Source organism: Carcharhinus amblyrhynchos, chromosome 3 (genome assembly GCF_965287045.1).
Source record: "Carcharhinus amblyrhynchos chromosome 3, sCarAmb.v2.hapA, whole genome shotgun sequence".
Lineage (NCBI taxonomy): Eukaryota > Metazoa > Chordata > Chondrichthyes > Carcharhiniformes > Carcharhinidae > Carcharhinus > Carcharhinus amblyrhynchos.
Window position 1 is genome coordinate 30,847,733 of NC_137326.1, and position 105,364 is coordinate 30,953,096.

At 43.0% G+C, this 105,364-nt stretch overlaps 1 protein-coding gene across 4 annotated transcripts; it reads left to right on the forward strand.

Annotated features, from left to right (window-relative positions):
- The first annotated feature begins 19,610 nt into the window (after window positions 1-19,610).
- abhd6a (abhydrolase domain containing 6, acylglycerol lipase a) lies at window positions 19,611-101,713 on the forward strand. 4 transcript variants are annotated; one of them, XM_080182915.1, is made up of 10 exons: window positions 19,611-20,317; window positions 58,975-59,029; window positions 63,255-63,389; window positions 69,101-69,257; window positions 74,992-75,105; window positions 82,558-82,690; window positions 85,160-85,317; window positions 91,903-91,957; window positions 96,755-96,855; window positions 98,878-101,713. In XM_080182915.1, the coding sequence occupies exons 3-10, from the start codon at window positions 63,271-63,273 to the stop codon at window positions 99,058-99,060; spliced, it is 1,020 nt and encodes a 339-aa protein (XP_080039041.1). In that variant the 5' UTR covers window positions 19,611-20,317; window positions 58,975-59,029; window positions 63,255-63,270; the 3' UTR covers window positions 99,061-101,713. The 4 variants fall into 4 exon arrangements, with proteins under 4 accessions (XP_080039041.1, XP_080039042.1, XP_080039044.1 ...); XM_080182916.1 differs by lacking the exon at window positions 58,975-59,029; XM_080182918.1 differs by lacking the exons at window positions 19,611-20,317; window positions 58,975-59,029 and adding an exon at window positions 35,399-35,449.
- The last annotated feature ends 3,651 nt before the right edge of the window (window positions 101,714-105,364 follow it).

Here is a 105,364-nt window from a genome sequence, read left to right on the forward strand (position 1 = left end):
TATGTTATGCTGGTATATTGCTGAGTTTGTTCTGTCATTTTTGCACCAAGGTCCTTGGAAATGAACCTGTACTCCACCCTCCCTTGTCACGCTATTGCGTCTCATCTGGATAAATTGAGGAGTTGCACCCAACTATGTACTTACCTTCTGGCAAATTCAGAAAACAAGTTTGTTTATTAGTCGCAAGTAGGCTTACATTAACACTGAAGTTACTGTGAAAATCTTCTAGTCGCCACACTCCGGCACCTGCTCGGGTACACTAAGGGAGAATTTAACACAGGGAGAATGTGCAAACTCCTCACAGACAGTGACCCAAGCCAGGAATCAAACCTGGGCCCCTGGTGCTGTGAGGCAGCAGTACTAACCACTGTGCCACCATGCCAAATTCAGTGACAGGCTGCCCATATTCTGCTTTACAAGAAGGGCATCAAACAGTCAGATAAATTAATGATAGTACAAAAACGTCAGATATAGGTTAACAAGGAATAGTAGTGGCAAATGGTATCACCCAATCCATACCTAATAATATTATTGTTTGTTTGAAGGAAAATATAAAGTCAATGTGAAAATGGGGATGGCATGGTGGCACAGTGGTTAGTGCTGCTGCTTCATAGCTCCAGAGACCTGGGTTTGATTCTGGCCTTAGGACACTGTCATACTAATTAGTGTAATGTACAGTTGTTGAATATCATAAATCATTTTCTACTATGTATGGTTCAGACAAAGAAAATCAGAACAGATCACTCAGAAAGCTAAAATATATCAAATTAACAAGAAATTGTGGACTTAAAATCAACTTTCTCTTCATTCTCATCCATCATGAAATATTATTTCTTCCAAGCTCTTAATTGAACTAATTTCATTGTTCACTATAAGAAACCCAACTCTGAATATTGTAAGCTCAAATCTTGTGTTTCTCTTTGCTGTAATTTCAATCCTCTGACAGGTACCCAGTACTTAACTCAGACCAGATAGTCTCATCAGTGAGTTGGAGTCTTTATGGAATATGTGTCAGTGTTTTGATTTAAAATGTTTCCTCGCTCTCACAATAGCCATATCACACTGGGCTGTTACCAAGTAACTGAGTATTTCTGAGGTTTATTCTTCAATGCTTCTTGAGCACACGCATTACCTGATACACACAACAAATCACATTTGTCCATATACATTTGCATCCAAATAATGTGCCGCACCAAACATCGAACACTAGCCTTCCTTGAGCTTTCAGGTGATCTTATGGAAGATTGGAGTGGGAATGTGGTGGGGGCATGCGGAGGACTTTGCTTATCTCCTCTATGTGAACCTGATTGTCTTGGGGTGTGGGCAGATTAACTTCCTTATTGTTTAGTCTAGACAAACATACAAAGATTTTAAAAAGAATACTAGCTATCAACTATTCTTAACTACATGTTCCTGACTTACATCAAAGTATGTTGTTGGTGTCATTTAGTGAATTTGTGCCCAAGTGATTTATTCTCATTCACCTAAGAAAATAATTTTCAAAAAATTACCATTTGTTGTTATAATTTTCTTATTTATGTGTGACATCCTCAATCGCTTCCTCTCATTTAGTTTTACAAAGTGACAACTATTTCACCTCATTCTGGGAAAACTTTACAATCCAATACGTTATCAGCATAAGATAAAGGAAAATCGTTGATCCTATATTCCCATTTGGTCCATTCTATTCACAGATTTGCCAGAATTCTACCACCCTGCCTGTCACGGAATCAGATGGGCGAGGGATGGATAATGGAAACGTCCGTTGACCTTGGTCAGCATTTTTCGGTCTTGTGTGGAACAATGTCATTAAATTCCACCCATTTTCTTTGTTTATTTTGCTTAATTGATTCACTCTGGGGCCTTTTATTTCCCAAATCAACCTGCTAACTGAGTCAATTTTATCATTTCAAAATTATCACAAATCCACAGAATATTAAGGACAGGCATTGTCAACGTTCATTAGTCTTTCCTCAAATTCTACTGTCTTTATAGGCTGCACTCCTCCATCTTCTTTCATTGAAAATGTAATTATTCCCCTAAACTTTCAGTTAATATTATTCTTCAACAGTATGGACAATTCATATCAAATTCTCTTATCAATTTCAATTTCAGAAACAGCCTCACAGCTTCCGTGAGTTGGTTAGAATTTAACTTTTGCTTGTTGATATATTCATTATTAGCATCTCCATCCCCATTCATTAGTCAGGTAATAGAATCCCTACAGGACAGAAGAAGGCTATTCAGCCCATCAAATCTACACCAACTCTCTAACAGAATATCTTAGCCAGGCCCTCCCCCCCGCCCTATTCTAGTAACCCCACACATTTAACATGGCTAATCCATCCAACCCACAGTTTTGGGACACTAATGGGCAATTTAGCATGGTCAATCCACCTAACCTGTGGATCCACCTAACTTATGTCAGATGGCAGAATCTGTAACATAATCAGCAGCTCCCTCCCCATGTGCCCTACGATTACTGAAGCTTGCCTGCTTGGCACAGGCTTCCTCTAATCAAACTTGCCACTCTTCAAGGACACCTCACCGTTGAAGTGCCCTCTCCCTGGTGACTCAGCCTCAGCAATGGTCACCTCTGTTTGGGTTGGCAGCCCTTAAGACTGGGCCTTCTCAACTGGACAGCAGCCTTGGTCATGGCCTCTTAAATGGCTGCTGTCAGTAAAATGCCATCCCAGGGTCCTGCCACTGGCCAGAGTGGGGATCAATGTCTGCCCAAAAATTAAACACAAGGAAAATCAATGCTTAATTGAGACATAGAGGCATACTGTGCAGAAAAGACCCTTCAGCCCATCGTGTCTGCACTGCCAAGGTATATAAAATGAATCAGTTTGACAATCCAGCAGATTCACTTCAGGGAAGGGTTAACAGTGATTCCTGGGGATGTTGTACATTTCCATTTCTGGGACATTGCAAACTTAAAGACAGTCTGTGCAGTAATTGCCACAAAAGGTTCAAAACAACTCATACGGACAAAATGAGAAAACGCAAACAATCCCTGATTACAGGCCATAAATAATTGTTGCTTTCATGATCATTTGCTTTATTTACTTAGTTAATTCCTGAATACATGCCAAACAATTGTTGTGGAGTTAGATGTGTACAAATGAGAAAAGGTTTACTTGAGAGAAGATTGAAAGGAGAAAGTTAATTTCTCGTCCAAAACAAGAAACGTGCAGACCATGTGGTCAGGGTGGCTGCTGGACAGACAGTGCAGCTTGCTAGAGAAACTGTCCTTTTGAAGAAGAAACTACAGTGAACTTGAAGTAGTTTTGAGAGGCAGGTTGTTGAGCAGAGAGAAACATGACAAAACAGAGGGTTCTGATTGGACAGGAAAGCCACAAAACCAGCAGCCCTAACCTTTAAGAAAGTTTATAGAATCCCTACAGTGTAGAAAGAGGCCGTTCGCCCTACCAGGTCTGTACCAACACTCTGACAATCTATCCAGGCCCTCTCCCCCACCCTATGCCCATAAACCCACACATTTAACATGGCTAATACAGCTAACCTACTTATCTTTGGACATCAAGGGGCAATTTAGCATGGCCAACCTACCTAACCTGCACATCTTTGGACTGTGGGAGGAAACCAGAGCACCCAGAGGAAACCCCTGTAGACATGGGGAGAATGTGTAAACTCTACACAGGCAGAAGGCCAAGATCAGAATTGAACCCGGTCCTTGACGCTGTGAGGAAGCAGTGATAACCAGTGTGTCACCACGCTGCCCTACGTTGCATACGACAGACCACGGAGCCAACCATCTATCATTAATGTTTAGCAATGGTAGGTAATTGGGCAAAATTAATTTCCCCTCACTATCATTTACCCTCAACTGGCAAAATGAACACTATGGGAGGCATTGTGGTTAGTCTGGAAATATGGTTGCTCAACATGCCAAGGTGCTCACCTCACCCTACCTGAAGAAGAGGAACCAATTCTTATCTTCAGATTTAGTTTAAAACTTAGTTTAAAGTTTTAAAGTTTTTTAGTTTATTTATTAGTGTCACAAGTAGGCTTACATTAACACTGCAATGAAGTTACTGTGAAAAGAATTGGATTGAAATAACTACTTCTCCCAAAGAGTTGTGAATCTGTGGAATTCGCTACCCCAAAGTGTGGTGGGTTTTGGGACAATGAGTAGATTTAAGGAGGAGTTAGCTAGATTTTTAAGTGGTAATGGGTCGAAGGGTTATGGGGAGTATGCAGGAAAATGGGGATGCGGAGCATGTCAGCCATGACCGAATGGCGAAGCAGACTCGATGGGCCAATTGGCCTAATTCTGGTCCTATGTCTTATGAACTTATGAACAATGAAAATGGGACAACTGAGGACTAAGGAGAAATGATTGATAAGATTATCCATGGAATAATCCAAGCAACCAGCTGCACATGAAAGCTGCAAGATGAGTTGTATATGATTATTAATCTGTGTCATTTCCAATTGTTTTTAAAAGAAACAACTTATCTCTGGGAGATCAAGATGGACTTGTTGTCCTGTGAGGATGGATTCACAAACCTTCCTCTGTGCAGCCTATGTGGGAGGTATCAGAGTGAAGAAATCAGTTATGTGGTGCTTTTGCAAAAAAAAGCCATTTGTGTCATTTTTACTGAGTTGCAGATTGGTGTACATAATTGACAGAGATTGCTTCAAATATTTCATCACAAATTTTGGATTAAGCCATCATAAAAAGCATGTCACTATTTGTCAAAATATAATTTGAAGCTGTAATTGCAAGTTGTTCAGAGGTGGCATGATACTGAAACATTGGCTGTTCTTATTGTCAGCAATGTCATTGCTATCCAATTGGCTCAGGAATGAATGATTACCTTCCAGGGCGAGTTCAGAAACTTTCATCGTAGAAACTGAAAAAATCCCTAACACTTTCCCTTTTCTGTCAGTTTCCTCAGGGACAGAGATGGAGGTAGACAAGGTGAAAACAGTGGAATCACCCCACGTCTATTTTACTTACATCAGGTGAAAATAATTGAACCTCAAAAGACTATATCAACTTTACAGTGGTTAGCACTACTGCTTCACAGCATCAGGGACCTGGGTTCAATTCCAGCCTTGGGTCACTGTCTGTGTGGACTTTGCACATTCTCCCCATGTCTGCGTGGGTTTCTTCCTAATGTTCTGTTTCTTCCCACTGTCCAAAGATGTGCAGGTTAGGTTGATTGACCGTGCTAAATTCCCCCTTGTGTCAGGGGATTAGCAGGGTAAATATGTGGGGTTATGGGAAAAGGACCTGGGTGGGATTGTGGTTAGTGCAGGCTTGATGGGCCAAATGGCCTCCTTCTGCACCATAGGGATTCTATGGATTCTATGGGTTTACAGCAGCATAATAATGAGCCAATTCAGGATCTTCATTAAGTAGAACAATTTTTGCACATTTTTTTAGATTTCTATTTTTAACACGGATGTTTCCATTGAAGCAAATGTCATCTGATCAGATCCAGCATCAAGTGGAATCTGATGTGTGCTGCTCTTGTGGAGCTTTTTCTGTTCATTCTTGGAATGAGAGTATTGTCTGTGAGGTCAGTGTTTAATGCCCCTCCCTAATTGCCCCGCAAGCTGATAGTGGTGAGCCGCCTTTTTGAATCACTGTGGTGTCGATATAAAACAGTGCTGTTAGGGAGGCAGTTCCAGGATTTCAACCCAGTGAGAGTGAAGGTATGATTATGCCATTCCAAGTCAGGATGGTGTGTGGGTTGGAGAGGAACTTGGAGGGTGTTCCCGGCACATCAGGACAAAAGACAAGGCTTTAGCACTTGTAACCATCTTCAGACGGAAGTGTCGAATGGAAGACCCTGTCTTGGTCTCCTCGTAAGGTCCCCAATGCCATTGATCCATTAGATCTTTCGATTCACCCCACAGGATATCAAGAAACAGCTGAAATCACTGGATAAACAAAGGCTATGGACCCTGAAAACATCCAGGACTTGTGGACTTGTGTTCCAGGACTATTCACACCTCCAGCCAAGCTGTTCCAATACAGTTACAACACTAGCATCTACCTGACAATGTCTAAAATAACCCAGGTCTGGCCTGCCCACAAAATCCAACCCAACCAATTATCACCTCACCAGTCTACTCTCAAACATCAGAAAAGTACCACCACACATTCTATTATGCAGCATTTACACAGCAATAACTTGCTTATTGATTACTATTATTTGGGTTCCACCAGGGCCACTCAGTTCCAGACCTTGGGTAGCAAGGAGGCACAAGTCAGCCCTGTGAGGGAATAGCTGGACAGTGATGATAGCATTCTGGGCTTTCCTCAAGGCAGCTATTGTCCTTTCCAGTGAATTCCCTGAGAAAGGCTGATGCCTAGCCCCAAGACTAATGTTGCCTCCACACAGATGAAGGAGGGGTAATCTTTGAAGAGGCCCTCAGGAGCTCCAGTAGCCAGAGGGCAACCTCCACAGGCAAGTAAAGTGTCAGTGGCTGGAAAAGAGCAGGCTGCCTTCAGCTCAGAGGAGTAGCTCGATGCAGGAGTTAGAGAAAGATGAAGCTGAAGGAGTCTTTGCAGCAAAAAGGAATTAAGAACATAATTGACAAGAATTGACATGAGTGCAGCTGTGAGTGTTATTGAGGGATGGTAAAGAGCCAGATCTTGTTGATCCCAGGGAAGTCGAATGATGTTCTTTATTTCCACATTGACAGTCAGGGTGAAATGAGACTGTACGTTCTAGATGTAGGGTAGGGAGTGAAATGCAATTTCACGCTCACCAAAAGTCCTGCCTCCAACTGCCTTGGAAAATTCCACCCGCTGTTTCCACACTGCTGCTGGACCATTTCAACAGCATCAATATATCAACCAAGCAGACAGCACTCTGTCTCTGATCTGCAGCTGTAAATAGACTCTGTCACATCACAATAGTGTGAAGCTGGAGATCTTTCAATAACACAATAAAGAGGAAGTTTGAGTTCAAACTCAGTGGCAAGCTGCTTCCCTTTATCCTATCAATGTACGAAAGGTGGCTACAGCTGTTGTCTATTTTGTTTGTAATGTTTTGGCGTTCATCACTGAAGTATGTTTACTTCAAAATAGGCAGCTTTCATGGACTAGATTGTGACCAGTTCCGGCATTCTGCTTGAAGACCCACAGACATGGGACTGAGAATGCTCCCTAACTTGTGGTCCCTGTTCATATTGTTAGTTCTCGAAACAAAATATCAGTTTTTTTAGATGATTCTCAGCCAGTTGAACAAAATCTAAGATGTGGAGCTAGAATTGTGATGGCCACGTCCTACATCAGCAGAGTGTTGGAGTGGAGGTGGTTTTATGTAGGAGCAACACTGTGATTTATAGAACAGCCATTAGGCTCAGTTGAAATATGGGGGTGATTTGGAACCTGCGCTTTCCACTTGTGGGAATGGTGGCATGTGCGATTGGTGCCAGCGGGTTCTTTGGGTTTTAATTTCCTCGGCCCCTCGCTGACGGAGTAGTGTGAAATACGCTGCGGGACCCCAGGAAGCTCATTTTAATACATTAGCCCGTCATTAGCAAGCAATCTCTTCGGGATTCCCCCAACCCCCCCGCACCTGATATTCAGTGGGCGCTGGTGTGACGTCACATCAGCGCCATTTACAACAGCTCTACGTAAGTGTGAACTGGCACCTTTGCCTCTGAGGGTGGAGTTCAGAGGTGAGCGCTCAGGCAGCCAACACCCTCCGCACGTTGCCCTGCTCTGGACACTGGAGAAGATGTGGGGACGTAGATAAGTGAAACTTGGAGTGGGGATGGTGGCACCATAATTGCCATGTCGGGGATGCAGGGGGCCCACAGGGGTCACTTGCAGGCTTTACCTTCCCTTCATTTTGGGGCGCGCCCTGCTTTAAGAGGGCTGTGAAGGCTGGTATGTAGGCAGCACTTCCTGTGAGCTCTTTCCTCTGCCCTCCTTCCATATGAGGTTTAAGTCCAACCGATTTATTTGATAGAAAACTCACAAGCTTTCGGGGATTGTCCCTTCGTCAGGTGAAAGCTTCATCAGCTTTCATCTGACGAAGGGACAAACCCCGAAAGCTTGTGAGTTTGCTATCAAATAAATCGGTTGGACTGAAACCTGGTGTTGTCAGACTTTTTACTGTGTTTACCCCAGTCCAACGCATATCCACATCACTCCTTCCATATCGCAGCTCAGGGAGTGCCCTTCCTGAGTATGGACCGGCCACAAGGTGGGAGGGCTTGAAAACAAGAGGCTCAGAACTGGGGGTGACTGTGAGTTACGTGGGTGGGGTCCCACAAGAGGTCAGAGCAGAGTGGAGGATTCAGGAATGGTTTGCGTCTCCCCTCATGCAGCCTGAAGGGTCTCGCTCTCGGGGGAGGGTGACTGCAGTGTGACTGGAACCCGCACTCAGGCAGCGGTGTGAGGACAGAGCGGAGAATCCACCCAGCAGTCGCACACTGATTGTCAGGAGTGCTTGTGTGTAAAGGTGGATCTGAATGGGTCAGGGAAGGCTGCTCAGCTGTGACCTCTTGTGACCCAGGAGGAACAGGATGTCCTCCGGGAATGTGCCGGATATGCTAATCTCCAGCCTCAGCTGACACAAGAGGCAGACACTTGGCTGAGCAGCTATCCCAGCCTCCCCTCGCCAAAAAATGGTGTGCAGCCAAAAAGCACTGCCATTTATTGGAGACCGAAAGTTAACCCTCCGCAAATCGATGTCCCAGATATTGAGCTGACATTCCCAGAAAGGCTGCAACATCACACAGGTTACACTGATGCAAGGCGTGAGGGCGATGTCTATCATCACACATCCCAATCAAGATCATGACAGGGTGATTTGCGAGGTCAGAATGCAAACACTGGTTACGTGCAGCCACTCAATTGCCCTCTAACATGATGCCAGGGTTGTTTGGTAACATTGGTGGGTCTCAGTGGCAACCAGCTGCATTCTGCTGGAGTTGACAGAGACCAATGTGGAGATGTGGTTATAGTGTCCAAAAAGGAAAACGTTGTGGGGAAGAACTAATATGATAAGTCTTTTAAAGAGGCAGTACAGGCAGTACAGGCAGGATGGCCTCCTTCTGTGTCATATTGCTGTGTGATCCTATTGAACTTTAAAGGTAGAATAGTTCAAGATAAAGTAAAACACAAAACCTAGGGAATTAAAACACTGAAAATCAGAGAAAGGGTGGACCAGGGCAAGAGGCCAGCAATAAAGAACTGCAGCATCCAAAAATCTTGCTCACCACACTCTCCCATCATTAGTCATTGATGACTATTGCACAGCAACTATTTCCAAAGATCTCCAATAGCCACAATACAATTTCCCTTTGGATAGTTCAGGCCAGCTTGAAGCAGTGCAGAAGCTTAAAGTAATGCTGGTCATTCATTGTATTGCTGACCCAGTGGGTGCACGTGGCTAATGACTGGCATGTGGAGTGCTGTCTGCATACAGAACTCATGGTAATGTGCAGACAGCAGAGAGTTGGCAGCTGCCTACATTTCAATCTATGGGTGTGGGCTAGTCACACATCATGATCCTGTGCCCATTTTTGGGCATTATCCAATTTTATTCCCAGAGGCTATAAGAACTTAGTATTTGTTGAAGTCTGTATTTACTCTGGCAATGTGTTGCACTAAGATGTCAGTGATACAACTGTTGCTGGCAGCCAGGTGGTATTATTTCTGGAATATCTGAGGATTTTTCAGTTTCAAATTACTACATAAAACCGGCTGGTCCCAACAACATCAAAATCCTGGCATGGCAGGCAGCAATCCAATAAACATTCAGTTATGTTTACCACAGTTCAGTTACATGATGTAAACGACTTAACATTTGCTTAATTACCCCACCCAAAGAGGCCGAAAATGTTGTCAGAACATGAATTGGCTGGAAACCAATTCTGCAACTTTGGACCAGAACTGAATTGGACCAGCCATTGAAAACTGTGGCTACAAGAGTAGGTCAGAGGCTGGGAATTCAGTAGTAATTAACTCACCTCCTGAACTCCCCAAAGTCTGTCCACCATCTACAAGGCACAAGTCAGGAGTGTGATTGAATACTCTCCATTTGCTTGGATGTGGTTCCAACAACACTGAAGAAGCTTAACACTAATCCAAGACAAAGCAGCCTGCTTGATTGGCCACCGTCCACCAACTTAGATACTCATCCCCTTCAGCACTGATGCATGCTGGCAATAGTGTGTATGGCCTATAAGATATGCTGCAACAATTCACCAAGGCTCCTTCAACAGCACCTTCCAAACCTGCAAATTCTACCATCTAGAACAATAAGGGCAAAAGATGCATTGTAACACCACCATGTGCAAATTCCCCTCCAAGCCACATACCATCCGGACTTGGAAATGTACCACCCATTCCTTCAATGTTGCTGGGTCAGTTTCCTGACAGCATTGTGGCTGTACCTGCACCACGTGGATTGCAATGGTTCAAGAAAGGTAACAAATGCTGTCCTAGCCAGTGACGCTGACATTGTGTGAAAAAATAAAGAGAGGTATCTCAATTGCATATGTCAGGTGAAGTGATGGTGCCTCTTCATCAGTTGTTGCTCTTGCTCTCTTCCTCCTGGCTGGACATGTAGCATTTAAGGTGTTTAAAAGCAGAAAATCGAACATGGAAGGTTAGGATGAGGGAAGTGGGGTGGAATGGAAAACCAGATATCTAGGGTCACACCATCAGCAGCTTATTCTTCACTCCAGAGAGGGGGATAAAGCTGAGCCGGGAATTGAGAAGGGCCTAAGGGTGGATCCCACCATCAATGGATGGCCCCGTGATGCAGAGAACCATTTCCCATCTCCTTCACAAGGCTCAGATGATGTAAGTGTCCATGCCTCACATTGGTTTCACTTTTCTCCAAGTGGTTACAGCAAGAAAGAGAGAGAGAGAAATGTCAGTGGTTATGTTCCACTGTGTGTGGGCAATGTACCTGCTACAGTTGAATAGCTGGAGATATCTCAAAGCAGTAGGAGCTGAGTGAGGTCGGCATCATTGGAATATGTGTGAGGTTGAAGTGAAGTATCTAGAATGCTATGGACTATTACTGGGTGAGTGATAGGGGTGGTAGGGCATTGACAGGTTGGTGCTGTGGTGAGTATGAAGTCCTTTAATATTCATTCGCTGATCTTAACCATCCACATGAGATCATTAAACATTTTGTGGAGCTGCTGCCAGCTCCTCTGGGACAGGTTGACCTGCGTGGTTGCCTGTTCCCATTCCCCTCACAGGGTGCTGCCTAGGAATCTAACTGAAAGAGGAGGTCTTCACCTCTCTCAACCTCCATGAATAAGGCCACCAGTGCTGCATTCAGGCACCTAGGATCACATTCTCTCCCCCGGTGCTCCATTTGTATAGCTCTGATGTGCAGCCAGTGTCAGCGCAGGTAACCATCACTGCCACCCTTCCAGTAAATGCAACCTCCCTTTAAGAGGAACAGGCTGGACTGCACTATGTGAGATTGAGCCCTTTGCTGAGTGCTCAGGCAGCCAGCAGCCCAGGCTCTGCTTAGACCAACACTGACATCAGGTAAATGAGGAGGAAGGCTGTGCAGAAGATATTTTTGCACTCGAAATGTTAACTGTTTTTCTCTCCACATATGCTGCCAGTCCTGCTGCGTTTTTTTCCACAGTTTCAGTTTTTATATTCAATAGAGAGGAAGGACCAATGGTAATAGGCACATACAGGACATAAATTGCAATCCACGTGCCCAAAAACAGCTCCTTATAAATTTTCCACCTCAGATATCAAATGCAGGAATGGAATATAATTTATGCATTGGTTGAAATTGAGAAAGGAAACTTGCTCAGGTTAATTCTGTACTTCATTGATTCTTTCAATCCCAAATCCTTGGGACCAAATAAAATGTCTCTGCAACAAAATAATTGAAAAACAGTTATGTCATTTTTTTGTGTAGAAGGTGAGATATAATTTTCAGTATCGTTATGGTATTGAGTTATTCATTACATTATTATTGACTTACCAGCTGAAGATAATAAGAATAGAGAGATTCTACATTGACCAGTACAAGCCAGATGGTACGTGGCCTACATGTGTACAATGAGGCTATAATTGAGAGCCGAGGATGAAAGCAAAATGTTCAGGTGACATGTTTGTCAACTGACTCCCGAGATGAATTTATCACCCATGCTCCTGTGATAGAACGTTCCTGATTTACTGTGGCGGAACTGCTTCTCAGTGTAAATACAGCCTCCCAGAAGTTGTGAGAGAGATATAAGCACTTTTCTTGCAAAATGGCAAAACCTTGAAAAGGAAATACAAGACTAGAGGAAGGCCCTGGAGATATGGGTCAGTTGTGACTCAGGTGGTGGCACACTTGCCTCTGAACCAGAAGGTTGCACGTCAGAATCTTGACAACTAAAATCTACTCTGGCATTCTACTACAATACTGAAAGAGTGCTGCTTATTATTAGTAATGTTGTCTTTCAAATGTTATTTTAAACACAGGCCCTGCCTGCTTTCACAACTGAATGTAAGACATTCAATAGCAGCATTTTGGAAAACTTATCCCTGGTGCCTTAATCAATATTTATCTCTCAAACAACATCACAAACAGATTATTTGATCATTACTGTTATAAGGTTGTATGCTTCAATACAAAGAGATCTAGAGGCGTATATGCATGAACAATAACTGTTTATTAATAACACATAACTATATACAGGATACCGATGCGATCTTTATACTGACTTCTACTAAACTTACTAAGATGCACTACACATGACTCTACATCATAATGTGATTGATATTGTTTCCTGACTCCCACATAAACCCTTACAGTCCTGAACATCCCAATACTACATCATTTCTCCCCAAAGTCTTTACCAAAATGTACATACAATAACATTTACACACTACTCTTTCTTTCTGCATCCCCTCACCCCACTACCCAAGTATCTCAATTTACAAGTTCAGATGGTCTGGAAACACTACAACCCTCCCAGATCTCATCCTTTCAAGTTTGGAGGAACAGTAGTGTCAACTGCTTTGGGTTGACTTTATTGGTCTGGACTTGAGGTTGTAGTACTTGGTGTTTTAGATGGAACAAACATTCCCGTTGGAAGGAGAATGTCAATAAAGAAAAATACAATGCTAAGGAGGACAAGAATTGAACCAGGTGTTGACTTCTGAGTATCACTCATCAAGTGGACTCAGGTTTTTGGTGGATTCAGCCATGTTCTTCCTGGAAGCTGAAAGTTTACCTCTCTTCCGTCTCTACATTCCCCTTCCTTCAGCTTAACCTGCAGTTTGGCTTCTAATGTTGCACTCTGATTCATCATGAGCATTTGTGCCTTCCTAAGGTTGTGTGTGAGAGCTTGAAGCTCCAGCTTTGCTACTGTAGTATTTTCCTGATTCTGTGACAAATGTTTTTCTCTGAATTCAGGCTTAACCCTCTGCTGCTGCTCCTTCTCCACAGTGTCTGTTAATAAAGCATGTTGGTGCCCATCTGGAAGTTTGGCTGGTCTAAAAGAAGAAGGTTATTTTCTGCCATCTGAAAGGAGCTGGAATCTGGGCCTGTCTCTGTGCTAAATGAGGACAATTCTGGACTCAAGTGCCAGTTGTAATCAGCATTAATGCATCTCTTGTGGGTTTTGATGCCTTCTGCTGGTTTGAGAAAGCTGAGGGCAACACAGCCATAGTCAGAGATTCATAGAGATTTACTGCATAGACAGAGACCCTTTGGCCCATTGTTTCTGCACTAGTCATCAAGCACTTACCTAATCTGATCCCATTTTCCGGCATTACAGCAAATGCCTTGTATTTCAAATGCTCATCTAAATGCTTCTTAAATGTTGTGAGGGTTCCTGTCTCGGCACTCTTTCAGGCAGAGAGTTCCAGATTGTCACCATCCCCTGGATGAAAATGTTTTTCCTCAAATCCCCTCTAAATCTCCTGCTTCTTACCTTAAATCTATACTTCCTGGTTATTAACTCTTCTAGTAAGGGGAAAAGTTTCTTCCTATCTAACCATCCCCACTCAGGAGAGAAAAGTGTTTAGTGTGGATGACATCCAGAATTTTCAATATTTGTTTGTTGCCATATTGGAGCAGTTTGTGAATCATGCCTATGACTAGGAGTCAGATTTCTCTGAGACCATAGAGCGGTGTGTCTGTCCATAGCTAGATGTCTTTTAGCCATGGTAGCTGATCTGACAGGACCATCACCCTGGCTTCTCTGTCAAGTCTACATCAATAATAAACACACTTCAAATGAATTAATTGGCAGTGAAGTGTTTTTGGATGCTTTAAGAGTTGGAAAGATATTGACTAACTACAAATGTTTTAATTTTTAATATGAGTGTGACAACAATCTCATTGCTCACATCTCTCTCGTCTTCTCATATCACCTCAAAACTTGAAGAGTTAAAGCCTAATAGTGTGAGAAGAAGAATTATTAGCTCTAATTTGAATATTTTAATCAGCAAGCCTCACACTGTGCTGTTAACGATTCTTGTCTTTGACAAAATTTATAACATTATTATATGCATTATTATTCCATCCTCCACATTACCTGATCCTGAGAGACTTCAAAGGGACATAGCTTGGTGGAATGGACAGACATGTGAAAATTAACATAGTGAGATGTGACATTTCTGTTTGCTGCACTCTGAACAACATTGTGCAGCAGCAAGATTTGAACTTGCATAAGCATGAAAATGCAGGGCATAGATAATCTGCAGATAATTTTATGGAGGAGAGAAGTGATGAAGGCAATGCAGAAGTAGAAGCTCATATTATTGCCCAGGATGCCGGAAATGTCCTTAATAATGTAACAGCACTCAGATTTCACCCGCAGTAATTGGCTGGGCCAATACCGATACCAGTACCACAGAGAGGTCCCATAAACAACTAATCGGGCACCTTGGTCTTGCATATCCTTCCAGTGGTCCACAATTATTCATAGCTTTCCATTCATCACTAAGGTAAATGGAAAGGCAATTTAGCAGCTGGCAACGAGCAATGGGAAAGACAGAAAGTGGTTTCAACTAACAAGTTTGTGATTCAACTAAAGAACAGAAACTTCACCACTGCACACTTTCACATCCACCCTTGTGCAACCACAGGGCTTTTCCTTTATCTGCCCCTCCTACAGGGTGCAGCTCTTGTGAAAGTAGAAATAAGGCCAGGCTGCTCAATTCTCCGCTGTGACTGTTGAGATGCCCTTATCCATTAACCTCTGTGTTTTGGAGACCCCACACCCACCAGCTGCAGTGCAGGGCAGAGCAATCCATCAGGACATGAGGAGCATGTAGGATTACTGATTGGAGAAGGGCATGCAGGAGGGCAATGGGTGAGAAGTGCAAATGCTTTGAGTGGAGTTTCCACTTCTGTGTCCCTTTTTGCTGTTATCACTCTCACAGTCCAACTGCACTTCACTGCTAGCACTCTGTTAGAGAACAATTTGTTGGAGATCAGCACAGCCAGATAAGAACAAAGCTAAGATATCTGGCATTCTGTTTAGGCCACCAAACGTATCAATATCAGAGTATACGTTGGTTGTGTGCATGGACTGCATCATTCTCTCTGTAATATTTATCAGTGTGCTTCCAAGGTCTGTCAGTAAATCACACATTCTCTGTTACTCCTCAATCACTTTCCAATTCATTCCATTGGTTTTTGGTATATAGTATCTGTGTCCAGCTGGGGAGAACATGGAAAGCGCTATGTCTTTGACTGGAAACATGCCACTTATTGTCCCTACAACCAGCATCTGCTTTTCCTCAATTGTGAGTGTGAATCACCAGGCTAAAACTCAAATATTTTGTTTTCATTCATTCACAGGATGTGGAGATCACTGGCAAGGCCAGTATTCAGTACCCATTTTTCATTGCCATTGTGGAAAACTTAGGGATAGTGATGTTCCCATGATGTTCCTCCTGTCCTTGTCTCCAACTTAGTAGAGGTTATGTTGTTGTCAAAGAGGTCTTGCCAAATTGCAATCTTGTGGTGGGTACAGCCTGCAGCCACAGTGTGCCAGTGATGGTGGTGGGAATGTTTGAGATGGTACATGTGGTGCCAATCAGACTAACTGCTTTGTACTGCAAGATGTCAAGCTTCATGAGTGATGTTGGGGCCACATTCAGCCAGGCAAGTGGAGAGTATTCCATCACACTCCTGACTTGTTCCTTGTAAATGTAGGATATACCTTAGGGCATCTGGAAATGAGTTACCCTCTGCAGAAATCCCATCCAGACCTGGCCTTGTCGCCACAGTATTTATGTGGCTGGTCCAGTTAAGTTTCTGCTCAATGGTGACCCCCAGGATGTTGACAGGGACATTTGATGAAAGTAAGACCATTAAATGTCAGGGAGAGGTGATTAGACTCTGCCTGGTCCTAATATTTTTTTAAATTCATCAGTGGGACATGGGCATCACTGGCTGGCCAGCAGTTATATCGAGCCCTAGTGGCTCTTGAAGGGCAGTTGAGAGTCAGCCACATTGCTGTGGCTCTGGAGTCACATGTAGGCCAGAACAGGTAAGGCTGGCAGATTTCCTTCCCTAAAGGATATTAGTGAACCAGCTGGTAATAAAATGTGAATATCTGAGCTCTTTCATGCTAAACATGAGCTTGCTGATTGTGGACCCTCAGAACAAATCAGCTTTTCTGGAGTATCATCAAGTGTAAGGTCTGTGGGCTCCTAGTGCACGTGTGAAGGCCCTACCTGAGATAAAAGAAATGAGATAAAAGGTGGGAATGTTGTAACTTTCAATGCCTGCTGAGACGAGGTCAACATGACTGGATGCTGTATGGCATCCATATGCATGAGTATGAAGGTGAGTGACAGTGATGGATAGATTGGGATGTGGGGAACTGTGGGTACATTTGCAGTGTAGGTAGGTGTAAGAAGCAATGTGATTGCAGGGACTTGCCAAGTGCAGGGAGGGATGATTCACACAGTAGGATGTAATTCAATGTGTAAGTGTATTTGCCTTTCCTGAACTGCTTCAGTCATTAAAGCACTTCCTGCACCGAATCCACGAGCGTGGTACAATGCTCCCATTGCTGGACTCCTGGGCCACCATTTTTCAAGCAATATAAATTGTTGCTTTCTTTGAAATTGGTAAAGTAACCTGCCATCTGATCTGATGAGTGTGAGATGAAAAGCTTTGACTGCATATCTCTATTTTCACTATTTTAATTGGTAATTTTAGGCATTTTGGCCATTATTTTTAACCTGAATTCTGTTTTTGGATTGACTGGTGGTAAAGTTCAATGTTGGCAGAGGGTAGATGGCAGCAGATCAGCTGCCAGTTGTCCATCACACCTGCATTTCCATTGACTTGCAATGAAAAGAAAATTGGATGGGTGAAGTTAATAGGCCCCTTACCCATCACTGCTTGTTCTGTGTCCCAAACAAAGTTGAATTCCACCACCATATATCACAAAGCGAATTTGTAGATGAGGCCCATCTCCCTATATAAAGGGAACACTTGCCCACATGCACTGTCAGAAAGTGCCTTCAGTGGATTTCTGAAGCTATTATGAATTGATTAAAGCTAGGTTTCCAACATGAACCAAGATCTAAGTAAATGGTTGAACAGGCTTGAGGAGCTGAATGGTCTACTCTTTTTCTTCTATGCAGTATTAGCTGGAATTTCCCCAAATAAGGACGCAGCATCCTAAATCCAATGGCCCAGAAAGATGGCAAAATTGTCAATGATTATTATCATTGCTGTCTAAAACTGACAACACTTTCAGTAAAGTTATTTATTAGTCACAAGTAAGGCTTACATTAACACTGCAATGAAAGTACTGTGAAATTCCCCTAGTCGCCACAGTCCCACACCTGTTCAGGTCAATGCACCTAATCAGCACGCCTTTCAGAATGTGGGAGGAAACTGGAGCTCCTGGAGGAAACCCAGGCAGACACAGGGAGAATGTGCAAACTCCATACTAGGCAGTGACACAAGCTGGGAATTGAACCTGGGTCCCTAGCGCTGTGAAGCAGCAGTGCTAACCACTGTACCACCATGCCGCTCTATTCATGTTCCTATGGGGTGGGGAGGGGAGGTGGGGTGGAAACTTGCTGAGCACTGCTGCTTGTCCAGGATAACCCACTCAGTATGGTTAAAGGTGCATGGCTAAAGACACATGCACACTTGGATGTATGTCAGATGAAAAGCAAAGGGAGGTCAGAGGGTTTTGCAATGTGTGTCATCCCCCTAAAAGCCAGGTTTGATTAATGGCTCTGGTTAGTGGATCAGTCCTGGAATGAGGATTCAGTGGGAACTGAATGGGGTACACAAATGGAGCAGAGAGAGCAGTGAGGCTGGGAGCAGGAAGGCTAGGAGCTGGGAGGCTAGGAGTTGGGATCAGTGAGGCTGGGAGCAGGGAGACTAGGAGCTGGGAGGCTAGGAGTTGGGATCAGTGAGGCTGGGAGCAGGGAGACTAGGAGCTGGGAGGCTAGGAGTTGAGATCAGTGAGGCTGGGAACAGCAAGGCTGGGAGCAGGGAGGCTAGGAGCTGGGAGGCTAGGAGTTGGGAGCAGGGAGGCTGGGAGCAGGGAGGCTGGGAGCAGGGAGGCTGGGAGCAGGGAGGCTGGGAGCAGGGAGGCTAGGAGCTGGGAGGCTAGGAGTTGGGAGCAGGGAGGCTGGGAGCAGGGAGGCTGGGAGCAGGGAGGCTAGGAGCTGGGAGGCTAGGAGTTGGGAGCAGAGAGGCTGGGAGCAGGGAAACTAGGAGCTGGGAGGCTAGGAGTTGGGATCAGTGAGGCTGGGAGCAGGGAGACTAGGAGCTGGGAGGCTAGGAGTTGAGATCAGTGAGGCTGGGAACAGCAAGGCTGGGAGCAGGGAGGCTAGGAGCTGGGAGGCTAGGAGTTGGGAGCAGGGAGGCTGGGAGCAGGGAGGCTGGGAGCAGGGAGGCTAGGAGCTGGGAGGCTAGGAGTTGGGAGCAGAGAGGCTGGGAGCAGGGAAACTAGGAGCTGGGAGGCTAGGAGTTGGGATCAGTGAGGCTGGGAGCAGGGAGGCTAGGAGCTGGGAGGCTAGGAGTTGGGATCAGTGAGGCTGGGAACAGCAAGGCTGGGAGCAGGGAGGCTAGGAGCTGGGAGGCTAGGAGTTGGGATCAGTGAAGCTGGGAACAGCAAGGCTGGGAGCAGGGAGGCTAGGAGCTGGGAGGCTAGGAGTTGGGAGCAGAGAGGCTGGGAGCAGGGAAACTAGGAGCTGGGAGGCTAGGAGTTGGGAGCAGGGAGGCTAGGAGCTGGGAGGCTAGGAGTTGGGATCAGTGAGGCTGGGAACAGCAAGGCTGGGAGCAGGGAGGCTAGGAGCTGGGAGGCTAGGAGTTGGGATCAGTGAAGCTGGGAACAGCAAGGCTGGGAGCAGGGAGGCTAGGAGCTGGGAGGCTAGGAGTTGGGAGCAGAGAGGCTGGGAGCAGGGAAACTAGCAGCTGGGATCAGTGAGGCTGGGAGCAGTGAGGCTGGGAGCAGGGATCAGTGAGGCTGGGATCAGTGAGGCTGGGAGCAGTGAGGCTGGGAGCAGTGAGGCTGGGAGCAGGGAGGCTAGGAGCTGGGATCAGTGAGGCTGGGAGCAGTGAGGCTGGGAGCAGGGAGGCTAGGAGCTGGGATCAGTGAGGCTGGGAGCAGGGAGGCTAGGAGCTGGGAGGCTAGGAGTTGGGAGCAGTGAGGCTGGAAGCTGGGAGACTAAGAGCTGGGATCAGTGAGGCTGGGAGCAGCGAAACTGAAAGCAGTGAGACTGGGATCAGTGAGGCAGGGAGAAGTGAGGCTGGGAGCAGTGAGGCTGGGAGGCAGGGAGAAGTGAGGCTGGGAGCTGGGATCTGTGAGGCTGAGAGCTGTGAGGCTGGGAGCAGTGAGGCTGTGAGGCTGAGAGCTGTGAGGCTGAGAGCTGTGAGGCTGGGAGCTGGGATCTGTGAGGCTAGGAGCTGGAAGCAGCGAGACTGGGATCAGTGAGGCTGGGAGCTGGGAGACTAAGAGCTGGGATCAGTGAGGCTGGGAGCAGCGAAATTGAAAGCAGTGAGACTGGGATCAGTGAGGCAGGGAGAAGTGAGGCTGGGAGCTGGGATCTGTGAGGCTGGGAGCTGGAAGCAGCGAGACTGGGATCAGTGAGGCTGGGAGCTGGGAGGCTGAGAGCTGGGGGCAGTGAGTTGGAACAGGAGTGGTACCCAGACCCTGTGTGTCCAGGGATACAGCAGGGTGCCTGATGAGAAACACTGCCCCGTGCTGCAGCGTTCAATCCAGACAAACATTAGCTGTGCCCCGGAAGTGTTTGGAAATTGTTGCAAGACATTATCATCGGGAGGATTTTTAATCGAGTCTCTCTCGGAGTCTGGAGCTGGTTTCGCCGCAGTGATCTGACAGCAGAGCGGTTAGTGTCTTTTTACCATTACTGCCGACACCGGAGTGTTACAGAGCACCGCACCAAGCTTACATAACTGGGGGCAAATACAGCACTTAGTGCACACCACAATCATCTTTGCATTTTGATTCTAATGGTTCCATCGCACGATTTGAACAGGAGGGTTAATTCCTCCCACTGGAATCTCTCAGGGCAGTGTGTGTGTGTGTGTGTGTGTGTGTGTCCTCTGGCTGTGTAACCTCCTGTTCCACTGATGCTCATTTCACTGTGTGCACTCACAATGTGTCAGCTTCCTCATCACCTTGTGTCTCCGGTCCGCGGTCGATGGTATTTACATTTTGTACAGATTATTCCAGCGGGGTAAGGCTGTCAATGCAGTGCAGCTAAGTGCAAAATCGATAAAGGAGTTTGCTCAGATCCACTTGATTTAGAAGAGCATGTTTGCATTGCGAATTGTAACCAAGTCCCTATTGCTGCTCCCTGTAATTAACTGCATCGGTGAGGTCTGCATCTTGGTAACACTGGCCTGCAACGCGAATGCAGAATGTGGGGCTTTATCTAGAATTTGTAACTAAAGTCTGCACTTATCCCCTAGCTCCTGTTGTCAGACTTCTGAGTTTTTATTATACCCTGGTTCACTGGGGCTCCAGTTCCCACTTTCCCTGCTACTTTTTTACTTTTTCTTTCCTCCTTGGAGACCCCTCTGAGGGCACTGTTGAGACCTCCTGCTCTGGCTGGGCACTGCAGTGGTCTGAGGTGTATTATTGACCCCTTTAATCACAGTATGGTTTGATGTTTTAAGTTTTCCTTTACGCTTTGTTTATTGTTCCAGGCGGTTTCCCCCTTCCTCCCTTTATGGGATGCCCCTTTTACTTTGTCCCTCAATTTGTTAGTTTAATTGCCAAAAAGAAGAAGCCGATCTGACCTGTCACCTTTTTGCTGATGTGATTGATAGGATAGATAAGGGGGAGCCCATTGATGAACTATACTTGCATTTCCTTAAGACAAATTCCTTAAAAAAGGGTGGCATGGACAGGTTGGGCCAAAGGGCCTGTTTCCATGCTGTCAGCCTCCAAGACTCTATGACATTTGATTAGGTCAATTTGCTATGATATATCATGAGGGCTAATGGAGCTGGAAATAATCTATTCGCATAAGGGTGGAGGACAATTGCTTTAGACAATGCTGCGAGGGAGGTGCTGATGCTTGGGCAGGGTTTCACGGTGGCAAGGGGTGCATTTAATTGAAACCCCCGTTGACAATGGAGAGACCCCAAGATCCCACTGTGGCCAATGGAGGGCTAACTCCTGCCACTGCAAAACATGCGTGTGTTGTAAATCTCACCCCATGGTCTTTGTTCCCCACCACAAGCTTCTTTACCAAGCTACTAACTTATCAAACTCCATGACAACCAGATTGTTTGCAGCCTTGGTTGACCTGGATCTGAACTTATGAGTACATATCTTCCACTTATATCCACTTCCACTACATTCACTGAAATCTTGGTGCCCTTCACACCGGTGGGTTCTTATGGTCCTGCCAACAGCGGTCCCCTGCCACAGCTTTCCCAGGGGTGTGTTTAGTGGGAAACCCCATTGATAATGGTGGGACCATAAGATTCTGTCACCAGCCAATAGTATAAGGCTCATGTGAGACCCCATTTGGAGTATTGCGAGCAGTTTTGGGCCCCAGATCTAAGAAAGGATGTGCTGGCCTTGGAAAGGATGCAGAGAATGATCCCTGGAATGTCGTATGAAAAACGGCTGAGGACTCTGGGTCTGTATTCATTGGAGTTCAGAAGGATGAGGGGGGATCTTATTGAAACTTCCAGGATACTGCAAGGCCTGGATAGAGTGGATATGGAGAGGATGTTTCCACTAGTAGGAAAAACTAAAATCAGAGGTCACAACCTCAGGATAAAGGGGCAATTCTTTAAAACGGAGAAGAGGAGGAATTTCTTCAGTCAGAAAGTGGTGAATCTGTGGAACACATTGTCACAGAAGGCTGTGGAGGCCAGGTCATTGAGACTGTTTAAGGTAGAGGTAGATACATTCCTGATTAATAAGGTGATCAGGAGTTATGGGGAAAAGGCAGGAGAATGGGAATGAGAAAAAAATCAACCGTGATTGATTGGCGGAGCAGACTCGATGGGCTGAGTGGCCTAATTCTGCTCCTATGTCTTATGGTCTTATAGTTTAATAGTGCACCATCTCCTGCAGCAGAGGAACACACCATGGAGAGGGAGAAAAATCCCACCCATTCTCTAGCTCTGTCCCCTACCTCTGTTCATCTGCTGCTGAAACTTTAACCCAAGCCTTTGTCACCACTGGATGTGACCAGTCCTCTTCTGGCTGGACTCCCATCTTCCACTTGGCATAAACTGGAGCTCATCCAAAACTTTGCTGCCTGTGCGCTCACTCACACCATTTCCCTTTCACTTCTGCTCGCTGACCTACATTATCTGTGGTTGAGTAATATCTCCGTTTTCAATTTCTCAACTTTGTTTTCAAATCTCTCTATGACCAGGCCCCTCCTTGCCCATTTCTATAGTTTCTCTGACCCTGTAACACTCTTGAGATATCTGTGTTCCTCCAATTCTTTCCTCTTGCCTATCTCCAAGTTTAAATCATTCCAAAGTTGGCAGCCATGCTGTTAAGGTCCTCCCTGGAAATCACTCCTTTGCCCTCAACTTCATACCCCTCTTTCTCTAAGATGCTTCTTAAAACTGTGCTCTTTACCCAAGTCTTAATACCCCCTTATGTGTTTCAGTGTCAGTTTTATTTGATAATGCTATACAGTGCTTTTGGATTTTTTAACAATGTTGTAGACATTATATAAATGCAAGAGTTTTGCTGTTCTGCTGGCTTCAATGAGTATGAGTGACCCCTTGTTATGCTGCACACTGAACTCAGTTTAATTGCACTAATTTATTTATTTATTAGTCACAAGTAGGCTTACATTAACACTGCAATGAAGTTACTATGAAAATGCCCTAGCCGCCACACTCCGGCACCTGTTCAAGTTGTAACAATCTGAGTGCTTTGGGCACACGTGCTTAGTTATTTGCTGTGCATTTTCAATCTTTAACCTTTAACAATTAGGTGATAATAGAACAAGGTGTGTAGTTAAAATAATTCAATTATAAGTTTTTGAAGATCCTGGGGGAGGGGGGTGGTTGTTAAGGGCAGCATTGTGGCACAGTGGTTAGCATTGCTGCGTCACAGCACCAGGGACCTGGGTTCAATTCTCGGCTTGGATGATGGTGTGGAATCTGCACCTTCTCCCTGTGTCTGCCTGGGTTTCCTCCGGGTGCTCCAGTTTCCTCCCACAGTCGAAATACGTGCTGATTAGGTGCATTGGCCATGCTAAATTGCCCCTTAATGTCCTGGGATATGTAGGTACAAGGGATTAGCACGGTAAATATGTGGGGTTATGGGGATTGGTTCTAGGTGAGATTGTTGTTGGTGCAGATTTGATGGACTGAATAGCCTCCTTCTGCACTGTAGGGTTTTCTATGTTGCAGCTTGTTCTGCAGCTGGAGTGAACTAACTCCAGTGTGAGAAAACCTCTTAGAAAGGATGTCACATCTGGCTTCACTAGGCTAAGGAATTATATTGTGATTATGCTATTGCTTATCATCTTGATGCACACCTAAAATCAACTTGTATTTATCCAAACCTGGCCTTGAAACTGAACCCTAAAGTATCTTTAGGAACATAGGAACCGGAGTAGGCCATTCAGCTCATCAAGCTTGTCCTGCCACTAATGAGATCATAGCTGATCTGTGGCCTAGCTCCACATACCTTCCATTGGCCCATATCCATCTGTACCCTTGCTTGACAAAACATTATCTATGTCAGATTTAAATATAGTAACTGATCTAGTATCGGCTACTGTTTGTGGAAGAGAATTCCAAACCTCTATCATCTTTTGTGTGTAGAACTGCTTCTTAACTTCTCTTCTGAATGGTCAGGTCCTAATTTGTAGACTTTGTCCCAAGTTCTAGAATCTCCAACCAGTGGAAATAACTTATCTTTATCTACCCTGCCTGTTCCTGTTAGTACCTTGAAGACTTTGATCAGATCACCCCTTAACCTTCTAAATTCTAGAGAAAATGGGTCTATTTTGTATAATCTTCCCAATTAATTAAGCCCCTTGAAGTCCAGGTATCATTCTTATAATCCTATGCCGCACTCCCTCCAAGGCCAATACGTCCTTCCTAAGGTGTGATGTCCAAACCTGCTCACAGAATCCCAACAGTGCAGATGGAGCCCCTTCAGTTCATTGAGCCTGCACTGACAACAATTCCACCCAGGCCCTATCCCTGTATTCCCATGTATTTATCCTGCTAATTCTCCTGACACTAACGGGCAATTTAGCACGGCCAATCAACCTAACCCACACATCTTTGGACTGTGGGAGGAAACTGGAGCATCTGGAGGAAACCCATATAGACACGGGGAGAATGTGTAAACTCCACACAGATAGTCACCCGATACTTGAATTGAACCCAGGGGTCCCTGGCACTGTGAGGCAGCAGTGCTAACCACTGTGCCACCATGCCACCCATAACCAGGCTTTTGTATAGCTGCAGTATAACTTCCGCATTTTTAAGGCCAGCTTCTCTGAGCCTTCTTGATTATTTTCTGCACGGTAAGTTAGTGGGGTTATGGGGATTGGTTCTAGGTGAGATTGTTGTTGGTGCAGATTCAATGGGCCAAATAGCCTCCTTCTGCACCGTAGAGTTTTCTATGTTGCAGCTTGTTCTGCAGCTGGAGTGAACTAACTCCAGTGTGAGAAAACCTCTTAGAAAGGATGTCACATCTGGCTTCACTAGGCTAAGGAATTATATTGTGATTATGCTATTGCTTATCATCTTGATGCACACCTAAAATCAACTTGTATTTATCCAAACCTGGCCTTGAAACTGAACCCTAAAGTATCTTTAGGAACATAGGAACCGGAGTAGGCCATTCAGCTCATCAAGCTTGTCCTGCCATTAATGAGATCATAGCTGATCTGTGGCCTAGCTCCACATACCTTCCATTGGCCCATATCCATCTGTACCCTTGCTTGACAAAACATTATCTATGTCAGATTTAAATATAGTAACTGATCTAGTATCGGCTGGTGTTTGTGGAAGAGAATTCCAAACCTCTATCATCTTTTGTGCATAGTAGTGCTTTTTTTCGTGACATTTCAAAGATCTATGCACCCGAACCTCCCCAAGTCTCTTTGGATATCTAGGAAGTACTCTGATCTCTCATTTTTGGATCCTTCTTTGGATCTTGACATTTTTCTACCTCTTAAATATCCTTGGAATAATTTTTGGGACTCTATGGGAACAAAAGGTGTCTGCATTAAATCAGAGGATATAGAGAGAGAGCCGGAATTTTACCATCCTGCCCACCACAGGAATCAGAGCAGGAGCAGCACCAGCCATGGACAGGTCCATTTGACCTTGGGCAGGATTTCACGGTCTTAGGACAAGCGAGGCCATAAAATCCTGCCCAGAATCACTTTACAAAGTAAAAATCACATGTCTGGATTTTATCCAGTATGCTATACTAAAAGAAATGCTTCAAAAAATTTCAAAAAAATGTGGTGAGCAACTTAGTAGATATGTAGAACAAGATTCATTTGTTTCCTACCATTCGTCTTGAAGTAAATTTATTTTCATTATGAGGACAAAGGTAACCAAAGATGGCCAGTTAAATTTTTCACTCATTCCATTGGATCAGGGATGTTGATACATTCAATTACACGGTGGTTGAAATGGGTCTTGGCTGGAATTTATTTTTTGCATGATTGTAGTTCTGATGCATTCAAATTCACTCATCATTTGATATTATTGAATTGACCAGTACAAAAGCATTGCATAGAGGCATTATCAAATACACTGTTGATGAATGGATTATGCAGAGATGCGTATACACTGAAAAGTATTGGTTGTAGGGGAAGTTTACTGTTGACAAAGTATCTGCTGGAGCAGTGCAGCAGGCTGGGAGATGTGGGCTCCCCGCTGGACAGTACGGCCTACGCGCATCTCTGGGCTCCGGATGTCCAGCATCATCAGCTCTGTGCCAGAAATCAGTGCGGAACTGATTGCTGATCTCCCTATTAAAATTCTGATTTGAATGTCATTAGCAGGACTGAAGTTTCTGGGCCCGCTAGCAACTCCACCCCCCTTCCACCAGGAGTGGTTCACTCCATCAGGGTTTGAGCAGTTCTCCACTAATGGGGAGTTGGCGGCCCAATCCCACTGGAGTGAAGAGGGTCCACGGGGGCTCCCTAAGAGGTCGGGGTAAGGGGAGTAAGACATGCCATTTGGCAGGGTGGGGACTGTGGGGGGGTGATTGGTGGAGGGTGGGGAGTCCTGCTGTCAGTCTGCATAGGCATTGGCAACAGAAAGGAGGAAAGGGGCTGATCAGGGCTAGCCATTGGGGTGGGTGGGGGGAATGCTGCCAGGGCAGGGTCAGAGCTGATGGAACAGTGGGATTGGGAGATCAGGATTGCCCAGGGGGTGGGTGTGTGTGTGTGTGTGTGTGTGTGTGTGTGTGTGTGGGGGGGGGGGGGAGGGGGGGAGGGGGAGGGATCGATGTGGGAGGGGGGTGTGGTCAGGGCTTGCCCGGAAACACCGGGGAGGCCAATGATTGGGGAGGGTTGCAGGGCTGGCCAGCGATTGAGCGAGCCAATGATTGGGAGGCTGGCAGTGCGGGATTACTGCACATGTGCCGATCTCAGCTATGACAGATCATCGCATGTGCAGTGGCCCGCTCAGTGCTATGCTGCCAGCCTCTCCAGCAGGAATAGGCCCTGCCCCCGATTTTCAATGTGTAACTCACTGGGACACTCTGCAATGCTCAGCGTGTGGGAGATCCATTTGGAAAACCCCTCTAAGAAAAGCAGTGGGAGTTACTCCAGTTTTTACATGAGCTTGGCACTTAAAACGTTTTTGGGAAGAGGACTGGTGGATTTTTAAACACTGCATAAATCTAATGTATACCTCGCTAATACGATTCATGAGTTTCCATCTGTTCGATTCAGTCTCAAGTGCAGCATAATCAGCCATTCTCTCCAGCAATAAAATACAGCACCCTCATGTAATTACGATAAATCAAAGTCCAACTATATCATTGGTGAATGCCCAAAAAAGGCAAAACAAAGATAGGGCTAAAGTTTTATTTTTATATCACCACAAATGTGTGTAGCTCCTCACATCAAACGTACCTCATCTGGATTATTGCAATGTTCAAAAGTAAGCATACCCTGGCTACGTTGTGTCTTGTAAATACCTTACTTGATTCATCTGCTTCTGTCCTTAGTGTTTGAGAAATCATTGCCTTTGGACAATTAATTTGCTGAAACTGTTATATGACTGAGTGTTGAGTGTTCCTTTAAGCAAGTCAAATGAAAGTGTCCCCAGTTCAACTTAAAGCTAGTAAGGAGTGGTCATTTTGATGCTTGTATTGTACTTCCAATCTTTAGATTAGAATTACTAATTGACTATTTCTTATATATTATGCAAGAATAATTCCTTTGTGTATGTGTTTTAGCAAACAGTTTAATATTGTCACTTTGACCGAGTCAGTGATTTATGTACATGCTGACCTGAAAGCAAGTAGAAGCCAGCTTGGGTGTGACACGGTGGCACAGTGGTTAGCAGTGCTGCCTCACAGTGCCAGAGATCTGGGTTTGATTCCTGGCATGGGTCATTGTCTGTGCAGAGACTGCATGTTCTCTCTGTGTCAGCGTGGGTTTCATCCAGTGCTCAGGTTTCCTCCCACAGTCCAAAAGACATGCATGTTAGGTCCATTGGCCATGCTAAATTGCTGCTTAGTGTCTTGGGATTTGCAGGTTAGAGGGATTAGCGAGTTAAATATGTGAGATTGCAGGGATACGGCCTAGGTAGGTTTGTTGTTGGTGCAGACTTGGTGAGCTGAATGGCCCACTTCTGCATTGTAGGGAATCTATGATTCTATGAGTAAACAACATAAATGAAAACCAATATTTAATATCGGTGCTTATTGTGCATGGGGTCGTCACAACATCAGCTCTGGCTATACCCAACAGTCCTTCAAGGAAGATTGTACTAAAAATAGTGGTGACTCACCCCCATTTGTTAGCTATTTTATGGGCTTTAAGTATTGACTTTCCTAGTAATGTGCTAAGATGAATAAAAATACATTTTAAAACATATCCATCCGTCAGCGTAGAACTGGGGGAGGACAATGAAAAGCACCAATGTGCTCACAGAGGTAAGGAAGATGTATGTATGTATGTATGTATGTATATGTATAATTCCTCCCTAGTTATTTGGCTGATTAAGTTGTTTATAAAGCTGTAAGGTGGAGGAACTCTTTCTTCTCCACGTCTCCCAGTATACAGAAGTACATTTCATCACTCTCATCCCCAGTTGGAACTCTTCTCCTCCTTACTGTGTGGTTCGTGCCAGTATCCTGCTTCTCTTTTTCAGGGCCTCACTTTCATTCTCTCCTCACCCCTCATTGCCCTTATTCAGGCTCTTAAATGGCCACTTAAGGGCCTTTCTCCACCGAGTCTAGATGTTTAGATTAATCAGCGCCAATTAGATCAGGGTGCCAAAAGAAAATGTTAAAAATCTCGGGCGGGAAGTCTGGGGGATAGGGGAGAGCCTCAGGCTGAAGACCCCTTCTGATTTTGGGTGCTGTCTCCTCACGGATCTGGTAGCTCTGTTCCCCCACCCCACCTCTTCCAGCAAGATCACCCTCTCCCAACACCACAGGGCGTCCCCTACTCTCCCGCCCCAAGACTCCTGATATGTACCTGAAGTACGGTCCCGTCCTTGGGCTCAGGCACATGGTGGAGCACCTCTTCTAGCCACTGCAACACCGTGCCTGTGGGGTGAAATCAAAGTAAAGGACGCGAAATGATTACCTGGCACACAAAATGGACTCTGGGAAGGGACATTAAGAGGCACTGAATGTGGGCACAGACATTACACAAAGAGTTAAAACCTGTAGTGTTTAAATTATTGCAGGAAACAGGTCAGACTTTGAAGCACCTTAAACTTGAGATAAAAACAGACCCAGAACAATGAATTTGATAATGAGATCAGCCACTGATGGGGACATAAATACATAAATGTATATAACAAGATCAGCCAGTGATAGGGGACATAACTGCCTAAATGTATCTACTCTATGTACAATGATGTGATAACTGTCAATGTCTGTACTTGTCTGTGTATAACGATGTATTAACTGTCGATGTCCGTAACTGTCTACTCAACTTGTAACGATGTGCTAACAGCTACTGTCCATACTATCTATTATATAAAAAGTATAAAAGATGCTCAACTACCATTGTGTAGTTGAGAAGGTGGTTGCCTGTATTGCAGAGTGCCAGCGCTTCTCCCAAAGCTTTATCCAAATAAAACTGTTTGGTGAGCCTCCAAGTCTGACTCCGAAGTGTTGAATTTCCCAAAACAAATTGACACAGTCAGGCAGGATCTCACTACTGGTGGCAAGTTCGATCGATTGGTCACGATCGGCAAACCATGGTACAGATCATTGAATCCGTGGAAGTCAGACGGAATCAACAATACAGTTTAAAAGGGGTAAAAATTAAGGGATATTACAGAGATAAGTACTGATTGTTGATCGTGTAGTATTAAGTATTGATTGACTGTTACTTGTGCTGACCGACTAGAGGACAAGGAAGTGCCTATCTCGAACACGCAGCCTTAGACCGGTTGTTAAGAGGGAAATTTCCCCATGCAAAGGTCAAGAACCTGAAGTGGAACTAGTCCAAACTGACGTGTCACAGTTTTGTGGCTGACAAGGTCACTTTGCAAGGGATTGCAGGGTCCCAAGGAAAGGAAACAAATTTGGAAGCAGTGGGGAAACATTATAATCACTATAATAAAAATGGACACACAGAAGCAGTGTGTTGGGTCAAACATGGGAGACCCCCGACCCAATCCATGACCACAGCAGAATCGGAGGAACCAAGGAACCTCCGAGGTCAGCAAGATTGACAGTCTGCAGTCTCCATTCATAGGGTAAGAAGGAGGGAAGGATTTATGTGTCTGCACTAGTGGGGGACAGGCAATGTGAGATGCTGGTGGACACAGGAACATCCATATCTGTCACCAACCTACCCTTACCCACTACAAGTAGGATGATTTACAGGGATAGGAGGGAACAAAACACCCGCCTACCTGAACGAAACCATGTTAGTAGAAATAAATAATTTGTATATACCAATGAGATTCTGTGCGTGTAAAAATAACAAGGGTACAATAATGGGAAATGATTTAATGAAAGAATACGAGATTTTGATAGACTGTGGAAAGGGAGAATTAATCTGGCCAAAATGGGGCGGTCTGAAAACTAGAATAGGGAAACTCACAAGTCACCTCGAAACTATTAAGATGGCCACAGCCACCACTAGAGATTGGGAATTAGAGACAGGAGGGTTCGGATCCATCTGTGCCTTCATCCCTGGAGTACAGGCTGAGACAAAATTAGACATTGGCTTAACTAAAATGGATCCGATAGAGGTACCTGGACTGGAGTATGAGCCCCACCGATAATACCCAATAAAACCAGAAGCAGAGGCATCTGTAGTGGAGATAGTTAAAGGGTTAGTGGAAAAAGGAATTGAGGGAAACCACGAGTACCATTAAGTCCCCAATGTGGCCGGTGAGCAAACCCGACAGAAGCTATAGGCTCATGACGGATTACACTGGACTCAATAAAGTTACATCCAAGTTGCACCCCATTGTAGCAAGCCCCTCAACAATCCTGAATGGACTGTCACCGGAGCATAAAATATTTACGGTATTGGATATAGCCAATGGATGCTGGTCACTATCCTTGCATCCTGAATCCCAAGACAAATTTGCCTTTGCAGTGGGAGACAAACAGTACACTTGGACTTGCCTACCACAAGGGTTCCACAACAGCCCCGCTATCTTCCATCAAGTAATGAGTGACATCCTGAGCAGGGTAGAACTGCCAGAGGGTAGCATGATTCTACAATATGTGGATGATATCTTAATAGCTTCAGAATCTAAGTCAGGACATCAGGAAGCACTATACCTAGTATTAAACAACCTAAAAACTGCAGGGTGAAGGTGACCCCCAAAAAGGCACAAATCAGGAAATCACAAGTCCTGTACCTAGGACACCTAATATCCAGAGGGCTTAAAGAAATGCTAACAGACCGAAAGAAGATGGTACAACAAATGCCATGGCTGCCACCATAAGAGGAGTCAGGAAGGTGCTGGGACTGTTTAACTATATCCGAAGTTTTATCCTGGGGTTCGCAAAATTGGCAGAACCTGTACAAAGACTAGTCAAAGGGGGGAAACCAGCTTTAAACCCAGAGAGAGAATGGGGACCCAAGCAGGAAGAGGCTTACCACAAATTAAAAACAGGACTGATATCAGCCCCTGGACTAGGATCACCGGATTCCAATAAAGACTTCCACATACATTATAGTAACAAAGGGGGGTTCTATTCCGCAGTGGTAACACAGGATCATGGCAATAAAAGGAGACCCATAGATCAACAGCAGAAGGGCCAGTAGTCACTGGGCTGCCAAGGTGCACAGCCACCTTAGATTGCACCACCTGGGCTATAAAAGTTAGCAAGCCAATAATAATGGCAAGGAATATAATCCTCCACACCAAACACACTTTGGTGAAAATACTGAACACGGGAAAGGTAAGGTCCATCTCAAACATGAGAAGGGCTAAATGGGAAGCTGTCCTCCTACCTCCAAGTAAATCAGTTATAATAATAAAGGACACAGGAGATAACCCAGTAGAAGGAATTTTAGACACAGGAGAGTCACACAATTGTAGGGCTATAGATATGGACATAGAAGAAGATAGGATAAAGGATGTACCTTTAACAACAGCTGAAGACACCCTTTTTGTAGATGGTTCACACAAATATGTGGAAGGATCAGCCCAGACAGAGTGGGCAGTAATGACAAATTAGAAACAGTAAGATCAGAAGGAATTGGCAGAGGTCTATCCGTGCAAGTGGCAGAAGTAGTGGCATTCGCAAAGGCACTAGAGTTATCTGAAGGCAAGATGGGGTGGCACGGTAGCACAGTGGTTAGCACTGCTGCTTCACAGCTCCAGGGACCTGGGTTCGATTCCCAGCTTGGGTCACTGTCTTTGTGGAGTTTGCACATTCTTCCTGTGTCTGCATGGGTTTCCTCCAGGTGCTCTGATTCTTCCCACATCCAAAAATGTGCGGGTTAGGTTGATGAGCCATGCTAAAATTGCCCTTAGTGTCCTGAGATGTGTAGGTTAGAGGGATTAGCGGGTAAATATGTAGGAATATGGGATAGGGCCTGGATGGAATTGTGTCGGTGCAGATTCAATGGGCCAAATGGCCTCTTTCTGCACTGTAGGGTTTCTATGATTCTATACATATATACAGACAGTAGGTACATATTCGGGGTAATACACGACTATATGACAGCAGGGGATAGAAGGGGGTTCATAACCATGGGAGGAACTATTAAACACCAACAAAGGATTAAGGCATTGCTAAAAGCTAGTGAGAAACCCTGAGAAGCTGCAGTAATAAAAATTAAAGTGCACCAGAAAGAACCAGGAAGAGATAATCCAGATAGGTTAATTTTCAAAGGGAACCAAGCCGCAGATAGAGCAGCACAGTTAACCTTAGAGCAGGAGGCAGTTGGCTGTTGACAGGAATCAAAATAGATATTCAGGACTTATATGAAGATACTCGAAAGAAGAAAAGGAGAAGTGGGAAGCACAGGCAGCGAGCAAAGGGACTGATAATGTTTGGAGATGAAATGATAAGATAATGGCACTGGAGTCCATACAAAACACCCTCTTGGAACCACACCATGGACTCTCACATGTGGGAAGAGAGCCCATGGCCACTAGTATAGGAAAGGAATGGTGGTGGAAAGGAATGGGAAGGGACGTAGCCCGGAATTGTCACCAATGCATGATGTGTGCACAACACAACCCTGGTCGACCCATAAAAATTAAGATGGGACACCAGCCCTGACCAAAGGGGCCCCTGGGAACATCTGCAAATAGATTTCCCATGGCAAAACCTATTGTCTGGTTATTATTGACCAGTTCACCAGGTGGGTAGAAGCATTCCCTACTACAAATTGTACTGCTACCACAGTAGCTAGAACATTGGCAGAAGAGGTAATCCCTAATTGGGGAGTACGGCTACAAATAGATTCAGATCAAGGGACACACTTCATCGGAAAGGTGGTAAACCAGTGTGTCAATTGATGGGAATAAAACAAAAATTCCACGTCTCTTACCACCCACAGACTTCTAGACTGATGGAACGTATGTACAGAACCCTTAAGAATGCCCTGGCTAAAGCCATACAAACGTCAGGAAAAATGCGGACAAAAGTATTACCCACTATATTAGTGAGGCTTAGAGTTACCACAAACCTGACAACCCTTATGAACTAATGACAGGACAGGCGATGCAATTATCAGAAAGCATCATAACAACTGGGACTGATGTAGATCCACTAAAAGATAAAATCAGGAGATATGTTTTGGAACTAAGAGTCCAACTAAAAGGGATGTGTAAATTAGTAAAAGATAATCAGGAAGAAAGAGACGCACAGAGAGAGCTTGAAATGCTCCCTGACATCCCAACAGCGGGAAGTCGCATCCTAGTAAAAACATTACCCGAAAAACCAGGGTTTGCACCAAAATGGAATGGGCCATATGAAGTTATAATTAGTGGAGACACCTGTACCTGTCTAGACCTAAGAGGGAAAGGTGTATGGAAACATTGGACCCAGCTGAAATTACACAAAGAAATGAATGAATTAAAGGGACCAGAGTGCTTTGCCCAAAACAGGTGATGATGACAAGCAAGAGTAACTGATGCGTTTGGGTTGGCAATATAACTTTTGGAAAATTGTTAACTTAAAGTAATAAGATTGATACTTGCTTGTTGTGAATATGCATAAGATCGTGTATGTAATTGTATTATTTTGTATTGTCGCGACTGTAAACTTGACCGGGCTAGTGAATAGCCTATTCTACAAGGCTCATATTCATTTACACGGGAATCGAACTATATGTTACCGGTTAGCCCAATCTGTAGAAGCCCTATTTTTGGCCACTCCTGGATGGACCCCCCCATGACTTACATACAGCAGATACCTCAGATGCACCCAGGACAAGTTGGCAAATATAAAAGGGGTATACAGGAGATGTGTGGAACTTGTACATCCCATGATCCTGTGTGCAGGGGGCTCCAGGGGGCGGGAGGAAGAGCTTGCTCAGATAATGCAAGCTACCTGCTTTGTTTTTTGGGGCAGGGATGGGAATGTGCATATGCCTTGGTACCCAAGAATGATTCCTGCATACAGACGCAATGTGTGCGTCAGCACTGTCGGGTAAATAGAGGTCAATTTACTTGTACCTAACCCCAACTACTGATGAATTTCCCCCCATTTGACTCTAATTTTACCAGGGCTACTTGGTGACACACTCGATGGAATGTTGCCAGGATATGGAGGGAAATCACAGGCAGATCACAGATATAATTTGGATCTCATAGAACATAGAGCAGTGCAGCACAGGAATAGGCCCTTCAGCCCATGATGTTGTGCTGAGCATGATGTCAAATTAAACGAACCTCTTCTACCTGCCCTTGGTCCATGTCCCTCTATTCCTTGCTTATTCATGTGCTTATCTAAAAGCTCCTTAAACACACCCATCGTATCTGTCTCCACCGCCGACCCTGGCAGTGCGTTACAGACACCTACCATTCTCTGTAACCAAAACTTACCCCTCCTATCTCCTTTGAACTTTCCCCCTCTCACTTTAAGTCCATGCCCCTTAGTAATAGACATTTCAACTCTGGGAAAAAGATTGCCTATGTTTGGAACAAAGCTCTAATGGGAATGGGTCTGAGACAAATGCATATGCAGAAAATACATTTTGATTTTGATCTGATTTGATTTATTATTGTCACATGTATTAGTATGCAGTGAAAAATATTGTTGCTTGCACGCTCTACAGACAAAGCATACCGTTCACAGAGAAGGAAACGAGAGAGTGCAGGATGTAGTGTTACAGTAGTAGCTAGGATGTAGAAAAAGATCAACTTAATGCAAGGTAAGTCCATTTAAAAACCTGATAGCAGCAGGGAAGAAGCTTTTCCTGATGGAAGAAGGTGGAAGAGGGAATGCTTGGGGTTGGGGTGCTTGGGGTTCTTAATTATTGCTGGCTGCTTTGCCGGGGCAGTGGGAAGTGTAGATTTTTGATTTCAAGTCCGGTTTTATAAAGAGTAAAAGGTGAACTGAATGATTACTTTGTAAACATCCTCTCAACTTAGAATAATGAGATTGCTATAAGCTGCTTTGATGCAAAATGCTTTGTTGTATAAACCACCATACATATTGATAAGTGCAAAGCAACAGACTGGTGACACATTACTCAACTATCTTTAGACACATGGATTGACTATTCTGAACAGTGTGTTTTTAAGTGCACTTGCCCATATATTTAAATCTTTTAAAAGATATATTGGCACTAGCTGAAACTGCTGTAACTGTTGGCTGACATATAACACAATTCGTGCCAGAGTAAGGCATACATTTTTGGTATAATCTGGAAGCATGACATTAGAACAAAAGCTTGGGTCTAACAGTCATCAGCAGTGTTTTCTAGATATTTGAATCATGACTATGCAAGGTGAATGACATTATCCGGGAAGTGAACATTAGTTTGACTTTGCCCTTCATAATGATGTACAGAAATATTTATGAGTGGAGTTAAGAAATTATGCAGCACTTTGAGCTCAGTTGACATTTAAAAACCATGTGAGTCCACCCAGTGATAGCATTTTGCATACTACTCCCACATAGTGAATAAAATTCCAGATGGAAGTGAGACTAACCATTTTATAACCAAAGGCTCAATCCTCTTAAATAATTTCCAACTGCTTTCAAAATCTTATGTCTCAAAACTGGCAATTAATTAAATATTTTTGGGTCACATTCTTATTTTTAATTTACCTGCACTGGTTGGGGTTGGTTAGTGCAATTTGCCCCTGTGACAGTCAATGGGAAATGTGACTTGTTCGGGGGAATCTTACCAGAAAACAGCAGAGTGTTGTTTCCAGCGAGAAAACCAGCGTGTTTCTCTCCAGATCTTAGGACGTTCTGCCAAAAAAAAATCAAGGGGCTGTGTTTCATTGCCATCTCACAGGGGTGGGAGTTGGGTGCTCAATACACTGGCAAAATCCTGATGCTCAAAGATTAGGGCGCCCTGATCAGAACCTAAATAAACTTCCTCCCCCCACTGCCCACCATGGAGGTCTCAAGGGCCACCCTCCCCACCCACTGGAGTCAATGCTTCCCTATCCGCGCCCCTGCCCCGTGATCATTGGCACCTCCCCACCCACTCCTCTGGTCTGAGATGATACCTAACCCCCTTCTCCCTTCCCCCTCCCCACTGCCTCCCAACCAAAGCCATGGCCAGCATCCCTTGCTCCTCCATCTGCTCCTGGCCATCCCCACACCACAGTCGCTGATCAGAACTACATTACCCTTACTGGAACTGTTCGAGGGGCAGCCAATTTCACAGTAGGATGTGGCATACAGGAGTGCGCCACCGGCTCACCGTGAGAGATAGGCACATTCTGCAGGTAAATCCCTCACGCCAGCACTGGGACGAGGCCAGGTCAGCCGGCTTTAAACCTGCACTCCCTGAGAAAGAACAATGTATTCTGCTTTTCGATGAACATCCTCACTGCCTTTGTGTTATCACAAGCAGGAGTGAATCAAGGTGATGGCCTCTATTATAGAATCTCAGCACCAGGACTGCAACCTCCTTAGGGCTTCCCAAATTCAAAGATTATTTTAGAAGGAACAAGACATGGAATATGTATAACCAAATTCTCTAAAATTGTGAGGTTTCTTCAGATCACAGAAGTTTTACCAATTGCTTCATTCATCCTATTTGAAACACAACCACAATCCCTAAATTTAGCGATGTATATTCTGAAGCAATGATAATTGGTCAGACATTAGGGTGTGTTTTCTTATTCAGCAGGTAGTATGGCAGGGAAAGATAATTGAGAGTGCAGGCAGAAATTTCCTTCCTTTCACAACATGTTGGGAAGTAATGGGTTTCATCAGTAGCAGTGCTCGTGAGATGATATCTGATTGCCATGTGGGAACAGTGGAATTTTACAGCACAGGTGAAAGCCACTCGGCCCATCATTGCCACTGCACAGCCCTTAGAAAGAACTGGCCACTTGGCTTTTTACCATACTTCTGTTTTTAAAATACTCGGATATGAAACGTGTGATGAAGTCTACTCCTGCTACTGTTTCTGGTGGAACATTCCATGTCCCAACAATCCCTCAATTCATATCAATTGATATGAAGGGGGAGAGATAGGGTGTATGCGATTGGTGGGGGGGAGGGAGAGACAGAGTGTATGTGAGGTGTGGGCTTCAGCATTCCCTGGTTAGGGGAGCCCTCAGATCCCTGGGTAGGGGGTCCAGAGATGAAGCTGAGTGCAGGGCTCCACAAACTGTAACTCTGCCTTTGCTGAGTCACTTTCTGTATTCAGACTTCCTTCAGTGCTGTCTTCTAGCTGATGGGAAGCCTTCAGTGTGCTCTGGAGTGACCTCTGCCCCTCTAATGAAACTTCTGGGCTTCGTTTTTGATCTTGTCCTGCGGAGAATCTGTAAGTGCCAATCTGACCTAAGCACCCCTTGGTTCTTATAGTAATTTTATAAAAGAGGCGTTTGCTAATCCCCAATATTCTTGCCCACAAAGACTAAAGCTCAGGTGAAATATAGACAGATTCACAGGGGAAGAGGAGATGAGAGGAGAGAGAAAGGCGGGGAGATATAGATAGGGAGAGAGGAAGGTATGGGGTGGAAGAAAGCTTACATAAGATTACATAAAGGGAACGGGGAGGAGGGATGGGGAGGGGGATAAGGAAGGGGACAATAGGAGGAAACTGAGAGAAATGGGTAAAGTGGTGGGGAGAGTGAAAGAAGCAGGGGAATAGGAAATTGGAGGACATGAAGGTGAGAGGCAGGAGGGAAAAGGATTTTTGAATGATTTTTGGTGGGGAGAACTAGTTCCTTTATTTTTGACTGTGTTTCCTGTAGAGGGGTTGATAGGCCAGAAATAATTCCAAAGCACATTAAGAGGAAAGGGGTTCTGAGTGATTTCCAAACTTAACAAGTGGGAAGGAGTTATTGTGCATTACAGTGGACCCACCTGCACGTCGGGGTGGGGAAGCCATTGACAGTGAGGGCAGTGGTCAAAATGCAAATCCTTTAATGGGTAAAAGGGCTTAGAGCCAATGGCTGAAAGACTTCTAAGTGGGGAGGTAACCAAAACATGACATGGAGATGCTGTTCATGGGGTGCGGAGCTTCATTGTCAATAGGTGGGAGGTGGGAGTTGGGAAAGAATGGACTGCTCAAAGTGGGGGAAGAGTAAGCTTCATCCATAAATGTGGCTTAGGACATGGGCTGGAGTGGCGGGGAGGAGGCTGGAATGTTACTCAATGAGCGAGACTTTAATTAACAACATTGCTCCATATAAACATGTTATAAGTCAAAGCATTGGTATTAAATTGGCGTATGATTAGAAAGCCTCGCCCATTGAAAGCACAGGTAGGGATTGCAATAATTGTGCCTATTTGCATCATAGTTTTATATACTTCAGAGCTGAGTTCAGACAGAGTGAGAAGTACAGATTGACAAGTTCCACACGCGGTTATCTGATCTTTCCCAGGTACAACTGGGGTCCTCTGTGCTTTAGATCTTCGGATTTGGGCAATACAAATATCAGTAGTTACCTTGATGGGATTAGGCATTAATTACATAATGTGGGACTGGAATGTGGTAGAGAGGCAGGATCCCTTCCGAGGGACTTAGGAAATCAGTTGGATTCTTACAGCAATACAGTTTTCACAATCATTTTCCAGTGCTACCTAAATTTGTTGAACTTTGATTTGAAGCCATTACTTCTGTATAATTTCATGAGGCTTCAGTTCACAGCAATCAGTGCTGTGGCATCTTTTATATCTCAAGTCTATTTGGCAATATACTTCCTCAGGACCTTCATTGATGGGTCAGTCTACAGTGTGTACATGAGTTCTTTGCTGGAGTTTGAACCTGTAACCTTCTGCCTCAGAGTCAGTCAGAGGCAGAGTGACTCTTGGGTCTGCAGACTGCACATGAGATGCACTCTTTGGTGTTTCAGTCTGTCTCTGGGTGCCCTGAGCATTCCTGAAAAGCATTTATGGTTTTAATGTGTTGGAATGGGTTCAGCAACATTGGCATAACTGCAAGAGTAGAACTTAATAGGTTGCCCATCAGGCCTCAGTGTGTGAGAAGCAATCCATTTGTTGCCGCAACCTTGCAAAACACTATGTGACCAATTTCAATGTCTAATTCGCTGTCATCTTCCAAGGAATTGATGAGTTTGCTCAATTTCCAGGTGACAAACCTAATTCTGCTAAATGAATCTCAGGCAAGGTGCTGCTATAGCTGTCATCCTGTATCTTGTATTATCAACTGTAATCCTGGCCAGACTGTCCTATTATTTGGACAGTTTTATAACGTATTTCTTTTGGGTATGTAAATGACAAGCCCACATGTCCAGTTTGATGTATATCGTTATTCTGCATGTAAGTTAACATAGAAGATAGGAGCGGGAGGAGGCCATTTGGCCCTTCAAGCCCACTCTGCCATTCATTATGATCATCCAACTCAATAGCCTAATCTTGCTTTTTCTTCATAACCTTTGATCCCATTCGCTCCAAGTGTTATATCCAGCCAGCTGTTGAATACATTCAATGTTTTGGCATCAACTACTTCCTGTGGTAATGAATTCCACAGGCTCACCACTATTTGGGTAAAGAAATGTCTCCTCAGCTCCATCCTAAATAGTTTATTCTGAATCTTCAGGTTGTGACCCCTGGACCTCCCCACCATTGGGAATATCCTCCCCGTATCTACCCTGTCTAGTCCACAAGTTAATTGCTCTTGTACAACATTGAACTGTATGATTATTATTATGTCCAGAAATCTGCAACTGCCTGAACTCCAGTGGGAGAGCCAAGTTTCTCAAACCTTAAACGAGCTTAGAGGGCAGCCAACTTGCATCTTACGACTTCCAATGCAGAATCTATAAAACAGTACAGAGTCTGAGATCTCCCAACCTGCCTTCAAGTCTCTCATATTCTTCATACATTCTGACTACCAGCTAAAGAATCATTCTGAGATTACGCCTCTAATTGAAAAGAGGCATGTGCACGGCTGTCACTAGTTCCCTAATCTGGCACAATAGAAACTTTTCAGATCCACTGGAAGAGAAATATTGGTCAATTTCTTTGTAAAGATATAGTTTGGAATTCTCCAGTCTTGTAATGTCCTGCCATGGCTTCCAGTGAGAATGGAAAATCATTCTGCAATGGGATAAGAGAATCCCAGTGAGTTTGGAGAATTCCGGTTGTAGCCTTATCCTTTCAGCAATTAATAAACAATTCATTCAGGTTCTTCCAAATCAAACACCTCTTCTAAGAACCAGAAAAACTTGCCAGCCTCAGTGGGGACTAGTTCCTCTCAGGAAATTTGTTCTCAGATCACTAAGCAAATCCACCTCTGCCCTGTATAATGCACTTGCTTCCTTATTGGCAAAATATGAAAGGAGAGGCAACAGGAGGTTCCTTGATGGCTGTAGTTAGAATCCTCCTCCTGTGCTCCGTCTTCCTTGGCTGCTTTAATATGTTCCCCGTAAATTTTCCCCCATCCCAGTATACTAGAAGTGTACTTGTCAAGTCAACTCTTAGAATTTGAATGCAATTTAGATGCCACTTTGGGTTTCAGGCTGGTCGCTAATCTCCCCAGCATTGGCTAACCATTTTTTCCTCTGTTTGTTTTGGATGGTGCCTTCAACACATGGGTCAAGCGCAGGATCAGAACATTCCGGGACTTGTATTTGGATGTTGTGTTTGCGTCATTCCAGCAGGTGGTGGACAGGTTTGCTTTACCTGCAAGGCACCTTTTCAGATATTTTTGTGTAAGGCCGACTTTCAATTTCCAACACTCCCACCTCGTGTCTCCATTGACATCTTCTTAGTGCCTTCTATTACTATGCATGGTATCATTCCTGTTCTTCTCAAATTCTGTCCCAACAAAACTCTTTATCAGGGATTAAATCTTTATGGGAACGAGATCTGGGGGAGGAGTTCTTGGAGGAGGATTGGGACATTGGGCTGCATTGAGTACACTCCTCCTCAATGTGTGCCAAGCTGGGTGTGATACAATGTAAATTCCTTCACAGAGCATATCCAACTAGGGTTAGACTCTCTAGAATGTACCCAGGCACAAGCCCTGTTTGTGAATAGTGTCGGCAAGCTCCCGCCACCCTCTTACATATGTTCTGGGCTTGCCCATCACTGTATAACTACTGGACATCGATATTTGAGATGATTGTGGCAACGCTAGATTGGGACATAAGTGCATCCCCCCGCCCCCTGGCTGCTGTGTTTGGGGTCGTGCCTTTAAATCCGTTGATGCCGAAATTCCAAGCAGATTTTGTGGCTTTCACTACATTCTCAACAAGACAACTAATCCTGTTTAGGCGGAAATCAGGTACACCCCCACACACTCACAGTGGGTGAAGGAGGTGGTAGATACCATTAAGAAGAAGGTGAGGTGCACATGGGTCCACTGCTAGATTTTATAAGCCCTGGAAACCATTTATAGCGCATGTTGGAACTACTCATCTGGTAGTTGGGCCAGATGAGTAGATACCCAATAGCCTCAAGATCCCGGGTGCCCCCTCACCCTGCCCGCGCACCCACCCCCCCCCCCCCCCCCCTCCGCCTCCCTGATTAGTGGACATGCCCTGGCCCTTTATCTGAGTGCACCTCCCACCCTGCCAAGGTGTGGGGACCAACACGAGAACTCTTTTCCCTCTCATCTCTTTCTTCTCCCTCCTTCGCTGTCTCTCTTTCATTTCTTTGCTTGCTAGTTTGTAGCGTGTCCTGCTTGGGCACTCAGTTGGTTCTCCAGTGGCGCTCCTCTGCCTTTTTGTTTTTATATTATTACCGCCATTCCCAGTGCATTTAGACGGGACTTGGGCAGGGTGGGTGCCTGGGGTACCAGGGGCTTGTCCCCTGGCTACGGGGAACCCTGTGCCCAGTCGCATTGGAATGTACACGCCCACACTGTGTGGATCTGTATCTGAGTTTGTTTCCTTTGTAAAATATAAGAAAATTTTCAATAAACATATCAGAAAAAAGACGTAAATGACCAAATAGAAGAAAATCTGCCAATAAAGAATCAGAGTAATTACTTGCAGCAAACTACGGGGTTCAACTCATGAGTCAAACACACCATGTCAGATGGGTACAATAGAGGATACAAGTTCACTCATACACATCTTTTGGGTTCTGATGCTGATGCAAACCATTTTGGGAAATAGCCTGAATATAGATGGTGCCATAATGCTGATGACCAGCTTTCAGTTCCTCAGGTCCATGATGCTGTCAACTTCATCTGCCCCCACCCCCGCCCCCCACCCCTCCCCACCCCATCAGGACTGCAACGTTAATCAGTGACACATTGATTACTGTGACTCTCACTGATGGAGGCACTTTAAATGCCTGTGGAAAAGTATTTGAAATTTGGCTTTTGACCCCAAACCTAAAAATGTGAATGATCCATGTTGAATTTGAAGCTTCCACAATGTGACTGTGGTCTGTAGGATTACCATTATCCTAGAAATTAATGTAAGGTGCTTTGCTGTATGAGACCTGTACTAGGTTAATTTACCAAATGTGTTGTGGGTTATTGTAACTGTACAAAGAGGGTATCAAGAAAATCCCAACACGGTGAATTCAGAAAATATAAATGTGAGTTATTTCCCAGAACCTGGCAAACATTAAGGTACAAAATAAAAATAATCATATTTGGTCAAATATTATTGTCCCTGTGTAACCTTTGCAATAACCAGAGCTACACAGTGATTAGGATTTTTTAAATTCATTTGTGGGACCTTGGCATCGCTGGCTGGCAAGCATTTATTGGCCATCCCTCGTTGCCCATGGAAGATTGAGAGTTAACCACATTGCTGTGGCTCTGGAGTCACATATAGGCCAGACCAGTTAAGGATGGCAGATTCCCTTCCCTAAAGGACATTAGTGAACCAGATGGGTTTTTGCGACAATCGGCAATGAATCATCATTAGACTTTTAATTCCAAATATTTTTTATTGAATTCAAATTCCACCATCTGTCGTGGCGGGATTCAAACCCAGGTCTCCAGAATATTAGCTGAGTTTCCTGGAACAATAGTCTAACAATAACACCACTAGGTGTTTGCCTCCCCTGATCTGTTTAGCTAATCAGATGTTAAAGTAACCCATGTAGTACAAATGCACTTTGGGAACAAATTAAGCGTGAGATGAGATGGATGGGCAAAGAAATTAAAATTTGTCTTAGCAGAGGTGAGATGTGAGACAATTCTTTTGCCTTCTAAGGGTGTGCGAATTTCAGAACCATAACTGCTTGATTTAATTCCAAGTAATTTTTCAAGCTGTACTTGAAGCGAACACCCACTCTCCTTCAACATTCACACAGTCGCTATTGTTATCAGTGTCCATAGTTGCATTGGATTCAAATGTCTTGGGGACCCTTTATAACACTGCATACATGCGCACAACCAATGATGTGCTGCCTTCTAGCTTCCTCTTTTGCAACACATCACTTTCATTTTGGGTCTGCCACATTTCCAGAATCAAATTCTTGGGATTTCCCCAATAATACTCTGCCAAGTCCATACAGCCCCTCAAATCTTTCTTTACTCAGTCCCACAGAAAGCCAATGTGTTTGAAACCTGCTCCCTTTCCCTAATGGTAGAATTATAGACTAGAATCTTTGAGACTTACAATGCCATTAGATTGCAGTTGATGAAGGGAAGCAAGTACTGGCCACAATCACGTATTAAATGGTGCTGGCAAAGTTATCAAGTACTAGTTTTGCACAGTTGCTTATAGCTGAGTTTCAGGCCAGCCAAATTGTGGTGGACAGTTAAAGAAAGGCAACTTGCTCCCATATATTACATGAATTAGCTGTTTATAGATGACTGGCAATTTATTCTCCTTTCTATTTTCTCTTCCTTTCAGTGCAACTCTTTCTGGCCTCTGCCCAATAGAGGACACAAAGAGTTCTCAAAGGAACAATGACATGTTAAGTGAGTGGGCAAAGACCTGGCAAATAGACTATAATGTAGGCAAATGTGAAATTGTCCATTTCAGCAGGAAGAATAAAGAAAGCGTATTATCGAAATGGCGAGAGATTGCAGAGCTCTGAGATTCAGGGGGATCTGGATGTCCTAGTGCATGAACCACAAAAGGCAGGTATACTAATTAGGAAAGCTAATGGAATGTTATTATTTATTGCAAGGGGAATTAAATATAAAAGTAAGGAGGTTATACATTGCATTGGTGAGACCACCTATCTCGACTACCATGTACAGTATTGGTCTCCTTATATTAAGAAGGATGTAAATACATAGGAAGCAGTTGCGAGAAAGTTAACTAAACTAATACCAGCAATGCTTGGGTTGTCTTATGAGGGAAGGTGATACAGGGTAGGCTTGGATCCACTGAAGTTCAGGGAGTAAGAGGCAACTTGATTGAAATCTTTAAGATCTTAAGGGATATTGACAGGGCGTTTCCTCTTGTTGGAGGACTTAGAATTGTTCACTGTCGCTGTCTAAAAATAGGGTGTTGCCCATTTAAGACGGAGATGAAGAGAAATGTTTTCTCTCAGGAGGCAGTGTGGCTTTGGAATCCATTCCTCAAAATGCAGTGAAATCAGAATCTTTAAGGTAGATATATTCTTGATAAACAAGAGGTGAAAGATTATTATGGGCCGATTGGTAATCAGATCAGCCATGATTGTATTGAATCAAGGGATCAAGAGGCCTACTTCTGCTCCTAATTTGTATGTTCATAATGTTTTGCAGTAACTTACAGATTGACAACTGAGTTCCCAGGAATTCCTGAGCACCGTCACCCCAGTACCCTGTGGCAATATAGATTGGTTGTCCATGTTGCTGAACTACTATTCTATCTATGGCTATCTGAGGTCATCTTGTCTATTAGGGCCTAATTGACCCTTCTCCTATCTCTCAATCCTATACCATCAGATATTGAATGCCAACTTCCTTTCATGACCTCTGAGTTAGATTATTTTATTAACAGTTCCCTTTCCTTGCCTTCAAATTTAATCCGCTTTTTGAATATCACCCTGATGCTAACAACAGCAATATGTTGATAGAATGGATTTCAGACACTGTGTTAGGAAAGTTTTCTGTTTAATCTGATAAAAAAAAATCTGATGGAATTCCACAAAAGACCTGAGATTGAGATACAGTTTCCACTTTTATGCAATTCGTTGCATTTAGCCAAATCATTCTGGATCATTGATGAAAATCAAATCTATAAAGATTACTTTGAAATAAAACAAGTGTTCTAAATCCAGTATCTCAAATCTGTCATCTTTTATTGTTAAATGCACCCTGCTTTACGAAAATTATAATTTCACAGCGCCTGATCTCTGGAGTTATTGTGTAACACCAATAGAGTAACTGAATTGGTTTTAAACACTGACAATTCTGATCAAAAACAAAAGGGTAAGTATTATTTATGAGTGCTCTTGATGTGGAGGAACAGTCACTTAGAAGTACCAGAAATTCAGGCAGAGAAAAGCCCTCTGTAAAGGCTGTCCTTAAATTTCTGAAGCTCCACTTTGGGAATATTAAAATTCACTTTTCAATCTCAGCCTGAACTTCAACCGCCAATTGAAATTGTAAATCCAGTAAAGAAAGTTGTCAGCATGTGCGATTTTATTTCTGTTTGTTTTTGCCTTCTCTAGCACAGCCAGGTTCAGTTCTTTTCGGCAAAGAGACGTTTTGAGGAGAGGAAGGCATATTATTATGTTTTGAAATAACTGAAACAGCAGATTGAGTACTATCATTTTAACAACTGCAATAAAACACAGTACAGCAAAGGAACAGGGGACATAGGTTTAAGGTGCATGGGAAAAAGTTTAGAGAAGATGTGCAAGGCAAGTTTTTTTCCACAGAGGGTGGTGTCTGGAATGTCTGGAACTTTGGCCCTCCAAGCCTGAGCCAATCATGATACCTGCCTAAATTAAAACACTTACATATGCCGTACCCTTCCATTCCCATCCTATTCATGTATTCGTCCAGTTGCCCCTTAAATGCTGCTATCATAGCTGCTCCCACAACCTCTCCAGGCAGTGAGTTCCAGACATTCACCACCTTTTGTGTAAAAAACTTGCCTCGCACGTAAACTTTTCCCCACGCACCTTAAATCTTTGTCCCCAGTACTGCGCGTTGGGACAGTGAATGGCATTTTCATTTGTGCGATATTTCCATTGCTGTGAAACGTTAGTGCTAGGGACTTTAGAAAATGCACTAAATGTACAGAATGTATTTGCTGTCTTCTTCTGTTCGGTTACTTGCTCTACATGGTCACTTTTCTGACGGCCCCAATTCTATGATAATAGTACTTAAGAAGGAATTTCTGATTTTCTTTGCTTCTTTCTTGAAGGCATTGATTGCTGCTGAGGAAATGGTTTGTCGGTTGCTTATTGCCCTCCAATATCTTGCCTATGAGTGGAGAAATAGTCCCAGCAACCTACAGGGGAAGAAGGAAAGCTGGTGCCTTTTTCCCTATCTCATCTAATGTATGGTGACACCTAATCATTGCCTAATTTTGACCTCATTGAGATCTACAAAACTTGAATTTGAACTTGAGCTTTCTGCTGTGTATGGCTCATTTCCACATTAGTCAGTTCCATTGCTGTGAGGATATTATAACCTTTTCCTGCTAATATCATCCTTGTGCTTTTATACACCTTTGCATCACTTATTGTCCCATTTCATTAGAAGCATTTACTGCCCATTTTAAATGGTGACTCAGGGTTAGAAGTGAAAATTTCAGCAATTATCACTGCTGAGACCATCTTAATGCTGGCTCTTATCAAACGGTATGTTGCCAAGCAAGCTATGTCCTGTGAAGGAAAGGGCGGAGGTGATAGTGGATGCCTTGGTGATTATTTTCCAAACGTCGCTGGATTCCGGGGAAGTGCCGGAAGATTGGAAAACAGCTAATGTTACGCCGTTGTTTAAGAAGGGTGGCAGGCAAAAGGCGGGGAATTATAGGCCGGTTAGTTTAACGTCTGTTGTAGGAAAAATGTTAGAATCCGTGATCAAGGAGAAAATAGCGAGGCATCTTGAGGAGAACTGTTTGGTAGAGCAGACGCAGCATGGTTTCGTTAAGGGGAAGTCGTGTCTGATGAATTTATTGGAGTTCTATGAGGATGTGTCTAGGGCGGTGGATAGAGCAGAGTTGGTGGATGTGGTCTTTCTTGATTTTCAGAAGGCGTTTGATAAGGTGCCTCACAAGAGGTTACTGCAGAAGGTCAGGGGGCATGGAGCTGGGGGTAGGGTGTTAGCGTGGATAGAGGATTGGCTGTCAAATAGGAGGCAGAGAGTGGGGGTCAATGGGTGCTATTCGGATTGGCGGTTGGTGACTAGTGGAGTGCCCCAGGGGTCAGTGCTGGGGCCTCAGCTATTTACCATTTATATAGATGATCTGGAGGAGGGAACCGAGTGTATGGTGTTGAAATTTGCTGATGACACGAAGATTGGTGGAACGGCAAATTGTGCGGAGGGTGTGGAGAGTCTGCAGAAGGATCTAGATAGGCTAGGCGAATGGGCCAGGAACTGGCAAATGAAATGTAATGTTGGCAAGTGCGAGGTGGTCCATTTTGGTAGGAATAATGGTAGGAAGGACTATTACTTACGTGGCGAAAAACTGCAGCAGGCAATGGTGCAGAGGGACCTCGGGGTCCTTGTGCATGAGTCGCAAAAACCCAGGCTGCAGGTGCAGCAGGTGGTCAGGAAGGCTAATGGGATGCTGGCCTTCATAGTGAGGGGGATTGAATATAAAAGTAGGGAGGTCTTGCTGCGGCTGTATAGGGCATTGGTGAGGCCGCAGCTGGAGTACTGTGTGCAGTTTTGGTCGCCGCACTTACGCAAGGATATTTTGGCCTTGGAGGGAGTGCAGAGGAGGTTTACTAGGCTGATTCCGGAGTTGAGGGGGTTGAACTATGAGGAGAGGCTGAATAAACTAGGCTTGTACTCGTTAGAGTTTAGAAGAATGAGGGGAGATCTCATTGAGACGTATAAGATGATGAATGGGATGGATAGGATAGAGGTGGAGAGACTCTTCCCGCTCAAAAAAGACAGTAGGACTAGAGGGCACAGCCTCAGGATAAAGGGGGGGGCGGTTTAGAACAGAGTTGAGGAGGAACTTCTTCACTCAAAGGGTGGTGAATCTCTGGAATTCTCTGCCCGTTGAAGTGGTGGAGGCTGCCTCGCTCAATATTTTTAAGATGCGGGTTGATAGGTTTTTGATAGGCAAGGGGATTAAGGGTTATGGGGAGAGGGCGGGAATGTGGAACTGAGCCACGACAGATCAGCCATGATCTTATTGAATGGCGGGGCAGGCTCGAGGGGCTAGATGGCCTACTCCTGCTCCTATTTCTTATGTTCTTATGAGAGTGAAATCTTGAAATTGTCACAATTTGGGCAGCCAAACTGAAAGGGAAAGTAATAAAAGAAAGAATTACATTTCCAGGCAAAATACAGACTTGTAAGTATGTACTGTGGGGTTGGGGGAGAACTACCATGATGCTCAGACTGATGCTTACATCTGACTTTGTGAATGGCTGTAGAGATCACATTAAGATTACAGTTATATAAAAGCAAATTGCTGCAGGTGTTGGAATCTGAAATGAAAACTGAAAATTCTGGAAAATCTCAGCAGGTATGATAGCATCTGTGGAGAAAGAACAAAGCTAACGTTTTGAGCCTGAATGACTCATTTGGAAGAAAAATTAACAGCGGTACTTAATGTTACAAGCCTGGGTGGGATTGTTGGTGCAGACTCAATGGGCCAGATGGCCTCCTTCTCCCTGTAGGGATTCTATGACTCTTTGTCAGAGTTGAAGACAATAGAATATAAGATGATCTTTATACTGTTACAATTCTGTTTGCTTCATATACACATTCTTTCAAAGTGTGCTTTTTTTTATTGGTTGTGTCCAGTTTACTTTTTTCCATATGGTCAGAAAGATTCTGACTAGGTCTAAGGAACCTGTCTGCTGATAGGTATTACAGTGCGCCTGTTCCTATTTTGTTTCTGTGTTGCTAGGATCAAGGTTGCTAAGGAGCTTGGCAATGCGGGACTTGAGAACAGTGCCGCAGTGTGAAGAGCTGCCCCTTATAGAATTGCTGACCTGTCTAAAGCAGTATCTCCTAAACTAGGATACCTGTGACCAGTGGAACCTTGCTAACATTTTAGACATTAGCTTCATTAAGACAGATGTCATTCCCTCTTTATGCATTTAAGAACTGATTGTCTAAGGTTTACAGAAGTTAGTGTGATCGATCTGTGTCAGATGAGTGCAAGGCGATAGATATCTTACTAGAGATCAGTAATAAAATACAAACTGTCTCTCGCGTTTAATTTTTGATTGTGTGACAATAGCATGGCAGCAAATTACTATAACTAAGTAGGTCCCCAGTCCAATTTAAACAAGGCTAGCCTTAAAGGAGACGTAAATGCATATCCTTGTTTGTGGTTTAACTGTTGCTAAAGCTGTGTCTTAGATTTTCACAGTAACTTCATTGCAGTGTTAATGTAAACCTAAATGTGACACTGATCAATAAACTTATAAAAAAACCTTTTAAGAAACTTAAAACTTTAAAATATTCAGCTGCACAGTGTCCTTGTTTCTCAAATGGTTTGGCTGCAGGCAGGGCTGCCCTTGGTGCTGGAGGACCCAGAGGAGCAGGAAGGAAAAGGTGGCCCATATTCAGAGCAGCTTCAGGAAGCGCTCCCCCCACATTAAATTTATTTAGTGGCAATGTCTGAGGACTCTTTAATGCCTCAAGAAGTTCGTCGTTGGGTTATGTCCCCTGCTGCAGCCACAGATTGAGCCTTGCTGTGGGGATGGATGGCGCTGCCTGTAGCTGTCAAGGTCAATTTTTATACCACAGGTTCCTTTCCTGGTGCAGCGTCTTCTGGCTCACAGGACACCAAGAAATTAGAGACATCACTGAAGCCTCAGACCCAAGGAAAAATTTCTACATCTCCCCTCCTACAGACAGAGAGCAGCAAGACAAGAGAGAACTAGGCCTTCGCTTACATGGGCAGGCTTCCCAAAGGTGTCATTGATGAAAACCTCTATTAACCTCCGTGCTCCCCATCATCAAACTGTCACCTTTATCAATCCTAAGATAGCCAGCGACTGCTGGCATCCTTTCATGCCAGAGCTCCTCAAGGGACAAGTATTCAATGAATGGCAGGAAATTCTGAGGAACAAGGGGACCTTGCTGTGTTTGTCCACAGCTCTCTGAAGGCGGAAGGGCATGTTAGGGTGAGCAACACTTGCCTTAACAATTGAAGAATAGATTACAAAAGCAGAGAGGTCATGTTGGAGTTACATAGAACTGGTGAGGCCACAGTTGTACTGTATACAGGCCTGGTCACCGCATTATAGGAAGGATGTGATTACACTGAAGGGGGTGCTGGCAAGACTCCCTACAAACAGATGAACATGTCACATATTTAAAACATTCTTTGGCAAGACAAAAGGATACTGTTAAAAGCAACTTTCAATCTGATTATTATGGACCTCCAATGACTTAATGCAGTAAGACACCATAAATTACAGCAGGTGACATTGGTTCATAACGATTGCTAATTGCATATTAATTGTGTTTAACTGTATGCAGATGGTGGATATTAACTGGGGATTCATTTCCCCGTTCTTATAAATAGGAACAGACTGAAGGCGTGCCAGTTGGTTAGGAGATGCATGTTTATAATGTGTGTCTGTATAAGTTTCATTTGTGGCGGTTTTAGATGCTGTGATACTGGGGTTCTTTAAGTCTGAGCTTGTTGAATTCAGATAGCCTGTAGCATCGTTGGCTTTTCTGGGTGTAACCGGATATTGATGGGTGACATGGTGTGAATGCTGATTCAGGTCCACTTAGCCGCTGTGAAAGCCATTTCCTGACTTGCTGACTACTGTACATGTTGAACAAACAATAAAGCTTACAAAAGTGTTTAAAGAGTGGTTCCAGTTCTACTCCTTCACCAGCTGGCTTTCTGGAAGAGAATCTAGTGCCAGAAAAGGGTTGCCTGCCTAAAGGCAAAGCTGGAAACTGGTGCAAAAAAATTTCAGAATAATTTCAGAACTCACTCCTCATACTTGCACTGCCCTTTTTTATTTTCTACACTTTCATCCCACTTTACCAGTCCATGGCCTTCCCCCTTCTCCATCATCCTGAACACTCAACCAATATTTCAACTTTCCAGCAGTCCTTCCTGCACACCCCACAGTCATCTAATCCCTCCATTTGCTGAACCTTTTTTTGAATATGTTAGACAATGAAATAAAGACTGCAGAACAGACAAGTTGCTAGAAGTAGAAATTCTCATGATTGTGAGGTTTGGCTTCCAACAAACTTGAGAGTAATTAAGAGAGCTATAATAAAGACAGTTAGATAGTTGGAGCTTATTCTAAGATGCCAGGAAAGGATCAAACAGATTTGTCATGTAGCTCACTTTTTACTGAAAAGGTCCTTGTCAATGGAACTTCTAAGACTAAATTGAGGCTGGTTGCTAGGATTTTGAAAGAGCGACTGGGTAATAGAGACACGCAGTACAAAAAGAGGCCCTTCAGCTCATTGTGTCCGTGCTGGTCATCAAACACTTACCTATTCTCATCCCATTTTTCCACACTTCGTAGCTTTTTATGCTATGGTGTTTCAAGTGCTCTTCTAAATATTTCTTTCATGTCGTGGAAGTCCCTGCCTCTACCACCCTATCGTGCATTAAGTTCCAGATTTCACCACCCTCCGAGTGAAAACATTTTTCCTTAAATTCCCTCCAAATCTCCTGCTTCTTACCTGAAATCTGTGCTCCCTGCTTATTGGCCCCTCTATTAAGGGGAATAGTTTTTTCCTATCCCCCCTTTCTATATCCCTTATAATTTTGTACACTTCGATGAGATCCCCCTTCAGCCTTCTGAGCTTTAAGGAAAACAAGCCCAGCCAGTCCAGCTTCTCTTCAGAGCTGAAATGCTCCAGCCCAGATAATATCCTGGTAAATCTCCTCTGTACCTTTTCTACTGCAATCACATTACTTCTATAGTGTGGAATCAGAACTGCACACACAGTACTCTAGCTGTGTCACAACAAGCATTTTACACAACTCCACCTTTACCTCCCTGTTCTTGTATTCTGTGCCTCGGCTAATAAAGGAAAGTATCCCAAATGCCTTCTTAACCGCCTCATCTACCTGTCCTGCTGCCTTCAGGGATTCTTGGACATGCATTCCAAGGTTCTTCTGGTCCTCTGTACTTCCTAGCATCCTACCGTTCATTGTATTCTTGTTAGTCCTCCCAAAATAGATCATCTCACACTTTTCAGGATAAAATTCCATTTGCCAGTGTTCAGCCCATCCATGTCAACCTGTAAACTTGTTGTTGTTTATCCCACCACCAATGTTCATGTCATCTGCAAATTTACTGATCATACTCCCCATGTTTACATCTAGATCATTAATGTACACTACAAACAGCAAGGGACCCAGCACCTATCCCTCTGGTACACCACCGGACACAGACTTTCATTCACAAAAACAACCTTCGACTATTACCCTCCACTTCCACCACTAAGTGAATTTTGGATCCAATTTACCAAATTGCCCTGGATCCCATGGGCTCTTGCCTTCCGATTCAGCCTCCCATGTGGAACTTGTCAAGAGCCTTACTGAAGTCCATGTAGATTACATCATTGCATTGCCCTCATCTACACACCTAGCCACCCCCTTGGAAAACAAAATCAAATTTGTTAGACATGATCTGCCCCTGACAAAGCCTCGCTGACTATCTTTGATTAATCCTTGCCTCTCCAAGTTCAGATTAATTCTGTCCCTCTGAATTTTTTCCAGTAATTTCCCTGTCACTGATGTTAGACTGACTGGTTTGTAATAGGGTTTTGCCCTATTTCCCTTCTAGAATAATGGTACCACATTAGCTATCTTCCAGTCCTCTGGCACCTGTCCTGTGCAGTAAGATGTTTCATAACACCAGGTTAAAGTCCAACAGGTTTATTTGGTAGCACAAGCTAAGAAGGAGCGACACTCTGAAAGCTTGGGCTCCCAAATAAACCTGTTGGACTTTAACCTGGTGTTGTGAGACTTCTTACTGTGCCCACCCCAGTCCAATGCCAGCATCTCCACATCATCTCCCCTGTGGCCAGAGAAAATTTGAAAATTAGCATCAGAGCCCCTGCAATCTCCTCCCTTGCCTTACAGAGCAATCTAGGGCACACCTCATCTGGGCCTGGGGATTTATCCATTTTAAGACTGCTAAAACCACTAACACCTCCTCCCTCTCAATGCTAATCCATTCAATTATATCACAGTTCCACCTCCTGCTTTCTGTACATACATTGTCCTTCTCCATAGTGAACACATGCAAAATACTCATTAAATACTTCACCAATGTCTTTCAGCTCCACACAGAGGTTGTCACTTTGGTCCCCAATGAGCCCTACTCTTTCCCTCGTTAGCCAATTGTCCTTAATATTCTATAAAACACCGTGGGATTTTGCTTTATTTTGCCCACCAGTGGTTTTTCATGCCCTCTCTACACTGTCCTAATTTCTTTTTAATTAGCCCCCTGCACATCCATCTATACACCTCTAGGATATCCACTGTTCTGAGCATCCTGAATCTGCTATAAGCCTCCCTTTGTTTCCTTATCCAATACTGCATATCCCTTGACGTCTAGGACTCTCTGGACTTGTTGGTCCCACCATGGAAAACTAGAACGCAGACACAGAAGAGAGTGGATAGGAATCAAACGTCATTAATTGGAGGGGATGCATGCAGACTCTAGATTAGGGGTCAGGGCGTGTTGTGTTATCGTGGCACAAGAGGGATGGGTTGCAAAGAGGCTCATGAAGGTGGGGGAGGGGAAAGACTTGCACACTAATGTCATTGTGGATTCTCCCGCAGCTGAAAAACATAGTCCTCGACATAAAAGTTGTATTTTAGCTGCCTGATACTTACCAGAGAGAAATGTTTCTGAAACCACCCAAAGAGGCAATGTAGGAAACCAAAAGACAGTTATGGAAACTAAACAAATAAATCTATAGCCTGAACCTTGCTTCCTGGTGTAACTCATTTGCTCAATTGTTTTTGACTAAAAACAGGTTGTACTGAAATCCCTGGATGTTTCATCAGTAGCATAAAGGAACCCTTACAGGGATCTTCATGATGCATGTTGATGCTTTCTTGCAGGGTGTTTTTGTGGAATTTGTGAAATATGTTACTAATAAGATTAAAGCACAATCTAAAATTGAAAGTCGGGTTTGTGTGGGGCTTTTAAATACATTTCGTCAGATATTAAGCAAAGAAGGTTTGGAGTAAATTATCAATTTGGTTGCTCCTGTCCCATTGCTTAAAAAAGGTGATTTGGAATGTGGGGGGACGGGGGTGTTGTGGCACAGTGGGGGGAGGTATGGGTGAGTGGTGGGGGGGAGATGCGGGTGGGTGGTGGGAGGGTGGTGTTCCCAATGGCTCTGAGGTGAAATTTCCCAGGCTGATCTGGGTGGAATTGGGAGCAAAGCAATTAACCCCAGCAACCTTGGTCTGGAAGTTTAAGGAAAAAGTTAGGAAAGGAAATTACCAGTCTGTGTTTGTGTGCCTGGTCACCATCATAACCCAGTAGCAGGAATAAATATATACGCCTCAGGAGAGGAAAGGATGGTAGTTGACTGTGATGGCTCTCCACTTAAATAGATGTTAACACTCACTTTCAGAACTTACTCCTACAAATTGAATAAGATGTAACTGTCAACAATTTCCTTGCCTTTTCAGGAGGAGGAAAAAAACAATAAAGTTGGTGACATTATTTAGCACAAAGTCTGGAATGTCAAAAAGGCTGTCGTGTATACAATTTGGTGTCATGGACTCTGCCCAATATATTCTGTCTCCTAGGGGAAAGATCTCCAAAGCCTTCTCAGTCCTGCAGAGGTTAACTGTGCAAATTTCCAGAATGTTTATTCCGCCTTCCAACATCCATTGTTTAAATTTTATTGCTCACTTTCCGTTATTCAAGGTCCCAAGGACTATATATTTCTCAGTTGAAGGAAAATGGAAATACTGTACATTTTTCATCAAAATTTATGATCCACAGTTAGAATCATGCAGTGAACAGACCGAGGATATGATCCCAATTACAGTGAAGCTGTGATAATAATCCTTTTAACATTTACCTAGCAGCTCATAAGCCATTTAACAAGTACAAACAGAGGCTCAGGGAGCCTTATTTTTTAAACGATAAATGTATTGCCATCCATTTGCAAAATTACAGTTTATTATCCAGGGACTGGTGTCATTCATAATGGACCAAATTTTTTTGTCAGGAGAATAACTTGCATTTACATTGTGCCTCTAACATCCCCCAGGGTTCCTTCCAGAGGAAAATTAAACACTGGATAACGATAAGTGGGAGAATTGAGAGAGGTGACTGAAAACTTGGTCTTAAAGATAAATTTTAAGAGGGTTCTTAAAGGCAGAGCAGAAGAGGAGCTTAACAAGGATTGCTTGAAAATCGGTCCATAGTTCAGCATTTATCAGATAGCAGAGTTTCCTACCCCTGCCACCAGAAATGTTGGCTGCTTCCACACTCTCCAAGGAACATTAATTGTCTGGAGGTGGGATTTGACTTGATTTGATTTAATATTGTCACATGTATTAGCATATAGTGAAAAGTACTGTTTCTTGCTATATAGACAAGGCATACCATACATAGAGAAGGGAAGGAGAGAGTGCAGAATGTATTATTACAATCATAGCTAGGGTGTAGAGAAAGATCAACTTAATGCAAGGTAGGTCCATTCAAATGTCTGATGGCAGCAGGGAAGAAGCTGCTCTTAAGTCGGTTGGTACATGTTGTCAGACTTTTGTAACTTTCTCCCAACGGAAGAAGGTGGAAGAAAGTATGTCCAGGATGTGTGGGGTCCTTAATCATGTTGGCTGCTCTTCCAAGACAGCAGGAAGTGTAGACAGTGTCAATGGATGGGAGGCTGGTTTTAGTGATGGACTGGGCTTCATTCACAACCGTTTGTGGTTTCTTGTGGTCTTGGGCAGAGCAGGAGCCACACCAATCTGTGATACAACCAAAAAGAATGCTTTCTATAGTGCATCTGTAAGAGTTGGTGGAAGTTGTAGCAGACATGCCAAATTTCCTTAATCTTCTGAGAAAGTAGAGGCATTGGTGAGCTTTCTTAACTATAGTGTCAGCATGGAGGGACTAGGACAGGTTGTTGGTGATCTGGACACCTAAAAACTTGAAGCTCTCGGCCATTTCTAGTTCGTCCCCATTGATTTAGACAGGGATATGTCCTCCACCATGCTTTCTGAAGTCAATGGCAGTCTCCTTCATTTTGTTGACATTTGGGAGAGATTATTGTCATGTTACCAGTTTACCAATTCCTCTATCTCTTTCCTGTATTCCATCTCATTATTGTTTGAGATCCCCACTCACTTGGGAGGAAGAACCACCTCAGAGATCTGCCAGCCGATCAGATTATTTACAGCTATTGTATTGATGTTGGGACCTGTGCACAAGGTTAGAACTTCTCCCTCGCTCTTGGTTTCCTGTTACTCAATCAAGTGATGCTACATCATCATTACACTGGCATCACGCGCTTCTGATGTTAACTCTTTACAGATCTCCTGGGATTTGACTCATCAGAATTTTACTATCAATGTGTTTGATCTCTAGTGTTGCTAATCTGGATAAATTAGAAGTGGAATTATTTACTTTTGACTGGTTGTTGCAAATTACAGCAGAGTTTAGTTAGTTTTGTGACTAATATTTCATAGATGTGCAAAGAAAATATAGAACAGAATTTTATGAGAATGATTCTAAGTGTCCAGCTAGTGTGAAAGTGGGAGAGTTGTAGATGTATTGTTTGGGCGAGTTTTAATGCCTAATCTTGTGCACATCATGCATTAAAAAATTGGCTAAACTGTTTCTAGCAGCTACAGACAGTAGGTGGGGCTTAAGTTGCCAGCCATCCTGCAGAGGGTGCTATTGCACATGTGCAAACCTCAGTGCCTGCACATATGCAATAGCAACATCAGAAGAGCAATCGCACATGTACAGATCTCTGATTCTACCCATGTACAATAGCAACAGCAGAGATATGACACACAGAGAGAGATCTTTCAGACCTTTGCTGATTTAGCCAGCCTGAACATAACCCCCATCCTGCAATCACAGGGGCCCAAAGTTGATCGCGAGCCCCAGACTACTTCGAAATATAGTCCTGTCTGCCCCCCCAGCTCCCCCCCCACCGGCCAGGCTGATCATACCCCCTCCCCCACCATTCTAATGCAGAGCAGCATTATCCCACACATCGGTGCTGCAGACTGGCAGTGAGCCCCCCCCCCCCGCCCCTTTCCCCCCACGATCCCCTGCAGAATGGAGGCAGGCCATCCCCCCTCAATCCCCAACCCGGCTTCTTCTTCATGCCTCACACACATAGGCCTTGCACCCTGACACTGCCCAATGGGGGAACTCCCCTTGCCCTCAACCTCTCCAATGGGCAGTGCTAAGATGCCTGGTTGGTGTTACCAAGGTGCCAGGCTGGCAGTGCCAAGGTGCCAGGCTGGCAGTGCCAAGGTGCCAGGCTGGCACTGCCCAAGGGGAACCCCCCCCCCCTTGCCCTCAGTCTCTCCCGGGGGGTCCTTAATGGCCTCCGGTTCTACCAACGAGGCCAACATGACGGTTCCCTGTTGATAGGGAGCAGGTGTTTTCTTCACTGGAGAGAACCTCTCTCGCAAGACCATAACGGCAAGCAAATCCAGACGATTCAGCACCGGGCTCGCTAATGCCATTTAAATTAGTATTGAAATACATTTGAATAATTTATTCAGTCTCTCACCCATTTCCGACGAGATCGTCAAATCGCGAGAGCCAAGAAACCGGGCCTGAGCCTGATTTCTCGGCTCTCGCATGATTTTACCGGCTCACTCCGCCCATTGTAGGACCAGGCAAAGCAGTAAAATTCTGTCTCATGGTTTACATCTGTGATGTGGTGGTTAACAATTGGTATTGATGAGGGCTCTTTGCAAAAATGAACTGAAGTTGCAGTTTTGCTGTAAATACCAGTTTTATCACTGTGGTTTGCCAGCAGATTTGATTGCTGGCAGCAATTTGCACGAAGGCTAATGACCCTGGATGGACCTTTGCCTCTTTTGTGTTTCAACGTGTACAGCTCTCTGGGAGATTGATTTTTAATGTTAAAAGAGTAGGTTTTGTAATGTTGGAATGTCTCACATATAGATTTAAGAGTTCTGAAGGGTTCCATGGATCATGTAAACATTTTTAAAAGCCTGACTTTGCGTCCAGCTGAAGTGTCTCCCGTTGGAAGGCTGACTCATGTGAAACCACTCCTTTTGCTTTCAGGGTGACAGGGGAGGTGCTTAGAGGCTCCGAGACAAATCATTATCTTAACTCCAAGGTACGTGAGCATTTTACTATTGCCTATCACACAAAACTGTTTTGCAGTAATCCAGAAATGTGACCATCACCTTTGAATCAGAAGGTTATGGGTTAAAAAGTCCCACTCAGGAGACTTATGTACATAATCCAGGCTAATACTTCAGTGCAGTATTGAGAGAGTTCCACACTTCCAGATAGTGTGGATGAGATAGGAATGTAAGACTGAGGAGCAGAAGTAGGCCATTCAGCTGTTTGAGTATGTTCCGCCGTGCGATAAGATTATGTTGATGAGGTTGTGGTTTCAACTCCACTTTCCTTGACTGTCCTTTTGGGTGGGCATAAAACATTCCGAGACATTATGTCAAAGTTATCCCTCAGCTAACACACTATTTGGTCACCATTACATTGTGTTTATAGAAGATTGTTGTGTTCCATTGCCATATTTCCTATATTTTCAATTACAACAATGACTACACTTTCATTGGCCATGAATAGCTTTGGGACATTCTGAGGTTCCGGAAGGCACTATAAAAATGCAATTCTTCTTCTTTTTTGAAGAAGTGCAAAAGGTCTGGAGGCTCACAATTGCAGAATAAAAACACTTCACCAGTCTGACAGTCACTTCATGAAATGCATGTGACAGAAAATCACAGTTCCTGGTTTTATAACCCAATTTATAACAGGTCACTGAACGTCAGAAAGTAGGTGAATTCCCATGCTGATTTGTCTGCACCTGATATTAGATTGCACTTGAGTTCTAGTCATCTTCTTTGTTGCTTTTATATCTGGTAACAGAAATGATTTTGAGGGATATTTTGCTCGGTATATAAAGGTAATTTTTTTAAAAAATCAACTTATTCTTGGTAATCAGAATTCAGCACAACAGTTTTGCAAACAGAGAAAAATATACTTTGTGCAAAGAATACCACATCAAGCACTGGGAAAGGACTTTCTGTAGAATTGAAAAGCCAGTCAGTTTCATAAACTATGAATGTATCTCGTTACGATACTGTGCCCTTAAGAAATGTATTTGTGTCATGTTTCTTCCGAAGGGGCTGTTTTATACTTCAGCTCTGATTACGGTGCCAATTGACTACAACCAGCAGCCCACATGCAGAGCACGCAGAAGGATGATTGCTCTGAATTATTGGAGTGTTTGTTATAATCTGTGCTAATGCATTTTTATTATTCTTAGAGTTGTTCTCTGGCATCTCTGAATAGTGTTTGATTAGGTTGATTGACAAGAAAAAAATCATGATTAGGTGGAGCTAGGCTCACCAGGAGGGAAAAAAGCAGGCAGTTGTAGTTTGAATTTGGAAAAGAGCAGTAGCTCTTTTTAATCTCTCTCTTTTTCTGGAAGTTGAAGTCTGAGGACCCGCTAGAACGCAGGTATCTCTCTCCAGAGATCTGCAAAAGGCAAGAGGTGTTTTCTCTCCGTCTCTTCCACTGGAGTTCTGCTATGTGAAGATAGGTTTTCCCCTGGAGGCTGCTATCTGAGAGTCAGAAGATGGGTGTCTCTCTGTATCTCTATCCAGGGGGAGTTAAAAAGGTGGAAGACTAGGAAGACTAGTGTGTCTTGCTAACTGATTCTGAAGACAAATTTGTGTCTATGGGGATATTGCTTAAATTGGAACCAGAGGAAATAGCTGGCAGTTAAAAATTACATCTGGTAATTTTTAAGTAGTTCAGTTGGTAAAAGTTATGCTAATTATTTTTGTTATACTTTAATTGTGTTGTTAAATAAAGTTTGTTTTAATAAAAGCTTCCTAATGGGTCAATATAGTCACACCTAGAGCAGAGCACTTTATGCTCATACTCATGCCAAAGTCAGAAATAGTTGGGGTCTAGGCTAAGGGTGGCACAATAGCACAGTGGTTAGCACTAGTGCTTCACAGCTCCAGGGACCTGGGTTCGATTCCCGGCTTGGGTCACTGTTTGCACATCTTCCTTGTGTCTGCTTGGGTTTCCACCAGGTGCTCCGGTTTCCTCCCACAGTCCAAAGATGTGTGGGTTAGGTTGAGTGACCATGCTAAAAAAAAAGCCCCTTTAGAGTCCTGAGATGTGTAGGTTAAAGGATTAGAGGGTGCAGGATGGGGGTAGGGCCTGGGTGGGATTGTGGTCGGTGCAGACTCGATGGGCCAAGTGGCCTCCTTCTGCACTGAAGGGTTTCTATGATTTCTATTTCTATGACTCTAACTTCGTAATATACCTTGGAGTTTCTGAACTGGTCCCTAACAATCTCAAAACGTCTGGTGGTTCTATCCAACCCGGCAAATATTCACAGTGACTTATCACTCCTCTCACAAGCTGTACTTGTAAAGTTCTAGACAGTTGTTAAAGCTTCCTTAATTGTGATGTAATAATTATTATTATGTTTTAAATTCAGAAGGTTCTAGAACAAAACACAATACTGTTAAAGATGCAGCACTACAGCAGTTTGTTTTCTCTTTAAGCATCTATATTTAAAAACAATCCATGATAAAGCGCTGGAGTAGAACTGGTGATGAGTGAACCTGGGGTTCGCAGGGTATTTCCTTGGGTTAAATGGCCCCAGGATTGCTGCACAAGTGTACTAATGGTGAAAGGCTGACCACAGGACTCCACCGAGGAATCCTGTAACAGACTGCATTTTTCATGACGTTTAATGTATGTGTTTGATTTTACTAAACTGGCTGGGACTGCTCTCAAGTAAGTACCTCATCTTTTATTAACTTCTCCTTTCAAAGTATCTTCAACTGAGCCCTTGTAAGGCCAAATGTATCAATAAAATAATGACAAGCTTCTATGTACCTTTCTGTTTGGTTTCCTAAAAGGTAAGAACGCTTAAGTTGTGAAAAATCCTTAAATAGGTTTGGTATTCTTAAAAAGTGCTCAGGTTGTTGGATAGTGTTATCACTCTGAGCCCGCCTTTTGTACGGATGGAATTATCAGCACAATGAATAGTATGTGACATTAAACCTAAGCTGGATATTATCGTCCTGATGTTAATACCTGTCACAAACTGTTGTACAAGAAGTGTTAATTTGTTCCACATTTCATAGAATCCTGCAACCACAGTCCCACCCAGACCCTATCCCCATAACTCTATGCATTTACCATAGCTAGTCCCCCTGACACAAAGGGGCAATTTAGCACAGCCAATCCACCTAATCCGCATGTCTTTGGAGTGTGGGAGGAAACCAGAACACCCGTAGGAAACCCACACACAGACACAAGGAGAATATACAAACTCCGCACAATAGTGACCCAAACTGGGAATCGAACCCTGGTACTGTGAGGCTGCTCACACTAATTACTGTGCCACCATGTGTCCCCATTGGTGATCCCCACTGGTGATTTTTAAGAAGAGTAGATACAATCAGTTCCAAAAGTTGTGTTTTGGTACCCATATTACACTTGGTTCTGAGACAAGTTTCTTTATTCCGAATCAAAAAAGACAATTAAGTCCAATCAGAGTCCTCACACAAAGGACAAACCAGCTCCAAGCTCACAAGACCAGATATATATCCCATCTTGGGCTTGCTCAAAACTAAATCCAGGTTGACAGGATGAGGCATTTACGTCCCCTCTTGGGCTTGATCTGAGCTTCATCTTAGCCAAAAAGCCGAGATGACTTTGAAAAATTGCATCAGGCAAAGCCTCAGTTTAACTTCATTGGCTACCCTGATGGCTACTCTACCCTAGCACAGGCAAACCATGATTGCAAGCATCAGCCCATCCCAAGTGTAATGGCTAGGCAGGTCCCCTGCCTGATCATGGTTTCAGCCAACATTTTTTTTTAATTTGTTCAATGGGATGTGGGCATCACTGGCTGGGCCAGCATTTATTGCCCATCCCAGAGGGCATTTACTAGTCAACCACATTGATGTGGATCTAGTGTCACATGTAGGCCAGACCAGACCAGGTAAGGATGACAGATTTCCTTCCATAAAGAACAATAGTGATGGGTTTTTACAACAATTGTTTCATGGTCATCAGTAGATTTTTAATTCCAGATTTTTTCATTAAATTCAAATTCCACTATCTGCTTTGGTAGGATTTGAACCAAGGTCCCCAGGACCATTACCCTGGGTCTTTGGATTATTAGTCCAGTAACAATACCACTACACCACTGCCTCCCCAGGTGGCTGCTTATAATCTAGATGAAGTAGACATCAAAGTAGGCGCAGAGCAAACATCCTAAGCAGAATTCCTTTCTGTATATTTCACTCTTGCTTTTTTTCCTTTTTTCTTCACTCTTTCAGGTGTGACAGTGGGAAAATGGATTTGGATTTGATGAACATGTGTGTCCTAGCAGGAGGCACACTTGCCATACCCATTCTAGCTTTTGTAGCTTCATTTCTACTGTGCCCTGCAGCACTCATCCGATTCTATTACTGGTAAGCATACATTTGTTCAGCTTTAGTGATGATTATGTTGTGAATGTACCTATGTTTATTTGTTCACACAGAATAGGCAGACAACTATTTGATTATCATTCCATAAAATATCCAATGGATTGGATGTCCAGACGGTTGGTAGAATCTCTACACTTCAAAGCCTAGAAATGGTTAATTGAAGTCAAATTTTCTTCCGTAGATGAGGAATTTGGTTATGCCAGGACCTCCTAATTAATGGAGCCTCTTTAAGATGTAAAACAAAGCTCTGCTCCCCCATCTCATCACAATTTTCAAGGGTCCAAGCTCTGACTCTGGCCTCAATCCTTAATTGGTTTAATATCCGCTGTTACTAACCAGCAATGCCTGATGAGACCAAGCTGACCTATGCTGGTGATCTAGGCCCCAATTAAAGTGCAGTCCTCCAGATTTAGGGAGTCTTTGTTCTGCTTGTATGTCCAACCCTGTAAGGCTGTGCAGGAGACCCACATTTAAGACTAGGACAGGATGTATAACTTGCCAGTTTGTCACCAGTCCATTGGAGTTTTGTTACACTTGAAGGGGAGAGAAGGGAGGTTGGGAATTCATTGGAGAGGCTAATTTGTGAACCTTTGTGGGGTGACTTATCCCAATTTGACCCAGGATCCAGTTGATGTTTTGGATCCTGTAAGCCTCATGTTAGGGCATCCCAAGTTGCAGGATATGAATTTTTACAGCAGTAATTCTACTCACAGTAATTCCTACCTGAACTAGGCTATATCAACAGGGGGAAATAGTGAGGAGAGGCTAGATACTTGCACACCTGGAGATTCAAAAACTGTAAATGTATTAAGACGTGTTGGTCAGAGCTGGTGGTATACTCTCCTTCTAAGGAGTCACGTACAGTCCATTTTGGCAAAGACATACCTTTCTTCTGTTATGTAATAGTGAATGGTGGATTGGGATTTGGGGATGAAGAGGGGATGCTTCACTTGAAGGGTCCTGGCTTCAGTCTCTGGCCTGTGCTGAGTTTGGTGATCTCAGGGCAATAAGCAAGGATGTTACAGTGGTTAACATTGCTGTCTCCCAGTATCCGGGACCTGGGTTTGATTCTGGTCTTGAGTGACTGTCTTTGTGCAGTTTGCACATTCTCCCCTTGTTTGCATGGGTTTCCCCTGGGTGTTCTGGTTTCCTTCCACAGTCCAGAGGTGTGCGGGTTAGGTGGATTGACCATGCTAAATTGCACTTAGTGTCCCGGGGGATGAATGGGGTAAATATGTGCGATTACGGAGATAGGGCTTGAGTAAGGTGCTCTGTCGGAGAGTCAATGCAGACTAATTGGATCGAATGGCCTCTTTCTGCACTGTACAGATTCTATGATTCTAACACTGAGAGAGGACAGGATAAATCTCAGCTGTTTTTCTCCCCCACCCAGTTCATGTGAGATTGAATTCTTATTGGAGCTCACTCTCTCAAACCTCGCACATTATAACTATTTGAGCGAAGCATCAGAAAGTATCCAACACCTGTGTCTTCCTATATAATATGGGAGGGGAGAAAGAGAACAGCCACATGCATCACACAGTTAACAGGCATTAACGGTTGATGTGGTCACACCAATAGGCATATCAATTTTCAATTGACAGTTACTTACAAGCGATTTTCAGCCAAGCAAAGACTAGTTTTTTTCAATACGGGCCCCAATCTCAAAAGGCAGGATAAAACTGTGGAGAGAAAGGAGAACAGATAAAATGTTTTAAACTTTAAAAAAAATTAAAAGCTGTGGAAAAGACTGAATAATTAGAAATAAAATGGAAGAGGAGATATTGGGGATAGGGAAGACTAAGTGAATAGAAATAGCATTTAAAACTCTATCTTGATTTAATAAGGAGATCAGGGGTTATGGGGAAAAGGCAGGAGAAAGGGGATGTGAAAAATATCAACTGTGATTGAATGGTGGAGCAGACTCTGACTGGCCAAATTCTGCTCCTGTGTCTTATGGTCTTATCTGTTATTTGGAACAATTTATTGAGGAATTATTTTAGTTATACTGCAAGTATTAAGTGGCAACACAGGTGGATAAAGTAGTCAAGAAGGCATACAGCACGCTTGCCTTCATCAGCTGGGACAGCGAGCATAAAAGTTGACAAGTTATATTACAGCTGTATAGGACTTTGGTTAGGCCACATTTGGAATATTGCATGCAGTTCTAGTCGCCACGCTACCAGAAGGATGTGGAAACTTTGGAGAGAGTGCAAAGAAGGTTTACCAGGATGCTGCCTGGTCTGGAGGGGTTTAGGTATGAGGAGAGGTTGGAGAAACTCGGATTGTTTTCACTGGAAAGATGGAGACTGAGGGCCAACCTGATAAAGATCGACAAAAGTATGAGAGGCATAGATAGGGTGGATAGTCAGAGGCTTTTTCCCAAGGTGGAAAAGTCAACTACGAGAGGGTACAGTTTCAAGATGAGAGGGGAAAGGTTTAGGGGTGACGTGCGGGAGAAGTTTTTCATACAGAGGGCGGTGGGTGCCTGTAACGCACTTCCAGTGGAGGTGGTAGAAATAGGCATATTAGCAACCTTTGAGATGGAAAGATAGATGAATGAACCGCAAACAGGGGAACAGTAACTGTGTATGTGCAATAATAAGTAGTGGATCTAAATAGGATTAGAAATTGGCGCAGGCTTTGTGGGCCGTAGGGCCCATTCCTGTGCTGTTTGTTCTTTCTTATCATGGTTAGTAAACTGCTGACATTTCAATCATGTTTTTTAAACTGTAATGTTGAACTACCGATCCAGAAAATTGGAAGTGCTGCATTTTGGACATGTTGACTTCTCTGATTTGCACTCCCGCTGGATAACTTCTTTGTTTCGGTCTTCACGGAGGAGGACGTGAATAATTTGCCAGGTGTTAGCGATGGAAAGATGGCAGGAGTGGAGGGCCAGAATGACATTATTGTTACTAGAGAGGCAGTGCTTGACAGACTGGAGGGACTAATTGTGGACAAGTCCCCAGGACCGGATGGAATGCATCCAAGGGTTCTGAAAGAAATGGCGGAGGTGATAGTGGATGCCTTGGTGATTATTTTCCAAACATCGCTGGATTCCGGGGAAGTGCCAGAAGATTGGAAAACGGCTAATGTTACGCCGTTGTTTAAGAAGGGTGGCAGGCAAAAGGCAGGGAATTATAGGCCGGTTAGTTTAATGTCTGTTGTAGATAAAATGTTAGAATCCGTGATCAACGAGAAAATAGCGAGGCATCTTGAGGGGAATTGTTTGATAGAGCAGACGCAGCACAGTTTCGTTAAGGGGAAGTCGTGTCTGATGAATTTATTGGAGTTCTATGAGGATGTGTCTAGGGCGGTGGATAGAGGAGAGCCGGTGGATGTGGTCTTTCTTGATCTTCAGAAGGCGTTTGATAAGGTGCCGCACAAGAGGTTATTACAGAAGGTTAGAGGGCATGGAGTTGGAGGTGGGGTGTTAGCGTGGATAGAGGATTGGCTGTCAAATAGGAGGCAGAGAGTGGGGTTCAATGGGTGCTATTCGGATTGGCGGTCGGTGACTAGTGGAGTGCCCCAGGGGTCGGTGCTGGGGCTTCAGCTATTTACCATTTATATAGATGATCTGGAGGAGGGAACCGAGTGTATGGTGTCGAAATTTGCTGATGACACCAAGATTGGTGGAACGGCAAATTGTGCAGAGGGCGTGGAAAGTCTGAAGAAGGATCTAGATAGGCTGGGCGAAGGGCCAGGAACTGGCAAATGGAATTTAATGTTGGCAAGTGTGAAGTTGTCCACTTTGGTAGGAATAATGGTAGGAAGGACTATTACTTACATGGAGAAAAACTGCAGCATGCGACGGTGCAGAGGGACCTCGGGGTCCTTGTGCATGAGTCGCAAAAACCCAGCCTGCAGGTGCAGCAGGTGGTCAGGAAGGTGAATGGGATGCTGGCCTTCATAGCGAGGGGGATTGAATATAAAAGTAGGGAGGTCTTGCTGCAACTGTGCAGGGCACTGGTGAGGCCGCAGCTGGAGTACTGTGTGCAGTTTTGGTCGCCGCACTTACGCAAGGATATTTTGGCCTTGGAGGGAGTGCAGAGGAGGTTTACTAGGCTGATGCCGGATTTGAGGGGGTTGAACTATGAGGAGAGGCTGAATAAACTAGGCTTGTACTCGTTAGAGTTCAGAAGAATGAGGGGAGATCTCATTGAGACATATAGGATGATGAATGGGATGGATAGGATGGAGGTGGAGAGGCTCTTCCCGCTCAGAAAGGACAGTAGGACTAGGGGGCACAGCCTCAAGATAAGGGGGGGGCAGTTTAGAACGGAGTTGAGGAGGAACTTCTTCACTCAAAGGGTGGTGAATCTCTGGAAATCTCTGCCCGTTGAAGTGGTGGAGGCTACCTCGCTAAATATATTTAAGACACGGGTAGATAGGTTTTTGATAGGCAAGGGGATTACGGGTTATGGGGAGAGGGTGGGAATGTGGAACTGAGCCACTTCAGATCAGCCATGATCTTATTGAATGGCGGGGCAGACTCGAGGGCTAGATGGCCTACTCCTGCTCCTATTTCTTATGTTCTTATGGATGAGACTGAGCACCAGGAATAAAATCATTGTCAAATTTAATAAGTGTACACAGGCAGTGAGGTTACTTTGCTCAGTCTCCTGCAATCCGAGTGGACTCAAAGGGAGCGCAGGTTCGAACCCCATCTCCAACTGTCTGGCTCAGTAAAGCATGGGCCTGTGCTGAGAGTGCAGAATCATTGAATTGGTCCTACAGTATGTCCAGTAAGTAGGATGGCAAACCAGAATACAATAAAGAACTTTACAGCAACTAATATTTAAACAAATGAAGCAAAGGCTGGTCACCAGCCTGCTAAAAGAGATTTTGATTTCAAACTTTTTAATTCACTGTTGTCAATGCATCTTGTGTTCTGGATACTGGCAGTCAGCTTTCCTCAGCAATCTACTTTCATCTTTGAAATTAAAAACGGTTGATGTTATACGGAAAATGGATGTGGTTTTATTTCCATCCATTGACGATAAATCAAAATACAAAAAACAAAACATCCTGGATGCTGGAAATGTGAAATAAAAAGCAAAAATTAACTGGAAATACTCAACAGGTCAGGCAGCATCTGTGGGAAGAAACAGAGTGAATGGGTGGGATTTCCTGCTCCCCTCCCTGCGTCTTGTTTGGCAATAGCAGAAGCAACCTGCCACTGGCCAGTGAAAGAATCTTCCTGTCCCGCCGCTGTCCACACGTTCTCCCATTGTTTGCAACCTCTGCCACCAGGGAATGGCCGGAAAATTTTGGCCAATACCTCAGGTTGAGATGATCTTTCATTCCGATGAAAGGTCATCTCAAGCTAAAATGTTGCTTGTGAAGGGGAACTTCTTCATTAGACCCTGCTCGATATTCTGGTTCAATATGACTGTCATTGCAGTGTGATAATGTTGCACATGAGAATATTTTTTCCTCCATGACAATTCCTATAAATCAAACATCTTTAGACCACAGAGCAATTGTCACAATTTCCAGCCAGCTGGAGGAAGCAGTTTCTTACGTGAAGCCTTGTGGTCAATGAAACCAATCCCAAGAGGACTTACCCTCTTTTGTCATTTGTGGCAAGATCATATCGAGAAACTTGCAAAAAGTAACAGAAAAGCTGTCAGATTAGTTGTGTGTACTAGACTTGTGGGTGTACTGTTCTGTTGTGTTTTTTTGCACAGGTACTGGCGAACAACATTAGGCATGCAAATTAAAAATGCTGACTATGGCAACTATCGATTCTGCTATTCATGCCGTGGGAAACCTGGTAGTAAACCTTCCATTTTGATGTTACATGGATTTTCAGCTCACAAGGACATGTGGCTATCTGTGGTGAAGGTCAGTTCCTGTTCCAAACGTAGATTCCTTTCTTTCAATTTTACAAGATATCTAAAAGATCATGAAAAGATTTTTTATTTAATACCAGAGACCGCTGTGTTTATGTATGCAGTGCCTTTTCTCATTTCATTTTATCCTCATTTTCACAAAGAAAACCCCTCCAATCCATCAACACCTTGCGCATCACAATAAATATAGTCTCCACCCTACCCAAAAGCCATGTGGTTTGTGAGAGGCAATACATTATTAAAAATCCAAGCCAATCTGGGGACAAAAGTTCTAGGGAATTCCTCTCCAACACTTCTAGGTTGATTGAAATTATTCCAGAGATCACAGAATTCCCTGTACTACCTACCTCTAACTAACTAACATAGATCTAAGTTTCTGCAACTGAAAATGGTGACTGCTGGTCCTCCCTAAGCTAGTTAGTTTGAACAAACTATTCACTGGAGCTCAACGTATTCCGATTTAACCCTCAATCAGATCATCCTTAAAGTTACCTTTTTCTGAAGTATGGAATCCCACACTTGATAACTACAATGCTTTAAGCTGGGATTTTGGCACTTGGCCCTCCTTTACATGTCTCCCAAAGCCTCAATATCACAACTGAGGCCTGACCAAGGTTTTGTAGAAGCTCAAAATAGTATGCCTTGTCTTAGAGTCAATTGTTCTATGAATGCATTCAACACCTTAGCTATTGCCTCATGAATTTTGAGAAATAAATGCATGAGAATGCCTAAATCTCTTTCTCTCATAGAATCCCTACAGCGCAGAAGGAGGTCATTCAGCCCTCAAGTCTGCAGTAACTCTCCTACAGAGCATCCCACCCAAGCCCAATCCTCGTAACTCCATGTATTTACTCCACTAAGCAACCTAATACACATTTTGGGACAGTAAGGGGCAATTTAGCATGGCCGATCCACCTAACCTGCACATCTTTGGACTGTGGGAGGAAACTGGAACATCCTTGGGGAACCTACACAGATACAGGGGGAATATGCAAACTCTACACAGACCATCACCCAAGGCTGGAATCAAACCTGGGTCCCTGATGCTGTAAGGCAGTAGTGTTAACCACTGTGCCATTGTGCCACCCCTTCTCCACCTTTCTCCACCTTCCTTAATGCTATACCCAGAAGGATGTATGTATGTTGAACATTTGCCCTGTAAATTTGCATAACGCTACACTTTCCCAAATTGAATGGGTGAATGAATACATTTAGTAAAAGGTGGATAGATCTAATACCCCTGCGTTAGTAGAGCACATGCTAGTCAAATGCGCTACCTCTAAGTACTAAGATCAGCAGAACTCACCAGCAATGTTGTTTACTTGCTAGAAGAACAGACAGTCTCTAGCTAGCAGATAACAGCCAGGCTTTTGGGTGTAAGGTTTAACATAAGATTGAAAATTCAACAATATTCTGTATACTGACCAACTGCATAAGCAATCTGTATCTGTGACTTAGAGGAGAGAGCGGTATTATAATACAGCTCTGTCCCTGTGAGAGCTGTATTAGAGCTGAAAGCTATCTTAGAGAAGTCTGCGGCTCCAGAGGTTTCTCTGGGGTAGTTCCCTCCAGGCTTGAAACATGAATAAACAACTGTAACCTGTCCCTGTGTCTCCTGTGATTAGCTGGAAAAAGTCCATCAGAACAAACATCATTTGCCAGATTTGCTCAATCCTCAACACATTGAGATCCACCTGAGGTTTTAAGAGCATCGTCTACAATCCTGACGCCTGCAGAGAGCCACAAATACAAATGAAGCTGTTTTTTATTGATATCAAAGGGATGCTTGCAATGCAGATTCCTGAAAAGTTAAAGTGTCCTACGATAGCAAGCCTGCAATACATTTGTGGATTTGGCAGGTTTACATAGACTGATGGGTTAAGAAGGTGGGTATTACTGTTAGCTACACAAGACCGGTGCTACAGGAACCAGCAGTGCAAGTACTCCACTAGCATAAATGCAAAAGCAGCTTAAGGGAGCTTTTAGGTTGATCTTCTTAACTAAGTGCTTACTATAGCAAGTCTGAATATTTCTCCATGCTTCGCAACCATAAGAATTAGCGTCACATTATGTTTTGATGGTGCATTGTTAAGTTCAGCCCATTTGATAGATGAATGTACAAAGATGATAAGTATTTCAGGCTTATACATGGTTTACACATCAAGAATTACTTGGGGTGACCACCACATCTAAAGGGTGTAAGTATTAAGCTATCATACCACATTGTTCAAATTAAAACTAATCATCAAATTAATTTGCACATAAATAACGGCTTTACTCTGTGGAAATTATAATGTGCTGCACTGCTACATGCTCCATGTTGGAGTTTATGTACTATGTCGCAGTCTTGTGTCAATGTCAGGGTCAGGCATCATACTTTAAGAAAGAGTGTGAAGGCAAGATTCACAAAAGGATTCACAAGAACAGGGTTCACAAATGAGGAACTTTGATTATGTGGGTATGTAGAAGTACCTTTGCTCTCCTTAGAAGAGATAAGATTGAGAGGGGATTTGATAGAGATATTCAAAATCATGAAGGATTAGGACAATCATTGCCACCCCTCTGCCATCCTTCCGGGAATCCTGATGCTCAGTATCAGGAACACTATTGTAAGAAATTTGAATCTCATTGTTAGGTCTCTGTGCCTGATCACCCCCAACACCCCATTATTCACCCCAGTATGAATTACGACTAGTCCCCCACAGCCTATACCTGGTGGGCAGACTTCCCAGAAGAGCAGTGTTGGGGGAAGTGCCAAGGAGTGGTACTGGGGACAGTGCCTATGCAGTGCCTAGGGGAGAGGGAAGGGGGTTGCTGGGTTTCCATTTTAAATGCTGTGCACTGGGGCAGCCTTTAAAACTGGTGCCTTGATCTTTAACCTGCATGACATCATGGGGCCTGTGCTTGGAAGTTGTTTGCACCATGTTCCTACCAATATGGCAGAGAAAACTGCCACACTCTGCAACAAAAAGATAAAGTTCCATCTTCTCAGATGCAGATTTATCATTCCCCATGTGCAACCTTTTGTGTGTGATTACCATAGAATAAAGGAAAATAAAGCAGTTCTCAAATTTGTCAGCTGCTTTCACTAATTATTTTAACAGGACATGGCTGGGCCAGCATTTTTATTACCAATCCCTTGTTGTGCTTCATAAGATGATTGTGAGCTGCCTTCTTGACATTGCAGTCCATGTGCTGTAGGTACACCCACAATGCTAGTAAGTGGGAGTCCCCGGATTTTGACCCAATGAAAGTGAAGGAATGGAAAGTCAAGATAATGTGTGGCTCGGACTAGAATTGCAGATGGTGATGTTCTGATGCATCTGTTGCCCTTTCCCTTCTAGATGGTTGAGGTTGTGGGCTTGGAAGGTAGCGTCAAAGGAGCCTTGATGAATTTCTGTAGTGCAACCTGATGCACAGTAGCAATGCAACCTGTAGATGATACACAATGCTGCCACTGAGCATCGGTGGTGGAGGGAGTGGATGCTTTGAAAATAGTGGATGGGGTGCCAGTCAAGTGGATTGCTTTGTCCTAGATGGTATTGAGCTTCTTAAGTCTTGTTGGAGCTGCAGTCATCCAAGCAAGTAGAATATATTGCATCACATTCCTGATGTGTGTCTTATGATGTGGACAGGCTTTAGGAAACTCAGGAGGTGAGTTACAAGATTCCTAGCCTCTGACTTGCTGTTGCAGCCCCAATATTGATATGCTTGTGCAGTTCCTGGTCAATGATAACACCCAGGATGTTGGTGGTGCTAGATTCAGTGATGGTGATGCCGTTGAATGTCAAGGTGAAGATCTGTCCTACTTGGGGTTGTCATTGTCTGGCACTTGTGTGGTGAGAATGTTACTTGCCACTTGCTCAAGCCTGAATGTTGTCCAGGTCTTGCTGCATTGTAAGAACATAAGAACAAGGAGCAGGAGTAGGCCATCTGGCCTCTCGAGCCTGCTTCACCATTCAACAAGATCATGGCTGATCTTTTCATGGATTCAGCTCCATTTACCCACCTGCTCACCATAACCCTTAATTCTTCTACTGTTCAAACATTTATCTATATACAATGGCACAGACTACTTCCATATTTGAGGAGTTGCGAATGGTATTGAATATTGTACAATCATCAGCGAACATGCCCACTTCTGACCTTATGATGGAAGGAAGGTCATTGATGAAGCAGCTGAAGATGGTTGGGCCTAGGACACTACCCTAGGAACTCTTGCAGTGATGTTCTGGAGCTGAGATTATTGACCTCCAACAAACACAACATCTTCCTTTGTGCTGGATATAACTCTAACCAGCAGATAGTTTCCCTCTGATTCCTATTGATTCCAGTTTTGCCAGGGCTCATTGATGCCATACTTAATCAAATGCTGCTATGATATCAGAGGCAGTTGCTCTCACGCCACCTCTGGAGTTCAGTTCTTTTGTCTATGTTTGGACTAAGGCTGGAATGAAGTCAGGAGCTGAGGGCCGTGGTGGAATTCAAAGTGGGTGCCAGTGAATGGGTTATTGCTGAGCAAGTGCCCTTTGATAGTGCTAGTAAGACCCCTCCTATCACTTTTCTCTTTGTTCTTCAATACAATGTCATTGTTCCTTTTTCTCCTGCCTGTGCAAGATCATGCAGCGGAAAGTATTCTTGAAATTGGTACGAAAATTCACAAGCCACCATACTCGCCCAGCATCCTACCCACCTGCCACCCCACCCATCTGTCAGTCTACACATCTGCCACCCTACTTGCCCACCACCCTACCAATATGCCATCCTACCCAACCGCCATCCTGCCCACCTGCCACTATACCTGCTTCCACACTCACCCAACCACACATGCATTCATTCTCTAACTCACTGCAAAGCTTTGAGACTTTTAAACACTTACCAGAATACAGCAGCTGGTCCTGGCAAAAAAAGAGGGTTGGAGGGTGGGGCGGTGGCCTGGAAAATCATGTCCAGGTAAGTGAGTGGTTTCCTGCTCAACTGTTGGAGGAATTGAACAAGACCACATAGAGCTTCAACCAAAACAGCTTTATTCAGCATGCACGGAGAGCAGCACTCAGAGCTGTAATTCCAGCTTGCTTCCGAGCTACACATTCTTATACTTTAGGTCACCATCTTGTTACTTTAAACTTGTTAAAGTTCTGATTTTATGGCTACTCCATTGTTTTGTGTGCTTATATGTTTAATTGTCCTATGCACATATCCTGTCTACCTTCTGTTACAGAAGTTACCTTCTAATATGCAAATTTCAACTGTGTACATCAATTGTCACATTTCCTCAATACTTCCCCCATTAAATTTCCGATTGCACAACGGACCTTATGCATCTTGTCTAGACATTGTGGGGTTGTGATATGCGGTAATGATTCTTTATTGTTATGTAATCTCTGAAGGGTATCACTTGGGGTATGACTGTCAAGTGCTGTCTGAGAGGTAGTGATTAGCAATAATTTGTCATGTGTCTACCTGCAGTGAGTTTGGAGCCTACAGCTAGGCTGCCTGTTTAACATTTTCTGTTCTTTTGTATCTTGCTACAGCCAAAGTTCCTTGGGAGCCTGACTACATCAATGTTGGACAAAGGGTTCCCAAAGCTGATTGGAAAATTTGAGCCATAGTTATTGTACTAACCAATAAACAACATATTTAGTACTACCAGAAGTGATTGAATAATATATAGCATTCCAATTCATGAACAAAAGTAGCTTAGATTGTACATTGTTCTTTCACAGTTTTTGCCGAAGAACCTGCACCTGATCTGTGTTGATATGCCAGGCCATGAGGGCACAACCCGCACTTGTATAGATGATTACTCCATAGAGGGACAAGTAAACAGGATTCACCAGGTGAGTTGTTCATTCACTGCAGCTTTGAACGTGTAATTACTTATGAGACTGAAATCAGTGTGGCTTCACTGGAATGCCAGCTTTGCCATGAAGCCCTTATTCCTGAATCTTGGATGAATCATTGACTTTCTGCGGTAGACATAATATTATCATTTACCTCTTGTTGCAAGCCTTTGTTGCATAGGTCTGATTGAATTTCTCCAATATGGGAAGTATTTGTATATGAACATTGCTTATCTGTGATATCTGTTAGCTCAGTTATCAATTTTTTTTACATAGAGATTTGTTTCCAAAACCTGGTATTATATAAGACAGGTGGCAAATTGATATATTCATATATTTGGATTGAGATTTCTTTAAGTTCAATGAGAAATATTCAATTATATAATTAATTCAAGGACAGAATTCACACACCATTTCTATGAATAGAGGGCAGGAAGGACTTGCATTTAGATATGCCTTTCATGGCTTTAAGATTCCTCAATGTGCTTAACAGCTAATTAAAAACTTTTGAAGTGTACTCACAGGGCAGCCAATTTGCCTTGGACAGGCTTGCCACGTAAGAAGTCTCACAACACCAGGTTGAAGTCCAACAGGTTTATTTGGTAGTAAACGCCACTAGCTTTTGGAACGCAGCCACTCACTCGACAAAGGAACAGCGTTCTGAAAGCTAGTGGCATTTACTACCAAATAAACCTGTTGGACTTTAACCTAGTGTTGTGAGACTTCTGACTGTGCTTACCCCAGTCCAATGCCGGCATTTCCACATCAAGCTTGTTATGAACAGGTTCAGGCAGCGGGTGACAAAGAGCGATGTCCGACCTGACTGTCTGCCACTCTACCACAGCTATATTCATGGTCATTGTCCCTGGAGAGGGAGTATGTGGAGCCCAGGAATGCTATTGAGGCTTTCCATGTCCGTTGGATCCCGCAGGGACTGCGGTATACTACTGACCCCTTTAATCACATTTAATGTTTTAAGTTTCCTTTACGCATTGTCGTTTGTTTTGGGCGATTACCTTCTTTTTGGGAGCTGTCCTTCTTGTTTTGTCCCTGAGTTTGTTTGATTAAGTTTATTTGATTAGCATCAAAATAAAGGGCAGTTAATTTGCTCACAGCAAAGTCCCATGAACAAAAATGAGATAAATAGCTAGATAATCGCTACTGGTGATGGGTTAATTTGATTAGAGGCCAGGACCCCAGGAGACCTTCCCCATTCTTTCTTGAATAGTGCCATAGGATCTTTCACATTCACAAGAAGGGCTGATAACACTTTACAGGATGCTGGAGGCCGAATGTTGAGGTTTAAAAGAAACATTCGGAATATTACTGGAACTTCGAGAATTAAATTACAAGAACAGCTTCCATGAATTTGGCCTTTATTCCCTTGAGAGGTAATCTGTGTTGAGGTGTTTAAAATGTTAAAAGACTTGAATAGAGTAGATATAGACAAACAGTTTCCTTTGGTAGGGAAATTGAAAATAAGGGGCTATAATTTTCAAAAAAAAGCCAGGATATTTTGAAAGGAAATCAGGAGCACATTCTCACATGAAGCAACATGCAAACAGGCAGCGGATGCTGACAGCAATGGATTTCTGTTCTAAAGGGTGTCAAAGGATATAGAGCTAAGGTGGATCAATGGAGTACAGATCAGTCATGATCTAAACGAGTGGCAGAACAGGTTTGAGGGGCCATTTCCTGCAATCCTAAATTGATGTTCTTTCTGTAGTGGTAGAGTATTTCCCCTCATTCCCTTAGTACAAAATTTGCCCCTTTTATATTGTGCCTCCAAATGGTAACTGGAACAAGGTTTGCACTTACACTGTTGATCAAAGTTAAATGCAGATCCGAAAAGCTGGATGATTAGCCAGGTCAACAGTTACTTGCTGTACCAAGAGCCCAAGGCTATCATTCCAAGAGGAAAGCTTTAAGAACATAAGAAGATAAGAACATAAGAAATAGGAGCAGGAGTAGGCCATCTAGCCCTTCGAGCCTGCCCCGCCATTCAATAAGATCATGGCTGATCTGTCGTGGCTCAGTTCCACATTCCCGCCCTCTCCCCATAACCCTTAATCCCCTCGCTTATCAAAAACCCATCAATCCGCGTCTTAAAAATATTTAGCGAGGCAGCCTCCACCACTTCAATGGGCAGAGAATTCCAGAGATTCACCACCCTTTGAGTGAAGAAGTTCCTCCTCAACTCCGTTCTAAACCGCCCCCCCTTTATCTTGAGGCTGTGCCCCCTAGTCCTACTGTCCTTTCTGACCGGGAAGAGTCTCTCCACCTCTATCCTATCCATCCCATTCATCATCTTATGTCTCAATGAGATCTCCCCTCATTCTTCTAAAATCTAACGAGTACAAGCCTAGTTTATTCAGCCTCTCCTCATAGCTCAACCCCCTCAACTCTGGTATCAGCCTAGTAAACCTCCTCTGCACTCCCTCCAAGGCCAAAATATCCTTGCATAAGTGCGGCGACCAAAACTGCACACAGTACTCCAGCTGCGGCCTCACCAATGCCCTATACAGCTGCAGCAAGGCCTCCCTACTTTTATATTCAATCCCCCTCGCTATGAAGGCCAGCATCCCATTAGCCTTCCTGACCACCTGCTGCACCTGCAGCCTGGGTTTTTGCGACTCATGCACAAGGACCCCGAGGTCCCTCTGCACCATTGCCTGCTGCAGTTTTTCGCCACGTAAGTAATAGTCCTTCCTACCATTATTCCTACCAAAGTGGACCACCTCGCACTTGCCAACATTAAATTCCATTTGCCAGTTCCTGGCCCATTCGCCCAGCCTATCTAGATCCTTCTGCAGACTCTCCACACCCTCCGCGCAATTTGACGTTCCACCAATCTTGGTGTCATCAGCAAATTTCGACACCATACACTCAGTTCCCTCCTCCAGATCATCTATATAAATGGTAAATAGCTGAGGCCCCGGCACCGACCCCTGGGGCACTCCACTAGTCACCAAACGCCAATCCGAATAGCACCCATTAACCCCCACTCTCTGCCTCCTATTTGACAACCAATCCTCTATCCACGCTAACACCCTACCCCCAACTCCATGCCCCCTTACCTTCTGCAATAACCTCTTGTGAGGTACCTTGTCAAACGCTTTCTGAAAATCAAGAAAGACCACATCCACCGGCTCTCCTCTATCCACCGTTCTAGACACATCCTCATAGAACTCCAATAAATTTGTCAGACATGACTTCCCCTTAACGAAACCGTGCTGCGTCTGCTCTATCAAGCAATTCCCCTCAAGATGCCTCGCTATTTCCTCCTTGACGACGGATTCTAACATTTTACCTACAACAGACGTTAAACTAACCAGCCTATAATTCCCTGCCTTTTGCCTGCCACCCTTCTTAAACAACGGCGTAACATTAGCCGTTTTCCAATCTTCCGGCACTTCCCCAGAATCCAGCGATGTTTGGAAAATAATCACCAAGGCATCCACTATCACCTTCGCCATTTCTTTCAGAACCCTTGGATGCATTCCATCGGGTCCTGGGGACTTGTCCACAATCAGCCCCTCCAGTCTGTCGAGCACCGCCTCTCTAGTAACAGTAATGTCATTAAGACCCTCCACTCCTACCACCTTTCCATCGCTAACACCCGGCAAATTATTCACGTCCTCCTCCGTGAAGACCGAAACAAAAAAGTTATTCAAGACCTCAGCCATTTCCCCATCCCCTACCACTAAGTCCCCCTTCTCATCCTCTAAGGGTCCAACGTTCACCCTAGCCAGCCTCTTCCTTTTTATATATTTATAAAAACTCTTGCTATCCTTTTTTATATTAAGCGCTAGCCCAGCTTCATAGTTTCTCCTACCCTTCTTTATCAACTTCTTTGTCAATCTTTGTTGACATTTAAACCTCTCCCGATCCTCTTCGCGCCCACTACTCTTAGCTACTCTAACCGCCTCCGCTTTTAATTTAACACTTTCCTTCACCTCCTTCATTATCCACGGCTGATTATCTCTCCTCCTACGATCCTTTTTGACCATTGGAATAAATTTCTGCTGAGCACCAAGAAAGATCTCCTTAAAGATCCTCCACTGCTCCTCAGCAGACCTACCTTCCAACGCGCTCCCCCAGTCAACATTTGCCAATTCTTCTCTCATCCTACCGTACTCCCCTCTGTTCAAACAAAGGACGCGCGTCCGGGAACCCACTTTCTCCTCCTCCATCTGCACCAAAAACTCCACCATACAATGATCACTCTCCCCAAGAGGATCCTTCACCGCAAGGTCCCTAATTCTACCCGCCTCATTACATAGCACCAGATCCAAGATAGCTCGCTCCCCCGTCAACTCCAACACACACTGTTCAAGGAAACTATCCCGGCAGCATTCCAAGAACTCCTCCTTGAGCCCACCGCGTCCAACATGGGTCGACCAATCTATATGTAGATTGAAATCCCCCATAATTAACGCCGTCCCATTCCTGCACGCCGCACTTATTTGCGCGTTAACAGCCCACCCCACCTCCAGATCATTATTCAGGGGCCTATAGATGACACCCACCAGCGTCTTCCTCCCTTTGCTGTTCCTAATCTCCACCCACAACGATTCCACTTTCTGCTCCTTGGCTCCAATATCATCCCTTGCTACCACCGTGATGCTATCCTTAATCAGCAGAGCTGCGCTCCCCCCTTTTTCCTCCCGCCTATCCTTCCTAAACACTTGATACCCCTGGACATTCAGCTCCCAGTCCCTGTCACCTTGCAGCCACGTCTCTGTAATGGCCACCAGATCATATCCATTTGTGCTGATCTGCGCCACCAGCTCATCCACTTTATTCCGAATGCTTCGTGCATTCAGATAAAGTGCCTTCATCCCAGCCTTCACCTGGACCCTATTTGCCAGAACACCACCAACCATACTCAACGCCCCCTACTCCCTTTATTATTGGGACATCCTCGGCCTCTTCCCTTACCTGTACCCTCTCCTTAACTTTAGACCCCGTAACTTAAATGGTAACTTAAATGCCACTTATCTTGAATCTTTTCAAAAATGTATCTCCCTAATTTTCTCTCCTCCCTGTCTATGTTAATTCCGTAGTGGCTGTGGAACTATATCTCACTGAGTTGCCTCAAAAGTCAAGTATTCATTACTCATTAATATGCTTCAACAGCTAACGTTGGCAGATTATTGGTTGTTGGAAGAATGACAACTTAGCTCAATACTATCCTCACATGCACACTTAAAGGAGGGATCCCTGAATAGTGATCAGAAGCAAGATTCATTGTTCATTCCCCTTCCTTTCTCTAACACACAAATGTTGAGACTGAGTGTTCATCGGCCTTTTGATTAAGTTCAAGTGTTCAGTCAAGACCGAGAACAGATGCAACGCCTTTCCTTGTCAGCTTGGATCTTGTGTATCACTCTTGTGGGGACCATGAATTGGATTCAATTTGAATTTGCATTGTTTTTGGAGCAAGGAAATGGATTAAGGGCTTGTCCTGCCTACTGCGCACATTGGCTTTGTAACTTTAAGAGCAAAGTTTTTTTTAAGTTTTAGTGCTCATGGCTTAAGGAAAGATAACCCAGCTAAGGTTACTGTTCCTAAATATTATGCTGGATCTCTTACTCATGGTGTGCCTGTGTGGATATCGAATGAGGACAGTATCTAGGTCAGGTGTGACATTGCCATGATCAAACAGCTCACTAACATTTGCTGTTTAACAGGTTTTGTTGCGAGATCAGGTAACTTGGTGCAGGCTGATGATCAAACCCTCCTGGCTTGTACCGCACAATTATTCGCTGCATGGTGGCACAGTGGTTAGCACTGCTGCCTCTCAACGTCAGGGACCTGGGTTTGATTCCCGGCTTGGATCACTGTCTGTGCAGAGTCCACATGTCTGCATGGGTTTCCTCCAGATGCTCCGGTTTCCTCTCACAGTCCGAAAGACATGCTTTGGCCATGCTAAATTCTCCCTCAGCGTGTCCGAACAGGTGCTGGAGTGTAGCAACATGGGGATTTTCATAGTAACTTCATTGCAGTGTTAATGTAAGTCTACTTGTGGCACTAATAAATAAACTTTAAATCTACAACCCCATTGGAAGTCATAATGGTACTGCTGCTATTAGAATCACAGTCGCGGGAGAATTAGGTATTCTTTGTCAAACATTAATGAAGTCCTAGGTGCAAATGAAGTAGGTTACTAACTGAAAATAGATGTGGAAGTCAAGTAGTTGGATTGAACCTGACAGAATTTTTAATAGTAATTGCTGTTTTAGTTTTACTGAGGGCACCTTCTTGAAATGGGTTAATACAAGACCCACTTTTGGATTTGTTCAGTGTGCAGTGCTGAGGCAACTCCATCTCAGTTGGTAAAAGAGCTGCAGCCGCTGCCTAATATCCTTAATGTTTCTCAACAGAAGCTTATTCCTTGATTGAAGCACTTCATGCCTGATGACATGGGAATTTAATTAACATTCTGAATAAATGAACATGATCTCTCTTAGTAAATGAGCTTATCTCCATGGTAACTTGTATCTTCCCACTGACAGAATCGAGCATATTTTGGTTTCATCAATACAATTAATTACTACGACAAACATCTGTTCAGATGTTGGAGTTCTTCCAGTGAACTTTTTAATTAAACAACCACGCAAACCGAAAAGCATACACAGTATCGTGATAGTGACGTCTCCACAATGCTTTAATGTTTTGTAATTGGACATCATCCTCAACAACAGATTTCTCCTGAAGCTGATTAAATAGAGACGCTGATCTCTCCTTTCAGTAGGATTTCAAAGGGATAATCCCTTATTCGTAGTCATGTGATTCATTTTCCAAAACAGATAATGTCTCGGAAGCTCAGGATAAATCACAAAGGAAATGGATTGAATTTCCACCTTGGTGTGTTCTGCAATCTTTCAGATTCTTTTGCTAGAATATTTTGACTTAGAAATTGTGTGAATTTACTTTGCAGAGGGGTTTGTTCATCTACCCTCTTTGCAAAAGCCAAATCGTACTGCATGGTGGCACAGCAGTTAGCACTGCTGCCTCACAGTGCCAGGGACCCAAGTTTGGCTTGGGTCACTGCCTGTGTGGAGTCTGCATGTTCTCCCCATGTCTGCATGGGTTTCCTCCAGGTGCTCCGATTCTGTCCCACAATCCAAAAGACATGCTGGTTAGATGCATGGGCCATGCTAAATTCTCCTGCCGTGTACCCGAAAGGGTGCTGGAGTGTGGCATATAGGGGATTTTCACAGTAACTTCATTGCAGTGTTAATGTAAGCCTACTTGTGACACTAATAAATAAACTTAAACTTTAAACTATTTATTGCATTGATGTAGAAATAAAGGCATGTTTGTCTATTTAGAAACAATCATTAAAGTAGCATTCTTGTTTCTGAAGACAGAGCACAAGTATCTAGATCAACTTAATTGAGTTGATTCGTAAATCTTGAATATTTGTTTTTTTTCTCTTTCCAGTTTGTTGAATGCATTGGGTTGAATAGGAAACCATTTCATCTAATTGGTACATCAATGGGCGGTAATGTTGCTGGTGTTTATGCTGCTCGGTACCCAACAGACATCTGTGGCCTAACTCTTATCTGCCCTGCAGGTAAACTTTTACTGATTCTGAATTTAAGTTCAAAACAAGGGAACACTAACCTGTACAAAAGCAAAATGCTCTGGATGCCTGTAAATCTGAGATAGTAACAAAAATATGGGTGGCATGTTGGCACTGTGGTTAGCACTGCTGCCTCTCAGCTCCAGAGACCTGGGTTCGATTCCCGGCTTGGGTCGCTGTCTGTGTGGAGTTTGCATGTTCTCCCCATGTCTGCGTGGGTTTCCCTCGGGTGCTCCGGTTTCCTCCCACAGTCTAAAGATGTGTGGGTTAGGTGCATTGGCCATTCTAAATTGAACCTTAGTGTCCTGGGATGTGTAATTTAGAGGGCTTGGTGGGATAAACGTGTGGGATTGTGGGGATATGGCCTGGGTGAGATTGTTGTCGGTGCAGAGTCAATGGGCCGAATGGCCTCCTTCTGCACTGTAGGGATTCTATGATAACTCAGCAGGTTAGGCAGCATCTGTGCAGACAGAAACTAAATTAACATTTCAGATCAGAGACCTTCGATCAGAGCATTGAGCTTTGAAGTTTGTCATTTTCATGATCAAGTTCTCACAGTATTATTTTAAGGCAGAGGTTATACATGAAGTGCTTAATTCCAGGAGAAAGCTGCTGGTGAGAACATCTTCTCTTATACTTTTGTTGTAGTTTCACAACACCAGGCAGTGAGAGTCTACAGATGGTCAATGTGCAGTATTATGCAGTATTTTGCTTCCATTTTAGTGAAAAGAAAACAATGGCCTGAATTTTTTGGATGGTGGGATCTTGATTCCTGCCATCCCAGGAGTCAACCTGATTGTCCAATTTACACTGCAGTGAGTGTTGATTGGCTGCGGGTGGGACTTCACTCCTCACTTAGCAAGAAGGCTCACCATGATTGGCCTGAAGCTCTCCAGTCCCTGTAGCTACAGTACCGCAGTAGACAGAAGAGGTCATTCAAGAAGATACCAGAGACTGAGGGCCCTATTTTATCATTTTGATTCTAAGTGCTGGTTGGACTTGAAACTGGGAGTGTTTCAGATCTGACGTTTAGACTGTTCTCAGGCACCCCCATACGCACTCTGCCTGAAAAAATATCAGCAATGCCAAATCACGCTGCAGAGGCCTATGGATAGGGCTTAACATGCCCAAAATCCTGCACTTCTGATCGGCGCCTCAAGCTACACACGCGCAGGAACAAAAAGATAGAATGCAGCTCCCCTGTCTCATCGCTCTTATGCTGGATACTGCCTTCCCCTGACCCCTACAGACATTGCCCCACGCCCACAACATTACCGACCCCCTTATCCCCCCATCCCCCAGAACGATTGCAGGCCCTTCCCCCCTTTTCTGCCCCACCAATCACAGGGAGAGTGACAGCAGGCCCCCCTTATCCTGTCATTGATCACAGGGAGAGTGGCAGCGTACCCCCCCCCATCCCTCTCAAGCAGAGAGTCGTCAGATGCTCGGCACTTACCTCCTCACCGACTGGATTGCCTGAATCAGACATATTTGTGGAGCATATCTGTTTCGCGCCAATTCTGGATGGGTGAATGCGGTGATAAAGGGGGAAGTGCCAGTAAGGTTGGGCAAGCAGCCCATTAAGTCTGATTTTACTAAGTTTTTGCACCCAAAAACGGGTGCAACCTGATGATAAAATCGGGCCCCAAGTCTGGGAACGGAAGGTTCAGGAGATTCAAGGGAGTGTCCAGGCGGAGAGGATAGGGAAAGCCTACAGGAGTGAGGGGAATGAGAGATATTGGAGAAGAAGCTGGAAGAAAGGAGGTTGGGGGCAAAAGACCTTACTGAGGAGTGGTGAGTCAGGGGGAGGCCACCAAACCTTAAGGGGAAGGGTGATGTTTTGATGGTATTCCTGCCCAAGATGTAATATTGTTGTATTTCTGGCTTCCCTCATGGAGATTCAATCTTCCCATTAGCCTAAAAATTGAGGCTGGGTGGGAAACAGCCCTTAAATGGCAAATCATTGGTCACTTAAGGTCTCAATCTGGGGGAAGGACTCTCTCTTGCTCTTTCTCGCTTTGTCTCTTAGAATCATAGAGTTTCTACAATACAGATGGAGGCCATGTGGGGGAGTGTGAAATTCTGGCCAGAGTTGTAAGAGAGCAGGCAGATAAAGTGCATACCGATTTAAAATTTAATGTGACACCTGAGATTTAATGAAGGTTATTGTAGTTCACATGAATCCAGTTCATTTCATCTGACTTTGCCTCAGGCCAATACTGCGACAGATTGGGAGCAATCAAGCTGAATGAAACAGCCATTAAAATATTGATGTCCTCTGTTGACTGGGATTGTATTCTTCATCACAGAGGGCCCAAAGCTTTGGTGAATTCACGTTTACATAACATGATTCACTAGGGACAGAACATACGAAGTCCGACTAGACCACAACCTCAGAATGTTTATTTAGAATGTCTCTGTTTAGTTTTAATCTGGTGAAATTTTTCATTCTTGGTGTAGGTCTGCGGTATCCCAATGAAAGCAAATTTGTGAAAGAACTGAAGTCATTGGAGCAAACAGGAGATGTTAGTAAAGTTCCCCTCATTCCATCCACCCCTGAGGAGATGGAAGAGATGCTGAAGCTTTGTTCCTATGTCCGCTTCAAAGTACCTCAGCAGGTATGTGACCTTGTTCCAAAGCTGGCAGCTTGCGATGGGGGTGGACAGAGGAGACAAGGGAGTCCTTGTGGAAGTGTGTTTGGTACAAAATGCTCCCTGCTTCAATATCTCAGTTGTATAACAATGAAAATCTCTGTGTTAGGAAACACTTCTTTTTATCAGCATTACACTGCACTCAGGACGAGAATAGACATTTCATGTTAGTGAAGCTTCCAACATACAGTCAGCTGACGGCAACCATATGGTCTCTTCACAAACAAATGTTTCCAATGACAACACAGTTTGATATCCTTTTTATTCCAGCAGAGTACGAATCTTTTCCAGCTTTCAGCCTCACATATTTACCATCCTGAAGTTGTTCTCAAAGGGTATAATTAACCATCTCCAGTTAAAGTTTTAATATTGTTTGTACCCTTGGAGATTTGACGCACTGTTCATACCTCACAACTACATGCTTGGCAATTGCATGCATACTTGTCCTTTCTGCGGTTTATTTCTATTTAATGTAATCAGCAGGAAAGCAATTGCTTGAGAGAAAGCAGGAGGAACACAGCTAACCTGATTTCCTTTTCTGAAGAGGCTGAACATGCTGGCATCATTCATTGTGACTGGACATGTTGCAGATATATCTCTGTGCCCATGAATCATTCTGACCCATCTGCTACACTGCAAACAGGAGAAAAAGAGAGACTTGCATTTATAGCATACTTTCCATGACCCCAGATGTCTTAAATTGCCTCAGGGCCAGTGAAGTACTTTTTGAATTGTAGTTGCTGTTGTGAAGAAGGAAACACAGTAGTCAATTTTACGCACAGCAATCTCCCATAAACAGCAATGTGACCAGATAATCAATCAAGGGATAAATATCGGCCTGGACACTCGCAATAACACCCCTGTGCTTCTCTGAAGTAGTACCATGGCATCTTTTAAATCCAGCAGTGCAGGCAGGCAAGGCCTCAGTTTAATTTCTCAGCCAAAAGACATCAGGTGGAATTTTCCCATCCCGCTCGCCACGGGAATTGTAGCGGGCGGGACACGGACAATGCAAAGGTCCGTTGACCTCGGGCAGGAATTTCTGGCCTTGGGGCAAACGCTGCCAGCAAAATCCCGCCCATCATCTCTAACACTACAGCACACCCTCAGTACTGTACAGGAACAGTAGCCATGATTCTTGAGCTCAAGTCCTGGAGCAGGACTTGAACCTGTAACTTTATAACTCAGCTGAGCACGCTACAACTGACACCCAAGAGCTCTATTTGGAACTCCACAAAGTAACCCTGCAACTAAGCATTTTCAGAGAGAAAATAAGGCTTAGAATTGACATTGCACTGCTGTGGTTATTGTCTGCTTTTCATTTAGGCTGTGACTGCCATAGTTTTCAGTGGTGTTGATGGTCACTTTGGATCTGGAGCATTGTGGTGATGTTTAGCAGTTGAGAGGTTGTTGTATTTGATTAGGCCTGTCCTTTTTTTAAAGCTAATCCTCGAGTGCTCGGTAAATAGCATATCCTGTGATTAACCCGAGGCTGATTGGGAGGGAAGTATCTGTACTTATGAACTGGTTATAAATTTCTTGCTGGCACCTATATCTGGGGAGAGGCAAGGTCAGAAAGACAGCAGGAAGCGTATTTTAAACAAAGTTAAAGATAAGACTATTAAGTCTGCCGTTTGCAGTGTCACTGATGCATGGTAGATATAAGACTTTTATTCATTTTTACCTACTTGTTAAAGAGAAAAATTTTGTTGGCGCACACATTCTGTCCAGGGTTTCATTAAAAATAGTAAGACATAAGATGAATGAAAACATAGTAACTGTCAAAGCCACTATATAACTTCATCCATAATCATGCTCTGTAAATACCATGAGTACACTTCCAATCTAGTGTATGAATTATTAAAATGATTTGATCAATTGCCCCAATAGTTCATTCAATAAAAATTGATTTTGTTTCAAAGCTGAAAGAGAAAATAACCATTTTATGCAGAAAATAAAGAGTGTGCTGATGAGATTGCTTCATATTACTCTTAAAATGAGAAAATATCACATTCAGCAAGTAGTTAAATGAAGCAAAAATCATTCAAAAGGTGTTCACTGTTCCAAATTGCTTTTAGTAGTCCCCATCCTATAGACTAAACAACACCACCTTTAGTTTATAAAGTATCTATCACATAGTGAAATGTCACAGCAGCCAACCTTCATGAATCTGGTCATTTGAAATGGGGATAAAAACAGAAAATTCATTCCCAGTAAACATTTAGCAGCTAAGGCAGCATCTGTGGAGAGCAATTTGCATTAATGTTTACTTTCAGGTTGTTAGATCTCGCTTTCACAAGCTGCTAGCTTTAGGATGGGTCTGGTGCAGTATAAAAGCAGCTTCCAAGTACTTGTAGACCTCAATGGCCTGGTTTCTGTAAGGACTCCATTCCTTGCTCCCAGTCTCTCAGCCTCCATTCGCTCGCTCGCCCGCCTGCTCACAAGACCTTTATAAACTTAGCTGAATATGGCAGCTGATGTTGATTAACAAAAAGGGGAATTTTTTCCAGGCTGCTCTTCTTTGCCCGTTACGTCCTGGATCGCTGGCCAGAGGTTTCTGTTGCAGCGAGGAGTGGAAGTTGTTGTTTGGAAGATTATAGAATTCTACAATGCAGAATGAGGCTATTCGGCCCATTGAGTTTGTACTGACCACTATCCCAACCAGGCCCTATTCCCATTGCCCCATGTATTAACCCTAGCCAATCACCTGACACTAAGGGGCAATTTAGCATGGCTAATCCACCTAATCCGCACATCTTTGGAATGTGGGAAGAAACCAGAAAAAATCCATGCAGTCACACAGAAAACATGCAGACTCCACACAGACAGTGACCCAAGCCAGGAATCGAACCTGGGTCCCTGGCACTGTGAGGCAGCAGTGCTAACCACTGTGCCATCCATATTATCCAATCTCTTCTCATTCAGTAGTGGAGTCTTGTACTAGTGGGAGGTAGGTGGATATGTCAGAGAGCTGACATTCAACTTCTGACAAGTAGAGGTCTGTTTGCCAGACAACAACAGTATTGGTCTTGTCAGCAGGTTTGATGACAATGTTAGGGTTGGATCTTAGAAAACTGAGTGCAGCATGTTCAGGGGAGATTTATTAGAATTAGTGACATAGGCAGAGAAATTGAAGCAGCTGATGGTCTGCTGACAGTTCACGATCCAGAAATCTGGAGTGGGTACAAGGCCAGAGGGAGGGGTCCAGGTAGGGTTGGCAACAGGTGGACATGTTCCGAGAGATGTTGGCAGAAGTAATGTCATGGAAAGCTGGTGCCATGGCGCAAACAAGTCCTAATGAAAGAGGAAAAAAACACCCAAGTTTAATTAGAGAAATGGGTCAAACTGGCAATGAGGGTGAATAATGTTGGAAGTTTAGAGATAAAAATGCTTTACTCTTAACAGGCTCAATTTAAGGCTTGAATTTGATTGGGTTATGTTGCATCGGATGTAATGTCCCCACATTGCAGAGCTTCATGATGAGAAGTACAGTTTCTTCCCCTACAATAGTGACCGTTAAGGGGCTTCTTGACAAATAGAAGAAAAGGATGGGAATGGAGGGATATGGTCCCCAGAAGGGTAGAGGGTTTCAGTTGAGTCGGGCAACTTGGTCGGTGCAGGCTTGGAGGGCTGAAGGGCCTGTTTCTGTGCTGTAATTTTCTTTGTTCTTTGTTCATGGTGGTTGTTCATAAGTTGGTCCAGAAATCCAAATTTTGTTTAAAAATATAGTTTTAAAATCTCCCAGATTGCTGCTTTTGACCACAAGGAGATTGATGTGCATTCTTAACCATTCCCAGGGTGTTGGCACCACGCATTCCAGGTGGAAATGAATATCGGAAATGAATATGAAGTCCGCTGTGTAGGGTGTTAGAGGCACTCTGCCAAAGAAGTGAGTGTGGAGGGAAGATGATGGAATAAAAACTCAATATTTTGCTGAGTCCATTTCAGATGGGGGCTAAGGGGATAAATCCAAGGTCTTTACTGAGGACAAATCAGAGAAGGGAAGGTCAGAAGGTTTTGTGAATGTACCACGAAGGGTGATTATAGGAAGAAAGGACAGGATCAAAGGGAAGTGAAAAGGAAGCAGGGGTGTTGGTCAGCTCAGTTGGCTGGACAGCTGGTTTGTGATTCTGAGTGACAGCAACAGCACAGGTTCAATCCCACACTGGCGCTGTTATTCTTGAAGGCCCTGCCTTCTCATCCTTGGTGGCACAGTGGTTAGCACTGCTGCCTCACAGCTCCAGGGACCTGGGTTTGATTCCCAGCTTGGATCACACTCTGTGTGGAGTTTGCACATTCTCCCCATATCGGTGTGAGTTTCCTCCAAGTGCTCCAGTTTACTCCCACAATCCAAAGATGTGCAGGTTGGGTTGATTGATCATGCTAAATTGCCCCTTAATGTCCTGGAATGCTTGGTTAGAGGGATTAGCAGGGTAAATAGGTGGAGCTACGGGAATAGGCCATGTATGTGTGGTCGGTGCAAATTTGATGGGCCAAATGGGCTCCTTCTGCAGAGATTCTATGATTCTAAGGAGCCAGAGAAGTGTTGGTACCACTGAGATATTGAAGCTCATAATCCTTAACACCTGAAAGGAAGAAGATTGTTTTTTCCAGTTGTCAGTTTGGTTAAGTGGTTCTTGTTGCAGACTTGCAAAATAATGGGCTTTAGCCTTGCTAAAGGACTGACCAATGACATAATCTGAGTGAAGACTTCAGTGCAGGACTGAGGGACTGCTGCATTGTCAGAATATATCATAGATGTGAAGTATCCCGTAACATCATTCAACAAAAAACTGGAATATATCCTGACCAACGTTTCTTCCTCCGACAAACCAATTAATCAATAATTTAGTCATTGCTGATTTTTTGGGACTTATTGTTTTTTTGCCAACATAACAACAATGACTAAGAACATAAGAAGTAGGAGCAGGAGTGGACAGCCTGTCTAATCTGCTCCACCATTCAGTATAATCATGGCTTCAACTCCAGTTTCCACCTGCTCTCCATATCATTTGATTCCGAGAGACCAAAACTCTGTTTATCTCAGCTTTAAATATGTTCAATGATGGAGCATCCACAACCCTTTGGGGTGGAGAATTTCAAAGATTCTCAGTGCTTTGAGTGAAGAAATTTCGCCTCATCTCAGTGTCAAATGATTGGCCCCCTTATCCTGAAAATGTCCCCATGTTCTGGATTCCCCAGGCAGGGGAATTAATGTCTCACTATCTATTGTGTTGAGCCCTTTCAGAATCTGGAATGTTTCGGTAAGATTACCTCTCAGTCTCCTAAACCTCAGAGAGAACGGGGCAAAATTTTAAGGTCCCCTGCCAGCGGATTTGTATGTTGGTTGACCTGTAAAATTCCCTCAGTGGCCTTCCCGCCACCCTCCCATCCACTCTGACCTGTCCGTATTTTAACATGAGGTGGGCAAGGCCCAGAGTGACCCTAACATCCTTACCCCAATTGAGCTCCTTTCTTAAAAGGCTACTTCTCACCTGGCCTCAGTTTTTAGGCTGATGGTAGGAGTTCAGGGGCAGGGGGAAGCTGGGCTTTGAGTTGGAAGTCGGGAGCCTCAAGGGGCCCCCTTTCCACCTTCCCCCAGTTGTCACCCCCCCAAAGTGCTTCCTCCTTCCCTGGCCTCACAATCAACATCCCCCTCACCCCAGGCTTCTTGCCCCCTCAGTGCTGCAAGATTTCCACACCTACCAATCCTGGAACCAGGACTTAGAATCTGTGAATTGTTTATTGTTCTACACATGGCCACTGGGTACTATTGGGACTACAGAGGCTTCTGGCCAATCAGATTGGCCAGTGGCTCTCTGAGGCTGGACTTCTGTCTAAGTGGGTGCACGAAAGTCCTGTCTCCAGCCTATTAATGCTCCTTGGAGCATCAAATGGCCATGGGGTTGTGGTGATTGGCAGGGATGCATTCCTCACTGCCTCTGCAGTTACCATCCAAAAAATCTTGCCCATAGAACATCGAGTACATCGTAAAAATGATAAGTCAAAGATTACTGGGGTAGGCAAAAAAGTGGCATTACACAGTCCAATCAACCATGATCTTACTGAATGGTGGAGCAAGCTCAGTGGGCTAAATGATCTACTCCTGTTCTTGTTTCTTATGATCTTTGGCTATGAAGGATTGGAAATTTCTTTCGTGTGTTGAAAGCACTACAGTAATGCACTTTTTTCTTTCTCTCCTCTGAAATTGGCGACTCTGCTTTATGGGGGATTGGTAGTGAAACCTACAGGCCATCATTGTGAGATTCTACATGCCAGCACACTTATATCCTTTGCTTCTATCCATTCCAGATTTATTAATCCAACCTGTATTTCCATTGGTTCACATGATGCCAAAAACCCACTCATTGATAATTATGAAACTAGGTGAATAATAGCCACTTCCTGAAATCTTTAGAGTTGCGATGAACATGTGTTTAATAACTTAAATATAAACTATAAGTCAATTGGATCTCCACCAGGATGCAAACATAACTGTTGAATGTACATTTTGCCAAATGTAATTAACTCTACTAACCTTGTGACTTTTAGATTCTTCAGGGTCTTGTGGATGTTAGACTGCCTCACAATGACTTTTACCGTGAATGTAAGACATTTTTCTTTAATAGATGTTTCACTCTTTGCTGTAAATTAGTTGACATAAACCTATAACTGCTTACGATTAGTGGAGACGATGTGGCAGAATTTTCTGGGGGTACTAGGACACTGATTCTGATTCTTGGTGATCCATGTCTTCATTATAACATCTTAGGAACTCAAATTATTATCTGCTACGATAACTTAGAAGTGACCCACTTCAATAAAGCTAATGGAACAACTGCCACATCATTCAAGATGATTTATGCCTAGATACAAAAAATAAAATCAGAGTCCTTACAAAGAATTACATTGAATGTGCAGCATGGAAATAGGCATTTGGCCCAAATGCTCCATGCTAGTGTTTCTGCTTTGCACCCTTCTTTAGCCCTATCCACCCTTATCTCTCTCCTAATTCTTGGTTTCATTATACATATAAATAGCTTTATGAAGTAATCTCTGTGTGACAATTTATAATTGGAAGCTGAATAGAGTTACATAAAAATTCCATTAATTCTAATGGAGTTAACTATCCCCTCCCCCAGACCAAATCAAATCAGTTAAACCTTAAGTTTAAAAGTGTAAATATTTATTACATTAGGGATAGTTGGGTTGCCTGGAAAATACACCATTGGGCGAAGACAGGCCCATAACTCTTCTTAAATGCTATTGTGTAGATCAGGTTATTAATCCATGCATTAGGATCTCAAAGTAGAACTTAGGAACATTAGTATAAGAGTGGGCCATTCAGTACATCTTTAGTTAACAAAAGCCTCAATCTCAGTTTTAAATTTAACATTTGATCTGCAATGATCTCACCTACTTACTTTAAAACCCTGAGGTTTGTCACTTTTTAGTGCCATTAATTTCTTTGTGATTGTAATTTTGCTCATCTGGGCAAGTCCCTGACCCTGATTCAATATTACTTTCCTTGAGATGTCTGACACACTGTCTTCCTCCACAGTAAATACTGCTGCAAAGTAATTAATCAACATGCCTGTTAGTTCTTCATTTTCATTAATAATATCACCACCAGAGTACCCGGAGGAAACTGATGCAGATATGGGGAGAATGTGCAAACTCTACACAGACGAATTGAGCCCAAGTCCCTGGCACTATGAGGCAGCAGTGCTAACCACTGTGCTCTCCACACACTACCCATTATTATACATGAAAACTGTAAAGAGTAGGACAGAGAGAGGATGGCAATAGCACTTAATTCAACTATAAATAATCATGTGTTTTTAGTGGAAGATAATCCATTTTAATGACAGAAATAACTCCTCAGAAGCTGGTGTCCCTTCAGCAGATTCCCTTTATTGACAAACGCTATTTCACTCCTAAGAGTGTTTCAAGTACAAAGTCTATATATATATATATAGTGAAATTCCCTGTTTATCTCAGTCAGGGAGCTCATACTCTAAGAAGCCAACCTCATGGGCCTCGTTGAGGTCATTACACTTGGTTTCCTCCCACAGTCCAAACATGTGGAGGATAGGTGGATTGGCCATGCTAAACTGTCCCTTAGTGTCCAAAGACATGTAAGTTAGGTGGATTAGCCATGGTAAACATGCAGGTCTAAGGGGATAGGGCAGAGGGGATGCAGATTGGGATGCTCATTCAGAGAACTGGTGTAGACTCAATGGGCCAAGTGACTATTTCTGCACTGTAGGGATTCTATGGTTGTAAGGCTGTATTGTATGTGAAAAGTACCTCACTCATGCCCAACCTTTATGTGTAAACATGGTGTGCTATTTGACTATGTGGGATACCACAGCTGAGTCTGATCCTGTCCTCGCCAGACTTCCAGATTGGCTACACAACATTGGACAGCAATCAGGAGAAAGTACCTAGTGGGATTGTTGAAATCAATATAATGTCCCCATTTCCATCCCAACTGAGATTATTAATTTAGTGAAAGTAGAACAAAAAAGGGAAAGAAATATTATATAGAGGGTGTGATAAGCGAGGTAAACAGAAGTTTTTTTGAACAATTACATTTTTAAAGAAAAATCTCCAGTGAAAAGATTAAAAACTAGACTAATACCATGAATGAACAGTCGTTATATGAGGAAAGTTTGGGAGATTAGGTTTATATCCACTAGATTTTAGAGAAGTAAGGGACAACTTTTAAGGTCCTGCGGGGTATTGTCAGGGTAAATTTGGAAGATGGTTCCTTTTGTTGGAGACTCTATAATGAGGAGTCACTGTTTAAATATAAAGGGTTACTCATTTGAGACGGAGATAAGGAAAAAATGGTCTCTCGAGGATTGAGTTCAAACTCTCTTCCTCAAAGGGAAATGGAAACAGTGCCTCTGAATATTTTTAATACAGTGCTAGATTGATCCTTGATTGACAAGGGAGTGAAAGGTTATTAGGGGTAGGCAGGAATATGGGGTTGAAGTTACAATCGCGTCAGCCATGATCTTGTTGAATGGCAGAGTAGGCTTGAGGGGCTGACTGGTCTATTCCTGCTCCTCATTCATATGCTATTTCAAGTCAAACCTGGGGAGAATATCTTGCTTTTATATGTAGTTGATACACTTACTCCATCTGGTGGCTGTTGCGTGGAGAACACTAATGATGGTCTCTCTTCTGTTCTCATGTCATTCAGTTTCTCATCGTTTAGTTGTTGAGTGTAACTTTCAATTTTGGCAGGGAATTAAAAAGGGATGATATTGGATTAGCCACACATTGTACACCCTGGCTCATTTTCCTTATTACTGAAGAATTTTCTTTAACCTCCCAAATCCAAAACCTCGGACAGCTGGTCGGACAAGGGCAGCAGGGACATAGGAACACCATCACCTCCAAGTACCCCTTTAGGTCACACATTCTCATTTGGACATGTATGCACTTTCACCACCTGCACTGCAAAAGTTCAAGAATGAACACCACATTTTCAAAGTGCAGCAAGGGGATAGGGAGATTAGTGGGGTAAGTACACGGGGTTACGGAGATAGGGCCAGGGTAAGGTGTTCTGTTGGAGAAGTAGTGCAGACTCAATGAACCGAAAGACTTCCTTCTGCACTGTAGGGATTCTATGAAAATAAATGAAAAGAAGCTCACATCCCAAATAATATACAAGTTTTAAACTATGATTACAACATTCAAAGTTATAATTGCCTGAATGCTCTTTTGGCCCTTTTTATGGCTTTATCCATCTGCATTTATCTTTTTAGAAAATTACTTACTTAAACCCACTAAGTGTTTTTATTCCTCTATGCTGTGCAGCATCTTTTCATTAAATATATACTTTAATTCCTCACTTCTCCTCCTAAAGTGCAGTACCTCATATTTCTCCATGTTAATTATACCTGTGGTCTACCAGACCATTCTACTAACACGTCTAGTTCTTCCTGAAACTTTTCCACCACCTCATCATTTGCCAAACACTGCATTTCTATTTTGAGTAAATTTGGAAATTGTGTATTTTGTATTCAGGCCCATCCAAAGTAAACTTTGAGGTAGATTACTTCTGACCCTTCTCCAATCTAGGCAACATCGATTAACCCCAATTTTTGTTACACTGTACATCACCAAATAATGGTGTCTGCCATTATTTAGACTTGCTGTGGTTAAGGTTTTTTCCATTCTTTTCATGGCAAGTTGCCAACAGTGTGAGCTAGCAACACCAGACATATTTTCTTCCACCTTCTTCCGTCAGGAAAAAGATACAAAACTCTTGAGATCGTGTACTAACCGACTCAAGAACGGCTTCTTTCCTGCTGCCATCAGAATTTCAAATGGATCTACTTCATATTAAGTTGATCTTTCCCTACACCCTAGCTATGATCGTAACACTATATTCTGTACCCTCTCCTTTCCTGCTGCCATTTGTACTCTACAAATAGTATGTTTTGTCTGTATAGCATGCAAGAGACAATACTTTTCACTGTATCCTAATACATATGACAATAATAAGTCAAATCAAACCACAATGTAGGCAATTAGACATCTGGAAACTGAGTGAACAGGAAAAGCAACTGTAATAAAAAATAAGATTTAAGGGATTGAGAAATTAATGGCGCAAAAACTGAGAAGCCAGTGTAAATTAAAGTGAGTGAATTCAACATCAAATCCAGTGAAGAAAGAGAAGTAAAGAGAGAACATGAAATGAGAATAAGTGCAAGAGAAGAGACAAAGTGAAAGTAAAATAAAAATAACATTTTAAAATTGTTTCAGCATCAATTAAAACCTGAAAGAATAAGGAGCGACACTATTGATAGTTACTTTTCAGTGCCAGTGAGGATCCTAGGCAGTATTTAACACTGAACACATTGTTAAAAGAATCTTTGATTATCCAAGCTTAATTATATAATCAAGGATCTTAAATGGCTCCAAAGATGGCACCTTTGCATTACTTTATACAGCCTGCTCAAATTTTCTGTCATGAGTTTAGTTGTATCTGTTGCATTAATACAGCAATTTCATACTATTTGATCATCTCAGTAGTGAGCCAAACAGCAAGATGGTGTTTTCGCAAAGCTAACACTCCAGTAGTGCATCTCGATGAGCAACTTTTGTTTTTTTGCTTTTAGTCAAGCATTTGCTGAAGTTGCTGTATCATTTGTGAACTCTGTTAGTCTTGCTGTTATTTTGATGCATTGTGGTCTATTGCTTATTATATCAGACACCAGAATTTCTGCGAGTCAAATGAAGTTCAAACACTTTTGAATGCTGCCACCAAAAAGTAGTTTTATCTATGATTTTAAAAGAAGCTCTTATTCTTTCTTGGGTTAAATATCTTTCAGTTAAGTTTTTAATTTTATGACTTGTTCAATTCTTTCCCCTGTGACTTGGATAGTGTTTCTGGAAATAGTTGGAGAAAACTCAAGGCACACATTGCAGGAAAACATGAAACTAATCAGAGCTCCGACTCAGGTCATTTGGGGAAAGCAGGACCAGGTAAAAATCTGTAACTATTATTTTTATATTCTTTTGCAGTTATATCACTGGCCTAATGATGTACCGGCACAGAAAAAAAATCTCTTGTTGAACCTCACACTTCAGCTACTTACTTACAATTTGAATTCTAATGCAGAAATTATTGGCACTATTTTTCTTAGAAGGAAAACACTAGCTTTCATACAGTAGATTTCATAATCCTAATATGTTTGAAACAAAAGCCTGGCAGCCAATTTGTGAAAGAAATCTCACAACACCAGCTTAAAGTCCAACAAATTTATTTGCAGCAAACGCCCCCAGCTTTCGGAACACGTTGTTCCTTCATCAGGTGGGTGTTGTGAAATTTCTTTCTGTTTTACTCCAGTCCAATGCTGGCATCTCCACATCATGACAGCCAATTTGTGCGCAGCTAGGTCTGAGAAATGGCAACGAGATAGTAAGTCAGCCAGTCTGTTCAGTAGTGTTGATTGAGGGATAAATATTGGTCAGAACATTGCAAGAATTCCCCAGATAATGCCAGAGAACTTTTACATCTACCTTAGAGATCAGATGGGGGTACTTCCTCAGTACGGCATTGAAATAATGGCATAGATTGGGACGCGATCTTTCCAGGAAGATAGCATGCCAGGCTTTCATGCTGGCGTCAACCGGTCTCATGCCAGAACTGTTTTATCCCCCTCCCCCTAAGTTTTCAAACTTCGGGGGAAGATCGTCCCCTATATGTTCAAGTCTTGGAGCGGGGCTTGAACCTATAACTTTAGTGATTCATGAGGAGAGAATGCTACCACTGAACCAAAGCTGAAATCACCTGATAAGACGTACAAACAAAATTATGATGAGAAACACTATCCAAAACCATAACTAATGGGTAAATCAACTATTTTCCTTTGGTTTTTCACTCCTGAATAAATTGAATCCTGTTGGGGTACAATTCCGTAAATACTTAGTTAGCCAAGTGCTTATACTATCAATGTAGGTGGAGTAGGACCTTGTAGCAGAATCGGTTAAAAGTGAGATTAATACACCATTAACTTGGAAGAAGTACAGAAAGAAAACTTGTAATTTCTTTAAATAGTTTGTGGAGTCTGTAATTGTTTTTAAGGATGTAGGAAAGTGTTTTGAGATCTTGCATCAATTGTGAAGGGATCAATTTTATGGGATAAGAAGAAATACTGATCGACATGATCGCTGGCGACCCTTAATCTGGAAGCAGTACTGACAAGAAGCAAGCTAAAAAAGTGAGACAAGGGAAAGGAGCTGCAGGGTGAACGCTCAGAGGTAGACACAGAGGAAGCAGACAAAGGCAGAAAGATAGAGAACTCTTGTGAAAAGAAGCAAATCGCTCTCAGGAAGAAGTTGGTTCATTTTCTGGTAGCAAAAGAGAAAGGAGCTCTTGGAGGTACTCACAAATTGGTTAAAAAGGTCAAAAACCTGGAAAGCATGTGACTACTATTGCTTAGACTCGCTGCAAATCAGGGTGTTTTCCCAGAAGTGACCAAACAGTGAACCCCGTTGTTATTGGTCAGTTAATTGAAAAGAAACTCTGGAACTGCACTCCATCAAAATTGTTGTGACCCACGGAAGAGCAGGTTCAGACAGATGTGCCTTGCTGATGATAATGGCAAAAACTCGGAGGTGAAAGCTATTGTCAGATAGGGCTCCTGATATACCCTGCAGGAATAAAGTACAGCAGACAGTGGATCCATTTAGCTATGTAGTGCCACATTTACGCAAGAAAGAATGGGAATGGTAATGATTGCAGCAGATATATCAACAATATAGCAGATATAGCAACAATTTGAAGTGAAATTTACCTTTTAAAGTATCATTTGCCCATGGATCTGTATTTAATTTGCGTGTGTAGGTTTTGATTCACGTTCAAGTAAAACTGGAATGTTGTTGGTAATTTCTTCATCTGGATGTCATTCAGTAAATTTAACTATTCTGATTATATCTTTCCTCCACTGGGATTGTAACAATGGTGATCTAAATGTTTCTGTTCCTTTTTCTTCTTGTGGCCAGGTACTGGATGTCTCTGGAGCTGGAGTCCTTGCTGATAGTATTCCTGGCTGTAGAGTGGACCTCTTGGAAAACTGCGGCCATTCTGTGGTAATGGAGCGGCCCCGCAAAAGCGCTAAAATTATCCTGGAGTTTTCAGGTTCTCTGCAAAACACAAGATCAGAAAGCAATAAGAAATTAGCCTAACATTTAGAAATGAAAGCTGTATTGCTTTGGATTGCAAATAAAATGAGATGCTGTGATAATTTCCCAGGAAACAATATGACTTGACTGAATACTGATGCCCCAATTACCTGTATTAAGTTTTTGGTGGTGCTTTCAAATTACATAAACACAATTTTGAAAGACAGAGAGTATTGCCAGCACATTAAAAGCATGCAGTATAAAAAGGAATATAAATGACAGAAAAGCACTATTCTTTACCAGATTTCCCACACTAGGCAACTCTTCATTTTGGCAAATTATGTTTCACCATTTAATGGCATCAGCAATACAATACCTTCCCATTTTCAGTTCAAGGCTAGATTCCTAAAATGCACAAATTACTACCATAATTTATTAAATATGTAATTTATATTTTAGAAATTAAAATTATTTTTTTTTCTTTCTGATTGCTTGATTCCTACATTTTAAATCTGTAGAAGGTGGTTTCAAAGCTTTTGTGGTTAGTAGTAACTCTTTCAACAATAATGTTGTAAGGAAGGTACAGTTGCTATCAGTACTGTTTAGCAGAGATTCTCTTGTAGTTTTGGTAGGGAATTGCACTTATGTGGCTATTTGTTTGTAACAATGTACCATGATAAAAAGTTCTCTATAGATCTATTGCTAAAAGTCACAACGATAATAAACATTGTGAACATAATTCTGCACAATATTATCTGCTTTAACAGAGGTAACAAGTTGGGAAATAAATAAATTCTATTAACTTTGGAACATTTATTCGAACTGAAACACAATTTAATACTTTAAAAATAAATTAGAGCTGGGCAAAGAGATTAAGTGGATTAAACAATGAAAAAGTTCACTGAAGACATCTTTAAAAATGTAAGACTTTCGTACTAAGTTTTAATCTTATAGATAAATTTTTGTGAAGAATGCTATCAAAAGTAAGATGTTGCTTTATCCACTCCTTTATTTCATTGTCTAGATTTTTCTCTGTTATCCAGCTGAACTGCGATGACTGTAGATCACTACACAAATAGGCTAAAGCTGTTTTCAGAAATGACTAAGATGTCCTGGCTGTTATTTCTTTATTCCAATCAATGAATTCTGTGAATTCTATTGCTATTGTAATGATTATACTTAATGAAATATTAGTAATGCATAAGTAATCTGATGATAGACAGTCTTATTTTCTTTTAAATTCAGGGTGCAAATTTAAATTATTTTAGCAGTCAAGTGCTGCAATCCCACTGAGTTGAGAGGGGAACACATATATTTTAATCATACTCCCAACTGTCAGTTCAATTTGCCTACAGTCATTCAGCAAGTTGCACTAACTCTTGGATTATGACCATGGAGTGTTGCATCTCTAAAGAGAGGTAAAAAAAAAAGCAGCATCCATCATGCTCCAATCGAGAATGCTTCTGTTCAGCAGTTGCTCGCTGTGGAGTTGTTCATGGTACGGAATCCTGTTGGTTGAAGCAGTAGATATGATAGCTTTACGGGTCTAATGGGAAGTAGTGTGGTTTACCGTGGATAATGTTATTTTTGACTGAGACAGAAATGTCCTTGTTAGTGGATATTTTAAGACCAAGGTAACCATCCACAGCCTGAGATATGTTTTGCCAAGAAAGTTATCTCTCACTGAAAGCATTGTAAATATGTTAATATTGACATTATGCTCCAAAATTGGATTCAACAATATCCTTCCATCTCTATGACTGGGGGTTAAATACAAAACTGCTAGGAAAACTGATACAGAAAGGAATAAGAAGGAAACTGTTTTCATCTCTCTCTTTTTTTACTGATAAGGATCTAACTGTATGAATTGAAATAGGCCTAGTTAATTGATATGTAATATGATTTTGCAACAGCAAACTGCTATCAAATGCAACACAATGGGCAGGCTTGCTTACAGTCCATGAGGATATATACATCATGGAAAAGAATGCATCCAATGGGGATGATTTCCTGGAGCTGATGTATCAATTTGGGTGAATTGGGGAAGTTTTGCATTTTCAAAGTTTGTTCTGTTTAACCTTGGAGATACTAAGTTGTGTTACCACCTATAATGTGAGTGCATGTTTCATTTGTTGGTTTTGCTTATTGTTCATCTTTCTCAACATAAGTGCAAAATGTAATAAAATGATTATCCTTAATTTCTAAAACCTTTTTCTGGCTTAAAATACTGAAAGAAAGCATAAATAAATGATAACGGACCATATAGTGGAAAAATCTAACTTTCCTATAAGGTACTATTAAGTAGCCTCTATTCTATTTATTGTAGATTGTCAATAAGGCAATGGTAAAAAACTGTAAAAAAAAAATCCAACAGACTCATTCAAGAAAATCACCTCGCCTGTTGGAATAATCAGTCATTTTTCACAAGAACAGGTTTGATAAATGTGGTTTCTTTGAAAAAGTCATTGTTCAACCTAGTAATTCAATATATGTTGCAATTGCTAGCAAATGTTTTAGTTCCCCTGATAGACATTTGAATTATCTAGATACATGAGTAAATAAATGCTGTCATAGAGTACAAGAAGTTGCTAGTAAAGAAGGATGAAAACAAATTTCTTTTTACCTCTTCCATTTTGACTACATTCAATAAAGATTAATGTACAGTAAGAATCTTAAGTATGCATGTTGTAGGATAAAAATAAAATAAACCTTCTGACCAATGTTGTTGCTCTCAATTCACTTCTTGCACTTCATTTTCATTCCATTTCAAATATCTTTAGACCCTAGTAACCCTGTTTGAGTATTGCTGAAAAAGGATGCATGTTGTTATCAAAGTTTTTTTAAATCATGCAGTCATTAGGACAGATTTGCAAGAATCCCAATGCTTCATGAGAGGGCTGATTGCCCACTTGCCAACCAATCAGCACTTTCTTCTCATATAGTATAAATTGTTGTTCCCATTAGAACTGGTATTTTTGTGACTATGTCCTGATGAGTGCAAGATGGAAAGCTTTGACAGCATGCAACTTTTTCCAGCAATATTCAAGTTTTATATATTAGCACGACAATTTAATCCCGCGCTCTTTATTCTTTTTTTCTTATCGATGCCTCACATCTTCATGACTTCTCAAACTACCCAATAATTTTACCATGGATCAAACATTAGGACTATCTCTCCACCACCCTTTGCAGTGACTTCTTTTAAAAACATATCCTGTGTATTTTTTTTAGGATTGGAGTTAGGTGTTATATTGACAGAACTTAACCGGCCTACAGAAGTTCTTAAAATGAAATGTCCAGTGAGGCATTTAGTTCTTTAGTCTTTGCACACATCTTCTTTCCTTGATCTACCAGACCTTCACATCAGCTTACCTTATCTCATCCAATACTGTTCCCCTTAATCAGTTCCACACTCCCTCAAAATGTCCCATCTCCAGCCTTCAAACTAAGGTTTCAAGATTCATATTTATCTGTTACTAGTTATTTATGCTCAGAGTTGCTGAAAAGATCTATTAATGAGCTGTTCCATAGTACCTAAGCAGTCTAAAACTCTTAAGTTCATATCAGATTATTGAACCACGGATTCACTAAGGTAAGTTCTGTGTTAGTTCAGGGCACATTAATTTTTGCATTTCAGCAAGCACCTTAGGTAGGTAAGGAAAACAGGAAATCCTGTAACTTTGTAGTTTGGTGTTTTGAGTGCCAGAATGACTATAATTGCAGGTAACAATCTGAATGTTTGTTTTCTCCGGACATAGTAAAAGAAGGGGGGGAGGGGTACGTACATAGTGACCAAAAAGGAGAATGCACTAAGGAGGAAGATGCTGTTGAAGGCTTAATGGAAGAGGTGTTAGTTGAGATATGGCATGGTTTATGAGGAGAGGGTTTTGGAAAGGTTGGCTGTACTTAAACTCGGTAAGTACGAGGACCAAATCAGATGTATCCCAGGAGACGGAGGGAAGTGAGAGAAGAAATTGCTGAGGCACTGGCCATAATCTTTCAATCCTTAGATATGGTGCCAGAGCACCTGAGAGTTGTAAATGTTACACTCTTGTTCCAAAAAGGATGCAAGGTTAATCCCAGTGACTACAGGCAGTCAATTTAATCTTAGAAGTGTGAATGTTTTGGAAACAATAATCCGGGACAAAACTAACAGTCACTTGGACAAATGTTGATTGATTTAAGGAAACCCAACACAGATTTGTTAAGGGTAAATTTTGTTTAACTAATTTGATTGAATTTTTTTGATGAGGTTACAGAGAAGGTTGATGAGGGTAATGCTGTTGATGTGATATGCATGCAGTTCCAAAAGGCATATCACATTGCTTATGAGCAAAGTTATAGCTCAAGGAATAAAAGGGACAGTGGCAGCATGGATATGCAATAAAACCAGAAGATGCTAGAAATATTCGGATCAAGAGGCGATTGTGGAGAAATACAATAACATTACCTAGAAATAACCAATTCTGGGAACTGCACCTAAGGAAGAATGTGAAGACATTGGAGAGGGTGTGGAAAAGTTTATGAAAATGATTCTGGGGATAATTGACTTTAATTCTGTGAATAAATTGAGTTTATTCTCCTTAGAGAACAGAAAATTAAGGGGTTTGATAGAGGTGTTCAAAATCATGAGGGGTCTAGAAGTATATAGGGAGAAACTTCCCATTGGTGGAATGGTCGTGAACATGACATGGATTTAAAATGATTAACAAAAAAACAGAGGTGATATGACAAAAAACCTTTTCACAGAGTGGTTAGAATCTGGGATGGTTTGCCTAATGGAGGCAGATTCAATCATGGGCTTTCAAAAGGAAATCAAATAATTTTCTGAAGAAAAAATATTAGCAGGTCCAGCGGGAAATGGCAGGGGAGTGCAACTGAGTTGCTCCCTGAGCAACCTCTCTGCTGTGGATTTCACCTTTCCCAACTTTAGTTTAATTCTGGTGCCAAAGTGATGGTATTAAGTAAGATAACCAGTCAATTACATTAAAAACTTTTCACAGGCACCAAACCAAGTACAAAACATTGATTATGCTTTATTTTTCAACCATTTCACAGAGTAAAATCTAGATTGGGACACCTGAGTTAAGGTCATTGAAATATAAACTATTAAAATGTTTTAATTATTTTAAAAATATCAGGAATTTTAATCATGGAGAAATTTGATATTCCACCACATAAAATTAATTTTTCAGGGCCTGAGAAGTTGTGCAAAGATAATTACCTTAGTACATTGCTTATGACCCAGTTCAACCTCACACAATACTGCATAACCTTTTCAATGGTTTTTACAGAGACCTGTAGCATATACAGTGGGGAGGTTAATGACAATTAAATGATTTCCATCTGTGAAGACTTGAACTGCACACTGTGCAAGAACCAAAAGAAGGCAATAAAAGCAGTGCCTGGATTTCTGTGTTTAACTGTACATATGCAGATAGTGAACGTCGAGTTTTTTGAACTTTGTTTTTACTTTTTATTTTCTCAACATAGATATAAATGAGTTAGAATTGGACATCTCATTAATCATCAGTGCTGTTGACAGCAATGTAAGACATTATGACAAAGGCAATTTTAGAGAATCAAATTATGTGTGCAGACAAGTATTGACATAGTAGATAAACAAGAATTTGATTATGATAACTGGTCTAAGTTTTTTCCTTCCATAGGGTACCAGTGGAAAAATATAGAAAATATATGAGAAAGATATGTTGGTTAAAAAAAAAGTTGATATAGAATAAATAAATGCAAATGAAAGAAACTGTAAGCAAGCATAGTAAGAGAAGAAGAAGAAAGAACAAATAAAATGAGTGGTGTTGGGTTGGGGCACTGTCTTTGGTTTAGTTCATGTGAACAATATTCCCATTAATGGGATTCGCCTTTGAAAGAATTTTTTATTCTGCAAGTGTAATGCTTGCATGATTCTTTCCATCTCAAATAGCTCTCTTGACTTTAGATAACCAAGATTCATAGGTTGGGTGTGAGGGTTTCAGCCAGTTAAGGCAGCTTTAGTGGCAGCTTTTTAAAAAAGTTGTAAAAGATAATTACGTGAGCATGGAGTTTTGACTGAATTACAACCACAAAGTCCAGGCTACTATGTTTCTGAATAAAAATCAATAGAAACTTTAGCCTTTTCTCAGCTTGTTTTTATCCTCTTTATTGTAGATAGCTAAACTTGATTTGCTCAGGTCTTTTTGTTTTAAAGACCACAAAAAAAAGGCACTCAAGCCACTCAGGAAATAGGAGATGGAAGTGTTTGCTTCTTCTTTCACATGTATATTTCCTCCTTTTTTGATCTTTCCACACAACAGTGGTATTACTGTTTCAAACATTAGGGGATGCCCAGAGTAACCTAATTACTTACTGT

Excerpts from the sequence above, each read along its gene's own strand:
- abhd6a (XM_080182915.1), top strand. The coding sequence starts at position 63,271 with ATGGATTTGGATTTGATGAACATGTGTGTCCTAGCAGGAGGCACACTT. Across the intron at positions 75,106-82,557 it reads AAGTAAACAGGATTCACCAG|TTTGTTGAATGCATTGGGTT; the intron begins GTGAGTTGTTCA and ends TTCTCTTTCCAG. Across the intron at positions 85,318-91,902 it reads GCTTCAAAGTACCTCAGCAG|ATTCTTCAGGGTCTTGTGGA; the intron begins GTATGTGACCTT and ends TGTGACTTTTAG.